The sequence below is a fragment of the Lytechinus pictus genome, chromosome 17 (assembly GCF_037042905.1).
Source record: "Lytechinus pictus isolate F3 Inbred chromosome 17, Lp3.0, whole genome shotgun sequence".
In the NCBI taxonomy this organism is placed as follows: Eukaryota; Metazoa; Echinodermata; class Echinoidea; order Temnopleuroida; family Toxopneustidae; genus Lytechinus; species Lytechinus pictus.
Genome location: NC_087261.1, coordinates 21809067 through 21940526, shown reverse-complemented (window position 1 = coordinate 21940526; position 131460 = coordinate 21809067). Strand labels below are relative to the sequence as shown.

At 37.5% G+C, this 131460-nt stretch overlaps 3 protein-coding genes across 3 annotated transcripts; all 3 read left to right on the top strand.

Moving 5' to 3' along the window:
- Positions 1 to 21820: 21820 nt before the first annotated feature.
- LOC129280103 (DNA excision repair protein ERCC-6-like) lies at positions 21821 to 38796 on the top strand. The gene is made up of 4 exons (XM_054916156.2): positions 21821 to 21859; positions 22349 to 22560; positions 27866 to 27997; positions 37718 to 38796. The coding sequence occupies exons 1-4, from the start codon at positions 21821 to 21823 to the stop codon at positions 37911 to 37913; spliced, it is 579 nt and encodes a 192-aa protein (XP_054772131.2). The 3' UTR covers positions 37914 to 38796.
- A 19868-nt stretch (positions 38797 to 58664) lies between these two features.
- LOC135157187 (DNA excision repair protein ERCC-6-like) lies at positions 58665 to 97640 on the top strand. Its single transcript, XM_064112062.1, has 7 exons — positions 58665 to 58792; positions 67455 to 67544; positions 82164 to 82408; positions 87888 to 87999; positions 91186 to 91310; positions 93002 to 93209; positions 94299 to 97640. The coding sequence occupies exons 1-7, from the start codon at positions 58670 to 58672 to the stop codon at positions 94485 to 94487; spliced, it is 1092 nt and encodes a 363-aa protein (XP_063968132.1). The 5' UTR covers positions 58665 to 58669; the 3' UTR covers positions 94488 to 97640.
- An 8177-nt stretch (positions 97641 to 105817) lies between these two features.
- On the top strand, positions 105818 to 112799 carry LOC135157357 (DNA excision repair protein ERCC-6-like). Its single transcript, XM_064112598.1, has 4 exons — positions 105818 to 105893; positions 107184 to 107376; positions 107892 to 108040; positions 112669 to 112799. The coding sequence occupies exons 1-4, from the start codon at positions 105818 to 105820 to the stop codon at positions 112797 to 112799; spliced, it is 549 nt and encodes a 182-aa protein (XP_063968668.1).
- The last annotated feature ends 18661 nt before the right edge of the window (positions 112800 to 131460 follow it).

Genomic DNA, 131460 nt, shown 5'->3' with positions numbered 1-131460 from the left:
TTTGACCCCTCTCAACAAATTTTGTCACTACGCCGCCGCACTAAATTTTTGTTACTGCGACGCTTGCTGACTTTTTACTAACAAGTCTTGCCGATCTTTTGAGACCAAATTTGCGACGCTGATGTACGCGGGTCCGAAATTATGCAAAATTGTGTAAGCGCATACCGTCAGACCCTAAAAACATGATTCCGTGTAATGCAAATTGTGTTTTTATTATCATAAATGTATGACTAGATTATTGTTACTTTTATTTTTTTTTTTAATAGGTTATCATTTATCATTTTTCTCTCATTAATTACTCTCCTATATTGTTAATAGGCACCCTCTTTCTGTATTATAAATAGCAACCCTCCTTCTATTTTATGAACAGTAATTTTTCTTGCTTTTTTTCTATATTATATGAATAGTGATCCTTTCCTTTTAATAATAGCGATCCTCACAAATGGCAATAATAGAAAAATGAAGAGTTGACCAAATTTATATTGTTCTTTAGAGCAGTCTAGCATATTATATGTAGCAAGGATCTATAATTATAGAAAGGATTTCAGGCATATATTTTGTACAAGAAATAAATCCCTATTCTTATTAATTAGACAATTCTTTTTATATATATTATTTTATTATTTTTTTTTAATAGGTTATCATTTATCATTTTTCTCTCATTAATTACTCTCCTATATTGTTAATAGGCACCCTCTTTCTGTATTATAAATAGCAACCCTCCTTCTATTTTATGAACAGTAATTTTTCTTGCTTTTTTTCTATATTATGAATAGTGATCCTTTCCTTTTAATAATAGCGATCCTCACAAATGGCAATAATAGAAAAATGAAGAGTTGACCAAATTTATATTGTTCTTTAGAGCAGTCTAGCATATTATATGTAGCAAGGATCTATAATTATAGAAAGGATTTCAGGCATATATTTTGTACAAGAAATAAATCCCTATTTTTATTAATTAGACAATTCGTAGTGAAAAATTATTATTCTGTACAAGAAATAACTCCCTAATTTTATTAATTAGACAAATCGTAGTGAAAAATTATAATTTTCATAACATTAGCTATTATAAATGGAACCATATTTCATCATCAAAATCATCATCATACATGTAGTCATAGCCAGTTATTAGTAAATAGCAGTTCTTACCTTGACATTAATTTTATCTGTATATAGGACCAAAATTATAACATGTTCATGATCATCAACATCACCACCACCATCATTATCATCATCAGCAGCAGCATTGTCATTATCATCATCATCATCACATCATCATCATCACCATCATCATCATCATCTTCACCATCAATCATCATCATCATTGTCACCATCTTCACCATCATCATCATCATTATCATCATCAATATTATTTTGTGAAAATATTCCTCATTGGAAAAAATACAGACATTCCATCATCTACTCAGGTACATGTAATTTTCAACAATCATGCATTTTCACAATGAATGCAATTGATAAGTGATGTGTTTACGGCATGGGTTATGTAAAAAATGATTTTTTTTTCTTCATAAAATTGTCTGCAGCCAATCAATCGATGACACCTGAAATCTTTTTAATATTTGTAAATAAATCTTCTTAATGTTTTCCATATAAATGTATGAAACATGTTTTTAAAGTTGGGGCTGTCATTATTTTGTCCACCCCTCACTTACTTTGTATGTGGTTTATTACTTGTAATAGCCTTGTTAGATTTTACACTTGTCTATTGCCTTAACTTGGAAGTGTGCGTGTGTGTGTGTGTGTGCCTATTTTCACCCGCATTTAAAGCCCATCTAACTTTAGTTTTGGTAAATCACCCAAAATGCATCTACCATTTTTCCAATTCATTACTACATGTAGCTAGTATGAATCACTATGCCCTAAAACAATTATGATGTGAAATAAAAATTTATTTATCAGGAAAAATTTTGCAATTTCACTTGAAAATGTCATTTGATCGGGTACCTGATCAAATAAAGTATCTTCTTTTCATGTAAAGCCTATTAAAAAACATATACATGGGCTAAAACTTGTAGGATATATTCTTTGTCTGTAGCTTTTGGATATCTAATCCCTTAATTTCTGAGATAATTGTTCAAAGACCAATTTTATAATGAAAAAAAAATCTCCTGAGAGAGGGTGCTGAATATCTAAGAAAGGAATATTTGAAATTTTCACACAGGAGGGGCAATTTGAAGAAAATCCAATGGCCTCCACACTTCTGTATTAGAGATTAGTATGTAGTATGTAGAGGTGTTGTGGATAAGTCTTCGAACTTTGAACCATAAGGTCCGGGGTTCAAATCCCATCGCAGCACAGCGTCTTTTGGCAAGGCGTTTATCTGCATTTGCCTCTCTTGACCCAGGTGCAGTAAATGGGTACCCGGTAGGAAGGAATTCCTTGAATGCTCGAGCGTCCGATCAGGATAGCCGTGCTAAAGCCGGGGTAATAGTATGCAGCGCTTAAAAAAATTGTATAAAGCGCGATATAAATTTGCATATTATTATTATTATTAGTATGCCGATTAGATAATTGATTAAAATTCACATTATTGACAAAGCTAAAGACATTAATTAATCCAACACACATTGAAATCAAGAACACCCTTTCCAACTGTGGACTATCCTCATTAGTTGATGAGTGCTAATGAATTCATGCAAATACAATGTGAAACTTGAGTCAACAGCAACGGTAAAGTTGCATGGGGAAGAGCATGGTTAAGCATGTGACCTTTCACGTACCAGCAGAGGTGGTCGCAGTTTAGGGAGTGAAATGTAGCCAGTTTTGGAATTATAATACTTTGATTTTAATGTCCACCGTTGACGGCAATTAGAAGTATTTATTCCCTAATTCGACTCTCAATCGTGAATAAATTATTTTCAGTCACGCCTCACTATCCTTAAGCACAACCAGTGCAACAACATCAACACCTGAAATAGAAAACATTTATATACTTTACAAAAAGCATACCTGTTTCGAGGGGAGCACCAAGCTTCGACGGCAAGACAGCACGAACGGTACTTACTGACGAATGTACTGAGGCCTCCCTCTGAGTTCAGATCTCGAAGAACTCATCAATGTACTGTACATGCTGTAAGGCCTATTCATCCATCAGAATTCTCTTTGCTCTATCTTCTTGCATCCAGTCAATCGTCCACATATCCATCCCGAATAAGACGTCCGTACTGTGCTGTGTCGAACTCGGTCAGTGAATTCCGAATCGTTTAGGAATTCAGACACTCCTCACGCAAGCATTGTTATGCTAATCGGATACTTCTGCTAAGAAAAGAAAATGTATTTATTCCCTAATTCGACTCTCAATCGTGAATAAATTATTTTCAGTCACGCCTCACTATCCTTAAGCACAACCAGTGCAACAACATCAACACCTGAAATAGAAAACATTTATATACTTTACAAAAAGCATACCTGTTTCGAGGGGAGCACCAAGCTTCGACGGCAAGACAAGCTAAACTTATAGCTCCCCCTCTCAGTCAATCAAAGAACGGGTAAACAAGAAAATGAGTTACACGACGCAATCATTTCAATTTAACCAACTTTAAATGTATAATGATAATAATACATGTCTCATTCAACAATCTCATCGAACGCCTACAATCCATCTTTAACAAAGTTATACGTATAATCATACTAGGCTGAGGCTAATTTACCCGGTATAAAAATAATTCTAAAGCCCCAAATTCATATAAATTGAAAGACAATCCTTCATATTTTCTTTAATATATCCATCCTTAGCAGTCTCCGACCTCCACCTACCATGTTTCTTAAACAACCTGTCTGGAACACCAAAGTTCGCTGCTGCTGTGGCTCCGCCACTTCGGAGGCTATGCATGCCAAAACTCTTTGGATTCAACCCTACTTTCGCCAACGCCTCTCTCAATAATTCTAAACATCTAGTATAAGACAACTGTCCACGTCTTAACTTGTAACTATTACTGGATTTACAGTAATTTAGAGGCCTAAAAAGAAATACTTCATCAGAGGCATCGTTAAGCCCCGCTGCAATCAAATATTTCCTCAAAGCTAATACGGGGCAGGTGGGGAATTTGTAGCACCTATAAGAACCCATGCTCCTTGCCTGTAAATATCGGTTTTACTTTTCATGATGAAAGTATTCACATGAGACAAATACAAGTCTAAATCACATTTACGAATATGTATCATTTCATCAAATCGTAGAATGCCTGCGTAGGAAATCAAAATCATAGCACATAATCGAATATCTAATAGACTCGTTGAAGATCCATACTTCTCAACAACTGCTTTCAAAATGTCTGGGGTTATAACTTCTTTCTTAACGATCGGTTTGTTTAGTAATTTCTTTAAACATTGTAAAACAATATGTATGAACTTGCGATCACAGGGATTAACATTCATCCTTGGCTTGCAGTCAAAATGCCACTTAATGGCGTAAAAAGCCGATTCTATCCTCGAATAAGGAGCTTCTCTTTGATACAAATGAATAAGATAGCGACTAATATCTTCTGGTTCTGCTGTGTCAGAATTTACTTTATTTTGCTTACACTAATCTTTCCAGGTATTCAACGCTCTGTTGTATTTACTCATAGTGTTATCAGCTCTCGAAGCTGTCAAGACCTTGTTCAAAGTTATATCATATCCTTCATGAAGAGAATTTCTGGATTTAAGAAAAATTAAACAAAACTTAAGCTGGTATATATTTATCTCAACACAATATATTCAAATTGTGATAAATTCTCAAGTTCAGTCATTCTTATCAAATTCTCAAAATTTAATCACTTCTAATACGTTTTACAGCCATGACAGCAAAATTAAACATTAACTATGCAGCTATCCTCAAACCAGGTGGTTTTATATTTTCACTAAAATTTCAGTATGAAATTCATTAGATCACAATTCCATATCATAATTCGTTTCAATCGTCTTGAAGGCTTAGCAAAACAATAGCTTTGGGATTCATTTCCTTTGCGAAAATATCTATTTTTGCCTTAAAACACTTGCAAAAAACTTTCTGAAACATTTCATTCTCAAGAATTCTGTAATTTTGAGACTTTGAATGTTTTCAATCATCACCAATTTCTTCATTCTGAGCTCCGCCGCCAGTAATTTATAACTAATTTGAGAATGAAATCTCATATCAATTCCTTATCAACCTTTACGATGGTTATCCTTTTACATAATCATAACATTCTCCAATTTCCATCACCACTTCTTTGCTCTGCAGCATAAGTGGATCCTAGCTATGCAGCTATCTGCCATGCGGCCGTGTAAAAATTACATGTTGCATTCCAACAGTATAATTTTGAATTAACCTCCGTCAAATGGATTTATTACATACCAGCATTCATGTCAGCCATCTCTCACAAACCGTTTTTTTTTTTTTTTTTTTTTTTTTTTATTTATTATTATTTCTGCCTTGAACGAAAATTCCTTGAGGAATATCAATTTTGAAGTATTCAGAGAATAAGGAACGAAAATCACTTTGTTCAGAGAAAAGAATCGGCCAGAAGGGTGCAGACGGCCAGAAGGGAACAACCAAAGTCCCCCTAGCAGAACAAAACCTTCAGATGCTTAAGTACTTGCCCTATACATTCGATAGGTGGAACCAACCAATTATTCTCGCCCGACCAATCACATGAGAAGGGATCAACATGATCTATTAGGGGACACCAATATTTAGAATTGAACTTCTTAATTTTGAAATTAAAATCGTCCGCAAGTCTGTCCACAGTGTGAGGGCCCCAGATTTTGTCCAAAAATCCGAAAAATTCATCTGACACACCCCAATCATCAAAATCTATCATGCGACTTAATGCATCTGCAAAACGGTTCTCCTCTCTGGGAGCCCAATGAACGTGAAGACTAATGTTGTTTCTTTTACACAACTCAAAGATGTGTAAACTCATCTCATGCAATTCTGCAATCATACTTCCTTTATTTACAATCGATTCTACTCCTTTATTATCACAGAGGACCTTGACAGTTTTATGTCTCATGTGAGATACAACTGTTTGCAGTGTCATACTTACTGACTTGAGTTCTCTCCAAGTGGAGTTTTTAACCATTTCAAACTCAAACCAATCTCATCACATTTCATGCCTGCGCACTCAGAAACCCAGGCCCCGCAGCCTGATGGACTTGCATCAGAATAGATGAAAGTCTGTGGAACTGAATAAGCAGAAATAATGTTTACGTTAAGAATATGCAAATTCTTCTCCAGAAGAAGAACACGAATATTAATTCATCAATATTGATCACATTATGTCCTATCCCAATGTACCCTCCGGATGATTTCGTGATGCATAAATCTGGTTTTAATTTGAGTAACTGTGCCAAACACTGTATACAATGTATCTTTCCAACTATAACTACGATCTTTCGTTATGAAACCTCAGGCAATTCTGCTTGAAATGAATCTGAACATAACTCAAGATCCTTCATCCTTCTTTCAGTAATCTTTATATAAGCTACTCTGCTTTCCCGTGGTATTCCTAACCAATCCAAACACTGGACAGGAGTCCATTGAGATATTTCTCAACATTTGGTATCAAACCTGCTTCAAGTAAGTCATTTTTCACCGTCTTGACCATAGTATCATACGAATCAAAGGAAGCAGCACGACCCAATCATCTATATACAAAAAAAATGAAAATACCATTTCTATACGCCAATGATTAACGATAGGCTTAAATCGTGTAATGAAAACAAAGGTAGCTGTTGCCAACCCAATGGCAAAACCTAAAAAGAGAAAAACCTCGTACCACTACCAAAATCCCAACTAAAGCCTACAATTTTTCATGCACTTGAAAAATGTAATAATGATGATAACCTTGCTTAATTTCAAAGGAAAGCATAAAATCTCCCTGTTTTAAATAAGACATGACTACATTCCAGTCTTCAAGTATAATAGTGTTCTTCCACAAGTGTTAGTTGACATAACGTTAACCAAGAATCAGTCTCTTTTTATATCTGAACTCTGAATTGAATCTGAAAGGGGGTAACATCATGGGGTGCAGTGGTGGATTCAACAACCAAACCCTTTTTAATAATAATTCGTTAATGGCTTCAGAAACGAAATCGGGATCGATGTCAATGCTGACTTATCATCTTATTGTAAGATAACTTGTAACCATGTTCATTGACATCTACAACAAATTGAGATGCATCAGTTGATTTCCAAATTGTAAGGAAGCATTCAATCTACCTTTAACCAAAGGTTCTGAATTTCATTGATCATACTCATAATTTCTCAAATAAAATTCTTCCTCCTACCCTGCACATCTTGTCGAATCAACACTAACGTTACTCGATGTTTCCCAACCGAAACAAATTCAACAATGCTCTGTTTCTGTATTTCTTAATTTAGAAGGGCCCGCTGACGGACCAGGAGTAGTCAATATATTCCAGATTGTTTGATCTGTGTCATATCTATGTCTAGGTTCATTAGTTAGAGGTGGAATTCAACCAAAATAACACATCTTTTCTTAACATATAATTATGGACTAGGTAGAATCAAGAATAGATTCCTTTGCTACGCCCTTCTGATCATTCTACTCTTCAGTTCTCAAATACCACACTTCGTCAAATACAGAACAAAACTGACATTTACCTTGCTCAGTTTGACCATGATCAATGGATCATTTAACTCTGTTGAGCATTGTTATCTCTGAAGGATGAATCTTGCTGGGATCTTGCTTCCTGATACCTGGGCAACTTCTCCAGTGCCCATGTCTACCACAGGCAAAACGTTCGTCGGTGGTCTGAGGCAACTTCCATACCCGCGCCAACTATTTTGTACATATAAGTTGGCGACACTGCCAAGCGAATATCGATTTCTTGACCCAAATGGTATACGAAATAAGTTGTCGGAAGTAGTAGAAGAACCTTGAAAATTTCCAACATTCTTGCCCAATATAACCTTTGTTTGTTGAACGAATTAACTTACGCTTTCTATTTACACAAGCCTGAGCTTGCCTCATTCTTTTCTCCCTCATCAGTATTCATCCAATGCGGACCAACCTAAAATATAAAAATGATCTCTATATATTTATTTGATTAATCTCCCATAATTAAGTCATAAAGTAATTCCGCTGAAAAACGAACAGCTTCCATTAACAACATAAGGCCATATCTATTATGTACAACCGTTCATAAATTTCAAAAGCAATAGCCTAGTTTGGAATTTTCATTCATCTTTATCTCACTAACCTGCTTCAGATTCATCTGCTTTTCTGATATGTTTCTTCCTTTTAATTATATCTGCAATACCTTACTTCAGCAAAGCAAGGGCTGCGCCCGCTGCTTACCTTACTCTAATAAGGCCAATTTCTTATCCAACTCCTCCTGGCGTCTAGAATTATATTCATATTGAACCTTATTACCTTTCGAAAGACATCTCCGACGCCCTTTTTTAGTTGTAGAAGCTCCGCTGACCCGGGCAATGTATCGGGAATCAACATAATCAAACAGCCAGCCCAATCTTTAAACGAGCAAATGCTTCCTTTGTAGCATTGCTTACAAGAAGGCGAAGAGACTCCAGATTATTGAGTAAAATTTTCTGAAACTGCCTTTAATTTGTGGCATAACCCGAGGTTAATTTCTTGATTCGCCATTATTTTATATTTAACATCGAATCCAAACGTAGATCTATTACGATAAGGCCTATAGAGTTTAACACGTGGAAGAAGCGTTGATAATAAGACGTCCGTACTGTGCTGTGTCGAACTCGGTCAGTGAATTCCGAATCGTTTAGGAATTCAGACACTCCTCACGCAAGCATTGTTATGCTAATCGGATACTTCTGCTAAGAAAAGAAAATGTATGTATTTGTTAAATACACATAATGAGGGATGGCCTATAATGTGTTAAGACTCAAATTTTATTAATTATAAGTACTTTTTTATATGTTTTATCCATTCAATATCAGTACAAATTATTAGTGTTAATCTATTTCCAAAACAAATTATTGTGTGTTACATTATTTTTTTTGTAACAAAGATTAGTTAAATTTTACATTGTTTTTTAAATTTTAATAACCATTTTACAATGCTTTTAGAATGGTGTTAACCAGGGATGTAGTCTAGGTGGTACTTTCAAGTCATGAGGCCGCTGCAGAAAACCTTCACCCGTAGACTCTGTACACATGACACGGACCATGACCAAGGCCGGCCTAGACTACACCTACAAAGAAAAATTAATATGTGACTGCCAATGTGTGCTAGAATCATGGTTTCTTTTAAAATTCATATTGATGAATTATGTATCTGAAATAATTGAAATGATTTTTATGGTTGATTGAGTGATTTAAATTGTTGATTATGTAGCAATAGTGGCGACAATGATAGCCCATTTGGCCATACTTCTGCAATGTTTATTAGCTTTGAATATTTCATCATTAAGAAGGGGCTAGCCCCCCCCCCCAAAAAAAAAAAAGGGAAAAGAAATACCCATGATCTTCATATTATCTGCTCTGCCTAAGCTTCAATACTTATGCTGCGTTATTGAAGAGTGCTTACATGTAGATATCATCAAACTGCCATACAAACTGCTTGTTTTTAAAGGAAACCAAAACCCAAGAAGAGAAGCAATTTTATTGGAAAGAGTATAATGAGAGGAACAATTAAAAAAAAGTTTCATCAAAATCGGTTATGAAATGAGCAAGTTATGGACGTTTAAAAAGTCTTGTTGTACTTTCTATGGGGATCCTCATATTGGCAAACGTGCTTTAAAATGGCTGATTTTGTGGACAACTCTCCATTTGTTTTGTACACAAATTTTCAGATTTTCCTCATTACCTTTCAAATTGCATCTTGCCTCCTTCTGAGCACAACATATGTCTTGGGAAAATATAATTCACATCACATATGTCAAGGTCAGGAGGAGATAATGTGAATTATATGTAAAATAAAGGGGAAAATTTGAAAATTTGTGTAAAAAAAAAATGGAGAGTTGTCCAAAAATTCATCCATTTTGAAGCATGTTTGCCAATTGGAAGATCCCCAAAGAAAGTACAAGACTTTTTAAACATCCATAACTTGCTTATTTCATAACCGATTTTGATGAAACTTTTTTTTAAATTGTTCCTCTCAATTCACTCTTTCCAATAAGATTGCTTCTCTTCTTGGGTTTTGGTTTCCTTTAAGAGGCCAAGGAGAAGGGGTTTTTAAGGCCTCTATGTCTTTTTAATTATGTGCTCTGTATCTAATAGGAAAAGATGCTTTATAAATGAAATGTATTACTAGTATTGTGATTTATTTATATGTATTACATGTGTCTGATAGAAACAGCTGTAGAGACTTGAGAAATTGTCTTATCTTTTTTTTTTCATAGCAGTCATGGGGGCCCTAAAAATCTTCATTTGATGCAATTAGTAAAATTTTACATAGTGTGATTTTTGTCTCACCTGCATAGCAGAGTGAGACTATAGGCGCCGCTTTTCCGACGGCGACGGCGGCGGCGGCGGCGGCGACGGCGGCGGCGGCGTCAACACCAAATCTTAACCTGAGGTTAAGTTTTTGAAATGACAGCATAACTTAATATGTATATGGACCTAGTTCATGAAACTTGGCCATAAGGTTAATCAAGTATTACTGAACATCCTGCATGAGTTTCACGTCACATGACCAAGGTCAATGGTCATTTAGGGTCAATGAACTTAGACCATGTTGGGGGAATCAACATCAAAATCTTAACCTAAGGTTAAGTTTTTGAAATGTCATCATAACTTAGAAAATATATGGACCTAGTTCATGAAACTTATACATAAGGTTAATCAAGTTTCACTGAACATCCTGCATGAGTTTCACGTCACATGACCAAGGTCAATGGTCATTTAGGGTCAATGAACTTTGGCCGAATTGGGGGTATCTGTAGATTTACCATCATAACTTTAAAAGTTTATGGATCTGATTCATGAAACTTGGACATAATAGTAATCAAGTATTACTGAACATCCTGTGCAAGTTTCAGGTCACATGATCAAGGTCAAAGGTCATTTAGGGTCAATGAACTTTGGTCAAATTGGGGTATTTGTTGAATTACCGCCATAACTTTGAAAGTGTGTTGGTCTAGTTCATAAAACTTGGACATAAGAGTAATCAAGTATCACTGAACATCCTTTGCGCATTTTAGGTCACATGACCAAGGTCAAAGGTCAATGAACTTTGGCTTAATGGGGGTATCTGTTGAATTACCATCATAACTTGGAAAGTTGATGGATCTTTCTCTTGAAACTTGGACATAAGAGTAATCAAGTATCACTGAACATCCTGTACGAGTTTCAGGTCACATGATCAAGGTCAAAGGTCATGTAAGGTCAATGAACTTTGGCCACGTTGGGGGTATTTGTTGAATTACCATCATATCTCTATAAGTGTATGGGTCTAGTTCATAAAACGTAGAAATAAGAGTAACCAAGTATCACTGAACATCTTGTGCGAGTTATAGTAGTTTTCAAAATCAGCACTGCTGCTATATTGAATCGCGTGATGCAGGTGAGACGGCCAGAGGCATTCATCTTGTTACTTTTAGAGATTTCTTCAATAGTCATGCTTAAAGGTCAAGTCCACCCCAGAAAATTGTTGATTTGAATCGATAGAGAAAAATCAAACAAACATAACGCTGCAAATTTCATCAAAATTGGATGTTCAATAAGAAAGTTATGACATTTTAAAGTTTCGCTTATTTTTCACAAAACACCTAAACGAACAACTCAGCGATATGCAAATGAGAGAGTCGATGATGTCCATCACTCACTATTTCTTTTGTTTTTTATTCTTTGAATAATACGATATTTCAATTTTTACAAATTTGACAAAAAGGACCAACTTAACTTAACCATAAACTTTTAAAATAATGACAATTCCACATGTTCAGGGAGAAATAAAACTTTGTTTCACTTGACAAGGAGGAGAAAATGTGTATATAACTGTTTTGTGAAATTAAGCGAAACTTTAAAATGTCATAACTTTCTTATTTTGCATCCAATTTTGATGAAATTTTCAGTGTTTTGCTGTTGGATTTTTCTCCTTATTTTCAAATCAACCTTTTGTTGGGGTGGACTTGTCCTTTAACGGCAATGCATTATTTTCTATTGTGCTGTGGTGTAATAGATTTTGTGGAACTGAAGGGTGAGAACATACATGTAGTCAGTAGATGTGAGACGTACATGTAATTGGGTGTTAATGTTCAGTTATGGATACTGGTGTTGGTGTCTCAGCACAAAAGCAAACACCAGACACAGCACCCAACACTTGTAGTGAGAAAAGTGTTTGAATTAGAAAAACTTGGTGATTGGTGTTAATTATCAAGTTTGTTTTACCCAACGAGTGTATTAGAATTTCCTTCAGCAGCTTGGATTTTGCTTTTACACAAACACCCAACTTGGAGTGAGGAAGGTGTTGGGATTAGAAACACTGGTGTTGGGTGATGATGATGCAGTTGGTATCACCCAAAGTATGTATTAGAGTTTCCTTCAGCTGCTTGGTTTTCGCTTTTAAACACCAACACCCAACTTAGAGTGAGTTTGGTGTTGGGATTGCAATCACTCAGTGTTGAGTGTTCAATGACAGAGTGGTATAATGTCTGTACCTCATGTCTAGTTTTCTAGAAATCGATTCAACATATTATTATTTGTTCGACCCCACCTATTCATTGAATGAAATCAGAATGTTAACATTTTTACATTGTAGATATTAAGCCTAATCAGATATTTTTTCATTACTTTTATATAGGCATTTTATCAATATGTAATATTGGTAAAACAAATGCGAATTTTGTTTTAAAGATGTATATATTTATAAAAAATAATTATGTGAATAAATCAAGTATTTTGAATGACTTTTACACATTAATATCTTTCTGAAATGCTTGTTTGATATTTTCTTGCATTCAGGAGGTGCATGAAATTTGATTGATAGTGAGGATGGTGTGTTCTTGTTGAGAAGACCCCTTCCTGTCCTCTCCTACCCGAGTCTGAAAGAATAGTGATGGTCGAGATGGGCCAGGTGCACCAGGTTTAATACTATGATATTGGGGAGGAGCAACTTGGGGGGAGGCAAGATACACTGCAAAAACTGCAGTGTTAATTTAACACCAGTCTGTAATCTATATATGACCACACCAGAGAAATGTTAGAACAACACCGGTTTGGTTGTGGACTAATTCCAGATAGGCGTTTATACAACACCGATTAGTGTTAAAACAGCATCGATTCGATTTAAAACCAGTGTTGTTTTAACACTTCTCTGGTGTGGTCATATATAAATTCCGGACTGGTGTTAAATTAACACCGCAGTTTTTGCAGGGTAACCTGAATGGGATTTTTATTTTAAATACAGAGTACACGACTCGGCTTCCCCTTTTGATGGTTTAATAATAATAATGATAATAGTAATAATGAATAATGATAATAATAATAGTAATAATATGCAACATTTATATAGCGCTTAATACAAATGTTTCTAAGCGCTACATACTATTACCCCGGCTTAAGCACGGCTATCCTGATCGGACGCTCGAGCATTATTATTATAATTTATTCGGCAAATAATACTTTTAAGGAGCATTCATGGTTTGGTGTCTCCTATCTCATTTCTTTCCTGATCTTCCTCTTTTTCAATCTTTCTTTTATCCTCTTTTTATACTACTTGAAAATTCATAGGGGCGGGGGTAGCTATTGCCTGCTACCCCCCCTCCCCCCCCCCCCGAGCACAAACCCTGGATAAAGAGGGAGATCGTCAGATGAGGGATGCACAAGGAGCAGAGAGCCAAGAATACAGAGATGGGAAATATAGATTAATGGGCAATAAATGGAAACATAGAAAAAAAATAAAATGGGTGATAGAAAGAATATTTTGAGGGTGATTGATGGGTATAATTAATGAGTAAAGCAGGCTGGGGAGGGCGAGTGACAGAGTGAGGGTAGGGGGGAGGGGAGCAAGGGTGGGATGAGAAAGAGAGAGAGGGGTGTGAGACAAAATACGGCATTGGTGTTTGGTGTTCTAGGGGCAGGGGCATCGATAAATTTGCGCGCAAAAATGTATTTTCTTACGTTTCTGCTGTACGTGAAAGGGATTCTAGTTAACAAAATATAATATATATATATATAGGCTATAGGCGTCTTCGTTTTAAAAAGTATCATCCTTATTCTACGACGTGCCTCGGACATGCCCTGGCCATTAGAAGAACAAGAGTACTATATTTACTAAAACAGAACATTTGAAAAAAATAAAGAAAATCACATCACTGGAGTGAATGCAGGGGCGTCGATCCATTTTTCAGATTGGGGGGGGGGGGCAAAATCATGAATCAACTTTCCAAAGGCGCTCGATCACACAAAACAAACAGACTCAAACACACACACACATATGCCTATATGTATATATATATATATATATAGATTATATATATATATATATATATAAACACACAAACACACACACATCTCACCAACAAATTAAATTTTAAAAAAATTATAAAATAATAGATGCGAGCGCGAAGCGCGAGCTGAAAATTTTGATATTTTGATCTAAAAAAAAAAGAGTTTAATTGACGTTTTTAATAAAGAACAACAAATATATCCAACAAAAGATTATTGCAAATCGAAGTGGGGGTTCTTTTGAGGTATAGAACTGAAAACGGGACATTCTATTCACCTATTCAATCATGAAAAGTAAGGGTTTTTGGTACAGAAATGATGCGAGCGCGAAGCGCGAGCTGAATTTTTTGTATATTCTAATCTGAAAACCGGACATTTTGAGCACGATTTTAGATGAAGAACGAGTTGTGTATCTCAATCTCGCTTGCTGATTTCTGCGTAACATTACAATCTTATTTTTTTTTTGCACATACGGAATTATTGGGGGGGGGGGCAAAACGATATGTTTGCCCCCCAAATATTTTCATTGGTGGGGCGGTTGCCCCCCCCCCCCATGATCAACGCCTCTGAGTGAATGGGCATATTTAAAAACAGTTTTCAATTCATCTGTTTGAGTACGAATCAACGTACAGCAATTGACTTTACAAGAAAAGGCCATTAGTGAAAGAGGGATGGGGGTCCACTTGGGCAAACAATTGGATGGGTCTAAATTTTGCTACCCCGCGCCGTGATCGGGCATGGCTGTAGGCCTTTGCAACGGGAAATCTTTCTATTTCACTTTAGAAAACTGAAAAAATGGTGTCTTGCCCATCCCACAAACCAACCAGATCAAATATTGCGTAGGGGTCAATGAGACTGGCGAACCCGTTCTACCATAATGACTGGCGAACCCCTTCTACCATTATGACTGGCGACCCTCATCCACTATTATGACTGGCGAACCCTTTCTACTATTATGACTAGCGACCCTCATCTACTATTATAACTGGCGAACCCCTTCTTCTATTATGACTGGCGACCCTCATCCACTATTATGATTGGCAAACCCTTTCTGCTATTATGACTAGCGACCCTCATCTACCATTATGACTGGCGAGCCGCTTCTATTATGACTGGCGAACCCCTTCTACTATAGCGACCCTCATCTACTATTATGACTGGCTACACTCATCTATTATTATGACTGGCGAACCCCATCTGTTATTATGACTTGATTTGATTTGATTTGATTTTAAGTTATTGTTTTCTTCTGCATCCATGGAACATTCGTATAATACATTTTCCATAACATAATAAACATAATATGTTAGCATTTTTGGCATGAATCATAAATAAAGTGTACAAAAAAAAAAAATAATTCCAGACAAAAATGATTAACTACCAAATTATTATATGATATTCACAATTTGCAGGAGAAGGATTGTCATCATAAGCAGATTGCTTGAAGAAAAATGACAATCCCAAACTAAACTAATTAAATCAATTAATACGTTTATAAAGCAGAATGGGCATATATATTTTTAAATACGAAACATGAATTCATGCAATATTTTTAGTATGAAGATGAAGATGATAAAGGTGAGGATGACGGTGATATGATGATGATGATGATGATGATGATGAAGGCCATGGAGATGATGGTGGTCATGATGGAGATATTAGTAATGACTGAATCGAAGGAGGAATGAATTCACGATAAAAAAGGATACGACACAGAAATTTTACTTCAAATATTCTGATAACATAGATTTAACGTTTGCCTTAAATGAGTGAAGAGACGAAGATTGTTTTACAGACTCTGGTAGAGAGTTCCACAAATCTGGACCATGGTGTCTTATGGATCTCTGCGCAATAAGCAATTTGGGGTTGATTAAATGGAAATTTGAAGAGTTACGGGTATAGGGTATGAATGAATAGATGTATTCAGAGTATAAAGATTGTGGAATGAAGGTGGGAGCATGTCATTTACATACTTAAACATAAGTAATAAACTTTAAAGTGAATTTATGTCAAATACTGTCTTTAGTCTTTAGTTTATGGAATAATGGATTTGTGGGTGATAAATATTGGGAATCAGTACAGATTCGAATTGCTTTTTTTCTGTAATAAGTATATTGTATTAATTTTAGTTTTTGCACATGTTGCCCAAACTATGTTGCAATACGATATATAAGGTAAAATTAATGAATTGGCGACTGTCATCCACTATTATGACTGGCGAACTCTTTATACTGTTATGACTAGCGACCCTTATCTACCTTTATGACTGGCGAACCCCTTCCACTATTATGATTGGCGAACCCCTTCTACTATTATGACTGGCGAACCCCTTCTACCATTTGAGACGGGGGGGGGGGGGGTGTCATTCCATTTACAAGCCAGTGAAAAGGGGAATATAAATCAACAAAATGAGGGGAAAGAGCCCTTTTTTTTAAATCTCTGGATGTGTGAAAAGGAAATAGAGATTTAACATCTGAGGCATAATAGAGTGGGTAGAAATCGTTAATATACAAATAATGAAAATAATCACATTCAACGAGGCGTAGCCGAGTTGAATGGATCATTATTTCATATTTTTCACCGAATGAAGTATTCTGTCCATTGCACGAATGAAAAAAAAAATTCATTATTTGGTTTATATGACACTTAAAGGAGAATGAAACTCTTGGAGCAAGTTAGCTTTTGTGAATGCAGAAAAATCAAAGAATAAGATCAACAAAAGTTTGAGTAAAATAGGACTAGCAGTAGAAGAGTTATGAGCATTTGAATGTCGAGATCACTAATGCTATGGAGATCCTCCCATTGGCAATGCGACCAAGATCTATGATGTCACAGATGAACAACTCTCCCCTTTTGGACACTGAAAATATACCCCAAAACATCTCTTTTTGCTCATTCTAATCATATGACAAACGATTCATCAATTATATAATGTTGTGAAACCTCTGTACTTGTCCTCTCATAAAGAGAACACCTCACCTTGTGATAGACTCTATAAAAGCATGGCCATGGACCTATTACGAATAGGTCCATGATAAAAGTGAGAATATAAGTGAAATAAGTACTAAAGTAATGAGGGAGTTGTACGTGTGTGACACAATATTCAAATGCTCATAACTTTCTTATTATTTATTCAATCTTCCTCAAACTTTCAACAATATGTTTCTTTGATTTTTCTCTTTGATATGGATTCAGCTGGTTTCAAGGGTTTCATTCTCCTTTAATATTTGATTTTTTTTTTCATATGAAATTTATGAATTTCGATGCAAAATATGCTCATGCAGTGCGAGTTCGGTATGTTGATTGTTACGTCATGACAACATGCGCACTGCTGGTGCCTGCAGCTGCAGTCTCGGTGCGCGAGTGCAATGGACAAAATCGTATGGATCCAAAATTGCACGATGAATGGATCCAAAAAGTGCACGGTTGATGACGTCATTGCAAAATGGGCTGAATGAACGATATCAAAGAACCAATCAAATCACAAGGATATATCTTGGTGTCATATAAACATGAATATACATGTTAGATACAATTAGGGCAAGGGATTGTTAAGGTTCCATTTTGAAAGGCTATGCATATACGAGCACACAGTTCAACTTCTTACATGTATGACAGTACCCGGGGGGGGGGGGCACTTACATTGACGAGTGGATACCATGCACGACCCCCCAAAAAAAACTCGTAAAAAGGATGTCTTTTTCAAGATAGGGCACGTTACGTACGTAACGTAATAAGGGTGTCAAAAACATGACAAAAGGGTATATATTTCGCTAGGAAAACTATACGTGTCTAGGGTCAATTTTGCGAGGGTATGAAAAATTAAGACTAAAATGTTTTATAAATAAAGGAAGTACTTTTTGCCACAACAGTCAACACTACGTGTTTAGAGTACGATATGCACGAGTTGTGGGAGGTGGGGCCGTACTAAGCCCAATGATGCAGGTAAAGGTAAAACAGACGACCGACACCATGACATTTATATCGCTGTACTCAGCGGCGTAACAGGGGTCGGTGGCCAGGGGGGGGGGGGGGGGGGCAAGAGCCAAACATTTCCAGGTCATATCATGGTATGAACAGGCGTAATGAGGCGACTATTTTGAGAAGGCCAGATATTGAGTATCGGGCAAAATTTATCTTTAAAAAACAGTTGCGAGCGAGCAAAAATTTTGACCTTTTTAAAACAAAAATCAAAATTTGTGATAGACATGATATCCAGAGAATAACATATTTCACTCTTCTCTCTTTAGATTTCCTTTTTTGTGGTCTGTACGCCACTGTGAATCTCCAACACACTAGTTTCCAACGTTGTGCCATCGTCGACTATCTCACAACTCTCCAACTAACAAGTTTCCAACGTTGCCAACGTCGTGTCATTGTTGATTGTCCATCATCTATCCATCAAACTAGTTTCCAACGTCGATTCAACGTAAATCAATCAAGTTTTTCCAACGTCCAACGACTTTCAAGTTTCTAACGTAGAGCCAACGTTGGCTTGTTACCTGGGAAAGGTGCACAGATGGGGGGGGGGGGGGCTGGGGCGCTCCCCCCAAAAAAAATGACGACTAGAAAAAAGGGGGGAAAAGAAAGGAAAAGAGAGAAAGGTGAAATATGATACCATTTTCTGAATATTTTTATGTCAATAATCTGATACAAATTTGATTTTTTTTTAAATGAAAATGTCGATTTTTTTCTTGCTCGCTCACAACTTTTATTACATTTTGCCCGATACGACATATCTGGCCCTAAATTTTTGGCTCATTGCGCCTCTGATAATTAGGAGAAAATGAAGAGAACTTATGATTTTTGATAAAATTGTATATTAATGAAGTAATTCTACATGCACCTCCAACAATCCACAAAGCCATATAAATAATGGAATTATTAGGAGAAATAGCGTATTCTATTCTGAATAAATTTGCATATGCATAGTCGTGTGATGAAACAAACCAGTGGCGTAATGAGCCAAATGTTTTGAAGGGCCAGATATGGTGTATCCTACTAGTTATTTTACCTGATATTACCCGGGTTGTATTAACAGGTAATAACATGGATATTACTACGGTAACAACAGTGGGTAATAACAGGGAAATACATGTAGTAGACCAATCATTCCCTGTTATTACCTGGACCTGAAATTTCTCCATTTACCCAATATTTCTCAATATGATGTAACTACTATTTCCAGCATTTTCATGATATTACAACCTGATATTACTCTGTTTACCCAATTAATGTGGGCTCATAAAAAAAAAAAACCAATTAGTGTCATTAAGGGTATTGAATCACACTTTTACAACTCCTTACTCTAAGCCATATCATCGTATCCTATCCTAAAATCCTACATCCGAATCCTACATCCTAATCCTATCCTACACCTATCCACCGAGTCCTGCCATTGACTTCTATATATTGAGGGAGTTTACAACACTTGACAAATATAATGGTTAGCAGTTATTTAACCCTAAAACATTTGTCTAGAATTAAATGTCATGATTATGAATAATATGATATATAAACTACATATTTTCTCAAACTTTTCTAAGCGGAATCACTGCATAAACATAAACACATTAATATAGCACAAATTTTGGCCATTTATTGTATATAGGCCTATAGTAATCAATATTCATGAGTAACTAATATTCCCAGCATTTTCCTGATATTACCATATGATATTACTCCATTTACGCAATATTAATGGGTTCCGCATGGGTTGGAGGTCTCGTTTGGGTCCTATATATGGGCCCCATGTGGGTTCAAGTATGTTTTCATCTGGATTCCATGTGGGCCCCTATAGGACCCAGATAAGAACCATATGTGATCCAGATACTTTGCTGTCTGGGAATGGAAGCGTTTCAACATTACCCATTACCCCTTTTCAACCTGTTGTAACTCGGTTTAAATGTCGATTTCATCAGGATGATAACAATATTTTTTTTGGGGAATTGAAGATTTCGCTGGGATTGCTGTAAGATTATTATTACTCAAGTTTACAAGGTTATTACCAATGGAAACCATTTAACATTACTCATATCGCCTTTCATCACCATGTTGTAACTCGGAAAAATGTCGGTTTCATAAGAATAGCCCCCCACTTGGCAATTTGTTACCAATTACCAATTTTATCTGATATTACCGGTAATATCACCCGGAAATTTGAGTAACACCATATTACCGTTATTACCATGCTATTACCGAAATTATAATTCCTGTTGCTACGTACCTGTTACTATTACCCCCCTGATGAAGCCGACAGTTACCTAGTTACAACAGGGTGATGATGGGTAATGTTGAATGACTTTGATTGGTTACAACATTGCAAACTTTAGTAATTATAGTAATCTTACAGCAATCCCAGCGAAACTTTCAAAAGTCCAAAAAATTACTGTTATCACCCTGATGAAACCCACATCTTACCGAGTTACAACTGGGTGATGAGGGGTAATATGGTAATTAATGATGAATTGCTTGATTGGTTATAACATTGCAGACTTTAGTAATATCGATCAGTATCCCATGCAACAAAAAATACTGTTATAGGGATCGGGTCTCGGACTCGGGATGGATTAGTGGTGGTACTTTCGGCTCTAACTTCAGGCTAACGTTAGGCCTAGTAATCCATTCACTGCATATGCACATGCGTACGTCAGCTAGATTTTACTCTTAGATCGTTATTTAATAGCGTTAGATCTACCATAGAAAATTTGATAACAAGTGCGTCTCCACAAAAAGACTAGCACATTTCAGAGCTTGAGCGACAGAGCCTTCACTCAGTTATACACAAGGCATTTGTAGACTGCATATATATTTAGACCATGTTATGTATTATGACCTCGCCCAACTTGGCCCTTCAGCATTTTATTGTTTAGCCGGGCCCTTAATTTAAGGAATTCGGAAGAGTTTGCACAGCAGACGCTATATACAATTGGCTATTATAATTATCATTATTATTATTATCATTATCATTATTATTATTATTATATAGAACTAGTTACACAATTGCCTATATTTCGAGCACGAAATTAAAAACTTAGTAATTTGTAAAATGCTTATGGATCAATTACATTTTGTTGATCAAGAGAGTTTACTCGGCGATTGAAATAGCTATGCAGAACCGCGTGTTAAACATTCACATGCGCATTACATGCATGTTCTGATCTGCGCACTGTACTTAATAACGTTCGGAAGAGTTTGCACAGCAGACTAGCAATCACGCGGGCTGCATGCGCTTGAATGCATGCATTCTTTTGGTTGGGGAATTCCATGGGGTAATCCCCTGGGGGATTCCCCCATCTCGCTCTGGACCCACTAAAATTGGGCTGAACTTGATTACATGTACTCCGCTATACAGTTAAGTTAGGTTGTTAGCTAACTATAACTTACCTGTGACTCAATAAAATTTGATATGATGGAGATCTATTTTTCCAATTTGTGTTAAGGATGACTGCGTGCATGATGGAAGAGTCAACCAGGTTTCAGGTAAAGCTGTTTATATCGGGAAAATTATGACACGGAACTGATCGTTAGCTTCCATCTTTTTACTTTAATAGCCAAGAGAGTCTGGCATGGCAAAAGGGGTTTCAAGATGTCAATTGTCATTATTTTTTTTGTATTTTTTAAAGGGGGGCCGGGGGTTCCAATCTAATTAAATTGAAGTTAAAATATTTTTTAGTCATATATAGTTTTTCAAATTGTCATTTCATTAATGCATGGATGCCTTTTTTCAGCACATTTTTGCCCATGGATTCCATGCAGAAATGCTAGATATAATCATGGATTCTAGTGTTTTCTTCTATTTTAAAGTGTTATGAATTATATCCCTGTTGATGTCGTATTCAGTCAGAAGTTATACATTAGTTCATCTTCTCTTGTAAACTAAACTAAAATGATTTGCAGCGGCTATTCTGCTTCTAAATTTGATCTTATGTTGATATCTTACAAGATTTTTTACCTTCTCTTCAAATGCAGGCAAGTGAAAGAGAGATCATACTAGTAGATGATAATGATTATCCTAATGATATCGGAGAAAGCGATATATTCGGCAATGTTCACGTTGGGGAAGGCCTCTACCTCAATAAGGATGTTTACGAGAGACTATACGGTTACCAGAAAAAGGCTCTTCTCTGGTTCTGGGACCTCCACCGGAAGAAAAAGGGCGGCATTCTCGGTGATGATATGGGGTAAGATGGGGGTTTATTTGCGGAAGGATGAACATGGGAGGGTGATAGTAAGGAAGAGGGGCCTGATCAGCATTACCATCACCATCACATGCTATGATGTATACCAATCATCACAATCGCCAACATGTTTTTACTACCAGCAATATCAGCATCGTCCTTATTTATAATCATCATAACCATCACCGCCATCGTTTATCATCACTAACCACCATCATCACCACTACCATCGATTAAAACATCATGGACATAATAATCAGTCGCTGCCACCATCCTCCTCTTCATAGAGGTTTATTTCCAATACGTCTAATAGTCCGGTCTGTTAGCGTAAAAAATACCCTACTTGTGGACACGGTGGACAAAAGCATGATTTTTTCTCCAGACCTTTGTTTATGTATAAGAGTTAAAAATAGGGTATGCTCCAAAAAATCTGGCTGCAGGAACAAAGAAAAAATGGGTGAAAATGTCAGAATTTATGAGTTTAGATTGGTCTGATATATAGACTAGCAATAGTGCAAAACTCAATTGCAGTGCATTATTTTGCATTGGTTTAGTTCTCGAATTCAGACCCTTTTTGAACAGATGTTCTGTTTGTCCTCGCATCTCAATGCACCAAATAACTGAATGCAGATGCTAAACAAGCCGAAGGGTGGCGGTGGAGGGGGTTGAATGTTGGTGTGTATTTACATATTTGGCCTTGGGGTAAAGATGTGCAAGACACATTTTTTGCATGTGTTGGAAATTGTGTTGCCATGGTAACAGGTTATTATGACAAAATAAGGTAAAAATCTTGCAGTTAGAACTACTTCCTCTGTTTTCATCCGATTCTCATGAAATTTGGCACACACATTGGTCTTGAGGTGAAGATGTCTAAGACACATTTTTGTGTGTCTTTGAGAAATCTTGTTGCCATGGTAACAACATATTATATGGTGAAAATTAGGAAAAAAACTTAAATTCAAACTGCTTCATCAGTTTTCAATCAATCCACATAAAATTTGGCACACACATTGCTATTGGAGTAAAGATGTACAAGGCACTGTTTGTGTGTGTTTCAGAAATGGTGTTGCCATGGTAACAACATATTATATGGCAAAATTAGGTAAAAACCTTGCAATTTGAACTGCTTCATCAGTTTTGAAACAATTTTCATAAAATAGGGCTCACACACTGGCCTTGAGGTAAAGATGTGCAAGAACTTTTTTTTGCATTTGTCAGAGAGTGCATTGCCATGGTAACCACATATGACAGCCAGAAATGCGGGGAAAACTCATTGTGGATCAATTTACTTCTCAGTTTTCAGCCTGTGCTCATAAAAGTTGACAAAAATATTCATTTTGGGTAAAGATTCATATTCAGTGTTAAAGGGGAATCCAGCCTTGGTCATAAAATGTTGTGTGGAAAAAGAGAAAAATAAGAATGGTGACAGTTTGATAGAAATCGGACATGCAAAATAAAGTTATGGCTGCCTTTAAAAAAATCAAGATCCCTAAGACTACTAGTATGTAGATTTCAAATTGGCAACTGGGTAAGTAAATTATGACAAGGGGCGAGGCCGCAAGGACAACTTTCCCATAGGCCTTGTACTTAATTATCAGGATTTTTGGTTTTCTCCTAAATCCCTATTCCATTGGGGCCGTAATATAAACCCGGTAGTATATTGTTTTATGTCCTCATGACAGAAAGATATACTTTGAAGTAAAACGTTTGAAAAAAGACATTTTAGCCAAAACCAGTACATGGAAGAGTGGTCCTTGCCTTTAATACATCACTATGACATCACATATGCGGCCAATTTGAAGTCTCCATGGGTATAGTGATTACCAATGTTTACAACTTTTATATTCACAACTTTCTTATGGTTTGTCCGATATTGTTCTAACTTCGACCTATAAACTTGTCTGATTTTCCCTTTTCCTCTAAAAACAAGTGTTTATTTGGATTGGATTCCCCTTTAACGTCATATAATAGCGCAGGGTATTAATCACCTTCAATAATATTTATAGGTTCTTTTTTTGGGGGGCGGAGGAGGTCCTTAAAAACTGACAACATAAAAATATAGAAGGTTAAAGGCTATGACCATTAGGAACTGAAACACTCTTTAAAAAAGCACCCCTTCCATTTTTTTTTGGGGGGGGGGGCTTTAGAAAATTGCCACATAAAGATTAAAATGAAATTATTACGACTAGGAACTTAACCCCCCCCCCCCAAAAAAAAAGGGGGGGGGGAAGAAAAATCCTTTACACTTCAGCGTATTAATTTAAAGCCTTAAACATTCTGCTTTGATAAAAGATAATTTCCTGTGCCAAATTTATAATCAATGTTTTATTTATCTTCTACTCAGTCCTTGTTCATTTCAGTTCCTACCCTGACTTTCTTACATCACTTTTTGCACTTTTGGGCCTTACCATACCTTCTTCTTGTTTTGTTTCCTCTCTCCCCCTCTTTGTCTCCCTCATTTTTCTTAGCTATTTTAATTCATTATTATCTAGCAACAGTTATTCCATTTTGAATGCTTACACCTACACCGAAATATAATACCATGACATTTTTTTCTTCATAATCTTTTAAACTCCATCTTGGCTACAATCTGTCCTGAATAATACTATTTTGATGTCAGATTTTAAGGACCCCTAAACCTAGAAATATTAGTGAAGGTGATTAATACCCCCACAATCTGGCGTGAACATTTTAATGCAGTTTAGAACAGCGCTTCTCAACAGGTGCTTCGCGGCCCACCACCAGTGGGCCGCGATAAGCTGAAGAGAGAGAGAAAAAAAATAGGGGAAAACTATAGTATACACATATACCTGTCTGAACATGTTAAAATATTTTGTCCGATCGGTCTACTTGGGTCAAACAAAATATAAGCACACTTTTTTGGTATCATGCATGCTGCAAAGCATATACATGCACACTTTACTATATGATGTTTTCGATCTAACTTTGATGTAAACCTCATGTGCATGCATATTGTGTATGTAGTTAATTGTCGCCCATTTACCGGACATTTCGAATGCAGATTAGTTCTCAAACAGCTTGTTGCGAATGTGCTTCATCAAAATTTACGTTTTCTTAAATTTTGGGTAGGTGGGCCTCGAAAAAAAAAAGAGAGTCAAAGTGGTCCTCGAGTAAAAAAAAGGTTGAGAAGCACTGGTTTAGAAGACATTTAAAATTTAATATGAATCTTTACCCCAAGATGAATATTTCTTCCAACTTTTATGAGCACTGACTAAAAACAGAGGAAGTAGTTTGATCCACAATGAGTTCCCTGCATTTCTGGCTATCATATGTGGTTACCATAGCAATGCACTCTCTGACAAATGCACACAAAAAATGGTTCTTGCACATCTTTACCTCAAGGCAAATGTGTGAGCCAAATTTCATGAGAATTGGTTCAAAACTGATGATGTAGTTCAAATTGCAACGTTTTTACCTTAATTTTGCCATATAATAAGTTGTTACCATGGCAACATCATTTCTGAAACACACACAAAAAGTGCCGTGTACATCTTTACTTTTATACCAATGTGTGTGCCAAATTTCATCGATCGCCCCACCAATGAAAATCGCCCCACCAATGAAAATATTGGGGGGGCAAACATATCGTTTTGCCCCCCCCCAATAATTCCGCATGTGTGAAAAATAAAATAAGATTGTAATGTTACACAGAAATCAGCAAGCGAGATCGAAATACACAACTCGTTCTTTATTTAAAATCATGCTCAAAATGTCCGCTTTTCAGATTGGAATATAAAAATGTTCAGCTCGCGCTTCGCGCTCGCATCATTTCTCTAGCAAAAACCCATACTTTTCATGATTAATAGGTGAATAGAATGTCCCGTCTTCAGTTCTAAGCCTCAAAATAACTCGCGGTTCGATTTGCAATAATCTTTTGTTGGATATATATCTTGTTCTTAATTAAAAACGTCCATTAAACTCAATTTTTTCCTGATCAAAATATCAAAATTTTCAGCTCGCGCTTCGCGCTCGCATCTATTGTTTTTTAGATACCCATCTTTAAATTAATCATTGGTACCAAAAATGCATAGAATATCAAGCTTACAGGTCAGAATATAAAGAAATTTCACCTCCGGCTCTCGGCACTTGCATTATCTGTGTAGTGAGATATGTATCCTCATGACAAACAGTCCTAAACAGGCACCTTTTTCCTGTTATCAGATCAGTATACAAAAAAATTTCAGCTCGCGCTTCGCGCTCGCATTAATTTGTTGGTGAGATATGTGTCTCTATCTCATGAGTCATATATATATATATATATATATATATATATATATATGTGTGTGTATGTGTGTGTGTGTGTGTGTATTGATATATATATGGGCATATAAGGGTGTGTGTGTGTGTGTGTGTGTGTGTGGGTGAGTTTGTTTTGTGTGATCGAGCTCCTTTGGAAAGTTGATTCATGATTTTGCCCCCCCCCAATCTGAAAAATGGATCGACGCCCCTGACCCTCATCATCACCATTATCATCATCATACTCTTATCATTGTTATCTTCACAATCAAAATCATCATCATCATCATCAGTCGTTTTCTGCCGTGGCAAACCTCTTTTCCTGTCTTGCACTTTTTTATTCAAAGTAACCTTATTTTTCACGTCTAAAAAGCATTTACTCTTTAGTGTATGTACATAAACATTTTTAAATCAAATTAACATTATTTATTGCGCCATCTTTATTGATCTATTGATCTCTTGATATGAACTTTGATTAGCTTCGATCATTACACATTAGTTCACATCATCATCAGAAGGCGTCGTGGTCTAGTGGTTACGACTCGTCTTTCAATCTGAGGGATGTGGGTTCGAATCCCAGCCATGGCGTGTTTTTCTTCAAGAAATTTACCCACATTGTGATGCACTCAACCCAGGTGAAGTAAACGGGTACCCAGCAGGATTAATTCCTTGAAATGCACTGAGCGCTGGAAGGCTGCTTGAAGTCAAGGTGGCCACAATGCGCCTCGGAATAGATTATTTATAGATAGATGGTGCAATATAAATGCTTGTTATGATCATGATATCTTTAAATGGTATTTCGTTATAATAAGAGTGTATTTTCAGTACAGAGATTTGAGGGGGGGGGGGCGTACCAAGGCCTACTTTTGTATGGTTCAGCAATGCACATTTCAACATTTTCATTGCATTTAAGGACAATGCCGAGGGTCGTGCCAAGGTCCTATGCGTCTATCATATACCATCTCTTCCTGATTATCTGTATTGCAATTTGCAGCATAAATTACTTGTAAATTGTAATATAAATTATATTGTATTTTCTCCCCTCCCCCAGACTCGGCAAGACAATTCAAGTGATTGCATTCCTGAGGAGTTTGACAGAAACAATACCATCATTAAAACTGAGAGTACTCCTTGTTTTACCCGCTACTTTGATTGAAAACTGGATAAGAGAGTTCAATAATTGGTAGGTACAGGGTCAATACTAGTGGTGGATCGGGGGGGGGGGGGGGGGGGGGGGTCATCCGGCCCGTGCCCCCCCCCCCATTTGAGCACCATAATCAATAGTTTTTGTCTCACCTGCATAGCAGAGTGAGACTATAGGCGCCGCTTTTCCGACGGCGACGGCGGCGGCGACGGCGGCGTCAACACCAAATCTTAACCTGAGGTTAAGTTTTTGAAATGACAGCATAACTTAGAAAGTATATGGACCTAGTTCATGAAACTTGGCCATAAGGTTAATCAAGTATTACTGAACATCCTGCCTGAGTTTCATGTCACATGATCAAGGTCAAAGGTCATTTAGGTTCAATGAACTTAGACCATGTTGGGGGAATCAACATCAAAATCTTAACCTAAGGTTAAGTTTTTGAAATGTCATCATAACTTAGAAAATATATGGACCTAGTTCATGAAACTTATACATAAGGTTAATCAAGTATCACTGAACATCCTGCATGAGTTTCACATCATATGACCAAGGTCAAAGGTCATTTAGGGTCAATGAACTTTGGCCGAATTGGGGGTATCTGTTGAATTACCATCATAACTTTGAAAGTGTGTTGGTCTAGTTCATAAAACTTGGACATAATAGTAATCAAGTATCACTGAACATCCTGTGCGAGTTTCAGGTCACATGATCAAGGTCAAAGGTCATGTAAGGTCAAAGAACTTTGGCCACGTTGGGGGTATTTGTTGAATTGCCATCATATCTCTATAAGTGTATTGGTCTAGTTCATAAAACGTGGAAATAAGAGTAACCAAGTATCACTGAACATCTTGTGCGAGTTATAGTAGTTTTCAAAATCAGCACTGCTGCTATATTGAATCGCGTGATGCAGGTGAGACGGCCAGAGGCATTCCACTTGTTAATGTAAATATGCTGTTCTTACACAAGTGTGCCCCTCCCCCTTTTAAAAGCATATATTTTTGATGGGAATGTGTCGTCTATACAATTTAGGACCTTTTTTTTGGGGGGGGGGGGCTTTTGGATTGTGATGTAAAACTGACTCGAGATGCGAGCAACGTAATGTTGTGACATAAGGCATATTTGTTATAATAATGGTTGTAACAGGGCCTCTGTTAATAAGCACTAATAACGTTTCTGTGTGGTCGGTACAAGTTGGTGACTATGTGGAACCAGGTGGGTGTTTCATTCAACTTATACTGCTTATACATGTAATGTACGAACAGTTAGGTAACTATGAACAAGTCATATTTTCTTGTACTTGTTCATAGTTACCTAACTGTTCGTACATAACATGTATAAGCAACTTTATGAATGGCTGGTGATTTTTCTTGCGAAAATGGTGCAACAAGAGACTTTCATTGGTGTTGATTAAATTCCTAAGAAAGGGTCAGCACTCGTCATTAAAATTTATGAAACATCCACCTGACTACTGGGCTATTAAAGGGATTCATACAGCCATATCTTTAGCCCACATGAACTAAATCCCACAAAATTTGGATTGTGGATGTTTTTCATATAATTAGATGCAGACAAAAAAATATTTTGTGACATCATCGTTCAGTACTGTTCGTCGGGTAGATATGATCAAAATTATTGCATGACCGTCAAGTTGGGTATGACTGCGATTTTTTTGCTGGAAGTTGTAGTATAAGATATCTACTTCAAGAATCCGACGGGTGCCACCTGGGGCCCGTTGCAGAAAGAGTTGCAATCAAACGCATCTCTAAAAATCAAGCGCAACTTCATTTTCAACCAATCAACAGCGCGCATTTTGGACTTGCGATTGATTTTTTTGACTTGCGTTTAAACGCAACTCTTTCTGCAACGGGCCCCAGGGCACCCTTGGGCATTTTTTTTTATTGACGTCATAGGCCACGCCCACTTTTTCACATACCTCTTAAATATGAATTTCATATTTTAAGGAATAAACATGTCATGTTTGGTGTCAAATTAAAGCTAATGAAAAATCAAATGTAAATTTATGGAGCACTGGACATTTAAATCAGGCATAGGTCAGTTAAAGGAAGAGTACCTTTGATAATCATGCTCTTTTGCTGACTTGTCAGTTGGGGGTTGGGGGTGTAGGATCATGATCTTTGAAGCATCTGTCTTCTTGCTAAATAATGAGAAGTAGTACTAAGAAATTTTAGAGAGACCATTACATTTGTTATATTAGTTAAGAAAGATGAAAAGTATAAATACCTCACCTTTAATTGATCCAGTACACTTCTTAAGCATCGGACTTTACAAATTAAGATCTTATTCGAGCAACAAGTTTAGAGTGGAAAACTTTCCCTTGCCAAATTGACACATAGGAATTAGGAATTAAAAGATTAAAAGAACTTCCTTGTCGATACAAGTCGGCGTCACCTTGTACTTTTAAGGAGTAATGCAGTTGCTGGTCTCCCGTCGAATCATGTATTTCATATACTGCAAGTGTGAATCGAAGTAACACAGATCTAGCAGAGGCATGTAGTTGAGATTGTTGGTGAAGGGGAATCCTATGAGCATCTGGTCGAAGAGGTATGGTACAGAGGTTGGTTGTGAGAGGAATATAACAGGACATGGTGTAAAATGTTAAATTAGTGTAGATTATTTGGAATCCCATGAAATTTTTTGATACAAAAAGATAAATTAAATGTTTTGTATAAAGTCATGTGAAACTTGAGCGATCATCAACCTTTCATGCGTGTAAATGACCTAAAAGTCACCTTTACATGTGCTTCATTTTTTTAAGCTTTGAATGGACATTCCATTTTCCATATGCTTTAATTTGATACCAAACATGATATGTTTATTTTGTACTTTAGATAAGTCATAATAATTTTTTTAATAGGTATATAGACTTACGTAAAAAGGATGGTGGGGGTTATAACATTAAAAAAATGACGTTGCCTAAGGTTGCCAAAGTAGCCTTCGTCAGATTCTTAATCTGCACATCCTCAACATAACTTTCAGCCAAAAATAGACCTACATAAATAATGCCCAACTTGTTTGTATTCCAAACATGACATATTTCACATTATTTGTTGCATTACTTCATTTGTGACCAAATTTGACCTTTTATGGCCCTAAATGACCTTTACCCTGGATACGATTTAAATGCGTAGCGATTCATATTAGGTGGATTTTATTTTGCATTTTATTTAATATGATTTCAAACATGATATGTTTATTCCGCTAAATAGAAAAGTCATATTTAAGAGGAATGTAACTGAACGTTGGTGTGGTTTATGACGTCAGAAAAATAAAATTCCTTAGGATGTCAAGGTAGCATCCATTGGATTCTTTGCAAAAGATGCTTATAATACCTAACTTGTTTGTATTTAAAGCATGGTATGATCCGCATTATATATCTTACTTATATTTGTAAGGCAATTTGACCTTTTATGACCTTAAACGACCTTTTACTATCTATTGCGTAATTTAAATGCCCAGTAATCCATATATTTGCATTTAATTTTTCATTAGCTTTAATTTGATACCAAACATGACATGTTAATTCCGCAAAATAGGAAAATCATATTTAAGAGGTATGTGAAAAAGTGGGCGTGGCCTATGACGTCAATGAAAAAAAAGTGTCCAAGGGTGCCCAGGGGAGCGTTTCATGAAAGGACTTGTCAGACGTTTTATCCGACAAGTCCTATTTTATACGACAGTTACCATAGTAACATTGCTTATCAGCCAATCAAAATCAAGGAAAGATGTCAGATCTGACAACATGTCGGACAAAATTGTTGATGAAACGCTCCCCAGGTGGCACCCGTCGGATTCTTGGAGTAGACACCCTATACTACAACTTCCAGCAAAAAAAAATTGCGGTCATACCAAACTTGACGAATATGTTGGGGTTCTACTTGACTATGTGTAGACCATGTGGCAATTAGAGTCTATTGCACCATATTGGAGTTTGTGCATGATGGAGTTGAATTTTCAAATACAGCTGCCTATTAAAACGGCAGCTCGATATCATGTTTGACGGTTACAAAAAAAAAGATAAATCATTCATGCAAATAGTGTTTTCATGTGCTTACAAAAGATTATTAAAGCTAACATGTGTAAAAATATTGTTCATTTCGACTTAGTGGAATTTGTGCAGTGCCCTTGTAAAGGTGGATAAGTTTCTTTTGGAACCCAGTTTACATAATTAAATTTATTTGATCTTAATCAGGCAAGATTTTTCATTTATTTTTCTCCGATGCTGGGTTTGACAAAATCAGACTCAATACATGAGCTCAACTGCACTACTGATTCGGTACTAGTCCAAATACTACCGGTATTATAATTAAAAACTGGAGCCAATAAGTAGCTTATCGATAAACAATGTCATAGTCAAATTCATTCAACACCATTTTTTGGCAGCCACGTTTTTCACTTGCACGAACATTTGAAAATTTCTATACAACATTCCGTTGCTCCAGCAGCTAAACCCTAAAAGAGCCGGGTTATTTTGGACCCCTATCACAGCCGACACTGTATGAAATACTATGACAGACCACCTAATTCGTCCTAATGACGAATTAAAATCTAGTGTTTTCTATTGTTTTTTCGATGGAAGTTGTTAATTGCAGACTTAATACTGATCATAAACAAAACAAACTTAAGTTTAATCAGTAAAGAAGAAATAATGATCATTTATTAATTTTTGGCTAAATACACAATTTGCATTGGATTTGTACAGGAATTCACGTTTTTGAGCAATTTTGGGTCTGACGTGCTCTTATATAATGTTGCGTAATTTCGTAACCGTGGCCGGGAATCGCAAATTTGGTCTCAAAAGTTGTGCGAGATTTGAAAGTAAAAAGTCAGCGAGCAGCACTGTTGAAAAATTTCGCGCGGCGGATTTACCGTGCACATGTATAGGGGGGGGGGGGGGGGGGGTGTTACACCCACAAATGTAATAATCGCCCACAAATGTAATAACGCCCACAAATGTAATAACACTTTCCCAAAAATGAAATAACGCCCACAAATGTAATAACACTTTACCCACAAATGTAATAATTTCACCCACAAATGTAATAATGCACTTTACCCACAAATATAATAATTTTTGATCGCCCACAAATGTAATAATGACTTTACCCACAAATGTAATAAATTTGAAGGGATTTTTGGCGAATCTGTTCTAAACTAAAATCCTACAGTAATGCGTTCATATAGCACAAAAGTGAAAAGTCTTTTTTCCAGACCCGGTTAATAAAACATTATAGTACAATTCCAAAGTCTTTTTCCAGACCCGGTTAATAAAACATTATAGTACAATTCCAAAGTCTTTTTCCAGACCTGGTTGTTTCAAAAATTATAATATACGTCCAAAGTCTTTTTTCCAGACCCGGTTGTTTCAAAAATTATAATATAAGTCCAAAGTCTTTTTTCCAGACCCGGTTGTTTCAAAAATTATAATATAAGTCCAAAGTCTTTTTTCCAGATCCGGTTGCTTCAAAAATTATAATATACGTCCAAAGTCTTTTTTCCAGACCCGGTTAATTCAAAAATAATAATATACGTCCAAAGTCTTTTTTCCAGACCCGGTTGGTTCAAAAATTATAATATACGTCCAAAGTCTTTTTTCCAGACCCGGTTAATTAAAAAATTATAATATACGTCCAAAGTCTTTTTTCCAGACCCGGTTATTTCAAAAATTATAATATACGTCCAAAGTCTTTTTTCCAGACCCGGTTGGTTCAAAAATTATAATATACGTCCAAAGTCCTTTTTCCAGACCCGGTTAATTCAAAAATTATAATGCAATTCCAAAGTTTTTTTTCCAGACCTGGTTAATTCAAAAATTACTGTATAATATACGTCGAAACTCTTTTTTCCAGACCCGGTTAATTCAAAAATTATAATATACGTCCAAAGTCTTTTTTCCAGACCCGGTTGGTTCAAAAATTATAATATACGTCCAAAGTCTTTTTTCCAGACCCGGTTAGTTAAAAAATTATAATATACGTCCAAAGTTTTTTTTCCAGACCCAGTTAATTAAAAAATTATAATGCAAGTCCAAAGTCTTTTTTCCAGACCCGGTTAATTCATAAATTATAACATAAGTCCAAAGTCTTTTTTCCAGACCCGGTTAAAAAAACATTATAGTACAATTCCAAAGTCTTTTTTTCCAGACCCGGTTAATTAAAAAATTATAATATACGTCCAAAGTTTTTTTCCAGACCCAGTTAAACAAAACATTATAGTACAATTCCAAAGTCTTTTTTCCAGACCCGGTAGTTTCAAAATTATTACAAGGCCAAACTAAGATAATGATATTCTAGTTGAATAAAATGAGAATCGAGCTTAGTCTTTTCTCCAGACCCAGTCAATTAAAACTGGTGGAAAAGTAACAAAGACCCCAACTCTCTTGTAAATGTTAAATAACATGGAAATATAGCGTAGTCTTTCATCCAGACCCAGATCTTTCAAATAACAAATGAATAATAATAATAATAATAAATTAGTAATAATAAAAAAGCAAACAACAACCCACGATCCTATTTATGTTGAATAACGTGGAAATATAGCGTAGTCTTTCCTCCAGACCCAGATCTTTCAAATAACAAATGAATAATAATAATAATAAATTAGTAATAATAAAAAAGCAAGCAAAGACCCACGATCCTATGTATGTTGAATAACATGGAAATATAGCGTAGTCTTTCCTCCAGACCCAGATCTTTCAAATAACAAATGGATAATAATAATAATAAATTAGTAATAATAAAAAAGCAAACAAAGACCCACGATCCTATTTATGTTGAATAACATGGAAATATAGCGTAGTTTTTCCTCCAGACCCAGATCTTTCAAATAAGAAATGATGAATAATAATAATAAATTAGTAATAATAAAAAAAGCAATCAAAGACCCACGATCCTCTTTATGTTGAAAACATGGATATATAGCGTAGTCTTTCCTCCAGACCCAGTTATAAAAGCCATTTAAAACACAACAACAACAAAACAAAGACCCTGCAATCTTATCAACATTGAATAACATGGAAATATGGTGTAGTCTTTCCTCCAGACCCAATTATTTCAAAGTAACCAAAATCATTATAAAGAATAACAGAATCTAAGGCCCAACTATCCTTCAAACTAAGAACCTTCAAACTAAGAATTTTCAATAAAAAATAAGTTTAGAGAGTTTTCTTTATTCCAGACCTTGTCATTTCAAAAATAAGATAAATGAAATCCTCATAACTAAGACTCAATCATATTCTTGTGCCTGTTCAAAATGAATAAGATGATTGGGGGAGTATTTCATCAACATTTATGTCCGACAAGTTGTCAGATCTGACAACTGTTCTTGATGTTGATTGGCTAAGAAGCAGTGCTACCAGTGTCGGATAAAACGTGAGACAACTCCTTTCATGAAATGCTCCCCGGGCTCTAAGTTTTTATGTTGTTTTTTTATTATAAATTTCTTTGCCTGGAAGAAAAAATGAATGTTTAATTGCATCATTTATTACAGGATGTTAGGCTGGAAGAGGGTTACATTTTTTTTTTCTGTTTTTTTTTTAAATAAACTGGTCTGGTCAAATTAAGTATGCGTTATCACAAGGGTTTTATAGTTTGGAAGATGCTGGGGTCTAAGTTTTAAGATTAATGTTTCGCTTAATTTGTATTTCAAAGAGAACTGGATGAGGGGTAACGACAACACTCTAAGCCCAAGCATTTTAAGTGCGTTTAATTTTGAAGATTGGTCTTAGCTGTGATTTTTTTTCTCAATATTTGTTTATCTTTTAAATAACCGGGTCTAGACGAAAGACTAAGCATAATACTCGTGTTATTCCACAAGAATAAGAATATGACAAAGTCTTTTGTTTTTAAGATTGTTTAAATCATTTTTAAATTACTGGGTCTGGAATAAAGACAACGCTCTAAACATGTGCTTTTCTACATGCATGGTCTTAATTTGGAGGATTGTTGGTTCTAAGATTCGTTTTTGGGGGTTGGGTTTTATTGATTTTTTATTCTTGAAATAATTGTGTCTGGAGAAAAGTCGATCTTCGGCAATCGGTCTTCATGTTATTCCACAGTAATTAGATTTTTGGTTATTCGTTTTAGAATATTTGTAAAAACTACTTTATTTTTTTTTAATAATAACCAAGTCTGGAGAAAGGATGTTTGCTTTACCCATGCATTATTACAATGTTTTGTAGGGGTCGTAGTTTTATTTTAAAAAACTGGGTGTGGGGTAAAGACATATTTTTTTTTACTGGGTGAAACTTTGAAAAATTGCTCTTAGATTTGAAGTTTTTTAATTCATTTTTTAATAGCCGGGTCTGGAGGAAAGACTTTGGACTTATATTGTAATTGTTAAATTATCCGGGTCTGGAAAAAAGACTTTGCACTTTTGTGCTATATGAACGCATTGCTATAGGGTTTAGTTTTTAGTTTTAAGTAACCGGGTCTGGAGAAAAGACTAAGCTTGATTCTCAATTTACCCTTAGCGCATATATTCACAATATACGCCATATAAGTTGAAACAACAACAAAGACATTAATTCCGCCAGTTTTAATTAACTGGGTCTGGAGAAAAGACTAAGCTCGATTCTCGTTTTTTTTTTCCACTGGAATATCATTATCGTATCTTAGTTTGGACTTATATTATAATTTTTTAAACAACCGGGTCTGGAAAAAAGACTTTGGACGTATATTATAATTTTTGAAACAACCGGGTCTGAAAAAAAGACTTTGGATTTAAATTATAATTTTTAAACAACCGGGTCTGGAAAAAAGACTTTGGATTTATATTACAATTTTTGAAACAACCGGGTCTGGAAAAAAGGCTTTGGACTTATATTATAATTAAAAAAAAAAAACGGGTCTGAAAAAAATACTTTGGATTTATATTATAATTTTTAAACAACCGGGTCTGGAAAAAAGACTTTGGATTTATATTACAATTTTTGAAACAACCGTGTCTGGAAAAAAGACTTTGGACGTATATTATAATTTTTTAATCAACCGGGTCTGGAAAAAATTTTTTGGACTTGCATTATAATTTTTGAATTAACCGGGTCTGGAAAAAAGACTTTGGACTTATATTATAATTTTGAAACAACCGGGTCTGGAAAAAAGACTTTGGACTTGCATTATAATTTTTGAATTAACCGGGTCTGGAAAAAAGACTTTGGACTTATATTATAATTTTGAAACAACCGGGTCTGGAAAAAAGACTTTGGACGTATATTATAATTTTTTAATCGACCGGGTCTGGAAAAAAGACTTTGGACTTATATTATGATTTTTGAAACAACCGGGTCTGAAAAAAAAGACTTTGGACTTGCATTATAATTTTTGAATTAACCGGGTCTGGAAAAAAAGACTTTGGACGTATATTATAATTTTGAAACGACCGGGTCTGAAAAACACTTTGCACTTTTGTGCTATATGAACGTATTATAATATAGGATTTTATTTTAGAACGGATTCGCCAAAAATCCTTTCAAATTTATTACATTTGTGGGTAAAGTCATTATTACATTTGTGGGCGATCAAAAATTATTACATTTGTGGGTAAAGTGCATTATTACATTTGTGGGTGAAATTATTACATTTGTGGGCAAAGTGTTATTACATTTGTTGGCGTTATTACATTTGTGGGTAAAGTGTTATTACATTTGTGGGTGCAACAGGGGGGGGGGGGAGGGCGGAATCCACCTCCCCCCACCGGGCCTTTTAGGGTTAAAGAATTTGAAATATATTTGTTTAATAGGGCTCCAAAGATGTGCCTGTACAAACTGCATGGAAATCTGTTAATGTACCAGAAAAGGTGTCTGTTGTACCAGGTTCAGATGACGGGCGGCATCTTACTGACCAGCTATGGCATTCTAAGAACATTAAAGTATGAACTTAGTCACAAGGAAGGACAACCCTTTGTCTGGGTGAGTATCAAGTCATTAGATGTATGATTTCGTATTAAAGCTAAAATTGAGTTCTTGGCCCCGTCGTACAAGGAGTTGCGATTGATCCGATCAACCACAAAGTTATGGATGGCCAGCAACGTCAACATCTAAAATGCAAATTTTTTCAAAATATTTTCTAGATATAATGTATATTCTTACATTCATCGTTCTCTTGAAGATTCACTATGATTCTCTAACGGTTAACTAAGGAGATAGTGCAAATATTTTTTGTAGAAAAATCATGGTAATTGGATGGATTCCCATACAATTCGGTGGAATTGAAAATACGGTGCGCCATCTATCGGCTGCAGCGGACAGGCCGAAATTCGCGATGCCCCATGGGAAAAGTCAACATCTCTTGGACGCACTAGTACTCAAGTACATGCATGCATGCAATAATTCAGCGCTGGCAGATGCGGCTCGACCAGATATGCTGTTTACTAGGGTCCATGAGGTGGGACAGAAATTTGCCGCATATTTCCGTGCAAAATGAAGACCATTTTTGGTGAATTCCTGCCATATGGTTTTCAGCACTGTGCGCTTCCTGCGCCCCCGCGTGGGATGTCGACCGTGAAGTTAATCAGTTGGCCTGTTCACTGCAACCGATAGATGGCGCACCATATTGTGAATCCACCGAATTGAAATTGATTGGATCAATCATAACTCTTTGTAAGATGGGGCCAGGTATAGAAATCTAATTAAAAGGTAGGAAGCATTCCTAAAGTGTCTATCATAAGCCGGCTACAATAATAATTTCTAGAACAGAAAGGCTTAACAGAAACAATACAGGCTTGCTTGAAAATATATATATTTCATTACTACTTGCTTTTCAAGGTTCATAGTTCATTTATTTCTTCCTTTCAAAAAAACATTCATTCATGGTAGTTATAAAAAAAATATAATAAAACAAATAGCAAGAAAAAAAAATAGATTGTCAGCGCTAAACATACATTGAGGTTGTTACATAAATCATATAGTTTACAGCACAGAGTATGATTCCGGAGACAAAAATTACACAAATTTCACATTCTGAAAGAAAGAGGGGACCTTAAAAAAGCTAGGCTTGTCAAGGCAAGGTCCCCAATAAGGAAACGATAAGTGTATAGATATTTTACATACTTTGAATGAGACTACACATCTAAATCTACATATGGAACGAAAAGGAAAGACGGAAATACAGAGAGAAATTAGCAAAAAAAAGACAAAGTGAGAATATGTATGAATTTATATACAGAATGAAAAAGAAAGATAAGAGAGGGATTATGAAATAAGGAGAAAGGGTTTATATACAAGGGAGAAAAGTCGTTGAGATGGCAAAGAGAGAGAGAGTTATATAAAGGAGGTGTATAAAGGAATTTATAAGATAAACGCCAAAAGAGGAGAGGAAAAAGAGGTGTACAACAAAAAACAATGGATTATAATAAATAATCTATTTTACACTAGATATTTTGAAGAGTTTTAGTTTACCTTTCAGCAAATGTAAATTAAGCTTACGTTTCAGGACCGACACACTGACAGAATGAGTTACTTCAATGGGAAGTGTGTTCTAAAACTTGGGACCAGTAACGGATAATGTATTCAAAACAAAGGTAGTTCTTATCCGTGGTATATGAAGAGCAGCTGCTTGTCTTGTGTTATTATTATGATTTGACAGTTTTTAATGAATAATTGAGCCAATGCATTTGGGAGAGTACCATTTCAAAATCATACGTGATTGAACCTAACTACAAAAGATAGATATCCTCTGTCTTTAATGATTTATTACTGTGTCGAAACAAAACATTAGTATGAGCACAATAATTAGCATGAAAAACAATTCGAATTGCCCTTTTCTGTGCGACATATATCTTTTCTAATTGTGTTCCCTGTGACTTGCCCCATGCTAACAAGATAAGGTAAAACAATAGAATAAGCAAAGTTTCTTTTGGTACAAAAGAACGCAATTTATAGAGATTACACCAGTATTTCTTAAAATAAATTTTACATACTGTTGCAATGAGACACCCAGGTCAACTTCTCATCAATTTGTAATCCAATGAACTTAGTGGATCTTACCTTTATAATGTCAACATTGTCAAACAATAAACCTTGTGGTAAAACTGACAGAGAATTACTAAAAAGCATATAGTTAGTTTTCTGAAGATTCAAAGACAACTTGTTTACATGGATCCACCGAACTAAATTTTCTAGTTTGGTGTTAAGCGTTGCTGACAAGGTATTGGGATCTTTATGAGAAAAAAAATAACTTGAATCATCAGCAAAAAAATGAATGACAAAACATCAGATGACAGACTAAAATCATTTATATACAGTATAAAGAGAAGGGGGCCAAAAAGATATCCCTGAGGGACTCCACACGATATGGTTTGATAACTTGAGTCGGTTCCATTTAACGATACATGTTTTCTGTCAATTAATAGTAACAACTGAACCAACTAAGAGCTATGCCCCTAATTCCATAATACTCTAGCTTACTGGAATTTCATGATCAACCGTATCAAAAGCTTTAGAGAAGTCCAAGAAAATGCCTATTGTGTGGTGAAAGATCGAGCCACTTTATCAATGAAATGCAGTATAGCATGGGTAGTGGTACGTTTTTCACAAAACCCAAACTGGTATTTCGAAAGTATTTCAGTCTTTTTTAAAAAGGTTACTGTTCTATTGTATACAAGTTTTTCAAAAGTTTTTTAGAAATATTTTTTAAATAATGAAATAGTTCGATAATTACTGACTGTTCTAGGATCACCCTTTTTGAAAATTGGCACCACCTTTATAGCAATTTTCATTCGTCTTGGCAAAATGCCAGATGTGAAAGATAGATTAAAAATGTGTACAAAGGGACTCACAGTACCATGCACAATATCTTTAATCTGCTCATTTCTAATACCATCAAACCCAGCACTCTTATTGCCTTTCAGCGAGGTCACAAGTCCCAACAGTTCAACTTTATTTGTCGGCAGTAAAAACAGGCTTTCTGTATTCGTCTCTCGCATGAAATCACGAAAGTTCTTCATTTGACGTCTAGGGATAGACTCCTGAAGTTTCAGCCAAATAATGCAAAAGGAATCATAAAACGTTTCTACTATAATTTGCCTATCTTTCACCGAACAACCATTTACCGCATACATTCGTAATTCCGAAGGTTCGGTTATTCCGAAGGTTCGTATTTCCGAAGGTTCGTAATTCCGAAGGTTCGTAATTCCGAAGGTTCGTTAGTCCGAAAACGAAATGAGGTTCATAATTCCGAAGGTTCGTCAGTCCGAAAACAAAATAAGGTTCGTAATTCCGAATGTTCGTCAATCCGAAAACGAAATGAGGCTCGTAATTCCGAAGGTTCGTTAATCCGAAAACGAAATGAGGTTCGTAATGCCGAATGTTCGTTAGTACGAAAACGAAATAAGGTTTGTTAATCCGAAAATTAAATAAGGTTCGTATTTCCTAAAGTGAAATTCATTTTGGTAACAAAAACGGTGTTTTAACACAATATTATGAATAATAGTAATAACCAGGGACCTGGGAACGATTTTTTCAGTGGGGGTGCTGAAATCTCTCCTCAAAGGTGGGGGGGGGGGGGGGGACACAATTGAGTTTTCCATAATTGCACACACACACACTCAAGGGTACCACACACACACCCTTATACACACAAACACACCCCCACACACACACACACACACACACATATATATATATATATATATACATATATGACAGTCACTTCTTAGCTTTCTTCTTACAAAAGAACATAGATATATAATTATTTGCGGGGGGGGGGGATTTCATGTATTTTGTCCTGAAAATTGAACATTTTGAGCAATGTTTGTGGTCCTGAACAAGATGCGTATGTAACAAATAATAACTGCGAACGTGATCAGCGCAAGCAGATATCTTTTATATACGCTCTGGCCTAATCGAAAGGAACGTGTTATAAGGACTGTTTGCAGTTACCCATTAAGACGATACATATATCAACAATCAAGTAATGCGAGCGCGAAGCTCGAGCTGAAAATTTTGACATTCCGACCTAAATACTGAACATTCTAAGCACTTTTTGTAATCATGAACAGGATATATAGGTATATAAATATACAATTGATGCGAGCGCGAAGCGCGAGCGGAAACAAAATCGAGATTTTAGAAAAAAAAAACGAGACATTCTAAGCAGTTTTCTTATCATGAAGAGGATAGGTATATAACTATACAATTGATGCGAGCGCGAAGCGCGAGCGGAAATAAAAATGAGATTTCAGACCTAAAAACAGGACATCTTAATCACTTTTCTAATCATGAAGAGGATAGGTATATAACTATACAATAAAATTGATGCGAGCGCAAAGCGCGTGCGGAAACAAAATTGATATTTCAGACCTATAAACGGGACATTCTATTTATGTTTTGTAAATCAAGAAAATGATGGGTAATTGGATATATTCTGATATTAATAATGTGAGCGCGAAGCGCGAGCAGAATTTTTTTGATATTCTGATTTGAAACTCCGCATTGAATGTAATATGGTTTGAACAGATTTTCAGCCGAATATAATAGAGATTTGATCAAAATCCGACAAGGATTATCAAAATTATTGCATTTTAAAGATTAGCCTTATTCCGGTGAAACAGTTTTAAGCATGTCTTCATTAATATTCAATGAGCAAACTGATGATGTCATATCCCCACTTGTTCTTTTGTATTTTATTATATAGAATTAGGTTTATTAAATATTTTCCCTTCAAGAACCAAAAACAGTTGGATTGACAACTGATTTAGTCCATAAGATATTCTTTGCTGCATCTTATTTCATTATAAGGGAGACATATCATTCACACTGGTACGAAAAAATGAAACAATTTTGATTCCATGTAATAACACAAGAAACAGGATAGTGGGGATGTGGCAACTTCAACCCACATGGGGGAAATCCCAGAGGGGACAGGGGGACTGGTAGGGGGACACAGTATCAAATGTCCCCCTACTATTTTTGGTCTTTCATGATGAAGAAAAATACATCGCTTCACAATCGAAATAATACATGTATTTTGGACTAAATGACTTTACATTTTGGGTGAAAACTTTTTTTTTTTTTTTTTTTTTTTTTTTGGGGGGGGGGCTTGTCAAATTTTGTTAGGGTTAAAATGACCTTACATTTAGGGTGATAACCTTTTTTTCTACTTGTCAAATTTTACAGGCCCTAGTCCCCCCTACCTTCGGGGACAGATTTCCGCCCATGTCAACCCACCTATTAAATCTTCATGACGACAGGCATATCACCATTTTCATAAGATATTGCTAAACTTTAGAATTAAATAACTTAACTATTTGTTATGAGATTTTCATAAAATTTATTTATTTTGATAAAATGTATTTGATATAAATATTTTCAGCCCGGAGTACCCCCAAAACAAGCTGCGTATCTGAATAAACATGTGTGCGCGTGTTTAGAGTTAGACCTAGTATCTGGGCTTTCTAAATACATTTTTTATTTAAAAAAATCAATAATGCGAGCGAGAAGCGCGAGCAGAAAATATTTGATATTCCGATCTGAAAAAAAATGAATTTAAACAATATTTTAAGTACTGTGTCGGGAAATTATAAAGGGGGGGGGGGTTCTACAAAACGTCGTTCATTTTGATTACATTTCTGTCATTTATCATACCTACCACTAGCTTTCCAGGAGATGCTGCCTATGCTCCCCCCAGCACCCCCGCTTCCCAGGGCCATGGGGCAGGGCGAAAAAGACTGTGAAATTTGATTTCTATCGTCTGACTTGAAATTGTTTATACAAAACACGGGCGGTCAGGCGCGCACACTTGATTCGACATAAAATCTGGAAGTTTCAAGTCAAACCACACCCATATCCATATGTCCCTCCCTGCTATCGAGTAATGTGTAAACTATGGTTACCACTTATCACGTATCGCGCGCGACCACGTCTGTATCGGAATGCTGGAGCTTCAGTCGCGTTATAGGAGAGATGTTCCCGGGGGATGTTACTGGAATATGTGAGACTATGTATAAATGATTTGCGATTGTCGGATGTGATAATTACGTACATTATAACATATTTAAAAAAGAAAGGGGGAACCTGATTTCGTGGGGGTGCTGCCTATGGAAAATAATACACGCAGCATCCCCAGGAAAATTTCTGGGGGTGCTTCCGCACCCCCACCACCCCCACTTCCCAAGTCCATGGTAATAACGATCGATGATACCTGTGTGTTTTGGCCAAAGCATGTATTGCAATAAAAATAGGCGCCCAGATGGGGCGGTATTCTGAAAACGTTCTTATCTTAATTTTGTTCTTATCTACGTCACGATCTCAAATTGGTATTCTGAAAACGTTCTTATCTTTTTCTTATCTTTTGTTCTTATCTTTTTCTTATCTTGCTAAACATCCTATGCTGAGCGCGTAAATGTATTAATCGCGCATATAATACAAAAGCGCGCTAAAAAGATAAGAACAAAATGAAGATAAGTGGTATTCTGAAAACGTTCTTATCTTTTCTCTTTCTTATCTTTCACGATATTTATGATAATATTTAAGATAGCTAGAGGGTTATCACATCTCACGATGTCCGCGTACTTTCTTGCTCAAAATCGATGGCCACTAGTAGTAACAAGTACCCACAAGTATTCCTCCCACCCTTTCTTTCATTCACCCTTTATTTTCCCGTCTCTTTCTTTCTTTCTTTCTTTCTTTATTTATTTTCTCTTTTTCTTCCTTTCTATCTGTCTGTCTTTCTTCGTTTCTATTTGTCTGTCTTTCTTTCTTTCTTTCTTTAAGTTCATTCTTCATTTATATCTTTTGTTTCATTCTTTTGAATATTTTAATTTCTTTACTTTTCTTTTGCTTTGTTTCATTTTTTCTTCATCTTTCTTCCTTTTTATTTTCCACTTTCATTTTATCCCTTTCTTTCTTTACTTGAATAAGTCTTTATTTCTGTTTTTTTTTCTTTCTTTTGTATCTTCCTATCGTTTATTTTCATTTTTTTTCTTCCTTCACATTTTTGTAATCTTTTTATTAATTCCTAATTTTTTTTATTTCATTCTTTCGTCTTTATATATGCTTTTCCTTTTTCCCCTTTTTCTTTCTTTCTTCCTTCCCATTATTTTTTTCTTTTCTTTTTTTATCTTTATTTATTTATTTTTTTCTTTTTTCGTTCATTCGTTTGTCCTTTTTTTCATTTTTTTTAATTTCTGCTTTCTGACACTCTTGTGTCTTATTTACTTTCTTGCTTTTTATTCTTTATTTCGCTCATTCTTTTCTCGTTCATTCTTTATCTACTCTGTTTCTTTACTTTCCACTCTGTGTCTTTCTTCTATTAATTGTAAAAAATCTTTTTTTTTCTTTCCATTAATGTTTTTTTCGTTTTCTTTTTGTTTTTTCTTATTCATTCTTAACTTTTCCTGACTTTTTATTTTCCCTTTTCATCCCTTTCTTTCTTTTAATTTACCTTTCTTTCTTTTTATCTTTCTGTAGTCTTTATTTTTGCTTTAATTTTCCTTTCATTTTTTTTCTCTCATCTTTATTTCTTTGTTTCATTTTCTTTTTTCTCTCTTCCTTCACTCTTTACATTTTTTAATTCCTTCTTTTTCTCTTTCTTTCTTACTGTCTTTTATTTGTTTTTTCTAACTTTTTCGGTTCTTTATTACTTCATTTTATCCTTTTTTATCATTTTATTTTGTCCTTTTACTTAAGTTTCTTTCTTTTCTTTCTTTATTTTTATCTTCCTCACTTTATCATTGATAATCATTCTATTTCTTTTTCCTTCTTTTATTTTTTTTTCTTTCTTCAATTTTTTTATTTTTCAGTTCTTTTTGCTTGCTTACTTTCGTTTACTCTTTATTTCTTTCATTATTTTCTGCTTTGACAAAGCATTGTTCCTTTCATCTTTTTTTTAAATTTCTGCTTCATTCTGACACTTTTCTGTCTTCTTACATGCCTACTTACTTACTACTTTATTTACTTTTTATCTTTACTTTCTTTCTTTCTTTCTTTATTTTGTGCACGTGTCTCGAAATAATAATCAGTCATTGCGTATAAAATGCCTATTTCGCGCAATGCGCCAGAAGCAGTGTACGCACATCGCCCATGATATTCTTTTGACATAAGGAACGCTTCTATTGGTTAAACTGCCAATATAAAGCGCATTTTGATTGGTAATATCCTAAAAATGGGCGTGTTGAAGATAAGAAGGAGGCAGTCCTTACAAAGATAAGAACGCGTTAAGAAGATTTTCAGAATACCGATTTGCAATGATTTTAGCGTCTTCTTATCTCAATGAGATAAGATAAAAGATAAGAACAAAGATAAGAACGTTTTCAGAATACCACCCCAGGTCACAGTTTATATTTAAAATTTATGTTCGCGCTTCTTGCTCGCAGTCATTATCTATACATAGGCATCTCGTATTGAAGATCACAAACGTCACAAACATATTGCACATCATATTAAAAAAAAGAAATATAGCTCGCACTTCGCGCTCGCATTGTTTAAAAAGGCTTATGATGTTATTACATATTTACTTTATTTTATAAGAATAAAGTTAATTATTGACTGTTAGGACTACCCTTTCAAAGAAAGAAACAAAAATCAACTTTAAGCTGCCGATCGGGGAAAATATGGGTGAAAAATTGTCCCCCCCCCTTATTGGCGAAAGTTGATCCGCCGGGGGGGGGGGGGGGCAGGGGGCACTTGCACCTCAAAAAGAAAAAAAAACAGGGAAATGCTACTTTCCAAAATGGGAAATTCCCTTTAAAAAAAAATTGCCGTTTTTTCGAAATGAAATACTCTTTTTAAAGTATACATTTTAAATTAGTTTTCAGGCTGAAATATTACAAATTTTCAGCTCGCGCTTCACACTCTCAATTATTCGATTGGTGAAATATGTATCTTCAAGAGGTCACTAAATGCATTCTTTAACAGGTTCCTTTTCTGGTCAGTATATTTAAGCTCGCGTTTCACGCTCGTTTCAATTCTTTAGTTAGATGCACATCTTTTTATTGACAGCAGAAACATGCTCGAATTATTTATATTTCCTATTGAAATGCCCAAAAGTTTTAGCTTGTGATTCACGCTCGCAACACCTCGCAATAATGCTATTTTGAGAATAATTGACCCCCAAAAACGACTTTTACAATTTTAGTTTTGAAATTTTTTCCAAGCCGCTCGCTCACTATACTCTCTCGCGAAAAAAGCCTAAATATACACCTTTCCATAATCAGAAGTCACTTCAAAAAGGCCTTTCTCTACTTAATTACTATAAAATACACAATGACTTCACGCAGATAATAATCTCAAGGTGAAAGTATCACCAAAGTGCCCATTTTGACGTATGAGTTTCATTTTTGGCTTTGCCCCACCCAAACGAAATTTCGTTCGGCCGCCCTTGCCTTCCCATCCTCATAACAATAAAATTGAACAGCAACAGTGTTCCACCCTAATTGCCTCTGCCTCTGCTTTCCCGGTTTTCATTTTTCGGATTAACGAACCTTCGGAACAACGAACCTTATTTTGTTTTCGGATTAACGAACCTTATTTCGTTTTCGGATTAACGAACCTTGGCGATCTGTGTATCGACTGCTGGCTAGCGAACACATGTACAGCACGCTTTGCATCCACATACACACACGGATTACACAGACACTGCACTGTCTTAACTGACCAATCAGAGAACGGCTGACAATGGAAACCCGTCGGTCGCTAGCCAGCAGTCCCGACCTTTCGTTGGAAGAACGCGAACGCTTATTTACGACGGTAGTTGAGTTTGGAAGAGACTTTTGGGTCCGTCGTCATGGTTGTAAAACTGTGTCCTGCAATGCAAATTGTGGGACATGATTTTTTTTTGTCGTTTCGCATCTGGAACGAAACATTCAATTTGCGTTTCGTGTGCAAAATTCTGATTGCTACTATGGTAACAGCGATATATCCGATTGAGGACGACTTTCCAAAGCAACATTTGGTTCCTCCCAGAGCTCGAGAGGCCGCCCGGGGGCCCACTTCCATTGAAGAGTGGCGACCACGCTATTACAAAGTAAGAGGTTCAGATTATAATCCCTAAGCGATACACTGATTTTCAAACTAAAAGTGGATTGTTCAGTACGGAATGGAGTTATGAACTCATTAAAGTTTGAATTTGAATAAGGTCTGTATACCACACCTATAATCTGATTCTTTTTGCCATAGTTATCGACCTCAACAAAAACAGTTTCTACATGTAGATGATCAGACATAATATTAAGGTCCTGATGAACCTGGTACTCTATTAAAAAAAATGTTCTTCAGTTTGATAATTACATTGTACATTAGGAATATCTTAACCATCACACGAATTGCTCACATTGTCTTTGTAAAAACTACACATTTCTTCATTCATTTGAGTCATATTGAAGCTGAAGGAGCAACATTTCAATAACACCAGTTGCCAGTCATTCAAACATAAGAAACATAGACTGTATAGAAGTTCATGAAGAATGCCGAAAGGAAGAGAAAAAAAGGAAACATGGACTGACTAAGTGAATGGAAAGGGAATGAAAGATGATAAAGAAACATTGACAAATCATGATAAAAAGAATACAAAATATAAGAAACATAGCATAAAAAATGAGGTATAAATATACAAAATACAAATCGGTGAAGAAATAAAAGGCTCACAATGAAACAGAAAAAACACACACCTGACCAAAAATAAGTATCAAAGGTTAAAAGAAAATAGCAAAAAATCACTAAGATTGTCAAGTGCAAGTCCAAGGAAAGAAACAATGAATTGGTGGTCTATATAGGCGGTTGAGATCACTTTCGTGACTTATGCTTTTTGTCTCGCCCACCAGAGGTGAAGGCGAGACTTAGGGATCCAAATGGAATCCATGACACATGCTCCGGCGACGATTGCTCCGGTGACAAATGCTCCCCAAATTGCTACATTTGCTCCGCGACATTTGCTCCCCCGATATTTGCTCCCCCGATATTTGCTCCGGCGACAGTTGCTCCGCCGACATTTGCTCCGCCGGTTGATGCTCTGCCGACAGTTGCTCCGCCGATAATTGCCCCGCCGACAGTTACCCCGCCGACAATTGCTCCACATTTAGTGATAAATGCTCCGGCGACAAATGCTACCCGAACGACACATGCTCCGGCGACAATTGCTCCGCCAATATTTGCTCCACCGACATTTGCTCTGCCGACAATTGCTCCGCATGTAGGGACAAATGCTCCTCTGATAATAGCTCCGCCGAAAATGCCATCCACCGAAAAATTATTGTTCATTTTGTAAAAATAACAACGCTTCTTCTCCAAAGCTGTATGGTCATTATTATTATTTTTTATATATTTAATATTCCTAATTGAATTGATCAGCGGAAAGAAATAGTTTTGCTCAAATTAAATTTCCCATCAGCGCTTTTATCTCGATTACTTCTCCCTTTCTTTCCTTGAAAACCACCTTCTCCCCCGTCCCTCTCTCCTCCTGTTTTAAAATCTCTCTTTCTCTCTATTCCTAATAACTTCTGTTCCTATTCCTTTTACATCCTCTCCCTTCTTCTTCTATCTCTTTCTTCTCGCTCTAATGTTATTTTGGTCTGTTTTCACTGTTTATTCTTCTAACTTTTTCCTAGCCCCTCTAATGGAATTGAAAACTAATAAAGTTTTACAATCTTGTTAGAAAGGTGTTTCCTGTCACTTTCACTCCATTTTGTTTTATTATTTTTTCCCTTCAATTACGTGCAGTGTGAAAAAAACTCTCCTCTTAAAAATTAGTTTTTACAGACTTGCTGAGGACGCGCCTTGGAGCCATTCAAAGAATAGGCATTGTTTGATCACGCTGAACTAACCTCAAACTGCAACAAAATAATCTGTTAAAATATGATCATGCACAAAGGTTGAGAACTACATACAATAACAAATGACAATGAACGATTTTTAAAAGAAAAAAACCCTTTCACTTTCTTTTACAAAGTTATTTTTCCGACATTATGTCAAAACCTAGCCAACACAGTTTATAAAAACGAAATAGAAAACAAGGTCGAAGATCATTTACAATATGACAAAGTAAAAAAAAATAGAAAGCATATACAGCTAAAACAGAAACTCATCACGCTATGCCAAATGCTGGTCAAAATTCTTGTAAAAACCAAAGATATGAAGTGTAAGTTCATGGGTATAAAACTACAAAAAATAAATTTCGCATATAACATGTATAAGTACAGCGTTTAAAAAAAAGGGAATAATCTTAACAAAATATAAGGTGGAATTTTATCACTGCTAACAATATATACGTGAAATAAACTAAGATGAGTAAATACGTTGCATGTATGAGGCTTATATCTTTAACAAATAAGATAAAATAATAGATTGCAAAAATATCATTATGGTATACATAATTTTGCATCCATGGAACCGGGGGATATGAAACCATTCAAATATGAAGATATAGGTAAAAATAAGTATAGCTTAAGATAGGTTAAGGAATCGTTAAGTTGTTTTAATTAGGATTTTGAAGATCATAGGGATATCTGTTTCAGTCATAATGGAGGGCATGTCTGAACAACTATTTAAATAATTCTAAAACCGGATATGGTAAAACTACATTGAGGGAATTTGCCTTTCTAGTATTAAAAATGTGACGAAAAAAAAATCCACTTTCGTGACATTGATGTATATGTGTAAGACAGTCAGTACATTAAAACATTAGGGTGGTTAAAAATAATATAGTTTATAACTGATACTTGGCCAAGAAAAACAAATCTGCAGTAGGTTTTTTCCTCTACTTGTCTCATAAAAAAAAATACCAGTGACAATTCTTGCAGATCTTTTTTATTTGCAATCTCTAAAATTTTCTTTTTGAAACATCTAAGGCAATTTCCCCGTACTGCACATAGCAAGGGTGAATGATAGATTTGTAATGTTTGTACGATGTATTCAAAATAGCTATTGGAAGCTACCCAGCTAGCACAAAAACATTCTAAAAAATATTATTATAGTGTTAGGTAAAGGTTACGAAAACATTTTTAAAATGTCAAAATATATGGTTATATGTATGGTTAGGGAAACATTTTTATATAACGTTTAGCAATAATATTTTAAAAATGTTATTGAAACGTTTTTTTTCTTCATTTTTTTTGAAAAGTTATAATGATGTTTCAAAAACATTATTTTCTTTCAGCATAACAACATTTTGGTCAGAAAATTATTAAAATGTTGTATTAATGTTATAAAAACAATCTTACAAAACATTACACAAGTGAGACCTTTTCGAAATGTCATTAAAACATTATGTGCTACCAGGGTATAGATCTGCACGTATTATTTGTATATACACGCCAAGTAAAAAAGGTTCAATTTTACACCTTTAAAAATCATTATTTTCATTAATATAAAAGGTGCAGACCAATGTCACACTAAGATCATCTTTAAAGGTGCATTTTTGTACCTACTTTGCACCTTCAGATGTTTAGTTTTGAACCCTACTTCTGAAAGGTGCTAAGTTGCAGCTTTAAATGTGCTCCAGGTGTAACATGGGTACATGCAAAGTTTAACCTATTTTTATTAGAGTGTATATTCTATTTCGACTTTTCATCTATTATAAGACCTAGGTACATGTATTTCATTGTTTTTCCTTTCATTGCGAAATTAAGTTCATCTAATAATGACTAATAAATGACGTTTAAAATCTGCCTGGTGTTAGCCTAGGAGAAGTTTGTTTTGGTTAAAAATCTGGTTTGGTTTGGTCATGCATGAATTACTTTTGGAGTTATAAATTAATATCACCAGCATTTAAACAGAATGCTTGCATCGCAAACTATGCCACGTTGATGACAGTTCTTGCTCTAGCTAACGCTGTAGCAGTTCCCACTGCGTGTTGGACATACGCTTCCTCCTTTAATGGGGATTGCCAGCGGAGACTGCTGAAGCAGGGTATCAGTGAGTGGCCAATCCTTCTACAGGGCCGAGAGAAAGAACCAGAAGGGAGGATGAAAGCGCCCTAAAAGGAAGTAATAAACAAACCATATGCAACAGCCTAAATGAGCATTAACAAGGAGTTATGCGCGTATTGGGTTTAATGAAGGGTTTCCGAGAAACGGGGCAGTTTCGATTTCAATTCAGTTTGAATTCTTCATCTAAGAGACATAAATAGTTTTATGTGATAACTGTTTTTAACTTGAATTGAATAAAAAAGGGCTTATCAATTGATATACAAGCATTTTGTTAACCTCACAGTTACCACATGTGCTAACCCTCTCGGTCTACTATCAGTTTGATAACTGCCGGTCAGTCTTATTTCTCATTTTATCAAATGGCAAAAAAAGGTTGATGAGTAAATAATTTAATTATCTGATCATATTGACCAAGTAATATTAGACCAAGTGGATATTAGACGTAATTGGTTTAGCCTGACAGGCAATTAGACGAACTGATTGTAGACGAACTTGAATTAGACAGTGTGAAATTAGGGTAACCCGACACATGCTCCAGCGACGATTGCTCCGGTGACAAATGCTCCCCAAAATGTGACATTTGCTCCGCGATATTTGCTCCTCGACATTTGCTCCGCCGACATTTTCTCCGCCGACATTTGCTCCGCCGAAATTTGCTCCGCCGACAGTTGCTCCGCCGACATTTGCTCCGCCAACAGTTGCTCCACCGACGATTGCTCCACATTTAGCGACAAATGCTCCGGCGACAAATGCTACCCGAACGACACATGCTCCGGCGACAATTGCTCCGTCGACAATTGCTCCGCCGACAGTTGCTCCGCCGACAATTGTTCCACATGTAGTGACAAATGCTCCGCTGATAATTGCTCCATCGACAGTTTCTCGGCATGTTGCTTTAAAGAAATAAATAGAAGACCTAAATAAAATACCTGCCACAAAAGCTCCTCGAATAACAATTGCTCTGCTCACGATTGCTCTTCCGACAGTTACTAGGCCTAAAGGAAGACAAGACACTTGCTCTGACGAAAATATTTGTTACATCCTTTTGTGTTACATACTTTTTTGTATTGTTTTGTTTTATCATTCATGTTGTTGTGCCACTTTATACCCTATATAGGCCTATTTATCGGCTGACAATGTTAATTTTAATATAAAAATATCAAAACATCTAGCTCGGTTCTTACGGCTCGGCTCTTCGATAGAATAAAATAGCTTGTCTTTAAGTGCTCGTAAGGTGCATGCATAAATTTGTATATACCCTACAAAAGTAGTCTAATGTTTATGGAGTTATACTTGAATCAGCTGGTATCGTAGACCAATGTAAGAAACGGCGAAACTAGCCATTTGCTTCTTGGTCCCTAGTCCTCTAGGCAAACTCTTATGAACTAAAAATCCATTTAGGATGATGAAGTTAAAACTGGCGTACCGATTGCTAATTTATTATACCAATCTACCCCTCTTTGGTCTTGAAAAGAAACAACCTCTGCATTGCATATTTTGAGCGAAGTTTGCAAGTACATGTATAGGCCTACTATGAATTAGATTTAAGCCTTAACTGTCATGGCGAAATTCATCTAAATAATCATCGCTTCCGAGGCGGTTTGGATATACTAGATCTGCTTATTATTTTTCGTTCGTTTTTGATAGCTGGAAAGCCTTGAATTTCCTCTGTGTTGTTCCCTCTCTTCTGTGCTATATTCACAGGGGCCGCGGAAACAGGGGCTTCAGCCCCCCCCCACTTTTTCCCAAAACCGTGTACATAAACGTAAAATAGACCATATGATTGTGATTTTTTGCATGGTTAGCCCCCCCTTTATGGCTCTGCCCCCGCCCCCTTTGAAAACCGTTCCGCGCCCCCTGATTCATCATCAGTCATCCCCACCCATAATAGAAATCAACACCCATGTTTCAAGTTTCTAGTTTATTTTATGGATTCCATATCCGAACATAGGATTGATAAAGAAATATTTTTTTTTCGCAAATGATAAAACAAAGAGTTACATTGAGAAAGGAAAACCCTTTTTTGTAAACGAACAAAATACCCAATGAAAAAAAAAACATAATGGAAAAAATAACTATATGCTGTCAAACCCGTTACTATTGGCCACCCGTTATTGTACTGCTCACTGATTACTCCCCCGCAATAATTCTGAGCTGTGGAGTAGCAAATTCGGGCATGCATGCTTCATAAAATGAGGCATAACATTAAAAATTCTTGGTCAAAATTGAAGATCTTGGTGTACGATTAGTGAAAATGAAATTTCTTTGGATGAATTTTCACTTGATCTGCAACGACTTTTTGCTACTGCTCTAATTTCACACTGTCTAATTCAAGTTCGTCTACAGTCAGTTCGTCTAATGACCATTTCTTCTAATTGCCAGTCAGGCTAAACCAATTCCGTCTAATGTCCAATTGGTCTAATATTACTTGGTCAATATGATCAGATTATTAAATGAATTACTCGTCAACCTTTTTTTGCCATTTGATAAAATGAGAAATAAGACTGACCGGCAATTATCAAATTGATAGTAGACCGAGAGGGTTAGCACATGTGGTAACTGTGAGGTTAACAGAATGCTTGTATATCAATTGATAATAAGCCCTTTTTTATTCAGCGTTAGCTATAGCAAGAACTGTCATCAACGTGGCATAGATTGCGTTGCAAGCATTCTGTTTAAACGCAGATGATATTAATTTCTAACTCCAAAAGTAATTCATACATGACCAAACCAAAGAAGAATTTTAACCAAAACAAATTTCTCCCAGGCTAACACCAGGCAGATTTTAAACGTCATCAGTCATTGTTGGATGAACTTAATTTTGCAATGAAAGGAAAAGTTAAAACAGATTAAACAATGAAATACCTAGGTCTTATAATAGATGACAAGTCGAAATAGAATATACACTCTAATAAAAATAAGTTAAACTTTGCGTGTTTACCGATGTTACACGTGGAGCACAATTAAAGCTACAACTTAGCACCTTTCAGAAGAAGGGTTCAAAACTAAACATCTGAAGGTGCAAAGTAGGTACAAAAATGCACCTTTAAAGATGCTCTTAGTGTGACATTGGTCTGCACCTTTTATATTAATGAAAATAATGATATTAACCCTTTGCGTGCGGGCCCGTGAAACCGGATACCTCTCCCTGTGGCGGAGCCGTTTTGGTATATTGCTGGTATTTGGATCTGTGGTGGTTTTTTCCTAAACAATTGCTAATTGCGCCAAACTGAAGTATTTTCAGGATTTTTAGTAAATGTAAAGATGAAAGATAAGACATTTTTCTTTCTAGAAATGAAGGTTTCGCTTCTCAGATCAACAGAATAGTTATGACATTTACTGGGAAATAGTCGTGTTATTTTGCCAAATCTTCGCTTTTTCCCAAGTCAATAGGCACTGTGTACAAAAATGCGTAAGGGCATTCAGCACGCACGGACGGGTTCGATCGATACCGCTTTGTTGTCTGCTCTACAGCTTTTTCTTTGCCTATTGTCACGCTACTCAATGGTCTCTTTAGCCCCTTGTATAGAGATCATTTGCAAAGTGTATAATGACGACGATAATCCGTGTTGGGTGAAATCACAGCATACCAAATACCTTTATTTTCCAGAATGAATAAAAAAGGGTAAATATTCCCTTGCAAGTACAATGATGATGCTGCGCAACGAAAGTCCGATACTAATTTGTGATTTTTGGCTTCTGGGCTTCAAGACGGTGGCCTCAATGTGTCACTAAAAATCGCCTTTGGTTTCTTCTTTTCATGAATTATTGTTTGTAATAAAAATACTTTTGTGCCTGAAGATTGCATACCAGTATTCGATCTGTTTTCCTGTTGCAATTTTAAAGAGTGAAGGAGATAAAATTAATGTGACTCGAATAGTGGATCTGAAATCATACCTCCCAACGCTACCCTCGTCTCGTTCTACGTTTCATTTTTCTATCTCCCTTTTCCTTCCAAAAATAACCATGCTACCGATTACTGTTCGTCACAATGAGAGAAAGTAAATCATTTTTATCTATTGAAATTGTGGAATCTAAATTATATTATATATATTATAAATATTTAGTTCTTTTGGTGCAAATGCTTCATTTGATTATGCTAATGAAAATGATATCACGAGTTGTTTGACCAGTGTTTCCCAGGGTAACAAGGTCTTCCAATTTGACACGATAGAACCTGATGTTGTGCTAAACATTCTGAAAAAGCTTGATACAAAAAAGGCGACCGGAAGCGATGGGTTGAATGTCAAACTCCTGAAATCGGCTGCACCAGTCATTTACGTTCATTTGACAAGATTATATAACAGCTCAATTGAATCTGGTTGTATACCATATGAATGGAAAGAAGCCAAAGTTACTGCCTTACACAAAGGTGGAGACAGGCACGACCCTAACAATTTTAGGCCAATATCAGTCTTACCTATAGTCATGAAAGTGTTCGAAAGGGTAATCCACACACAGCTCCACGATTTCTGTACTGAATATAACATACTAGTAAAGGAGCAGTCTGGCTTTCGGAAGCATCATTCAACCCACACTGTGCTTACCTATGTTACGGATCGCCTATACAAAGAGATGGATCGTGGTCGACTGACTGGTGTAGTTTTCCTGGATCTCAGGAAAGCATTTGATTCCGTCGACCACGATCTATTACTGGAGAAACTTTCTGTTTATGGTATTAAAGGAAAGGAACTTGAGTGGTTCAGTTCATACCTGAAAGGCAGAACTCAACGAACATGTGTAAAAGGGGTATTATCTGAAATTGTAGAAGTGAGTAGTGGGGTTCCCCAAGGGTCTATCTTGGGGCCACTCTTATTCTCAATCATGGTAAATGATATTACCAATGTTGTAAATAAGTGTGAAATCGTGTTGCACGCAGATGATGCAGCTCTCATATATAGTGGTACACATACTCAAGAAATTGAATCTGTCATGAATGAAGATCTACACAATGTAAATCGTTGGTTAATGCACAATCATTTGGTACTCAATTTAACAAAAACCCAGTACATGCTTTTTGGAACCCAACAAAGACTCAAAAATTGTGATCTAAACCTCGTCATTGAACAACATAGAATTGACAGAACGACGAATTTTAAATATCTCGGAGTATATTTTGATGAACAACTCACGTGGCGAACTCATGTAAACGAAACCAGTAAAAAAGTTGCGTCTAGACTTGCACTTTTTGCTAGATTACGGAAGTACATGACAGTTTCAAGTGCTAAACTATTGGCAAATTCATTAGTTTTACCGCATCTCGAATACTGTTCCAACGCCTGGACCAACTGTAACCAAAACTTAAAGGACACTTTGATAAAACAGCACAAACGAATGGCTCGACTGGTCTTGCAGGTAGACTTTAATACACCTACTGCAGTAGTGTTTGGAAGATTAAATTGGGTACCACTTGAAGAACGATGGCGATTTCAAATGTGCAAAACTATGTTTAATTCTATGCAGGGCGAAGCCCCAGGTTACCTCTCAGATTTGTTCCCGAGATTTAGTTCTGTCCATTCCCATCATACTAGAAATGCATTGAACCGTGGAATCATGGTTCCACAGGCACGCACCAAAGCTGGTAAAAGAGCCTTCTCCCATCACGGTGCGTGCCTGTGGAATCAACTTCCTAATGAAGTTAAAAACTCCACGTCGAAATCTTCCTTTACATCGTCATATTGGAGATATAGATACACCCATTTTAATATATAAGCAAGAATGATATTTTTCGACTATAATATTGCATTATAGTGTAAATGGTGATGTGCCTTCTTCTCCCGCTCTAGCTCTCTGCCGTGTTCTTTTTACCTCAATTCATCCTTACCCTCTATCTTTCTTTCCCCTATTACTTTCTACTTGTAGCTCTGGGTTAAATTATTGTTCTCAATTACACACACAATTTTCTGTTATTAGATTTATACTTGAAATTTCCATCTGTTTATGTTCAGGATTTGTATTTTCCATTTGTATTGTATATATGCTTGTATTTTGTTTTGTTTTGTGTTATACAGGGCCCCCAAGTACAACAGTATTTGACTACTGATGGGGTTACCCTGTATAAATAATACCAAATAAATAAATAAAATAAATAAATAAATAAATTAAAAGTGTTTTATTTTGTTCTTTCATTTTATTCATTTTTTTACCGTTCTGGGTTTTTTCACAACTACTATTTGTTTTAAAGGAAACCAAACTATAAGGAAAGAATCAAACTTATAAGAAAGAATGAAATGAGAGGAGCGATCTAAAAGTTGTTACATCAAAATCGGTTTTAGAATAAGCAAGAATATGGACGTTTGAAAAGTCTTGTACTTTCTATGGGGATCCTCAAATTGGCAAACATGCTTCAATATGGTTGATTTTGTGGACAACTCTCCATTTGTTTTGTACACAAATTTTCAGATTTCCCCCTTTACACATTTAACATTATTTCCATCTGACCTTGATAAATGGTCTGAATTATATTTTCCTATGACATAGTTATGCTCAGAATGAGACAAGATGCATTTTAAAAGATGATGGGGGAAATATGAAAATTTGTGTACAAATCAAATGGAGAGTTGATGACCACAATATCTGCCATTCTGAAGCATGTTGGCCAATTTGAGGATACCCTTTGAAAATACTACAAGATTTTTTAAACGTCCATGACTCGCTTATTTCATAACCGATTTTGATGAAACTTGTTTTCAATTGTTCCTCTCATTTTGCTCTTTCGAATAAGATTGCTTTTCTTTTGGGGATTTGGTTTCCTTTTGACAGAGATTATGATCTCTATGTGTAAGAACCCACTATTAATACTATTATTTTTTTATTTTACTTTTCTAGGATTATATGATTTGCGATGAAGGACATCAGATCAAGAACCCAGCGGCTCTGACGACCAAGGCAGCTCATGCCATCTCAGCTACCCATAAATTCATCTTGACCGGTACACCCATCCAAAATAACCTTATGGTATGGATATTGATCCTACTCTAATAGGTACTTACTTCCTGCCCATTAAGCCTCCTGGCATGTAGGGCAGCAACAAAAGCTCTCCACTCCCGTCTGTCTTGGTTGTCTCGGCAGAGATCCCCAGATCTGTCGGGGGTTAGACATTTCACTCTCCACGGTCAGTCGCCAGGTGTTCTTTGGCCGACCTCGTTTTCTCCTTCCTTTTCAACTCCATCTCCTTTTCATAATGATCTTATCCAAATAGGTCTTTTGAAGGACTATTCATTTTAGCCAATTAATTTTATGATACATGTATATATGTATTTTTAAATTTAATATCAGATTGATGTAGAGCTCTGGAAGCATTTGTCCATGGAACTGGAGATGGCATTATATAGGCTAATGTCTTTTGTAATGCGCCAAATCCACTCGGCAGAGTGCCCAAGGCGCAGTGAAAGAAGAGAGAAAGAACGAAAGAGAAAAAGTACAAATATAATAGTAATAGATTCAGGAACAATTAAGAGTAAGAGGCATTGAATAGACGAGTCTTAAGGTAACGTTTAAATTTGCCAATGGACGTGCATTCACGGATTGTCAGGGGAAGATCATTCCAGAGAATAGGGCCAGCGTGAGCAAAAGCCCGAACCCCCATGTCTTAACGGATTTAGGAATAACTAGGGAACCAGAGTTGGATGAACGTAGGGACCTGACTGGAGTGTATTTGCTGATTAGATTAATATTGTACTGTGGAGCAGAGCCATTAATTGCGTGGAATACAAGGAGAAGGATTTTGAAGATGATGCGATCGTTGACCTTTAACCAATGAAGAGATTTCAGATTGGGTGTGATGTGAACATGTTTTTTAGATAGGGTGACCAAACGTGCTGCAGCGTTCTGGAGCTTTTGGAGTTTAGACAACTGGGTGTTGGGTAAATTGTACAGTTGTAAGGCATTCCCGAAATCAAGTCGTGAATAAATCAGAGCATGAACCAATTTTTCAGTAGCAGATTCTGACAAGTATTTTCTGATGAACCCAATATTACGGAGCTGATACCTGACAGACCTACAAATGTTGGTTATTTGATTTGACATAGACATTCCACAATCTAACATAACCCCTAGGTTACGACACGTCTGGGACACATTAATAGTACATCCCGAAAAAGAGACGGATGACAACTTGACCTTACAAAGTTGAGCCCTTGAACCAAATAGAATTGTATGGATAAAATAGGTTTGCAAGTTATTTTTTAAAGTGGTGTCTCATATGTCGCAACATGCAATTCTAAGATGTCCAGTTCAGTTAATTTTAGTCTGGCAATTAAAATAAAATCAAAACATAAAAACAGCCTACAACTGGTGTGGCTGCACGTCTACTTAATTTCAACTCAAGATCTCCAAGCCATTTTGCCATTCTTCTACTTCTTAGTGGCCAGGTTGACACCAATCCTGTGCCTTTATCGAACACTCCGCAACCAGATCATCCATGTGCAATTTGCGAAGACACAGTCCCTGATGATGATGCTGCTTTACTATGTGATGCTTGTGGATATTGGTGCCGCATTTCATGTGTGTGCATTTCACCAAGCTCATACCAATGTCTTGTCAATAAATCAACAAGCTTCTCTTGGATTTGTATCAAATGTGATTCGCCAAATGCTGGCTCTATTACTTCTTTTCAGGGATCGGACTTTTCAGATTCGAATAGCTTTTCCCCATTGAGCTCTTCCCAAAGTGAGAAAAATGATTCGGACTCTGATTATAGCCATGAGCCTACTTTTCTCACATCTTCACCAAAACCCAGTCCTGCTCGCCAGAACCGATCACATTTCTCTTCTAGTAATTCGCGCCGACGATATAAAAAAAGGATATCAGAGCAATGGTCATAAATTGCAATGGGCTGAAGAGTGGGACCAAGCAGGCAAACTTCAAGGCTACTATTGCACAACATAAACCAGATGTAATTTTTTGATGTGAGTCTAAGCTTGACAGTGAAATATCAACTTACTCAATTTTCCCAGACAATTATCTGGTCTTCCGCAAAGACAGGGACAAACATGGTGGCGGAGTATTCCTTGCCATTAACAGCTCACTGACCGTTAGTGCATGTCCTGATTTTGATGTGGACTGTGAACTACAGTGGTGCAACATTAAACTTAAATACAACAAATCTCTCTTCTTGTGCAACTATTACTGTCCTCCAAGTAACTGGTCTACAAGTCTAGCGAGTCTTCATAATTCACTGTCGAAGTTGATGTCTAAACATCATAGGCGGCTTCCTAATATTATAATTGCTGGAGACTTTAATCATTAAAATATTGATTGGGAATCTCAGTCGACAACTGATCCTGCAAGTGCAGCCTCCCATCAGCGATTACTGGACATCCTCCTGCTGTTCTCGTTGCTTCAGACTGTTAGGGACATAACAAGGCAACATACTTGATATCATTATTTCTACGAATCCAGCACTTGTTAAGGATTTTCATGTATACCCAAGTATATCAGACCACAACATCCGTGTTTGCAAGCTCTCAACAAGTGCAAAGATTCAAGAAAAACCACCAAGGGAGGTTTATCAGTTTGAAATTGAAATTGAAATTGAAATTGAATTGAAATTGAAAAGGTTTTATTGTAATTATTGCACTTTGCAGCCAAAAGGCTGAATTGCGTACAATTTACAGGCATATATACATAGAGTGTACAGATTAAAAAACATAGTTGATACTATTAAAAATGAAAATTGTCCTTCAACTATTAAGGAATATTCTCCTAATAATTGAGAGCTCAAACTTGCGCGATGCTGCCTGTTAGGCGCCATAGAAAGGAATGTTTCAAAAGGCAGATCCCGAATGCTTTAAAAAGGCTGCTGAAGACTTCTCTAAAGGTTTCTTGATCAAGTAGTCCAGAGAAATGAAGTGTTGAAGAAAATTGGAACATAAGTACTTTTCTCAACAACTGTCTGTCTCAACTTGCACCTTCCAAGATGGCCAAAGGCAGAAGACACCTACCTAGGAAAACACCTACCATCAAACGCCAGATGCGCAAGAGAAACCGGCTATTTAAGAAAGCTTGTCAGCACTCCACTGCTGCTGGTTGGGAAACATATCCATATCCAGCCATAGGATATTTCCGCAACAAAATTGCTAAGATAGTTCACAGTGCACATTCTGACTACTTGGACTATGTAAACAAAATCATTGGAAATAGTTGTACAGTAAACCCCAAAAGATTCTGGTCATATGTCAAGTCGTGCCGAACAGAGAACATTGGAATAGCCTCACTTCGATGGGCTTCGAATTTGTGTGCTACGCCAATTGAAAAAGCTGGAAGTTTGAATGAGTTCTTCACATCTGTTTTTACCCAAGAATATGTCCACTCAATGCCTCAGAAAGGTCCCTCTCCATATCCATCCATAGGACAGCTGTATATTCACATCTGGTGTTGAAAGCAACTCTTACAGCTAAACCCTTCAAAGGCATGTGGGTATGATGAGATTCCACCAAGACTGCTCAAGCTTGTGGCTCATAAAATTGCACCAACATTAGCCTTCCTCTTTCAGCCAAATTATGATAATGGTGCGGTTCTATCCCAATGGAAACAAGCTTTTGTAACATCGATCCATAGGTCAGGGGACAAAAGTGACCCATCCAACTACAAGCCAATTTCCTTGACATGTATCTTCTGCAAAATCATAGAACACGTCGTTCTGAGCCACAACATAAAGCACATTGCAGTAAATAACATTCTTGCCGATGCACAACACGGTTTTCGACAAGGGTTATCAACTGTAACACAACTTACCCCGGTGGTCCATGAGTGATCTCAAACACTTCAAAGACGTAGTCAGTCTGATGTCGTTTTTCTGGATTTACAGAAAGCCTTCGACATGATACCGCATGAACGTCTTTCCATGAAACTACAATGTTATGGCATCTCTGGGGATTCTCTCAACTGGATCCTTGTTTTTTTATTGGAAGGTCACAGTCAGCCGTTGTTGGTGGGAGTCAATCATCATGGAAGGAGGTCTCATCAGGAGTACCGCAGAGTTCAGTTATCAGCCCTACTCTCTTCTTACTCTATATCAATGACACCAAAGATGACACTTCATCATCGATACATGAACGTCTCTTTGCTGATGATGGTGTAATCTTTCGTGAAATTTCATCAGACTCTGACTATAATGCTTTGCAACAGGACCTTTTATAATTTTAACTTCATGGTCATCAACTTGGCTCATGCACCTTAACATTAAAAAATGTGGTGCGATGTCTTTTACTCGGAAACACAGTCCAAGGATCTACCAATATCTCACCCTGGATGATTTTGTCCCAAGAGTCTCGGAGTATAAGTACTTGGGATCAACTCTAACACCAGACCTTTGCTGGAATACACATTGCCTAAATAACAGGCGAAAAGCCAGCAAGACCTTAGGACTTATCCGCCGAACTCTTTCGCCAAGCTCAAGAGAAGTGAAGTCGAGAGTTTGCACAGCTCTGGTTCGACCCGAGCTTGAATACGACTCACAGGCATGGAATCCCTACACCTCGACTGCCATCAGAAACCTTGAGCAAGTGCAAAGAAAAGCAGCTCGGTTTATTGCCCATGACTACAGGTGGTCTACGTCATGCTCACTCTTGTTGTCTGCTCACGGATGGGACACTATATCGTCGGCGACTCCTGGACCAATGCTCTCTTCTTTTCAAGATTCACTACAGATTTGTCAACATGTCAATGCCAGTTATAGTCACTCCGGCAACATATCTTGCAAGGAAGGACCACACACTGAAATTTGCTGTGCCAAAGTCGTCGATTGATTCCTACAAAATAATACTCCTTCCCAAAGACAATCCGAATATGGAACCACCTGCCTGGCGAAGTTGTATACAAAACAGGTCTACCAGCATTCAAAGAGGCTGCGCTTCCCATTATTAGAAATCTGAGCTTCCAACCTGATCCCTTGTTCGTTAAGATGTATCCAGGTTTTTACTTGCACATCGCACTCTCCTTTTATTGTAAAATATAGATCTTCACTATGACACCAATCTTTCACGACATATTGCAAAGTTTTTCAGATTTTTAGCTGGCCTGGAGGGCCAGATGAGCTTATGCCGTGCCGTGGCATTCGTCGTCTGTCGTCCGTCCGTGATTGCTTCTTCTTTGTCATTTCAAGTCGGATTTTAATTCCAGGGGCGGATCCAGCCTTCGCCAATAGGGGGGGGGGGGGGGGGGGGGTGGGGGCTGGAATTTTTTTTTCAGCCATATTTTCACCGATCGGCCGCGCGAAGATAATTTTTGGTATCCTTGCATATATAATGCGAGCGCGAAGCGCGAGCTAAATTTTTTGGAAATCTTATGTATTTTTTCCTAAAATTTGAACATTCTGGGCAATGTTTGTTATCCTGAAAAAGATATGTGTATGCAATTAAATAATTACAACGAACGCGATGCGCGAGCAGAAATGAACTGATGAAAAAAGTACTCGTGAAAGACTGCATGCAGTTAGCCATGAAGACGTTACATATTTATTTAAAGAATCAAATAATGCGAGCGCGAAGCGCGAGCTGAATTTTTTTTGTCATTTTTACGTAAAGAATGGAAATTCTTAGCACTTTTTAAAATAACTTAAGCAGAATAGGTATATAACTAAACATGCGAGCGGAAAATTTCTAGATTTAGACCTACTGAACGAGACACTCTATTCATGTTATATAAACCATGAAAAGGATGAGTAGTTGGGGATCTTTCTTACATTAATAATGCGAGCGCAAAGCGCAAGCAGAAAACTTTTATATACGTTTTGAACTGATCGAAAAGGTACCTGTTAAGGACTGCTTGCACTTAGCCATGAAGACTTTACATATTTCAACAATCAAATAATGCGAGCGCGAAGCGCGAGCTGAAAATCTTTGACATTTCTATATAAAGAATGGACAATTTTAATCTATTTTTTGTAATCGTGAGCAGGATAGCTATATAACTAAACGATTGATGCGAGCGCGAAGCGCGAGCGGAAAAAAATCGAGATTTAGACCTAAAAACGGGACACACTATTCATGATTCGTAAATCATGAAAAGAATGAGTAATAGAGGATCTCCCTCCATGAATAATGCAAGCACAAAGTGCGAGCAGATATTTTTTGATATTTTTATGATCTGAAACTGGATAATGATTTAAATAGAGAACAAGTTGAGTATCTGAAAAACATGCGCAAAAAAAAACAAAACATCATATTTAGACCAAGAATCCAGCCATTCTAATCCTTTATCATGAAAATCAAAGCGAGCGCGAAGTGCGAGCTCAAACTATTTGATATTCCGATCTGAAAAAAAGAGTCAATTTCAGCTCTATATTTCAAGCACTTCCTTTTCCTCTTGCTAAGCGCGAGATGAAATAAAAAGGACAACTTAAATATAAACTTAATATCTTATTCATTAATGCCTAATGAGGGCGCGAAATCTGATGATATTATGGCCTGAAAACTGGACATTTTTTGTAATTATAAATAGGATGCATCAGTTAATATATTTTTAACCATTAATGCGAGCGCAAACTGTGAGCCAAAATTTATTATAAACTATGTAATGCAATTTATATTTTGATCAATAAAGATTGGAAGTAAAAAAAAATATCATGAAAAGGGGACTTTAGAGACATACATAACTCGCCAATCAAAATGCGAGCGTGCAGCGCTAGCTGATACGTTTTGACAATCAGACCTGAAAAGGGATATATTTACAACTTTATGGAATACACGAAAATAATAGGTACCTGATAAATCAAAATTTGCGAGCGCGCAGCGCGAGCAGAAAATGTTAATATTCAGACCATAAAACTGACATTTTAACAGAGCACTTTTTAAGAATCAATTTGTAAATCACATAAAATAATGAAAGTTCGGTTTCCGAGGTGAAATATGTTTTGTATACTGACTTGACTTGATATTTAAACTCCATATTGAACAAGATATGAACATCACTTAACAGGCAATGCGAGCGCGAAGCGCGAGCAAAAATTTTATATGTATTGACATGACAGATTCTTTTTATTTTACAAGTCTTCTTATTTTATTCACTCATCTTCCTCCTCCTCTTCTTTCTCCTCTCTTTTCCCTCCTTTTTTCTCTTTTTTTTTCTTGCTTTCCCTTTTTAGGGGTGGGGCCCGGGCCCCTCGGGCCCCCCTGGATCCGCCTATGAATTATGTTTGCTTTATATGATAGCACTGGTTGGGGGATTCAAAATTTTCTTTTGAAGAATTTTGAAACTCAGTAAAAAAAATGCTTCTTCTTTATTTCTTTACCGATTATAATTTTTTTGCTTCCATCTGGTAGAGCTTTATGAGGTTCACCAATCTTCTACACAGAATTTTGACTTACAAATTAGTAATGCTAATTTATGCGGAATTTATTCATTATCACAAAAATGCTTAGAACTTCTTTATTTATTGAACAATTTTTTTTATCCATCTGGTAGAGCTACATGAGGGTCACCAAATTTCCACACATGATTTTGACTAGAAAATTATCTTTGCTAATTTATGCAAAATTTATTCATAAATCACAGAAAATGCCTTGTTTTCATTTGTTGATCAATTTCAATTTTGTTTGCTTTATATGATAGCTCTAGATGGGGATAAAATATTTCAACACAGAATTTTGAAACTCATTAAATATGCTAATTTATACATAGTTTTCAAAACTCACAAAAAATATTTATTTATTTGTTGACTGATTCTGAGTTTTGTTTGTTCCATCTGAGAGCTACATGAGATTTACAAAGGTTGTACAAAGGATTTAGAAATTTTGGTTAGAAAATTATTTATGCTTATTTAGACGAAATTTATTAATAAATAACAAAACATGTTTCTTCTATGTCATTTCTTCATCGATTTCAGTTCTGTTTCCTCAATTTATGTCACGAATATAATTCACTACCGTGTGAACTGGGCTGAAATTAAAAATTGTGTTTAATTTTTTGCGAGATGTCGGATGAGCTCCACATCATGTGTTAGTTTTATTTTTATTATTCATATTGTATTCTATTATTTTTATTGTTTATTTTTCAAGGTGAAATCCTTTGCCCAAGAACATTTTTATGCTGTTTTTATTCAAAGTCAATGATAAAACTATCATACAGACTCACCTTGAAAAATCACTTTCGATTTCTTTACTATGCAAGAGCTTGTAACCCCAACGGCGGTGACTTAGCGACCCTTGGCTATTTTTCAGATTTTGTTTCAGAGGGGAATATCATGCCTGCAAACACTAAACCTGCAGGGAGGGTGTTTTTATTTTTTATTTTGGGGGGCTACATGTACTTTTACAACCTACTGCCTAAATCTGCACCATTGGATAAGCTTTAACATTGCAGTGTATAGGGGTATTAGAGTGCTCTTAAAAATAAATCCAGGGCCCTTTTGAGCAATTTGAAGTCGTCCTGGGTCCTCGAATAATTATACCTTGCTGCATTGGCGAGGGCAATAAGGATGTAGCATAAGAATACATGATGTATTCTTGGTCATGCTTACAAAACAAAATTATATTAAAATCTTTATTAATTTCAAAACGTCTTCATTATAATGAGTAAACGACCCTTTTTATTCTTCATTTCCTAAGAAAAGATTGAAAAGATTAATTTTTTTGGTCATATCAGTAACTGACCCTTTTTTATCCCTCATCTCCCACAGGAATTCTGGGCTCTATTCAGTTTTGTTGAAGGATCAATTCTCGGCCAGCGACGAACATTCAAGAGCGAATACGAGATCCAGATTAAAAATGTAAGATCAGGGAACCTTAATGCTTCTTTTACATCCTGTTGGCCAGTGGCGGATCCAGGGAAGGAGGGAGGGGGCACATCCTGCCCGCGCCCCCCTCTTTTGAGAGCCAAAATAAAATTATCCGAAAATGCTGTTTTTACAGAAGTATGCCCCCCCTTTTGAAAGTCATAGCATATATTTTTAATGGGAATATGTTGTCGAAACACAAGTGAGGATCCTTTTGTTTTCTTTTCAAGAAAATGTGCCCCCCCCCCTTTTGGAAAATCCTGGATCCACCCTTGCTGTATGCTACATGTAGTTTAGCCTGCTTAAATACATTGGCTGCTTTCTATCTCGTGACGGTATTGTCTGTGTCAAATGGATGAAAAGTAGCAGTGTAATTAGCCAAAAACGATTTTAGGGGGCTGCAGACATGTGTATTGTCATATGGGTCAAAATATCTTTTAAAAAATAATTGCTTGCCAGCGAAGCTAGTGAGCAAACATTTTGACCGTCATATACAAAAATCTAATTCTGTGACAATTTTGACATAGTGTTCAGAAAGTAATGTCATACTTCACCTCTCTTTTCCTTTCTTTTTTTCTCTCCTTTTTGTCTCATCTGCATAGCAGAGTGAGACTATAGGCGCTGCTTTTCCGGCGGCGGCGTCAACACCAAATCTTAACCGAAGGATAAGTGTTTGAAATGACAGAATAACTTAAAAAGTATATGGACCTAGTTCATGAAACTTGGCCATAGTTTGTCAAGTATTACTGAACAACCTGCCTGAGTTTCAGGTCACATGACCAAGGTCAAAGGTCATTTAAGGTCAATGAACATAGACCATGTTGGGGGAATCAACATCAAAATCTTAACCTAAGTTTAAGTTTTTGAAATGTCATCATACCTTAGAAAATATATGGACCTAGTTCATGAAACTTGGACCAGTGTTTTAGTGCCGTGATGCTCGGCCTTGGCCTTAAGGCGCCTTAAGGCCTATATTTTCAAAGCCTTGGCCTTGAGTATTTTGAGCCTTGAATTTTCAAGGCATTTTCAAGGCTTTTTTAAGGCATTTTATATTTTGTACTTTCATTTGTTTTTATATAAATAATTATAAATGTTTCAATTGTTATGTATATTTAATGACACAAATGGTCAATACTACCAGTCAGCAGTATCAGTAGCTGCAGCAGTAGTAAGTGTACTAGCAGTGCCATCAAATGTAATTATCACCATTTTCAAGAATTATCATCACATATGTAACAAAGAAAACAGCAGTGATGAAAAATAACATTATTTGGTAATGTGTTGTAATCATGACTAATGATGATAAAGAAAATATTAATAATAATGATGGCAAAAATGATCATGGCAAAGCTTATAGTGATTCGATGACAGGAATAATTCTAATAGATCTGACTGCAGTTTTGACAACAATTTTCATACTTAAAATAGGTAACTCTACAGAATGATAACAAGGTTGATTTGTATTCCATTATGATTTTCCTTGTATTATTTTCTTTGGCCAACAAGAATGTTTTTAGTCTTGAAAAGATTTGGTAAACTTGAACACAATCTTAAATCTTGTCATATCCAAACAGGTTATGTCAATGGCATGATGAGCCAAAAATTTTGAGAGGCCAAGCATGGTATATAGAGCAAAATTTCTGCCCAAAAAAAGTTGAGAGCAATGAGAGCGAGCGAGGGAGCAAAATTTTTCACCCTCTTACTATAAGAAAAGCTAATTTTGTGATAGATTGTGACAATATGTTTAGAAAATGATTCAACATTCACTCCTTTTCCTTTTTTTTTCCTTTTCTAAGTTTATTCTTGGTGGTGGAACTTCGTCTTCTTCTCTCTCTCTCTCTTTTTTTGAGGGGGGGGGATTTCTGATATGGAATTGGAAGAAAGAGAGAGAGAGAGAGAGGAGAAGGGGGAGAAATACGTGAAAGCGTGAAAGATGGGGTGACACATTTGGCTGGCTAGGCAGAATATACTGCAAAATCAGTTTATATGTTGATAGGCAGTACAGTACATATTTTCTAAATTGTATATATTTTGTTTTGAGTCTAGTGTCTCAGACTGACAAAACAAAGCAAAAATATTTTACTTCTTTTTAATCATATGGTTTGATAGTGAATTTCATTTCACTACAACAGTTTCAAGGAAATAAACAACATATTTGTTTTTGTGTCAGTGTGGTTTTAATAGAGAACTCTATTTTACTGTTTCCAGAAATAATTTAGATTTACCCTCCCCCAACTAAGGGTATATGGGGTGCACCCTGTTTATTTCATATCCTTTTGAATATGACTTTATTTTGTAAGATAAATGTAGAAGATACAAGAAATGAGAATTGAAACTTAAAAGTGGTTGTAAGCAGAAAAAAATCCATGAAAACTGACAAGAGTCCTAAAAATGACTTATTTTCAGGTCAGCATTTGATAATCTCAACTTGCGCTTTGTACTTTCTCCCCCCCCCCCGAAAAAAATTATTGTAGGAAAAAAGGCCCATTTTCTAAAAATGAAAATGCCCTTTTTTCAAATGAAAATGCCCTTTTTCAAAAGGAAATACCTTTTTTATTGTAAAACATAACACAATTTAGGTTTGAGAATAACCAAATTTTGGATCGCGTTCGCATCAATTATTGTTTAGTGCGGTAGTAATCCTCTTCATGGTTACAAAAATGTTTAAATTGTCCAGTTTTCAGGTTGGAATATCACAAATTTTGGCTCGCGTTCTTCACCCACATCAATTATTGTTAAGTAAGGTACTCATTCTGTTCCCGTTTACCAAAAAAAAATGCTTAGAATGTCCAGTTTTGAGGTTGGAGTATCACAAAGTTTTGAGCTTGCGCTTTGCACTCTCATTATTTGATTGGTGAGTTATGTTTCTATTTATGAGTCACTAAATGCATTCCTTAACAGCTTTCTTTTCTGGTCAGTATATCAGTATATTAAAAATTTCAGCTCGCGCTGCGCGCTCGCGTTAACCCCCTAGTTAGATACACATCTTTTTCATGAAACAGCTCAGAATATTCAATGTTCATGTCTTGTTACACGAAATGTCCAGAGTTTAGAGCTCGTGATTCGCGCTAGCAACATCTCGCAAGGATGTCCTTTTAACAGTAATTAGCGCCATAATTGACCAAAAATTGAGTTTTACAAGTTCAGAATTGGTTCTTCTCAAAACCGCTTGCTCGCTACGCTCTGTCGCAGAAAAGTAAAGCCTAAATCAAAATATCTAACTTATCAATTAGAAATCACTTTAAAAAGGCTTTGCTCGACTTAATTTCTACAAAACACACAACTACTTAACGCAGTTGATAATCTTATTTTGAAAATATATGTTTGCACCGAAATGCCCATTTTTTCCATATAAGTGCCCTTTTTTACTTTGACCCCCCCCCCCAAAAAAAAAATTCTGCTGCCCATGTTCCAAGGAGTGGAGAAAAACATATGTTGAGAATGGGCATGTCAGGATCAGATGACCGTGGACGTGGTAATAATAATTGTTGCTATGTAAATCGCCTAGAAAAATAATTTATTATATATACAAAGGTAACTTTTTTTTTAATAATTTTGATATTATGTCTAAATCTATCATGAAATTATTTTTGTTTTACATGTACCAGGGTCAAAATTTTTGCTCGCTCACATCTTTTATACATTTTTCGCTGTGTGCCATGTCTGCCGCCTGAGCATTGTTGGCTCATTGTTCCATAAATCGAAAGTGTGAAATAGCTTGGCCTTGGCCTTGGGTTCCATGTCTTGGCCTTGGCCTTGGGTAGTGAAGCCTTGGCCTTGGGATTTGAAGCCTTGGCCTTGGAGGTTTGGGCCTTGACTACAACACTGACTTGGACATAAGGTTAATCAGTATTACTGAACATCCTGCCTGAGTTTCAGGTCACATGACCAAGGACAAAGGTCATTTCAGATCAATGAACTTTGGCCATGTTGGGGGTATTTGTTAAATTGCCATCATAACGCTAAGTGTATTGGTCTAATTCATAAGACTTGGACATGAGAGTAATCAAGTATCACTGAACATCTCATGCGAGTTTCAGGTCACATGACCAAAGTCTAAAGTCATTAAACTTTGGCCAATTTGGAAGTAATTGAATTGCTGTCATAACTTTCAAAGTTTATAGATATAGTTTATAAAATGTGGATATAGGGGTAATCAAGTATCACTGACAAGTCTCAGGTCGCATGATCAAGGTCAAATGTCATTTATTGAAGGGGCCGCGGAACGGTTTTCAAAGTGTGGGGGGGGGGGCGGCTGACCATGCAAAAAATCACAATCATATGGTCATTTTTACGTTTTTGAACATGGTTTGGGAATTGTCCATGAACTGCTGTATCATTGTATGAATGGTGTTTTTTGTGCATAATTATTTTATAGTAGTTTTCAAAGTCAGCACTGCTGCTATATTTAATAGCGTGTTGCAGGTGAGACTGCTGGAGGGGCTCCACTTCTTATTTTTCTTGCTCGTAAATTTGTTGGGGTCCATCATGCCCCCCCCCATCTGTACACTGGTGGGGTGGTGAAAAGGCTGCTGAACTTAGCAGCTTCCGGAATTCTGTTGATTCACAACATGGTGTGCCATCTATCGGGTGCAGCGGACAGGCCAATTTCTAACTTCGGGGTCGAAATTACGCACAGGCGCAGGCAGCGCACAGTGATAGTGTGTTGTTTTGACTGTGATCTGATGCTTACGTACCATTGCTTTCCTGTTTTATGTAATTATTTTCTATTGTATCTTATGCTTGTTTTCGTCCCCTGCTGATAAGCTCTTTGCTTCTGAAGGGGTCCGCACCTTATGTATCAAATCCTGATTCTATTGTACATATGGAAGAGTAAATATATGTTTTTTTTGGTTTTTTTTACACATGAAGGTGAAATAAATGAAATGGAATTTTGGCCTTTCCGCTGCAACCGATAGGTGGTGCACCGTAATGTGAATCCACTGAATTGCAAGCTTCGACATTTCAGTAAATTAAGATTTTCCAGGACTGTTTTAAGCATTCGAGCCAGGAGCCTCTGTGTAATTTTCATTCTGAATTTCATGTTATTGATAGTTATACCGAGGTTTTTTACCTGACTGCTAAGAAAGCACGAACACCTGTGAGCAAGCGACATGGGGACCAACGGCTTAAGGTCCTCTCCGAGGGACCTCATAATAAGGATAAATGCCTTACCAAAGGGCACTAGCGCACCACTTGAGAACCGAACCCGGGTCACCGGAATCCGAAACCCCCCGGGGGGGGGGGGCACTCAGTATATAATGCATAGTGGGTATGTGCCGCGGAGGGGACCCCCATTTTACCCCTAAATTTCCGTTCAAAGGCATAGCATTTTTGTCGATCTTATTGAGAAAAAGGACAAAATAAGCAGCTCCAAAGCATAGCATTTTCTTATTATCGAGGAAAAGGAAGAAAGAAATCCGCTCCAAAGCTCCGCATATTTTCCGTTACACCGTTCTGGCCGTATTGATCTGCTACAATGAGCCGCAAATTTTGGTGAAAAGCGGCCGCAAAGCGCTGTCCGACCATCGCCTCTTCGCTAGCGCACCCGGCGCCCGTGCCGCCGGGCTAGTAGCCTCTTGTCGAGGCCCTGGCGGCTGCTTCCCGAGCGAAGCGAGGGATTTCCTAATTCGCGACGCGAATTAGGCCTGGCGCGAGCCAGGGCCTCTTGACATCTGATCTGAATTATATATTCATGAGGAACGTCTTCCTAATGAATATACATGAGTTGTAATATCACCGGTCACCTAGTAAACCAAGGAAATGTCAAAGCTGTTTCGTCCGGGGTTCGGAATACTATAGTAGTCCACTATTCTGCAGGGGATTCAATTAATTGCGGGACACTAAAGGGGATATAACCAGCAAAATGCTACAAGCAGTGGTACTACTACTACTACTACTAGTACTGGCCGTAAAAGACTCATCACCGTCCCGAAACTTCCCGGGAGATACGTACTGGTCAGCCGCTGGTCAGACTCGAGTCAAGGTGAAACAACTCTACTACAGCATTCCCTCACTGCACCGCGGAGAACAATAATCGACACACAGTGGAATCGCATGAAAGATAACAGTTTTTCCATATCCTGTAGGTAGATTTACAAAAACATCTCGTCCTTTCAGTGCAGATTTAATTTTATTGACTTACAAATCCTTAAATCGGTCAATATTCAGCATTTTAAAGGCACATTCAATGCTCTTTGATATATATCGTCGTCACTCTTCGCCAAGAATCCACGTGTCGCCATTCAAGATGAGCTCATGAATATTCAATATGACGTCATAGCAGCCCGCGCTCTCATTGGATGATTTTCACCGACCAGTTTTTGGTCGATATTGTAACGAACTATGTTTCCGATTTAATGTCATAGAGAGCCCTTTACCGTAGTGCAAATGCTGCCCTTCATCTCTTGTATCTCATTTTGCTCTGTACAATGATATATCTTTGAGAAATTAAAGGTAAAGATCAAGCATTGAACCTACACTCTGGACTACGTTCTTATGAGTGTTATAAAGGATCAAATGATTGGTGTACGGAACGAATGCTGGTGATTGAATGGTCGACGGATGTCCGATTGACTGAAATGAGACGAGAGAGGTGATCGATTGCAATCGACGGATGATCTGACTGGAGAAACCAGAGACGACGGTTGGTGATGGTTGTTAATCAGTCTTTTCCATAAATCATCAGCAACTGTCATATACTTTGACCAAACGAACGCAACTGACGGTCAGGCACGGTGGCATCCTGACAAGAAAACCGTGTCAGCTGAAAGTTGGATTAGAGGCCGTCACACGTGGTGTCAGGAGTGGGATTGCTGCTGGTTTGACTGGTTGGTGCAGAACTGGTTGGAGAAGGACTGGTTGGTGCAGAACTGGTTGGAGAAGGACTGGTTGGTGCAGAACTGGTTGGCGAAGGACTGGTTGGTGCAGAACTGGTTGGCGAAGGACTTGGTTGGAGCAAAAATTGGAGAAAGATCAATCGGTTTACAACAGTTGACAATCACCATTTTCTGAATTAAGCTGTCGAACATGGAAGCAGTACAGGGGAATCCTGCTTATCATTTAACACCTGCGGAGCTGATCCAACAAGTGGAAGACCATATTACAGAAATCAACGAACAACTCACTGAGTTGCACCGAACATCTGGGTCTCCACTGCCACGTCGTCACTCACAGCAGAGCACTCCGCTCTTCCAACATTCTGGTGATACAGGGATTGCTAGCATGCCTCCCACTGGCGTTAGGACATCGGCTATGAATGACGGAGTGCGAGAAACAGAACCATCTCTTCAACCGAGAAGGCTGACCAGAGGGAGTACCGCACATGAGATTGCGGCTGACTCAACAACTCCTATCGGTTATCCACGCATGCCGCCTGTAGGAAATTCCCACCAAACATTTGATAACTTGCCTACGACATCTGACCACACAGTATAGGGAATTCGGCAGAGCCCTCGAGTCAACGCGCCCCTTCCCCGGCCTTCCTTTCCTGGGTCATCTAGTCCTCAGATGTACCAACAGTTTCCAGTTAGGGATGAAACTGCCTCAAACTATCAATTCCCTGGCCGAATGAGCGACCACCATGATCGATTTAATAATCGACCATCTTTCAAAGGACAAACAGAGGACATTAATGCAAAGCCTTGCATGTTACCAGATCGCTTCGACGGGAAGGCTCCAATCCTTGATTACTTGGAGCATTTCGAGGCATGTGCTGTCATCAACAACTGGACGGACAGGCAGGCATCACATTTCCTGGCAGCTAGTTTGAGGGGTCCGGCACTGAAACTTTTGGTGAAGCATGGTGAGATGGAGCTGCCATATCAGGAGTTGGTCAACAGACTTAAACAACGTTTTGGTCCTTCAGGGAAGGCTGATGTATTTCTAGCAGAGCTAAGAGCACGACGTAGGAAGCCACAAGAGACACTCCAAGAACTTGGGCAAAGCATCCGAGACCTGGCAGGGATGGCCTATCAAGAGTTTGACCCAGATGGTAAAGATAAACTAGCCCGAAGTCATTTCATGGATGCAGTGGTGAACCCGGCAATTCGAGAAGGTCTGTTTCGAGCTCAACCACGTACCTTGGATGAGGCCATACAGGCAGCTCTGAACACAGAGGCATTCCTTAAGATGGAGACAGAGCGAAGCGAATTCAGACATTCTCCCCGGCACAGTCATAGTCGGGCACTGACCAACAATGAGCAGCCGCAGAGCCCTGCTAGCCCCAATACAGCAGAAGTCGTCAGAAAGATGGAAAAGATGCTAGCTGATCTTACAGCTAGGTTGGATTTGCTAACCAAATATGTAAGCAGTGCGTCACAGGGAGGCAACACCGGACCGCAACTCCAAAAGAGACGACAGTCTGACGGAATCTGCTATAACTGCGGACAGCAGGGACATTTCGCCCGAAATTGTCCTTATGAAGAGAAAGACACCAAACGCTGTCACCTTTGTCATGGAACCGGACATTTCAAGAAGGACTGCCCAAATAATCTACTAGATATTGAGAGGGGGCAATCCAGTCATTCCAGTCCAGATGGAAAAGATTCAGGAGGGAACAGACAGCAAACATCTAGACCGGATGGCCAACCAGGAGCTGGACAAGTTCGAGTTGGTACGTCAGGAAACGTCAAGCGGCAAGGCATTTTCATTGAGTCTAAAGTCAATGGGCAGTCAGTAACATTCCTGATTGATACTGGATCGTCGCAATCTTTTATTGCCGACAATGTTTTCAACATGATCGACAAGGAAAAGCAGCCAGTCTTGGAGGAAATGAATAACACGGTGCTGATGGATCACCTTTAGATACAAGGGGAAAAGCTGCGATGGAACTGCACATTGGAGGATTGGTCTTCATGGTCGAACTGACCGTGGCTACATTGAAGAATGAGGGTATCATCGGTCTTGACCTGTTAATTCAGATGCATGCTGAACTAGATTGCCATAAGATGGAACTTCGAACACCCTGGCAATCCATCCCATGTAAAGACCAGGAGGGCAGACACTTTTGCTGCAGAGTCGTGGCCTCCGAAACCAGTATCGTCCCTGCCGGGCATGAGGTTGTTCTCAAAGGAGAAGTGGCTGGATGTAACTCCATGACCATTAGCGGGGTCGGATTGTTGGAAGCCCCTACCAGTTCGACAGAATTGAGCAAGAAGGGCCTCCTAGTAGCCAGGGCTGTGGTTCCAGCAGATGCAGAAACTTTGCCAATAAGGATCTTCAACTCAACTAGAAGGCAAACCACTGTCAAGAAGGGCATGATGGTGGCAAGTTTGAGTTCAATTCAAGAAGTAGAAGATATGGAGGAAGCCCGCTGTCCCCAATCTGACCAGATGTCGAACTCTGTACCAAAACATCTAGAAAATCTGTATCAACGAAGTACAGAGCAACTCCCTGAGCACCAGCGTGAAAAAGTGGTGGCATTGCTACAGGATTTTGCAGACATCTTTGCACAAAGTGCAAATGACCTAGGGAAGACCAGCCTGGTACAGCATTCGATCAACACAGGGGATGCAAGACCGGTAAAACAGCCAGCAAGACGACATCCAGCAGGCCAGAGGGAAGAGATCGACAGGCAACTTGGTGACTTACTGACTAAAGGGCTGGTCGAACCGGTGTCAGGTCCATGGTCCTCTAATGTTGTTCTGGTTACCAAGAAGGATGGCACCAAGCGGTTCTGTATAGATTACCGTCAACTGAACGAAGTGACAGTGAAGGACGCATACCCCCTACCCAGGATTGACGACACCCTGGATTCCTTAAGTGGTGCCAAGTGGTTTTCAACTCTAGATCTTGCCAGTGGTTATTGGCAAGTCCATTTGGATGAACAAGCCAAGTTGAAGTCAGCATTCATGGCCAATGGTGGGTTGTATGGATGGCGTGTCATGCCCTTTGGACTGTGCAATGCGCCCGCCACCTTTGAACGGCTGATGGATAGAGTACTGTCCGGGTTGACATGGAAGATGTTGCTTGTTTACTTAGATGACATCATCGTGTATGGGGAGACGGTTGAGGAGGAACTAGCTAGACTAAGAATTGTCTTCCAACGTTTGAGGGAATCTGGATTGAAGCTAAAACCGTCAAAGTGTCATCTGTTCCGGACCAGTGTCGTCTATCTGGGGCATGTGGTATCAGCAGATGGAGTCACAACAGACCCAGAAAAGACAGAAGCCATCAGAAATTGGCCAACTCCACGGTCCGTTAAAGAAGTCCGAAGCTTTATTGGACTAATGTCCTACTATCGACGATTTGTGAAGGGATTTGCAATGGTGGCAAAACCATTACATCAATTGACGGAGAAGAACCGAGAATTTGAGTGGACAAAAGAGTGTCAGGAAGCGTTTGAAGAGCTGAAACGGAGACTGATTACTCCACCTATCCTTGCTTTTCCATCTGCAGAAGGGCGCTACACCTTGGACACCGATGCTAGTGACATGGGCATAGGGGCTGTCCTTTCTCAAGTGCAAGGAGGTGTCGAGAAGGTGATTGCCTATGCTAGTCGCACTCTACACAAGACAGAGCTGAACTACTGTGTCACCAGGAAGGAGCTTTTGGCAGTGGTGGTATTCCTGAGGCAGTTCCGCCAATACTTATATGGCCGACATGTCACCATCAGAACAGACCATGGATCTCTGCAATGGCTGGTTCACTTTAAAGATCCAAGAGGCCAGTTTGCTAGATGGATGGAGATTATAGCTGAGTACGACTTTGACATCCAACATAGGCAGGGACGGAGTCATGCGAATGCTGATGGTCTTTCCCGGAAACCTTGTTTGCAGTGCTGCCGGGAGGATGAAGGTTGTGTTGGACAGATTATGGCTACATGGGAGGTTGCACCCGAGCCAGCAACAAACATTGGTGACTTACAACGAGAAGACGAGAATATCAGCCCTGTGCTGAATGCAAAGACATCAGCAACCAAACCTTTGGAGGAAGAAAGTGCATCATGGTCAGTTAAAGCTAGAAGACTCCTTGAACACTGGGAAGCACTTGTTGTCACCGATGGGGTACTCTACCGACGCTGGGAATCTGAGGATGGAGCAACAATTCGCCGGCAGTTGGTCGTCCCAAAAGTCATGATCAAGGACATCATCCAGGAGACTCATGCAACCTTAACTGGAGGTCATTTTGGCGTGGAAAAGTCAATGGGAAGGGCTAGACTAAAGTATTACTGGGTCGGAATGAAAGAGGAATTCCGTTCTGCTCTAAGAGAATGTGACATCTGTGCTAGACGGAAAGTACATGGCCAAACAAGACGAGCCCCCTTGCAGCAAAGAATAAGTGGTTCACCCATGGAGAGGATTGCTTTAGACATCCTTGGCCCTCTACCCAGGACCGACAATGGCAACAAGTATGTTCTTGTCGTTGGGGATTACTTCACAAAATGGATGGAGGCATACCCAATCCCCGATGAGAAAGCTGAGACGGTGGCAGAGAAACTTGTCACAGAGTTTACATGTCGGTTTGGGGTTCCTAGGTATATCCATTCAGACCAGGGGCGCAACTTTGTGTCTGAGTCTGAAGTCTTCACAGAAGTCTGCAAGATCCTGGGAGTCACCAAAACCAGAACCACTGCCTATAATCCCAAGTCCGATGGGCTAGTCGAAAGGTACAACCGTACCCTGGTGGATACAATCGCGGCATTCCTGGACATGGATGGAAAAAGGAATTTGGATCAATTCATCCCCTTCGCTACATGTGCTTATAGAAGTTGCCCCCAAGGATCAACCGGTGAAACACCCAACATGTTAATGTTAGGGCGAGAAACAACCATGCCTATGGACTGGGATCTCCCTCCTCCCGAGACCGCCGAATATGATGACCAGACAGACTATAGTGCCAGGCTCCGGAATCGTCTAGAAAGAGCTCACAAGGTAGCAAGAGAATCCTTGAAGACAGCGAGTCGTCGGCAGAAGTCGTTCTACGACAGGAAGGTGCATACAGCTCCTTATGCTGTGGGACAATTTGTATGGCTACGAAAGAAAACCAGAGAAAAGGGCCGCTGCCCGAAACTGCAACCACGATGGCTTGGCCCTTACCTAGTTGTTACTCGCCTGTCAGATGTCACAGTTAGGATTCAACAGTCACGGAGGTCTAAACCACTGGTCGTACACATTGACAGGCTGAAGCCCTATCAAGGCGTAAGGCTTCCCACTTGGGAATTCAGACCCGCTGGAGAAGACTTGGTCCCGGAGAATTCAGCGGATGAAGAATCAGGACAAAGTTCGCCAAGTAGTGCCAACAGGCATGACACAACCGACTCCCCAGCAGACATCCTGCCAGATGTTGATGTGCCTGGAGACCCACCAGACCAGACGCCAGCAGGTGAAGACGCATCTGATAGACCAGAAGATGACACGTTAACAACTGACCATGATACTGAAAGTTCCCCAGAAGACGTTATGCCAGATGTTGATGTGCCTGGAGATCCACCAGACAGCAGCCATGCCGCAGATGATACCCTTGCAGGTGAACCACATGAAGCTTCGGCGGACGACCACACTTTGGAAAGCTCCTCAGGAGACATTCCACCCAATGACGATGTACCTGGAGAGCCACCAGACAACAGTCCAGCAGACGCAACAGATGGAGCAACAGCAGGGGGTACAACTAATGAACAATTACCCACTGCTACAGGAGAAACCACACCTGAAAAAGAAACTTCAGCCAGACGGTATCCCTCCCGTGACAGACGACCTGCTACATACCTGCGGGATTATTTTGTGACATGAGTTTCCTACAACTTTAACCAGGACTAAGTTACCAGTTCTGAAGGATACATGATAATGAACTCAATTGCAATCTTCAAGCTTTTTACGGATACCGGACGTCAAAAATATTGACTTTTGTGGACTTTAATCAATGCATAATTTCAGTGTTGCTTTGCATTGTATAAAAAAAAGTTGTACTGAATTACCTGTTACAAGAAACTATATGACAAAGTCTTTATTGTGTTTCGAAACTTAAAGTTGAAATTATGTTGTTTTGGAGTTTTTCGTTACCTTCTGTTTAGTAGTTGACAGTTTGTTATTAATTAGCTTGGGGACAAAGCTCGAGAGAGGAGGGAGTCGTGTAACGAACTATGTTTCCGATTTAATGTCATAGAGAGCTTATAGGGTCTGTAAACGTAGACTATATGGAAATCGTATGTGTAGACGTTCTATGATTTAACGAAAATTAGCCAAAATCGCACATTTTATAAACATGTTGGAGTTGTCATGAAACCTTTTGATTAATTCATTATTAGCAAAGTTGCCTAAGCATTATCCAGTTGTTTTATTCGAGAAAGCTGGTTGATTAGCAAAGTTAATTAGGTTATTGTAGTTGTTGAAGTCATCTTTAGTAACTGTTTTATCGAAGTGTTAAAAAATGCATAAATACGAGGAGTCAACTGCCATTAAGGACGATCTGTGTTACGGCCCTTTACCGTAGTGCAAATGCTGCCCTTCATCTCTTGTATCTCATTTTGCTCTGTACAATGATATATATTTGAGAAATTAAAGGTAAAGATCAAGCATTGAACCTACACTCTGGACTACGTTCTTATGAGTGTTATAAAGGATCAAATGATTGGTGTACGGAACGAATGCTGGTGATTGAATGGTCGACGGATGTCCGATTGACTGAAATGAGACGAGAGAGGTGATCGATTGCAATCGACGGATGATCTGACTGGAGAAACCAGAGACGACGGTTGGTGATGGTTGTTAATCAGTCTTTTCCATAAACCATCAGCAACGGTCATATACTTTGACCAAACGAACGCAACTGACGGTCAGGCACGGTGGCATCCTGACAAGAAAACCGTGTCAGCTGAAAGTTGGATTAGAGGCCGTCACAATATATTGGTAAAAACAATAAAATAACATAAGTCGGTGAAATTCGGCTCAGATGTCAAGAGGCCCTGTCTCGCGGCGCTCTGCTTCGCTCTCTCCCTTGCTTCGCAATGTTCGCTCGGAAAGCTTAAAGCAGCCTACATGGCCTCGACAAGAGGCTACCGGGCTAGCTGCATGCACGTACATGTATGCCCGTTCCATATAGGGATGAATACGCACTCACACGCAGGCGACCCGTTCCAAGGACCCCCGTTTTCACAAACATTTGTAGTTCCGAAGCCCGTTCCGAGGACCCTCCTTTTTGCAATAAGCCCGCTCCAAGGCCCACGTTTTTTGTCTCGCCCGCGGCACAGACCTACTACTTTTTTGGTCGAGTACCCCCCCCCCCTGGGCCGAAACCCCTGCTCTACCGACTGAGCTATCGCGCCTCTAGTTTATGATGGTACGTCACTCCTCTGTTGCATGCTGACCATCTCACTTCACGTGTCTATGATGTAAGTGAAATTTGGAAGAATTGCAGTAAAATCTTACTGTAATGGCTGCTAGAAAGATGTGGCACAGACTTTGGTTCTAGTGCCTTGTTAAACTCTTTCAGTGGAAATTCAGTGTCTTTGTAATTGTATGTTACAAAATTTACTCAAATGTACTGGATGAACTTTCAATGATTAAGGAATGATCTTTTAACAATTTTAGTTTCTCCTAGACAAAGTGGAGCTTAAGGTATTCCAAACACGAAAAAGCTAGGTCTATTAAACCTCAAACATTTTTATCTTTTCAGTCAAGAAAAAAAGAAGCACCAGAATCGATAAAGGCCAAGGGTAATGCACTCTCTAAGAGTCTGCGGAGGCTAACAGACCCGTACTTCTTGCATCGACGAAAGGCAGATGTCTTGAAGAAGAAGGAAGTGAAAGAAGAAAATGAGAGAGGGCAGGAGAACGAAGGAACACTGAAGAATGAGAGAAAACAGGAGGAGGATGCCTTACCAGGCTGTTCCTATCGGAGAATGGACTCGCATCCCCCATTGTAAGTTGCAATATAGAACAAAAAACAGAAACAAACCAGCAGCCTTAATCCTATCTATTTAAGAGATCATATTGCCGGGGGGGGGGGGGTGGGGCTCGGAGGCCCCCTTTAGATCTTGGCCGTTGATCACGTGATATCGTGCTGAAAATTGGCACCCAGGGACATAATCTACAAAGTTGTATAGTAAATTATTTCATGCAAATTGTTATTAAGTGATTATGCTAATTAATGCGTAATTAGTATGCAAAATCATCTCCTTTTCCTCTAACTCCCAAATTAAAGCTCCAGATATTCTAATTTTTGGCACAGAAACTCTTTGTGGTGTTCTTATTGAATTTACATGAAAACAATTGCAACATCAGAAAAATCTATTATGTATTATATATTTTTTTGCAAACTCTCATTTATTTGTTGGTCTTTCATTCTGTTTGACTCACCTGCATAGCAGAGTGAGACTATAGGCGCCGCTTTTCCGACGGCGGCGACGTCAGCACCAAATCTTTACCGAAGGTTAAGTTTTTGAAATGACAGCACAACTTAACAAATATATGGACCTAGACACCTAGTTCATGAACCTGGGACATAAGGTTAATCAAGTATTACTGAACATCCTGCCTGAGTTTCAAGTCACATGACCAAGCTCAAAGGTCATTTAGGGTCAATGAACTTTGGCCAAGTTGGGGGAATCTGTTGAATTACCATCATAACCTGAATGTTTATGGATCTGATTCATGAAACTTGGACATAAGAGTAATCAAGTATCACTGAACATCCTGTGCTATGCTAGTTTCAGATCACATGACCAAGGTGAAAGGTCAATGGACTTTGGCCATGTTGTTGGTATTTGTTGAATAATTATCATAACTCTAAAAAATTATTAATCTATAGTTCCTAAAACTTGGACATAAGAGTAATCAAGTATCACTGAACATCTTATGCGAGTTTCAGGTCACATGACCAAAGTCAAAGGTCATTTAAGGTCATTGAACTTTGTTCATTTTGGAGGTAGTTATGAAATTGGTGTCATAATTTTCACAGTTTATAGATATAGTTTATAAAATGTGAATATAGGGGTAATCAAGTACCACTGACAACTCATAGGTCGCATGATCAAGGTCAAATGTCATTTATTGTGAATTAAGTATTGTATTTTTATATGAAGTGTGCTTTTTGTAAATAATTATTTTATAGTAGTTTTCAAAGTCAGCACTGCTGCTATATTGAATCGCGTGATGCAGGTGAGACTGCCAGAGGCGCTCCACTTGTTTTAAATGAACTTTGTCGGGGACTCTTTTGAGATCATAAACAGCATAAAATAATTTTATTTAGACCAGCAAAACTAAAAATATTCATACATTTATGATTTTTTGTTGAAAACACAATTTGCATTGACTTTGTACACGAAATAATGTTTTCGAGCGATTTTTGGTCAAGTACAAATTGGTTGCGTAATTTCGGAACCGCGTACCCAGGCTTCGTAAAATTGGTCTCAAAAGATGCACAACACCTTAAAGACCCTGACCGGTGTAAAAACAATCATATATCAAAATAAAGGTAATGATTTATACAATACAAATAAACCAAAAATATTACATATATCTCCTTCCAATAGTTAAAAATATTAAATCAAAATCAAAGAAACTGCTCCTCCAAAGTACGCTTCGATTGAGCACCCCCACGTCGCCTGGAAATGATGACGTCACGTTGTGTCAGGAGGGTTGTGATTTCATAGGTTTGTGTACAAAAGCATTGGGTATTTTTTTCCATTTCCATGTTATGAATCCATTTTTTTTTCGTTTTCAGATAAAAATGGCACTCAAAATTATTCACTGTTCAAATTGTTGTAAACCTACAACTATTCATTACTTTTTTTGTGATTTCTTTGTTTGGCTCTTATTGGGCCTAAATTGCTATGTCAGGAAAAGTTGTTATACATAATCTAAATGCAGATAGAATTGAAATCTGCGCCAAATAAGAAGGAAATAAAATATGGCAAAAACTAGTTCAAAACTGTAGATTTCATACATTCAAGCTTTTGGGTAAAAATATATGTGATATCCCTCTGTGATAGAAGTGAAGAGAATGAAATGCGTTATCTGGAAAGCAAACAAATCACCCAGTTTTTCTGTGTACAAACCTATGGAATCACGACGCTTCTTACACAACGTGACGTCACGGTCTCGAGGCAGGTGAAAAGCACAATAAAGCCTATTTTCTAAGCGGGGTCCGAAGCCCGATAATTGGAATATTCTTAAGCAAAATACTTAGCTGGGAAGCGGTGAAAATGCATGAAGCATACCTTGCTGTATTTAGTAGCTTATAAGCTTTCGATTGGTATATAATTTATCAATTTCATTTTCGGGTCCGGTCTGGATCTTTAAAGTAAAAAGTCAGCAAGCGGCGCGGTCTAGATAGGGTTAATAGCTCAATGTTAATAGCTCCACCTCAAGTCGTCTTCCTACATCAGGCCTGCATATTGCAACATCCTGAGCAGTGCAGTCTCAGGCCCACTTGAATGATAAAAGCATTAATTCAACACTCAAGACATCCATACCAGACTAATTGTATCCCCCGAACAGAGTTCGGAGGATACTATGCATTTGGCCTCGTCGCACCGCCGCAGAGATTTACTTGTGAGCGCTATATCAGCTGCATTTCTTCTCCGATCATCTTCAAATTTGGCATGAAGGTTGAGTATGGTATAGCAAGACCACCTATCGATTTTGGTGTGGGCGGAGAATCATTGCCATGGTAACAATAGTTTTTTTGTGGAAATAGCAGAGATGTCCTTGTGAGCGCCCTACCAGCTGCATTTATTCTCCGATCATCTTCAAATGTGGCATAAAGGTCCATGATGGTAAAGCAAAGTCGCCTATTGATTTTGGTGTGGGCAGATACATCATTGCCATGGTAACAAGTTTTTTGTGGAAATAGGAGAGATATCCTTGTGAGTGCTCTACAGGCTGCATTTCTTCTCCGATCATCTTCAAATGTGGCATGAAGGTCCATTATGGTTACGCTAAGCGACCTATTGATTTTGGTGTGGGTGGAGACATCATTGCCATGGTAACAAATTTTTTTGGAAATAGCAGAGATGTCCTTGCCTTGTGAGCGCTCTACAAGCTGCATTTCTTCTCCGATCATCTTCAAATGTGGCATAAAGGTCTATTATGGTTAAGCTAAGCGACCTATTGATTTTGGCTTTGGTGGAGACATCATTGCCATGGTAACAAGTTTTTGTGGAAATAGCCTAGATATCCTTGTGAGCGTTCTACCAGCTGCATTTTTTCTCCGATCATCTTTAAATGTGGCATAAAGGTCCATTATGGTAAAGCAAAGCCGCCTATTGATTTTGGTGTGGGCAGATACATCATTGCCATGGTAATAAGTTTTTGTGGAAATAGGAGAGATATCCTTGTGAGTGCTCTACAGGCTGCATTTCTTCTCCGATCATCTTCAAATGTGTCATGAAGGTCCATCATGGTTACGCTAAGCGACCTATTGATTTTGGTGTGGGCGGAGACATCGTTGCCATGGTAACGAGTTTTTGTGGAAATAGCAGAGATGTCCTTGTGAGTGCTCTACCAGCTGCATTTCTTCTCTGATCATCTTCAAATGTGGCATGAAGGTCCATTATGGTAAGGCAAAGCCGCCTATTGATTTTGGCGTGGGTGGAGACATCATTGCCATGGTAACGAGTTTTTGTGGAAATTGTGAGCGTTCTACCAGCTGTATTTCTTCTCCGATCATCTTCAAATGTGGCATGAAGGTCCATTATCGTAAAGCAAAGCGGCATATTTATTTTGGTGTGGGCGGAGATTTCGTTGCCATGGTTACTAGAGTTTTTGAGGAAATAGCAGATATGTCCATGTGAGCGCTCTACAATGTACCAGCTACATTTCTTCTCCGATCATCTTCAAGTGTGGCATGAAGGTCCATTATGGTAAAGCAAAGCCGTACATTGATTTTGGTGTGGGTGGAGACTTCGTTGCCATGGTAACTAGAGTTTTTGAGAAAATAGCAGATATGTCCTTGTGAGCGCTCTACCAGCTGCATTTCTTCTCCGATCATCTTCAAGTGTGGCATGAAGGTCCATTATGGTAAAGCAAAGCCGCCTATTGATTTTGGTGTGGGTGGAGACATCATTGCCATGGTAACAAGAGTTGTTGTGGAAATAGCAGATATTTCCTTGTGAGTGCTCTACTGGCTGCATTTCTTCTTTATTTATCTTCAAATTTTTCATGAAGGTCCATTATGGTAAAGCTAATTTTTGAGTGAGTGGAGACATGGTTGCCATGGTAACCATATTTTTGTGCAAGATTTGGTAAGACCTGTAACTTCTGCTTTTTTACCAGATGGTCATAACAGTTGGCACACAGAAGCAATATTAGAAGGTAAAGCAAAGATGCCTATCATTTTTGGTGGGGGTCTTAGGGTTAGGTTTACAATATATATCCAGATTACTCTATTCCCCGACAGGTGATACTGGACAATACTTTAGGCTCTGCAGAGTCACGCTTCTACGTCATGTTATTGTCATCAAATTTGGTACCCACAGGCAAAACGTGGGCAGGGTCAATGTCGCCATGACAATTGTATTTATTTGTCAAATATCACAATGACAGATGACGCGGTGGGTTCGGGGGATACATGTGCTCGGCCGCGCGACCCGCCGAGCATCTCTAGTTATGCCACCTTGTAGACAAACAAGTACTTTTTAATTTATAATAATAATAATAATAATAATAGCGGTATATTTACCCAGGGTAGCCGCTTCAGTTCCGAAAACTGTTCTCCCAGCGGGCCCTGCTATTATTACCCCGGCTTTAGCTGGGCTGCCTAGGCGCTCAAGCATTCAAGGAATTAATCCTGCCGGGTACCCATTTACCTCACCTGGGTCGAGTGCAGCACAATGTGGATAAATTTCTTGCCGAAGGAAATTACGCCATGGCTGGGATTCGAACCCACGACCCTCTGTTTCAAAGTCCGAAGACTAATCCACTGGGCCACAACGCTCCACTTCTCTGTATGAATAAAATAATGGGCTCATTCATTCTATGTATTATTGATGGTTATCTCAAAATGTATATTTTTAACGACTAGTTATTTATTACACAGTCAATGTGAGATCACATAAAGTGTTGGTCTGTTTGCTCCAATTTTATAGTGTTAAACACACACAGCTCCCTCTAGACAGATCTTAGCTGATGATCCAGCACCCCTGCTTCCCAGGGCCATGGGATTCACCCCAAGACCCCTAAACTATTTCAGACCTTTTAAGGAGACCTAGTAGAATCCTTGATACCCTTTATCATGGATGTAAATGCTTGATAATTTTACAACTACCTGTTGGCTATTGCAACTACTTTTAGCCAATAAGAAATAGTTTTTAACCCATGATCATAGTCTTAAAAATTCTGCTGATGTAGGTATCACCTTCCGAAACATTTAGTGATGTTTTTGTCCCTCTTTTTTTCAGGAACGAAGCCAGGTCTTTGGCCCACAAGAATGACTTGGTGATGTGGCTTCCACCTTCTCCAACACAGGTCTTTTTCTACAACCAGTATGTCAACCTTGATTTCTTCAAAGAGGTTTGTGTGCTTTGGAGAGTTTTAGTATCTGGAGTGCAGAAAAGAATTCCTTTTCAGCAGCTGCTACGTGCCAACCAGGGCCCCGTTGCATGTATAAAAATACCATTAAACATAACATTAAATTGCCATCCAATGGTAACTACCATGGTAACAATGCTCAACAGCCAATCACAGTCAAGGATTCCATGATAGTTGCCATTGGATGGCAAAGATACCATAATGGTCACTTTTATGCAACGGGCCCCAGGGAAGCATTTTGCTAAAGGATTTGTCTGATGTTTTACCCGACAAAGTATATTTCCTCTGACTGTCGCCGTAGTTACAAATTTGGCACTCTGGTGTGGGACCATCAACAAAACATTGCACTCTATCCTCAGCCATTGAGATAGAAATATGCCTAGGCCAAAAAAACAAACAATCAGTCCTTAAATATATACCAAACTCAACTGAGGAGACAAAACCAGCGCAACAGCTAGTACACAAGACAGACTAATCCAAAACATGCAGTCGTCAAGTACATATGCAAAGAAAAACCTAGCAGAGAATAAAATACCAAAAATTCACCGGCCTTGAACAAAGGCTTGATCCAATAAAATTTGAGCGTGACCCGTCGCCTACACAAAACGCTACAAACACAAAACGTGCATACACACATGCACCCATAATACTAGTATAATATTATTGCATAATAGTTGATTTGTTGACGAAAGGGACATCGATTCAAGAAATTGAAAGCTTTATTATTCGATCTGCAAAACAGAAAAGAATAAATCATAAATCTCCATGCATTAACTGGAATGCTTGTATTAAATAATTCTTGACAGAACAGATTTGTATTGCCTTTAAACCTTTTCACGTACTTAACCTCAATCTAAGCCTTAATATGTTTGATTCCAATTGCATAATCTCCTTCGACCAATTATCTCAAATATCCAAAATAAGAAAATGGCATCGACTTACAAATACCAAAGTAACTCAATCAGGCTTTAATGCTGTTGAGTTTTCAATCAAATGGACTGTTGAATATAAGTAGAAACACTCATATACTTTCACTTGCACCTCTAAGAAATATTAACCTTTCAATTGCATAAGGCCAAAATAAATTCTGAATGATTTCATCTCAATATGACTCTCAGCAAATTGAAATTGCATGTGCTTTGAAATAAATTTGCATATACATAACTTAACTTCAAAGTTGAATTTACTTCAATTATTTTACTCTTTAAACTTCAGCTGATCTTGACACTGAATTAAAATATATGAGCAACTGAGGCTCGAGTGCTCTGTTCTTGGGTTAATTCATATCTCAAAATAACTATCAAATAATTATAAAAATTGCTTGATTTGTAGCAATTATAAGTTATGTTTCTAATCACAGATTAGTTGAGATAAATTTCATGTGACCATGTCAACAATACTTCTTTTGCAGTGCAAAATTGACTTTCATTTTAACCTAAAATTATGTGTAAATTACAGCACTAAATAAACCATTTTCAACTTCTACACTTGATAAATTAATACCTCCTTAATTAATATCTACTCCAGAACTGCCAGGTAAAATCTCAATGCAAACCACTAGATCATAAACCTGGTAAATGATCTGTAAAGTGAATAGAATTTCTAAATTACCCTGGTCCCTGCCATGAATTTAGCAAGACAAACATATTTTCTTGTTTATCTCAAACCAAACTTTTCTTTGGACATAAATGAAAGCGGTTGCACTCCAAAACAACCTAGTGCACACTCTAGTGCATTTCAATTTTAATGATATTAATATCTGACAAACTTAGCTACTGACTTGGCAATTCTGTTAATGTTGTTAACATAGCATCAACATTTAGATGTATCATGAGCATAACAAACCCTCGTCTTTACCTTTTCAAAATGTCTTTCAAATTTGGTACCTTTTTTCCACATAAATTCATCCCCAAAACAACTGTTGGAATATGAACCAAACAATCATAATTTTCATATGCAACACTGATTTCACTACTCATTTGTCCATAACTTTTCCACTTGAACATGAACATGACTGGGCGTGGCGATACTAGCACACGCTGAAATGATTTACATTACTATGCAAATGAGGTTAACCATGTTAACTGAGTTCATTCGGGTTTCCTGACTTGGGCCTATATACATGTATGCTCAGTTTAAATTATGAGTTCTAATGTCTTTCTTTCTTCATCACTTACTTCTGTGGCAGAACTAAAAGTCTTCATTCAGAAAAATTCTTGTTTGTAGCAAAACAGACGAATTAGCGTCCATATTTCAGCTCCGCAATCTTCCGTAGCCTGCTCGAGTAACGTTCTCAAGGACTAAACATGGCGAAAAAGCGAAAACGGTAAACAAAACTTTCACTGACTGCACATGTCCGTTATGGTGCCCTCAAATTAAAGGTTAAAGCAAATGTTCATTAAAATTTTCTGTCACATGAATTTAAACTAAAATATCTTTGCTCTGCGAAACATCAGTATACAACCGATATACGGAATACGAAAACGAACTACCTTGACAAGAAAACTGGCTTGCTTTCCGACTCTTGGACAAGCCCCAAATTTTGTTACATTGCCATAGACATCTCTGAATCGCACTATACAACATTCTCAATCTCTCCAAATCCATCGTCATCCCCAAACCATCACAATAGATGACACATATTTGGAGACAGGGAGGCCATGCTTGTGTTTCAGATCTCTAGCCACGAATACCTTTTAATCATTAGTCTCAATCAGGACTCGGGTGCGTCACAATGACCAAGGAAAGTTGTCAGATCTCACAACTTTTTGGAAGGCAAATAATGATGAAACGCTTCCGAGGCATTCCGTGTCCTAGTATACTGAGACTTAAAGCAGGATTCCTACTTATATTTTTTTTGTCATTTAATCCTCAGAAGTTTGTTCATTGGGGTAGGAAAAGCAACTGCAATTCTGACATTAACGTGAGGTTAATTGCACTATTTCATTAATGCACCCTGATACATGTCATGTAGCAGAATGTTGCCCTGTAATTTAGTACAGTAGTCTTAACAAATGTGGATGCAGGCAATATCAATTTTACTCACTCGGCTTTCAGGGGGCGGGGAATGGATTGTGGGGTAGTGTTTAATATACCTTTTTCTACGTTGCTTGAATGCTTCATATAGAAAGTAATTCATGATATTGTTGTTGGATTTTTCTGCAAAAGGTTATGAAAGAAAATGACAAGAGATATATCTTTGTGGAGCTGATGATTCTCAAAGCACTGTGTGACCACCCTCGCCTGCTATCTAAGAGAGCCTGTCGCATGCTCGGACTCATTCCAGCTCCGAGGTAGGTCTCTGAAAACCTTGTTCTTGGGGAAATTAATGTATTCAGACTAGTCCCAGATTCCGCCAAAAGAGATTAATCATTGCTTTTTACTATAACCTAATGGAGACTGTGCAGGCTGGAGTATATGTGACCTGCCATCCAAAAACCAACAATACGTCGTCCAAAATGAATATTTAGATTTTTATTGAGCTTGAAAATTCATTTCCTAAGCTTTAAAATGATATATGATATGTTAAAATTGACCAATAATAACCATTACAAGTACTTGATTGAATGCAGAGGAAATTCAGCAAGAACTTAAAAAATAAGGAGATTTTTTTTTTGAAGTTTGAGGTTCACTCAAGCATGACATGTGTATACTGTGTAATCTCAGTGAAACTTCCAAGTAGTCTGAAAAAGCAGTGTCCAAGATTTTTTCTTTTGGTCAACTTCAGACTTCAAATTTTCACAGTATGAAGAAGAAGAAATGCTCTTTCAGATAAGCTATTTTTTTGTTTGGATTTTGGAGACTAAATTACTATTTTGGCTATTGATAGAGAACCATACATGGCGACTTATTGGTGGTTTTGGGATGATAGGTCACCTATGGAAAACATGTAAAGGGTTGACTAATTCAATTCTCGGACCTGTGATCTCTTACAGTCTTAGTATAAATACCTGTTATACCTGTATTAAACCGTTACATATTTTTTGTAGCACCCCCTCCCCTAATAATAATAATTGTAATAATAGCGTCATATTTTACCAAGGGAAGCCACGTAAGTTCCGAAAACTGTTCTCCCAGCGGGCCCTGCTGAAACATTATAATGTTATTATTGCCCCGGCTTTAGCACGGCTACCTTGATCGGGCGCTTGAAAAACCCATCCCAGAAAAACAGATAATAGCCTGCAAATATTCAATATCATATGCCCCCATGTTCCCTAAAGTAATAATATTACACGGCCATTGCATATGGAGTCCTCCTGAAATCATTTGTGCCCTTTTTTATTAAAAGTCACAACACTCAATTTTTTTATGATTGAAATAAATTTTGAATTGAATTAAAATTGAATTGACGTAGAGAAAGGTTGATTATTTTTTAAGCCCTATTGTGATCATATTTAAATACTCCTCATTGAACTTATGAATAGATAATATATGATTCATATCGTCTTTCAGGAGCTATCTCACTGAGCAGCAAATACTTGCAATCGTAGTGAATTGTGATTTTGCCAATGTTCATGAAAGGTGTCAAAATATCTGTAAAAGATTGCACAATGGATAAATGATTTACAGATTTCATTGTTGTATTCATTGTTTCTTGTCACAACAACTAAAAATTGCAGTGAAATTTTTGAATGCCAATCTCTGTGTTTGAGCGCATACCCAACCTCTTTGAATTGGTGCACTGCATTCTCGATCCTTTCCTCTTATTTCACTTTGTCTTTCTTTCTAACATGTTCTAGTTACTTCACCTACCTCTGAGCTTTCCTTGTCATTCGCTGGGTATTTCCATTGATTTGATATATGTATAATTATTTTTTTATAACCATTTCATTTTGTATTTTAATATGTCTGTATATATCATGTTGTTAAATGAATCCAATTCATTCTTTTGGCTGCAGCAGCTGTTTTAGTGTAAATTTGAAATAAACCATTCAATAATATAAGAATATTTGTTTACAATCTATGTTTCATATTTGATACAAAGCGATGGCTCGCAAGAGGCAGCGTCCGAGATGGAAAGTGCAGCTAACGACATCACTGGGGTGAGCGAGGAGGTACTTATACAAGAGTCAGGGAAGCTGGTTTTCCTCTTCAAGCTTCTGGAGAATCTAAGAGAAGAAGGACATCGGTGTCTTGTTTTCAGCAGATCACTCAAGATGTTGAATATGATTGAGAAGATTCTACGAACAAGGGTAATTATGGACAGCCATTTTTATGGTGATATGACAGTTGCTCCATCGACGATTGCTCCAGACTTTCCTTGTATAAAATGTAGGGTTAGGGTCAGGGATGCAATAGGGTTTTGTGTTAGGTTTAGGGTAGGTATAGTTTAAATCCAGTGTTGAATGAAGGGAGTCATTCAACTAGTGTCTGGAATTTATAGTGGAGCAAATCTATTGGAATCCTTTTTATAGATGATCTTGCATGGAAAGAATAGGGGAAAACCCTGGTATAGTGGTCTATCTGCACCCTGAATGATCACTTATATTGGGATGAGAGACAGCGGCCACTGGGATTAAACCTCGTTTTTCTCCTACCAGGCACAGGCAATTTGTAAGGTCTATTTAGGTGCTAGAAATTTAGTTATAGTAATATGCAATGTCACACACATGTAAGGGAAGACAGGATTTTTTTTTTTTGGGGGGGGAGGGTTGAGGCAGATTTGGGAACTAGTATGAAGAATTTTATTTCCCCCAAGAAATTTTGAAAAGTTTAGGGGGTGATATTGGCTGCTAAAGTGCATACCTGCCTAGCTTTTATATGAAAAAGGAATATATATATTTTGGGCGGTAGGTGGTTCTGTTTTCTGTAATTATTTTTCTGTATTATTTTAAAGGAAATATTAAAATGATCCTATTTTGTGGAAATTTCTTAGTAATTTGTTCCTATTTCTTGGCTGTCAGGGTTGGGAGCTACATGTATAAGAGTGCATCTAAATATTTCTTTGTTTTCTTTTTGTATCTGTATTTGTCGTAACGTACAATCAACAGTCTTTGGTTGTCGCGTATGTTTGGTTAATTTAGTTTAGTTTATTCCAGCGATCCTGTAGGACTAAGCCTGCATGGTTTAGGGGGGTCAATCGCTAAACACGGCTAATTTCGATAATGTTCTTTTGAGTGAAGGGTGTCGATATCCAGACTTTCTAGTTTGAGTTTGAGTGCTCCTATGCCTTTAGAGTTTCTGACATCCTCACCAAGAAGATATTCTGGGATGGTCTAGGGATATACGGAGTGTCGGTAGTAGTCCTTGTTTAATATTCTTACGTGGTATTTGTCTTGTAGCGATTCCGATGGAAGCGGTTGGACGGCTCCATCCATGATATGATTGAGAGGGAAGCGATCATCCAAGACTTCCAGCAGGATAATTCTTATAATCTATTCCTCCTGACTACTAAAGTGGGAGGGATAGGGCTGAACTTGACTGGCGCAGACAGGGTTGTTATTGGTGAGTCGAAAATAACGTTTTTGTAATTGTCAATATCATGACTAAACCCTTTGGTGGTATTCTAATAATTATGATGTCCCCCTTCAATGATTTGCGCGATATTTCGGAAACGCCAAAATGTAGCGCCGCAAAATTTTCATGAATTTGTTTAAGTCTCGCGCAACTTTTGAGACCAATTCACGACATACGGGTATAGCATCGCGGCGCCACGTGACTTTTTACAAGACAATGTCATGCCTAAAATTTTTATATTTTGTGTACAAAATCTATGGGAGATGAAATTCATAAAAGGGTGATTATTTTTTGTTCTGATTGGACTGCTTAGTTAAGGTTTAATTTAGTTAAAGCTGTAATAATTTCCATCGAAAAGAACAATGAAAGACAAAAGATAACAACAAAGAAATATATAAGAAATTAAAAAGCAAAAAGAAAATACTTAATGAAAAAAATAGCTTTCACAATTTTTGTTGTTGAAACCTTTAAATTCGATTACAAAGATGACATCTGGAAAAAAAAAATTTAAAGTGAAATTGGGTGTTAATTATGCAAATACTGTTTTTCACGAATAAATGTGTATATTTTATTCATTATAGATAAAGAATTATTTTCAGATTTTTTTTATACTGGCATATAGTTTATTGGTAAATAATCTGCATGCCAAAGTTCGGCACGATCGCGAACGGCGGCCAAGATCAGAAGGGGGAGGGGGGCATGTTGGCCCCCAGTCCTCAATACATCTTAAACAGCCCAGTCCTTTTAGGGTTAAATTCACTTTATTTTTGTATTATTCTATTATTCCCATTTCAAGACTTAATTTATCTTACCAACTTTTTGCAGCAGGGTAAGAATAGTTTAGAATTGGTGAATAAGTTGACAACTGGCACTCCATAAAAGTGTGGTCTAAGTTAACCCAGGTTTATCTAAACCATGGTTTTGATAATTGGCCCGAATTCACAAAGGTGGTTTTTAAAACCATTTTTTGAACCCATGATATGCAGATTCCTGTATGAATTACGCGTATTTACGGCGCAAATTAACAATGTCGAATGCTGATGCATACTTTTGTAACAGTGCACCAAATTGACGCCCGCTGCCGTGGTTATCCATGCTATTTTATTCATGAGTCCACTGCTTTGAATTAATAAGTCAACTCTTCAAACAATGGACTTGTGAATGAAATAACATTCTTAACCATGGCAATAGGAGTCGATTTCGCGCACTGTGACAAAAGCGCGCATCAGCATTGGACATTTCTTTTAGGCGTGTTGTCAAAAGTGTGCGTGCGTCTTTACCTTTATATTCTACGGCGAACCCACTGAGCGTGCCATTGTCCATTTTTCTTTCCTACGGGTCAGTGCTCTTTCCATTCAAGACGCCAGCGTGCCCTTTTGCAGCGAAAACGGAAGCGTTCGCTTTTATCTTTTCTTCTGACATGCTTCGGTTGGCTCTCCGATAATATGTTTTTGCATTAGCGCCCTCTATGTTCACGATATCGGCGTTTTAGGCAAACTATTGAACGTCCGATCTCTAGTCACTGATCTGAATATCATTGTGTCCTTGTATCGGTGTGCCTAGTCCATTGGGGGTACATTTTCCAAAGTTACGCTTTCACAATTTCTTTTTATAGTTTTTCGTTTCAGGTTTCAGTAGTGACAAAGTTCAATTAGATTTAGATTTGATTTTTTTAAATAGAACGAGTTGCTTTATTTTGAAGAATATACCGTTAAGACACTGACTTTCTAAAAGTAAATGTTCAGGCGCGGGTAAGATTTTTTTTCATCACACTGAGCCCACACAGTCAGCATTGTCGGGTGAAAAGGAAAAATATGGAATTGTCCTTAACTTCTTTGTAAACGAAATGCAAAACCCTTTGCAAAAGATGCAATATAAATCATACCTGGGTCCCAAAATGATGGCATTTAAATATCTACATTGAAACGCTATACTGTGACAAAAAATAATAAACTCATAAAATGCAAGCGTTTTTGTGGGAAAATGGACAAGGGCATCGTTGAAATTCATATTTGAGTTAAACATAGGCCTATATCTAATTTAGCCAAAGTGCACAACAATTTTACTCTTATTATACATTATGTTTAAACATTAACATGCTAGAAACTTATATATTCACACATAATACAGATGTCGTGCAAAACAAATGAATAAAATATCATTAATTTGAACTTTTAAAAATTAAATTGGATGCTCAAGCAGTCATATCGGTCATTGTTGATTAAATGCACAATTCTTGAATTTCATTGCCCGAAATTTAGAACAAAAAGTATTTTCGTTACTTTGTAAGACCATTACAAACATCTTTACTTTCAAACGAAATCAAAAGCACTTAACAATTTAGTATAAAAATTATCAAATTTGAGGTAGTCTTGACCATGAATTGAGTTGAATGTTTATAAAGGAATTATAGCGTATTTTAATGAATCCCATTCTAAAATTTGAATGACCGATGTCTCCGGGGAAAAAATATCGCGTGAATTAAAATGCAAATTAACACATTTAAGTGACTCTGACATGAAATTGGACATGAAAACCTATATTATCTTTTTACCTGGGATCCGTCTTTATTCTCTTATCAATTTCCCCTGTGATCTAGAGTACTAAGTGACCAAGTGTTCTTGATTACCATCCAGCAGACACAGAACCGAAGGGGGTCTGGGCTGAAGCCTCCACACTCTTTTTCCTCCAAATAGCGTACAAAACGTAAAAAGTACCATGATTTTATGCATGGTGATCCCCTTCAAAACCGTTCGGCGGTTGGGGAAGGCTTAATTATTTCTTTCAATTTTTCAGTTCTACTCACAATATTTAATTTTGTCAACTTAATTTTAATAGCTTCTTTTTTTTCATCCAACTTCATTTCTTCCTTTGAATTTTTCTAAACCTTTTCTATACTTATTTTTTTAACCTTCACGTTTGACTTATACAGTAGTGCATATTGCCGTTGATTTCTTCTTCCTATCAAATATCTGAATTTATCTGCAATATGTGTGTGTCAAATTATTGCAAATTAGATTCCCAGTGTCTAAGGTAAACATAATTTACCGACGTAAAGTTTGTAATACGAAAGCCTCTTTGGCCTAGTTTCCCTTCCAACTTTGTACTTCACCTCTTAATCGTATAGCTGTATTCTGTATAGCTTGCAAATTTAAATACTTTTACACAAAAAAAAAATCAATAAACGTTCAGGAAATGGTAATGCCTCGGTCACATTTGCTCTCCGGCGGCCGTACGGCGAGTCGAAAACAGCCGTTTTATTCATTTTTATTCAAACCACCTATATTTAGCTGGTACAAAAACTGTTGAAACGACTGTTTTCGACTCGCCGTACGGCCGCCGTAGAACAAATGTGACCGAGGTATTAGGCATACTAGATCAAGAAGGATGGAGTGTATGCTGGCGCAGATCCTGCCGAATTAACACAATACAATCTAATAGGCGCCGTATTTATTTTGAACAATAGTTGGCCTCTCAAAAGTATTGTGGTCTATCTTGTGACCTCTACTATTGTAAGCGCTTTGGGCCTAATGGGAAAAGCGCAGTACAAATAATAAGTAATAATAATAATAATAATAATACTAAAAGAAGTCAGTGGGTCTATATTCTGCACCTGGAGGGTACAGTAGTGATACCGGGGGGGGGGGGGGGTGGCATCCGGCCCTTGCGCCCTCCCCCTTTGAGAGCCATTATCAATTGCTAATGTAAATATGCCATTTTTACACAAGTGTGCCCCCCTTTGAAACTCACAGCATGTATTTTAATGAGGATATGTCGTTCATGCACAAGTGAGGACCTTCACTTTCGCCTGGTAAACACCCCTTTTCCAAATATATTTGATTATTAAAATGCACGGAGAGATGATAGGCAAATAATATAACTCGAATGTTAATATTAAGAGTAGACCTATAAGGAGGGAAGTTACATGGTTAATTAAAAATGTGTTGATAAAATATCAGTGGAACGTTATGTTATAATTTGCTGCGCCAAACAGGTTTTATGTAATATTGCTCTTTATAAAGACAAGTATTAAACTACATTAAATGTCGAAATGCTGAGATGTATAATGGAAACCATATTAAAATACACATTACGAAAAGAACCAAAATCAAGGCTCTAGTATGGGGACAAAACGAGAACAAGAAAACTACCCATTTGATGCTCATTTTAATTCCCCGAAAGCCGGACGTTGAAAATGACCTGGGCCAGTGCATTGCTAGCTGTATTTAATGGGAGAGCTCGGCTTACCCCATTGTCAAGGTAGATTTAAATTACCCCATTCTTGATTGGGGAGATTACCCTATTGTTGAACATAGAGGTGGTCTGACTGGTGGCGGATTTCAATAGAAGGATGACCCCTTGATTGGTGGGGGTATTTCAATGGGAGATTACCACTTTGTCAGCGCGGGTGACTGTCTTAATACTTTGATGTGTCCCCGATGTGTCTTTTATTCGAACACCGTGTTTGCAACTAATCCCAATTAATAAGACTATTTGGCATCAAAATGAAAGTCTAACTTCCGTCCTTTTCATAGATTTCGTTTGAAAATACTTACAGTGTACATTTATAAGGTAAACTTGAAATATGAGAAGGCGCTTTATAATATGTAAACCAAATATGATTTGTTCATAAGTATCTTTATAATAAATGTTTTCAAGATCGAGTTTCATAGAACAGATGTATAATACTCGATTTAATAACAACCATAATATTTCAAAGTCATCGAGAGGGTAAGTATCAGACTAAATAATGCAAGCGTGATTTGTTCAGGCGCTGGTAAGATTTTTCTTTTCAATCCCACTGAGCCTGATCTCTTTTTTTTTCATACAAAAGCCGGGATAGACATGTGGTTAAATTGGATTCGTGCTTTCGGGAAAACAGTATTTATTTACGAGCAAGAACATTGAAGTGTTCAGTGTTGGCACCGGTTGGCACCACTGCGATGAAGTTAATTCGAATTGTGTTTTTGAACAGGATCAAAATAGTAAAAGTAAAAACGTTAAGCTTATTATATATATATGTATTAATCATTCGGATTTATGCATTATTCTGAACTACACGTGTCTATAATTGAATGATGTATATGTATTCAATCAGTGGCAGATTTTCAGGTGGGGGCCCATTTTCCCTTGAAAACTTTTTAGACAAAAAAGTTGTCACTAAAATAGGGCATTTTGACCCGTTTAAAACGTGACGTTAAAAAATTAAGGTCTTTACTTGTGTTTGAACAACATATTCATATTACAGATATTTGCTGTGACTCTCAAAAAGTGAGTACACTTGCAGGGGCGGAACCAGCCTTCGCCAAAGGGGGGGGGGGGGGTCTTTTTAACCACATACCCCCGATCAGCCGCTCAAATATGATTTTTGTTTGTTTAAATGAATGTGAAATAATCTCATAAGCCTTATTTAAATAGTGCGAGCGCGAAGCTCGAGCTATTGTTTAAATTATTATTCCATGTATTTTGTCCTAAAATGGCATTCTGGCAATGCTTGTGATCCTAAACGAGATGAGTAAATTCAATATACGCTTTGATCATTCTGATAAAAAAAAAGATATGTTAACGGCTGATTGCAGTTAGCCATGAAGACGTTACATATTTCAACAGTCAAATAACGCGAGCGCGAAGCGCGAGCTGAAAATTTTGACCTTTCTACCTGAAGAATTGAAATTCTAAGCAATTTTTGTAATCATGAAAAAGTTGAATATATAACAAAGCAATTGATGCGAGCGCGAAGCGCAAGCGGAAAATTCGAGATTTGTAGGAAAATTGTGAGTGGATATGGATCACAGTTAAAAAGGAGCTGATATGTTTCATTATTATTACTTTGAGTTTGACATACATGTAGGACCGGGACATTCTAAGAACATTATTCTATCGTATGAAAATTATGACTGTCTTCCTATTTCTCTTCCTATCAATGCGCTAGATGAAACTTGTCGATATTCCATTTTGAAAAAGGAACAATTTAAAGCGCTTTTGTAATAATGAATAAGATGCATGAGTTAATATATTTTTAACAATCAATGTGCGCGCATATCGCCAGCCGAAAATTGTTGATAAACTGTCATAAAATGGAGATTTTAAGTAGTTTGTTATAGAATTAATATTTAAATTTTTATAACTCACCAATCAAAATGCAAGCATGCAGCGCTAGCTGATACGTTTTTACAATCTGACATGAATAGGGATATTTTTATAAGTATATGGAATACAGGAAAATAATAAGTACCTGGAAATCAAATTTTGTGAGCGCGCAGCGCAAGCAGAAAATGTTTATATTCAGACAATAAAAAAGAAATTTTTACAGAACACTTTTTTAAAATGAAAGTTCAATTTCCGAGCTGAAATATGTTATGTATATTGACTTCAAAATTTGATATTTAAAGTTCCATATAGGTAAACTACCTAAAAGGTAATGCGAGCGCAAAGCACGAGCGAAGATTTTTTATAATGACATGAAAGATTTTTTTTTTTTTTTCGAAGTCTTCCCCTCATCTTATTTATACACTCGTTTTCCTCCTCTCATGTTTACCATTTTTTCTCCCCTCTTTTCCCTTTTTTGGTCTTTCTTTCCCCCTTTTTTTGCTCCGCCAATAGGGGGAGGAGGGAGGGCGGACCCCTTGTCCCACCCCTGGATCCAACTCTGGAACAATCTACCAAAAAGTATTAAACAAGCAGATTCAAGAGAGAAATTCAAATCCGTGTTAAAACCTTTTTTGTTAAATATAGCTTTCCCTCCGCATGTGAAGCCCCTCAATTGTTTACAGCCTACTGTTAACTGTACAACTACTTTATTTTTTGGTGAAATTCCTTCTCTCTCTATATTTTTTCCTTAGCGTTTAGATAAATGTTTTGTTCTAAGTGGTATACAAATAATGTAAATTAGTGGCGTGCATTTCCCGATCTCCGTATCGAAATCAATATTAATGAGAGAGCGCAATTTCATTGTTTTCGCTCTAATGGGGGAGGGGAGGGGGAGAGGGTCAGTGTTCAATCAAGCAAAAGACGTAGGCCTATATGTGCATAAGTCCATGTCATTGGTGTAATGATAAAGATGATGAATCTGATGAATTCTGTTTGTCGACGTTATAATAAAGTTAATACAATCAATATGATTCAGGCGTACACCGCTTTAACTGCATGGTATCATGCATCTAGAAATCGAAATAGCCGATGTATTCAAAACGTACGTAGCCGGGATGGCATGCAGTTCGGATGTTACAGTACTCTAACATTAGAATAATCTCGTATTACAAATGTCAATTTTGCGAAAATGCACACAAATCATAACTTGATAGACTCTGGGGGATGATGTCGATATAAAAATCGCATCGACCTCGATATGCAAGCATGTTTGATACTGCGTCGGACTTGACAACCCGCAAAATCTTTTCCAAAATTAGATGAAGGCCATCCATTCTCATTCTTTTTAATCTAAATATAATCTATGTATTTCAGGATCATGATATGAAAACCTTTTATAACAAACATGATAAAGGAAAAACGCGTCTCAAGTTATACATGGTTCATTGCCGCAAAATATACCAATCATCTTCATTTGTTATCATTTAATCATCAACATTATCACTGATATTATTATTCGTATTATCATGTCCGTTAATATCACTTCAAAGTTATAATTATCATTATATCATCATCACTGTTATCATCATCACCATCATCATTCATTCAGTATCTATTTCCAATCGTTCTCCAATATCAATTTTATATTTTATATAATTAAGAATATATGAAAGGTAATAGTAATGATAATGGTGATGCTGGTAATCATGAACATTAGATCCGTTTTGTGAGATAATTTATGCGATTTTACACGCTAATCGCTACTCGATGATGGTGAAAGAAAGAAGTCGGGACGGTAGTTACTGTATACACGTACTTTATTACACTATAGTACAAAAGATTCCCCATCGGACGGGCCAACGGTCTTTTGAAATAGGTTTATCTATTGAAATTATGACAATAATCACGACAGCGGATATGGGGAACTATGCTCTGAGCGCCTCTCCCATTCATTGTTGTCTGTGGCGAACCCGCTGAGCATGCCATTGTCAATGATTCTCTACACGGGTGAGTGATCTTGCTTTTTCATGATCATAGGCCTGGGCAATGACTAAGAACAGTTCGATGAGTGTCAATGCCAAGTAATCCTGAAAGGTCAATAATGTTAAATTCTCTTGCTGGAGAAGACTATATCATGGCCCTATTTGCTTTTGCTGTAGGCCAGTTGTGTACAACCTGATATAGATGATAAATAATAATTATCTTTCATCTATTTTAGAGTAATGATCTAATGTTAATATCATTCTACATAATCACCCTGAAGCTTACGGCCCCATATCTTCACCCGTGAAGTATTGAAATTTGAAGTTTAAATTATTGAACATCATGGCATCCTAGTATTGTACTGATTTTTACCATCACTGCAATATAGATAAAAACATAGAGTTAATTCTACTCACATTGATTTTACTTTAGAACAAATTCAACCCCCCCCCCTTCCCTTCCCGCTACAACCTTTCTTTCATTCCCTTTCATTATTTCCTTACAAAAAATGATCCTAATTTCAATAACTATGATAATGACATAGATGATTTGCTGTTGACGATAATGATGCTGCTGATGATAGTGATGATAATCAAAACTGATGATGATGATGGTGGTGGTGGCGGTGATGGTGAATGTGGTAGTGGTAGCCTTGGTGATTATGACAAATACAAATACTGAAAGTTACGAAAGTCACACATTCAATGAATAATACCTAGAAACATACTTTTAGATGAAATAAAAATCACACACAATCTGTGCAACTTGTAAGCCTCCCATTTAGTTTACTCTTATTTTTTTAACTGAATTGTGTCCGCTTATATTCCTTCTTGATGATGATTTAAGGCTTTTAAGTTTATAATTATATTGGTAAATCCCGGTCAGAAAAGTTCATGTCACCATTCCATTCCTGAGTACTATATAATATCAAGGAGATGATATCTCCTTGATTATATGAGCATGGCCCTAAAGTGATTGTGATGTGATAGGTATGAAATCAAATGTGTTTTATTGGAAAATTTAGCCCTTTTCACATATTCTTTTTTTTCCAGCGATTTGGCGACCGATCAAAATGTCTGTGTATTTTGAATTGGAAACCATCTATCGGGACAGACTTCAAGATGTAGGTCTGAATAACATTGCAACATACTTCGTTTGGTGCTCAAAAGGTTATTTCTAAAATAGAACATCATCGAGAAATGGTGCTTGATTCATGACATCTGAAGAAAAAAATCCGATGACCACTGCACTTTTGTAAACATTTTAAAATGCTTGTTAATACTCGACAAAATTCAAAAGACAAAATTACGTATTATTTACCAAAGTTAATCGAAGAGTTTTAACATGACAATTAGAACAATAAATTAAACACTACCCATGCAGAGAACGATCGAGATGAGAATAAAAACTTGATCAGATGATGTAATATACTGATAAGCTTTTTCTTTATCTTCCTTTTTCCTCTTCGTATTCTTCCTCATCTCTCATTATTATTCTCATCCCTTTTTACTGCTCCCCCATTCTACATGTACGTCTGCTTCTCCTTGGTAATTCTTCTTCTCCTCCTCCTTCTCCCACCTCACCGATTTATGAAGATAAAATTATAATGAAATAAGAGAAATGTTTATGAAGATAAAAAAATGAAGATGATTGCGATTGTAACAGCGGTGATGACGATATCGATAATTATGAGAGGTCATAGACCATGTACAGCACAAAGTATCAGACGCAATTTCAAATATGATTACATGACGATTTCGATACGAAATATTAATCATAAATCTAGATCTAGTACATTAATATACACTTATTTTTGTAGAATAATGAAATCGCCGCTCAATATCGATAATTCTGATGATGAATAAAACAGAAAAGCATACGTGGGACAGTGTATTATAATATTGCCTCGAAAAATACCTGACACTTGATGGAATTCCGTGCTTATATCGCTCATTTCTCAGCACGATTTTCTTTCACAGGGCTATTTGGCAAATATTTTTCATTTATACAAACAAACACTCCGTTGGTAAATTTCATTGGATTCTGATCGAACTAATTTTCAGATCGTTACCATATTTGGTATTCATCTTCAATTCCGAACATTACGTTTAATACGTTAAACCAATTAAATGAAGTTACATACTTTAGTCTGTTATAAGTTGTTTATATGTACTCTCATACCCCGAGAGGGGATCGATGGGGTAAATAAAATGTAAATCTAAATCAGGGGCGGATCCAGCCTCCGCCACTGCATGTCTTCCCCTCTGTTCCCCTTTCACTCTTTCCCTTTTTCCCCTTTATTTCTCCCCCCCCCCCCCATCGTCCACCAGATCTCTCTTCTTCTTTCCCCTTATTTTCTGTCTCTATCCATTTCCATATTCCAATTTGTCCCCCCTCTCCCGTTGATTCGATCCTAAATTTCTCCCCCTCTCAAATTTCCATTTTTTTTTTCTCTTTCAACTGTTTTTCCTCCATATTTTTTTCACCCTTCCTCTTCCTCCATCCCAATGTTTTTTTCTTATTTTCTCTCTGTTTCCCCTTCCTTTTCTCTCCCTATCCTTAGTTTTCTTCTTCCTCGTTTCATCTTCTCTTTTGGTCCCGCTTCTTTAAAACAAGGAGATAAAGAAAATTAAGAGACAATAATTATGTTATCCTGGGGAAATGGTTGCCCGTCCAAAAATTGAACAAACTATTTTTAACAGTTTCTAATAAATCTTTGATCTATCTATGCCTTATAGTGCCAAGCTGTTCCGGTCATATTCATTTCATCTTTCCATTTCCTTCGCTTTATTTATTTATTTATTTATTTATTTTTTTTTTGGGGGGGGCTCCCGACACTTGTTTCAGATGCGAGTAATAATAAATATTCCAAGTTGACGTGAATTGTACGAATGGCTTGGGCCTACGAAACGAAAATGTGTGGAATCTTATTTTCCCACCTAAAACATCATAAATTGACCCTCTTCCAATGCGAAAAAGGAGGTTTTCATGGTTATTGCAGCAAATTCGAAAGATCAGTAACGATTTATGACACGTGCGTGATTTTTGATTAAGCTACTGTGGCTTTATGAATGCACCCGAACTTCCATTATAGATGCGAACCATAGTTCAAAACAGTGACCCGAACTCTCCGATCCGACAATAAATATGAAGGCACGCCTTTGTTTTGGTCGTAGAGGGAGCTATTTAGAATAGATTCTCCGGTTTTTCGACAGAAATTAAGACTTGCAGGAAAGACGAACAAAAGAACGGTGGCATCAATGGGCCTTTGATGGCGGCCGTTCCTTTGAAGAGAAGGGAACGTTGGGCAGGAAAGCCGAAGCGAAAACCCGGATGCAGTAAAGACGGTATAGAACGGTGCATGGACTTTTGACAAGCTCCCTTAATATCCTACATAGATTGAATCCTGTATAGTGATTGGTTGAAATAGCATCATGTCACCAAATATATTTCAACTATGATGTTCTGTGACGTCAGACCTCGATATATTTTTGCTATACCAATATTCTGACGTCATTATTTCAGAAAACTGGATATTTAGCTAAACTCTCGGGCGCACCGGCCAGCGAGCTCTCTCTCCCAGGCAAGTCCTGTGATGCGTCGGCGCAGGCACTAATCTGCGTTCCGCTGAGCGCGGTGGCTCGGAGAAAAGTAGATAATTCAACGCAAGTAACCGGACATTGGAAGCTCAGCGCATCAATTTTGGTTAAAAATTATTAAGAGTAGGATATAAAACAAATATATCAGGCGTTTAATTCGAAAGCATAGTGGAAAATACTTATCCTCGGACTGGCAAAACTATTTTCCCTCGGGGCTTCGCCCCTCGGGAAAAATAGTAATTGCAAGACCAACCTCGGATAAATAATTCCACTATACTTTCTCAAAGCCTGATTTATTTGTTAAATATATGCGGTAAAAAGGCGTCATTTATCAATCTGCATAAACCATGGGTTCGACCGATGGTCGAATTTTGGGTCTGCATGCACTTACAAAATGTTGCTTAATTTCGAAACTGCGTACCCGGGGGTCGCAATTTTGGTTTCAAAAGTTGCGCGAGACTTGAAAGTAAAAAGTCAGCGCGCAACGCGACCACAAATCTTTGCGCGGCGGATTTACCGCGAAAAATGTCTTTATAGGTCTCACGCGCGTAAAACATTCCCCATAGACTTGTGTGTTAAAATGGCACTTAAGAAAAATTCATAAAAAATAAATGTGAAATTAGAGGGTCGAATGTTTACTACCTTTGGATAGGATATATATCTGACATTCCATATCTGACCAGAGAAGGGTATCGTAGCCAGCTCATTTTAAAAATAAATCGCCATTTATGAAGATAACTATGATGGGATCAAATTCATCAACTGAAACAGTAAAATAGCCCCAATCTTCCGCCAGTCAAAAAATAGTTCCAAATCATTGATATATCTTCCCAATTTGGGCAAAGGAAGTTCAGTAGTTACCATTTCTAGAATCAGTGTTAGATTTTGAATCATATTCATACACTTTTGTCAATCAGCAATATCAAATAAAAAAAAATCGAATGGGTTGGGTCGAACGAATATCTTTAGCCCTCCTGATGTAATTAGGCTCATGGCACCTATAGGGTTAAGTGGCTTGTTGTGGCTTTTTATGTGTAGTTGATCCACACTGGAACCCATCCACAGACAACCAGGCAGTGTGCAGAGCCTATCGTATTGGCCAGACCAAGTCAGTGATAGTCTATCGGCTAATCACCTGCGGGACGATAGAAGAGAAGATCTACCGTCGACAGGTCTTCAAGGAATCTCTTATCAAGCAAACAATGGGCAATTCTGAGGAAGATACATACAGGTAATAGCTGGATATTATATAGCACTTTTTTATATTCTTTGGCTTTAAAGTGGCTTCTTGTGGTTTTAAATAGTACTACTATGGAAAAGAAGATCTGCCATAGACAGACTTCAAGAATTCTGATAAAGATACATACAGGTAATAGCTAGACTTATTACATCACTTTCGATTGATATGAATACGTATAAATTAGACAAAATTGGCTAAATGCAACTAGACAATTGAACTTCTATTGAACTTTCTATTGATATGACATGAGTACATACAAATTAGACAAAATTGGCTAAATTCCGATTAGACAATAATTGAGCTTCTTTTGAACTTTTATTAAACTTTCTATTGATATGATATGAATACGTATAAATTAGACAAAATTGGCAAAATTGCAATTAGACAATTGAGCTTCTATTGAACTTCTACTAAACGTTTTATCGATATGACATGAATACGTATAAATTAGACCAAAAAAAATTGCTAATTTGCAAGTAGACAATTGAACCTTCTTTCTGTTCTAGGTATTTCACCAGCCAAGAGCTACGACACTTGTTTAAGCTTGAAGACACCGAGATATCTGTTACACAGAAACAGCTGGAAGGTCTCCATGCATGGCAAAGAAAGTCTTCGAGAGAACTAGATCAACACATTGCATTCCTGAAACCAATAGGTAACTAATAATGCCTGTTACATGTACATGTATAAGATGACGAAGAGTAACTTTCCACCTGGGTCCCGTCTTACAAAGAAGTTGTGACTGATACAGTTAACAAAACCTATATGGAAATTTATCTATTTTTAATACAGACAATTGGCACAGCATCTCTTTGGAAACACAGATGAAACCCTGAATTGCCAAAGCCAACTATGCATGTATATCAATAGAAAACATTTTGAACAAACATGCGATTTAAATGTTGATATTTCACCAGACGGCTGTATTAGGTGATTTGCGCCGAGACGATTTTGTGACCACTGGTAAAGCATTTCGGGATTGAATATGACCACCTTATTTTCTCTGAGCTCTTCGCTGAACCCATCATAAGGTTAATCAAGTATTACTGAACATTCTGCCTGAGTTTCAGGTCACATGACTAAGGTAAAAAGGTCATTTAGGGTCAATGAACTTAGACCATGTTGGGGGAATCAACATCAAAATCTTAACCTAAGGTTAAGTTATTGAAATGTCATCATAACTTAGAAATATATGGACCTAGTTCATGAAACTTAAAAATTAGGTTATTCAAGTATTACTTATCATCCTGCCTGAGTTTCACGTCACATGACTAAGGTCAAAGCTTATTTAGGGTCAATGAACATTGGCCAAATTGGGGTATCTGTTGAATTACCATCATGACTTTGAAAGTTTATGAATCTAATTCATGAAACTTTGCCATAAGAGTAATCAAGTATCTTTGAACATCCCGTCCGAGTTTCCGGTCACATGACCAAGGTCAAAGGTCATTTAAGGTCAATGAAGTTTGGCCATGTTATGGGTTTTTGTTGAATTACCATGATATATCTGTAAGTGTATTTGTCTAGTTCATAAAACGTGGACATAAGAGTAACCAAGTATCACTGAACATCTTGTGCGAGTTTCAGGTCACATGACTAAGGTCAAAGGTCAATGGACTTTGGCCATGTTGGGGGTATTTGTTGAATTACCATTATAACTCTGTATATTGGTCTAGTTCATAAAACTTGGATATAAGAGTCATTAAGTATCACTGAACATCTCATGCGAGTTTCAGATCACATGACCAAAGTCAAAGGTCATTTAAGGTCATTGAACTTTGGCCATTTTAGAGGTACATGTAATTATTAGATTGCTGTTATAACTTTCAAAATTTATAGATATATTGTATAAAATGTGGAAATAGCGGTAAACAAGTATCACTGACAAATTTTAGGTCACATGATCAAGGTCAAATGTTAATGAACGTAGTATTGTATCATTATATGAATGGTGTTTTTTAAGGAATAATTATTTTATAGTAGTTTTCAAAGTCAGCACTGCTGCTACATGTATATTGAATCGCGTGATGCAGCTGAGACAGCCAGAGGCATTCCACTTGTTAAACCATGGAGCTATTAACAAACTATCAGTGTCCAAAGTGTTGCGAGTTGGCCTGAAAATCGCCTAAAATGCGCCGAAAACATGCAAAAGTCTAATAATACTGTCTAATAAGGGAATGGTTCCGTAGTTCTGCTCCCAAACACTAAACATCCATGTCATTTTCCTCATACTCTGCATATTTATGGAGGGATATATTCTGAAGGCGTTAACACATTGAAAATATGGGGTCCATGAGCTCGTTTTTAAACTATCAGCATGATCAGTGTCCAAAGTGTTGCGAATTAGCTTATAACAGTCTAAAATGCGCCTAAATCGGACCAAAGTCTTATACCGTCCAAAATGTCTAAAATACGAATGGTTCGAAGTTCTGCTCCCAAGCATTCAAAATCCATGTCTCTTTCCTCGGTCTTTTCAGATATGTAGAGGAATATATTTTGAAGACGTTAAAATATTAAGAATATGGGGTCCATTCGCTCGTTTTTAAACTATCAGTGTCCAAAATGTTGCGAATTGGCTTGAAACGGTCTAAAATGCGCCTAAAACGGGCAAGTATAATACTGTCAAAAATGTCTAAAATACGAATGGTTCGTTAGTTCTGCTTCTAAACATTCAAAATCCATGTCACTTTCATCATACTCTCCAGATTTGTAGAGGAATATATTCTGAAGACGTTAAAACATTAAAAATATGTGCTCCATGGGCTCGTTTTCAAAATATAGGTGCCCAAAGTAATGCGAGTTGACTTGAAAACAGCCCAAAATGCACCAAAACCAATCAAAAGTCTGATAATACCGTCTAAATTGCGAATGGTTTATGGTTCCGTAGTTTTGCTCCCAAACATTGAAAATCCATGTTATTTTCATGATACTTTGCACATTGATACTTGAGCACCTGAATAATCCAAATATGCAAAAAGTAACATGGGTTCATGTGCTTGAGTTTTTGTTATAGAGCTTCAAAGTTCATCCAAATGGATGTTCTTACGAATTGGGCATTCAAAAGAATTTGGCATTTTTAGACCTCACGAGATCACAACAGTCAGTTTAAAGCTCCATTACTCAGTCAAAATCTATGAAAATTTTATCAAAATTTCGCAATATAATGAATAATTGTATCCTTAAGATGGATAATCTATTCATATCGCTATTATTGTTTTTTCTTTTAAGTCTAACAACACTCTCAGTTCTTAGAACTTGCGCGAAAGATACCAAAAACTCAACCTCAAAATTGTGAAATTTCAATAACAAACTTGAGAAGTACAATAAATGCTGCGCTTTATTGAAAGCCCATGTCATTTTCACCAAACTTTGCAAAAGATGTATATAGAGGAAGGTATACCTAAGAGGTGCAAACATGAAAAAATATGAGTTTATATGGTTGTTTTCAAACTATCATCTCTGGCACTTTTATGAGCAAATGTACATTTTAAAACACTCCATAACGCGCCAAAAGCTTTGTATCTATGTGAGGAAAAATTCCAAACCACTCTACCATTTATTCAAACTCGGGGTCATATTCGTCATACTTAGCAGCACTACAGAGTAAAGTATTTTGAAATTGTAGAGGGATTAAAAAATGGACCGTGGAATAATTCCAGTTTATTAACTTCATAAAATAACACACTGGGGAGCGTTTCATCAATATTTTCATCCGACAAGTTGTCAGATCTGACATCTTTCTCTGATGTTGATTGGCCGAGAGGCACTGTTCCTATGGTAACTGTCGGATAAAATGGGACTTGTCGGACAAAACGCCGACAAGTCCTTTCATGAAACGCCCCCCGGATCTGCAGTTAGTGCAGAATAGATAAGGAGAAAAATCAGCTCGTACCTACAGCTGATTAATCACCTGTTCATCCTTTGTGACGTCAGCGCGCAGAGTGTAAAATATGTGCAGATCATGATGCGCACAAACATAACTGTGGAACAACTTTAAGTGAAACTCTAAGTCATACTTAAGTCTTTGTGAAACACCCCCTTGGTCTTTCTCTGCTTCAGCACCTTCTCTCTGGAATAATTTTGAATAAATTTGAATTTAAGAATTATGCCATCACTGGAGACCTTCAAATCTTATCTGAAGTCTTATCTTTTCTAGCAGTATTAGTTAATGGCACTTTGACACTCATCCAAACTTTTTCATTCTTTTCTTGTGCGCCTCGGAAGATAATAATACTAAATAGATGGCGCTATATAAATGCCTATTATTAATTAATTGTTTAATCTGTGAACTCCCATTGGTACAGTTATCTGACTATTAATAATGATCATGTATAAGGTATTTTGTATTTCAGTCATATCCACCTTGTTAGGTGCTTATAAAGGTACTCCTATATTATCCCAGCTAAATTAAACCACACTACCGATTAATCATTCTGAGTGCCTGTTTCATAAAGCTGTTCGTAATTTTAGAGCAACTTTGAGAACTACTGGTGATCCTTTCTAATGCGCTATACCATTGTCAATGAAAATGTTGGTGTATACCATTCACCACAATAAATGTTCAACAGTCGTTCTTAAAGTCACTCTTAATTTACGAACAGCTTTTATAAAACACCAACCTGTGCTCATGGCCTTTGAAGAACTCCTTCCTGCTGGTACCTATTTACCACACCTGGGTTGAGTGCAGCACATTGTGGGTCAATTTCTTCCCAAAGGAAATTACGCCATGGCTGGGATCCGAACCCACGAACCTCCGTTTCAAAGTCCGGAGACTATCCACTGGGCCACAACACTCCCTATACTGGTAAATGTCGGATAAAACAAACTGTTAACATCTCACAAATCCTTTCAAAAAAAGCCCAATTCTTATACAGGTGTTAGTTGTGAGACACACCTCTTGACCCCCGGGATTTTGCATCATTGTCCTTATGTGAATGTACATATTTGGTACATGACGCACCCTTAGTCAGTAAAAGTTACTCACCATTTATCAACATTGACACATCTCAGACGCAAATTTTAATTTGACACACTCACAGTACTTGACTAACCATTGACGAACATAAGGGTCATAAACATGACTGACCTTTTGCTTCCTTGACAGTACTTTGAGTCATCAGTATTAAAGCAGACATGGCTCGCCCATGTCGCACTACTCCTAGCATGCCCAGAGGTCAAGAATTTTGCCATACAACTGACAGCTGCATTATACTCTCATTTTGAACCCCCCCCCCCCCCCTGAAGAAAGAAATCACATTATTAATGCCCTTTCCCCTATTTCAGTGAGCGGAATCAGCGATCATGATCTCCTCTTTTCGTTGGATTGCAAAACCTTGATGGCAAAGTTCGCCGAGTATGACGCAAAGGTAAGCGTGAATGGGATTCATAGTTTTAATGTTGGTGCTTGTGCTTAGGTACTTTGTCAAGTCTGTGTCGCACCTTTGAGCAGGAATGCTGCTCTAAATGCATTGTGGCTCGTACTCTGAAGTCAAGGCCCCGTCTTATAAAGAGTTACGATTGATCCAATTAATCGTAACTCTATGAAAATCCATCAGTGTCACCATTTTTTCTACAGGTAATTTACACAATGTCCTTAGTAAACAAAGAGAAGCACAGTGAATTTTCAAGAAAACATTTAATGCAGGATTTCACATCATAGTTAAAAAATATTTTGAACCAACATGCATAACATATGTTGAAGTTGCTGGCCGTCCATAGTTGTGATTGATCAATCGCAACTTTTTGTAAAACAGGGCCCAGGTCTTACTTTGACCACGGTCTAAATCTCAGCTACCATTATGGGTTGCCAAAATTAAAAATATTCTGTGTTTATTGTATATTTCTTATGTTTACTATTTTGTCTCCTTTAACTGTCATAATGAAGAAAAATACTTCACTTAGCATTCCCAGACAATTCTGAACAATGTGGGTGTCATATGAGTTAATAAATGGAATGTACTGTGAGGAATTTGTGCCCCAATTGTCTGTTCATGGTTAAACCACAACTTGAAACCAGGGTTTGATTTAAACCTGAGTTCAGAATACGGGCCTACGTGTCTTTCCATGCATAGCAGCTTCCTGCATTCCCCATTGTTTTGTCAATGATTAAGGCAGATACGAACCAATAGTGCCATCTCGAGTCCTCAACTACTCAAACCTGGCCAGTTTCCTGACCCATAATGCCAATGTAGTCTAGTAATATAGACCCACTTGAATGATAACATGCTCGTTAACTACTTAATACATTTATACCGCAATAATTATGTTACCAAGTAGCAAAATAATTACTTTTTCTCTCAAAACATTTTAGTTTCTCTATACAATTAATGCAATTATAGGTCAATTTATTCTCTGTAGTATTATTAGATATGTGGAAACATATATTTTTAGACTATATATCTATAACACACAGTCAATGAGAGACCACACACAGTTCACTCCCCCTTTAAATGTGAGAATTGGTAATGAATGGTTGTCTGCGGGATTCCTGCACGAAAGACCCGACTCTAACTTCTGTCATGGTACCTTAGAGTGGCTGCCTAATATTTTAATACTAATAATGGTCTTTATTGATACATCAAAAAACATTCGTTGCAGCCAAAGGCTGAATTGAAAACGTTAGTACAAGGTAAAAAAAGACACATAAATTGACAAAAAACGCAAATATACAAACAAGTTATATATAATGTATGGATTAAAAAAATACATATGAAACAGTCAGTCAATACACAGTAAAGAGTGAACTCCATTCGACCATGCAAAGGTAACAAGAAACATAAATGAGTGGCGATATCGAATTTGGTTGGTAAAAAATCACTTAGTTACTATGGGCTTATTATATTCACTCGCGTTCGTAATCACTCGCGTCGCGTTGGTAATCACACGCGTTTTTTATTTTTGGCGATTTTTTTTCTAACGGTGTCTTCAATTGGACAAACACGCTGGGAAAATAAAATGAAATTGAAATTCGAGTTTCGTTTTAAGCCGGCAAGTGCCTTAAATAAGATGTACTCGACTACTGTTTTAACATAACAAACAAGCAAATCAGCCATGTGGCTCAACTAACTTAGAATAGATCCGGACTTCTACTGTGTCTTATACGAGGACTCCGAGTCGGAACTTGCCATATCTGCCACATCGATATTACATCGTATCATTCCCATATGCGGACATGCCTGCATGCAATGGCCCCAAGGCGGCCGGACCCGGCCGCGGTCGGACACGACGTGCATCGGTAGCATGGAGCAAGCTCACGTGAGTCGAGCTGAGTTAGATCCCACGTTACATATGAGGCGCCGATTGTACCAATATTATATAGAACAATTATTTGTTACATAATCATTATTCATTAAATAATAACTATTATTTATATATAATTTACATTCTATTTGTAAATAATTACTATTATATAAAATAACATTTCTAATTATTTATATATAATTCCAAGTAATACTTCATTATTTGTAAATAATAATAGTTCGACATTCTATTATTTATAAATAATGATTATTTGTTTTTCATTATTTATAAATACTGATTATTTCTTTTTCTATTATTTATGAATACTGATTATTTGTTTTTCATTATTTATAAATAATGATTATTTGTTTTTCATTATTTATAAATAATGATTATTTGTTTTTCATTATTTATAAATAATGGTTATTTGTATATAAATAACGATTATTTGTATATAATGGCAAACTGTAAAAATCGTTTATAAATAATGATTATTTATAAATAACGGGATATTCAAACAAAAATGTTATTTATAAATAATGAAACACGATGAACTTTCATTATTTATAAATAAAGAAATGTGCACTGGCATTGTTAATAGATAATTATCATTTACAAATAATAGAAAACTCGACCAACTTATTTATAAATAGTAAAAAAACGAATTGCAATTATTAATAAATAATTAATTAATAAATAATGAAGTATGCAGTGTCATTATTTATAAATGATGAAACACAAAAATTATTATTTATAGATAATGAAAAACATTAATCATTATTTATAAATAATGGAATGTCGAACTATTATTATTTATATATAAATAATTAGAAATGTTATTTTATAGAATAGTAATTATTTACAAATAGAATGTAAATTATATATAAATAATAATTATTTAATGAATAATGATTATATAACAAATAATTGTTCTATATAATATTGGTACAATCGGCGCCTCATATATAACGTGGGATCTAACTCAGCTCGACTCACGTTAGCTTGCTCCATGCTACCGATGCACGTCGTGTCCGACCGCGGCCGGGTCCGGCCGCCTTGGGGCCATTGCATGCAGGCATGTCCGCATATGGGAATGATACGATGTAATATCGGTGTGGTAGATATGGCAAGTTCCGACTCGGAGTCCTCGTATAAGACACAGTAGAAGTCCGGATCTATTCTAGTTAGTTGAGCCACATGGCTGATTTGCTTGTTTGTTATGTTAAAACAGTAGTGGAGTACATTTTATTTTAAGGCACTTAATTTTCGGCTTAAAACGAAACTCGAATTTCAATTTCATTTTATTTTCCCTGCATGGCTGTCCCATTGAAGACACCGTTAAAAAAAAATCGCACCGAAATAAAAAAAAAAATCGCCAAAAATTCAAAACGCGAGTGATTACGAACCCGCACGCGACGCGAGTGATTATAAACTGCCGTATTTAACACGTGTGGAACGGAAACAGTAAGAACAACAGGAGATGAGAAATGCTTAACAATTGGCATAATCATTGAGTAGCTTTGTGGATTATCAAATTATAAAGAGAACAATATATCGGTGTAAATGAACAAAAAGGCGGTTAACAAAGTCGAAAGGAGCACTGAAACATAGTATAGATTTTGAACATGCTTCAAAGTTTTAACGAAAGTACAAGTTTGCCCGGGCAACAAGCCGACCCGAACGAAAAGAAAACCGAAATAAGCATGGCACTTTACACTTTACACTCTAGCCGATCTACCTCTATCATGTCTATTCATTCAAATCAACCTACAGTCGGCGCGGACTTGGCTTACAAGAAGAGAAAATGGATAGGGAGAATGGAGAAACAGAACATTGGAAGAAAGAAAAAGAAATGTATAGGAAAGAGGAAGGGAAAGTAAAGATAGATGCAATGCCAACAATGTTCAATTTTACATATAACGAGTACAACATGCTATTAAAAAAAACCTTTACAAATGTAAGAGATAAAGTTGCAACGCTTCTCTCGTGTTTTACTTCAATGTAATTGCGCTACATGATTGCACTTAATACTGGATGTGTATGACACAAATCATTCAAATATCAATTCTACCATGCATAACTGTACTTCATAATAACATTTCTCAAGTGTTTTGTGTACTGCAAGAGAGATGAAGAAGGAAAAATGAATGAGGGAAAGGGAGAAAGAAAAGAGATGGGAGAATATAGTATCGAGACAATGAAGATAGACATGATAAGGGGATAACAGAGAGAAGAGGTGGTAAATGAAGATGAGAGAAAGAGGGAGGGTATGAGAAGAAAGATAGGGAAGGAGAGAAAGTGAGAAAATAAGGAAAGGAAGAGTAAAACTTGATGACAACACTATACGTGTACATGTCTCACACATTTCAATTAAACAGCTTCTTTATAACAATAACATGGGAATCCCAGCAAAGAGGGGGAAAATCTAGTGGAAGATAAAAAGAGAAAAGAGAAGGAGAGGGGTGACACAGGAAAAATAGGATAGTAAGAGGAGAGAAGAACGAGAGTGCAAGGTTTTTCCCGGCATCATTACAAGGCATTAAGTGACTCAATTAGGTATGGAATAGGATTTCTCCTGTACCTTTCTGTTCTACATCTCACCACTGGGTACTGTACTGTACTTTTTAAGGCTGAAGAGTACCTATTCTGGTGGGGTGCTGGGAGCCAGTCCCTGAACTGAGTTGACTTTAACAAGGACCCTGCAAATCTGCATCATAAATCATGCCTGCGAGTTTCAAGAGACTGCAGTTGTGTTAGCTGCAAAGCATTGGGATACGACACATAACGTTCACCTAATATTATCCCTTGGCTCGTTTTTGTACTCTTTGAATTTGGAGGGCCTGTTTTTTATTGAGGCCAGGATGTCAAGCTGGAACAGCCTATTCTGCGGTAGTGAAGTGGACGTGGCCGTGGAGCCAGAACGAACATCGCTTGAAGTCATGGAAGTTGAGGTAGTTGTCCCCGATCTTGCCCTTATTTCTTGGCAAAGAGGGCTTCGTGAAACAATTAGCAGACAAGTAGAAGTATAGCTCACTATCTCCGATTTAGTCGAGAACTTAGACTTACGACGGTGTTGAGAAACGGGCCCCTTGGCCTGGCTACAAACACCCTCACCGCCGCCATCATAGCCGGCAGTCGGCCGTCCCCGGCCGCGCACACCGCAGATCAGCGCCCATCGCCCGCCCGATGAGCGAGCGAGATCGGGAACAAGGCCAAGGCATGCCAGTGGCAGTGGTAGTGGCCGTAAGTCGAAATCTAAGTGCATGTCGCGCCAAACTACGAAAAGAAAATGGATGTACTTACTGTTTAGCCTATTGCGTGAATGTCTTTGAAGTCTTTGTCCGAATCTTATCCGTATTTTGTTAGTTTTTGTTGAATTATTGACGGCTTTCTTCCAGCTTCGGGTTCAGCTGTAGCTAGCTGAGTGGTAACGATTTTTTTTTCAAATAAATTGGCGGAACCGGAAATACATGTACGTACCATATACGCATGCAAAGCTAGTTAGCTGCAATCCGTGCGTTCTTATTTATTTTTTACAAACACACATTTATCATGTCTAGCGATCGAAGGAAAGTAGTTCCCTTTATAATTTTCAATTAGTAAAAGAAAATAAACTTAGATCAAGTGCTGGCAGGGTATTTTGATAAGGGGTGGGGGAGCAAGACAAGCAAATATAGTGATAGCATTTTGAAGCGAAACAAGTAAAAAAGATAGTCTAAATCAAACTTTGAAAAGGAGGAAAAAGTAACCTGACATTGTGACACTTTAAAGAAAATAGTTTGAAAATATACAAACTTGTCACAAATTGAAAAAAAAATGGCATCATGATGCAAAATAAGAACAGTTGAAAAATAGATACAAGATCGTACTTGCAATAAAAAAATAGATACAAAATAGCCTCGCATCATGACAATAGATAAGAAAAATTGATTGAAAATATACAAATTTATTTGATTTTAAAAGAAATATATATATAAAACAGCCTTGCTAACATGGCAAGGTTGCAAAGATATAAAGCAAAAAAAAGGCCTAAAAATAGAAAATAAATATCCTATTTTTAGTTTATTTCACCTGTACAAATAGCAAACAAATAGTCTGTGAGTTATAAATAGGAGATTTCATTTCTAAAAATAGTAAGAAAATAGTCCCTTTTTACTAAAAAAATATTTTTATAAATATATAGAAAAAAGGAAAAATATATCTTCTCGCAACAAAGACTCTAGGGGCCGGTATCGTATTAAACATGTAAAACAAAAATCCCAGATGGCATTCTAACTGAGATTCATTATTTTTCATTAACATTCAAAGCTGAATTTTCTCGGATGTTTATTGTTATTTGATGAACCTTAAAGGGAAGGTCCGCGCTGAAATATTTGTTTATAAATAAAAAGAGTAAAATTCACAAAGCAAAAAGATGACAATTTTATCAATATCAGATAACAAATAACGAAGTTATTGAATTTTAAATTTTATCAATATTTTGTGAAAACAGATATGTGCACATCGTCATGTATATTCATTAGGTGGGCTGATGATGTGACATCCCTATTTTCCTTATGTTATTACATGAAATTAGAATTGTTTCATTTTTTCAATACATGTGTAAATGATATGTCTCCATTGTGATGAAATAAGTTGCTGCATTAAATAACCAATACACTTTATTAGTTGACAATCCAATTGTTTAAGTTCTTGCTAGAAATATGTTAAATAAACCTAACTTCATATAATATACAAAAGAACAAGTGGGGATATGACATCATCAGCCCACCTAATGAATACTCATGAAGACATGCCTAGAACTGTTTCACCAGAATAATGCAAATATTTAAAATTCAATCACTTCGTTATTTGTCATCCGATTTTGATCAATTTTTCAGCATTTTGCTTTGTGAATTTTACTCTATTTATTGAGATATAAATATTTCTAACCTAGACACTCCCTTTAATTCTGTTTTTGTATCGTTAGAAAGAGATGGATGAATTAAGTAGAATAATATATGTTCATGTTTATGTTTTTGTAAACCCGGCCTCCTCGCATGCAACTTGCTCGCAACCAAGCACTAAGGGTGTAAGGTGTGTCCTGTTTATTTTAACACCCTCTTAAATGTCACTTTTTTATTCTTTATTCTGTTTTTTTTTTGATGAAAAATAAGTGGCGAACAAACAAAACAAAAGATAATTGAAATTTAAAAGAGCGCATATAAAAGGGAAATCACCCTGAAAACCCTCAAAAATTGCTCATTTAGGGGTCAATTTTTCAATATTTTTCAGTTCGCGCTTGCTCCTATATAGTTTTCTTTGATCTAGTACATGGTACCCATTCTTGTAGAAATAGAAGCAATGAAACTTGAAACTTCAGTCTCAGTAGGCCTACTACAACCACCCCCACCCCCTCGCTAACATAAGCCTACACAAAGTGGGACTTAGTTGAGGGCCATGGACCCCACAAAAGATAAATCCCTCACAGAAAATAAAACTTTTTTTTAGTCTGTGGTACAAACAGGGCTACCATGCAAGTACTGAAGGAAACTAAAATTTTCAGGTACCACAGAAAATACTACAGAACGTTGTGATACAGTTTCAGTCATATTTCTGGGGTCAAACAGGGCTGCCTGAGAAGTACCGCAGAAAATGTTTTAAGTACAGCAGGAATTTTTAAATCTGCATGTAAGTATCACAGGGTTGCCATATAATTTTAGAAGTGCCTTTAAGGAGTACTGAAAAAATCATGTACCACAGAAGTATCACAGGGTTGCCATAGAAGTGCCTATGTAGTACTGCAGGAATTACATTCTAAAATTATCATGTACCACAGAAGTATCGCAGCTGGGTTGCCATATGAAGTACTGCAGGATATTTTGGAATTTACATGTACGATAGAAGTATGACAGAACTATCACAGAGTGATACCACAGAACGTCTATCGACATTCTATGGTACCGTCATGTACAACAAAAGTATCACACATGTACAACAGAGTACCACTAAAGTACTGCAGGAATTTTTTGTAAGGGGGTGACAGGTTATCGACTGACTGGACGATGTGAGCGATTAATTGTTCTTCACTTCCACTATTTGGAGGAGAATACACGACAGCTATGTAGTGGGAGGCAACGGGGACGTAATTGCACCCGGGTGATTTCAAGTTCATCAGGAGAACAGCAATGACTATCAGGGGAAGGGTTAAGCTCATCCCTTATTGTCAAAGATACCCCTCCCCCTCTCCGTCTGGTGCGACATTATGAGAAATGTGAGTATCCTTGGACTGAAATATAATCCAAAGTATCTGACGTCAACCATGATTCAGTCACAGCACACACATCAATGTCATTATCTCTAAGAAATCCGTCAAGCTCAAATTATTGTTCATGGACCTCGGGTTACTCATGAAGAAGTGTGGTAAATTGTAGCTTACCCTGCATGGTTTGAGGTCTCTGCCAACTTGAACAAGATTCCGATGGTCTGCGGTTTCTTTTATTTTTGTCAAAACAGGAACATGTCGGTTTGTGATACGGATATCATAGGGACAGTGATTTTCCGCGATCGCGAAAAACGGATGGAATTCACGGAAAGGGCCTTTTGAAACGGAAAGTGGCATTCCAAACGGAAAATCACGGAAAACATATTTTTCCTCAAAATACAAAGAACAGCAACATAAATTACTCAAAATTTCAACAAAATATGAACAATAAATGGCCACAAAACCACAAAAAACACGATCTCAATTCGCTACAATCATGACAATTCACACATCGTGACTGCACTCGATATCATCACACTCGATCGTACCCCGAGCCGTACCCGGCCCGCCGGCCGGGCGCTGGGTTGGGCTTCAGATGCACATGCACACAGTTCAAACAACATGGTCGTGTGTTGCTGCCCTCTACGTTCGAAGATGTAACAGCACGATATCGAGGTCTTAAAGTCCAAAATGGCGGATAGGCGAAAGTCGTTGACTGATGATAAATCGCGATGCGAACAACGAAAAGTGCTCTAGTTTTTCATTTTTGTGACCACCGAGCGGCAACTACCTGAGTTTTTGCTTGATGGTGGGAAAATATGATAGGAATGTACACCCCCTCAGATCTAGCTGCTTAGAGGACATCAAAGCCTGGTCACATGATAACAAACTCTGTCTTAACGAAAGCAAGTCTGAAATGATCCACATCTCCTCCAAATTTAGAAACACAGAGTCCTTCCCAATGCTCTCAACCACAAGTAGCACTAGCGATAGTATTTTGATGTGTAATGAGTTGGTAAGGGATCTTGGGGTGACAATTGACAAGAATCTCACATTTCAACAGCATGTTAAGAATATTTGTAAGTCTGCCTCCTTTGGTATTTTTAAGATTGGAAAAATGAGGAGGCTACTCGACCAACCCACAACTGCTAAACTTACCCATGCTTTTGTATCTTCCCACATTGATTACTGCAATTCTGCTCTTTCTGGTATCCCACTGTCACATTTACGCCCACTTCAAAGAATTCAAAATAGTGCTGCAAGGCTTGTTACTCTTTCAAGAAAATCTGAACATGTTACACCTATTCTGAAATCACTTCATTGGCTTCCAATACGCCAACGCATCATTTTCAAAGTTCTTCTCATGACGTATAAAATAATCAATGGCCTAGCTCCTGAATACCTCTCTACTCTCATTTCTCTCCGCTCTTCTAGCTCACTCAGACCACTTCGTTCTTCAACAACCTTGCAGCTTACTTTAGGACCACGTACAAATACCAGTTATGGGGATCGAGCCTTTTCCGTTTTCGCTCCAATCCAGTGGAATAAATTACCATCTTACATCCATAATGCCAACTCCCTTGATCAATTTAAGACCTTGCTAAAGACCCACCTTTTTAATGTATAGGTATCAGTTGTGGGTTGGTCTATATTGAGGTGCACATCTTAGTTGCATTTGTTTGTTTAAAATTTTGCTTTGAATATATCAAGGTTTTTTTTTTTTTTTCCCGGTAATTTAGTTGATTTAGGCAGAAAACTGAGCGCTTAGAAACACCTGTATTAAGCGCCCTACAAATGTTATAATTATTATTATTATTACACACAAACTCGTCAATCGTAAAACTTGCAAATTTTATAGCAATTTAAAAAATAAAGCAAAATATCATTTTATTTAGATCGAGCAAAGGCCAATCGGCTATCGCGGTTCATCCGCATTCGGAAAGGGGGATTCTCGCTGAACCAATCATATCGCTCGTAACATTTCATTTACGCTGTGTAAAAGTGAATGGTGACGGAGGACTAGCGCTAGCGTAGCTAGAGTAGAGACGTAATCAACTCGATCTCGAGTTGGTGATTTTTGTGGAAAGTTTTCTACTTACCGCTTATTTCATGATAATTATCCCAACAGACCTGCGTACGGTATAATGCATTTTCATACGAGCTTTTCAGCAAGGTTTAGGAGTGCTATCTTCAATGGCAAGAGCGGGGCAAGAGTTAAAGGAACGATCGGCGGGAGCCCGAATGAAAATATCGGAACCAAAACAAGCATTCACTTTTCTCTCGGCAATTAAAGCTTATCCCCCCCTCTCAAAATCTACCATCATATCCTTTGTCCCCCTCAAATTTTTACCAATAATAATAATATAGTCTCCCATTTCTGCCCTCCCCCTCCCCCTAGCTCTCTCGATCTGCCATCCTATCCTCAGTATGTGTGCATGCACCGCCCCCCCCCCCTTTGACGCCTCTTCCCTCTCTCTCTTTACCAATAATAATAATATAAAAAATCTCTCCATTTCAACCTCTTTCGATCGATCTGCCATCTTATCCTCTGCCCCCTCTCTTCATTCCTTTTTTGACACCCTCTTTCCCCTCTCGTCTCTTTACGAATAATTATGCTTCTCTCGGTATCACTCCATTTTATCCTCTCGTAAGCATTTTTTCATATTGCTGACTGGTCACACATGCAGACTTAACTCGGGGATTTATTTATTTATTTTTTTTTTTTTGGGGGGGGCTACTTTTTATGTCAGGACAAAAATCATTTTGTATTACAGTTAACGTTGGACCCTGTGAAAATCTACGGGGTTCCTTTTCAGTTCTCGAAAGATTTTGGGAGCATTTCGGGAGGTGAGCTCGCCCAGAGCCCTCAAGGAATTTTCCCATGAAATATTACACAAACAAAGTATATCCACACAGGTGCAAAATATGTCATATTTAAGATGTATATAATATTGATAAACTATTGTCCTTGCATGCATGTTACAAACATTCATGTAATACAGTACTTTTCACATTTTCCACCAGCTTCATTGAAGGAAAAAAAAGTTGTGACAAATTTCATTACATTTCAGAAAAGTTTCAAAATCCTTTTATCTTCAGTGCCTTGTGACACAAGAGTTAGTGATTAATCATGAAATTAGATCTGCAATCAATAATTTTTTTGCAAAAACATGTTGACCACTGATCCATAACTAATCAGAATAGCAATCATTAATCATAAAACTTTGTGTTAGAGGGCCCAGATGCCTCATATTCAAAACACCAAGAGCAGCTGGAATGTTGAGACTCAGCCCCCTGTCGCCCATGGATTTGGTGGCGTTACATAGACGACATTTTCTTCATCTGGACCAGGGATGAAGACAGCCTCCATACATTCATTGACCACATCAATTCCTTCCACAGGACCATCAAATTCACTTCTGATTTCTCCCAACAGGAAACCCACTTCCTTGATGTTACAGTCCAGAAAAAGTCTAATGGTATCACCACTACCCTATACTCTAAACCCACAGATACCCACCAGTACCTCCACTCATCCAGCTGCCACCCCCGTCACTGCAAAACCGGCATCGCTTACAGTCAAGCCCTCAGACTTCGCCGTATCTGCTCCGAGGACCCTGATTTTTCCTTCCATGCCAGGAATTTGCAGAAACATCTCTGTGCCAGGGGCCACGGGGCCAGGGCAGTCCAACTGGCAATTAACAAAGTTCGTTCTCTCCCCAGATCTGAAGTTCTCAAACCAAAAAGTGACAAGGAGACCACCGACAGAATACCGCTTGTGACCACCTTCCATCCCAATCTACCCCCTCTCCGCAAAATCCTGTTTGATAACCACCACATTTTACACACTTCTGATCGTCTCCAACAGGCCGTTCCCGATACTCCCCTTCTAGCATACCGACGCCCACCGAATCTCAGGGACCTCATTGTTCGTGCTGAAGTGCCCTCCCTCACTAACCATTCTTCTCCCATACAGCATGGCACCTTCAAATGCACCAGCAACAGGTGCATCATATGTGAAATACACCTTCACGAGGGCGATACTTTCACCAGCAACTCTACCAGCCTGTCTCACCAAATCAAGGGCAACATCACATGCACTGCCACTAACGTTGTATATCTCATCACTTGCAGAGTTTGTAGGGTACAATACATAGGGGAAACCAAGACCACACTCAAGAAACGATTCTACGGGCACAGATCCACCGTCAACACAGCAAAGCTGGACACTCCAGTTGGCCGCCATTTTAACCTCCCCAACCACTCCATCACTGACATGATGCTACAGGGCATCGAATCTTTAGGTACCCGTCCTGACTCAGTCCGTACTAGCAGGGAGAAGCTCTGGATGAGACGACTTCGCACCACCCAACCTCATGGCCTGAACATCCAAGAGGGGAACGACTGATTTTTTTTTTTCTTTTTTTTTTTCTTTCCTATCCACTTTCAATTTATATATACATATAATTTTTCCCCTCAGCTCTTTTGAATAGTTACATTATAGTTTCTTACTCTACTTTCCTCCCATATCTCATACAAGCTCAGCTCCAATTTTTCCTTCCTTATTCAGGCGATATAATAATTATTATATATATATATATATATATATATATATATATATATTTGTTTTTTCTCCACTCACCTCTTTTAGATTTACCACATTTGCTTATTTACATGTATACTATGGTTTCTTCATAATACATCCCCTCTCTTCTATATTTGCTTTTACCTTTTTAGGCAATTTGCTTCCTCATTTTCACATATACAGGTTATTTTTTTTATTTTTTTTTTTTTTTTTATTTTATTTTTTATTTTTTTTCCTACTATATAGTCTTATGTTTTTTTCCCGTCACACCTAGCGGATTACAATATCAGTTACACCATATGTGTATTCATATATTTTTTCATATACATTTCTTTTTTGGATATATTTATATACTTATCACTTATAGATACATATTTACACTTACCTTCTTCTCTTAGTTTGTTTAATGCTTTATCATACATACTTATATGTCTTTTGCACATTATCAGTTGTTCCCCATTCTTTTTCTTTTTTCCCCCACTCTTATGCACCAGTTTATTAAGCCTTTCTTTGTAACCTGTTTGACCCACCTCTCACTAATTCTCTTGTTTTTCATCCCATTATCACTGTTTTGTTCCAGATCCTGTTTGATGTTGCCTGCCTCATTATTTTAATCCCTCTTGGCTTGAGGTCTTTTACTGGCCTTACAAAATACACTAACTTCCCTTTGTGTCTGCCTACTCCTTTTCTTTCATCCCCTTCACTAACCTGATTGGTCTTCTCTACTCACTAATGCCCCTTTTGTCTCCTTGTTTCTAGTGTTGCTGTAGCTTGTTTGTGGTCTATATTATGGTTGTTCCACTTTATATGTTTGTCATTTTGCCTCCGACGAAGATTCTGCTAGGATCGAAAGCTTAGGCCCCTTTTTGACTTTCTAACTCAACATTTGTGTGTCATGCAGTGTTAACTGATTTTTTTTTCATTCATTTTGTAGCGTGATAAAATATACCATACTGCTATTAAAAAAGTTACATGTATCACAGTCAAAATTCCAAAATAAATTTCCAAGTTTCTTTCAAGGTTATATCCGAAGACCATAACTCAACAGCAGTAAACACTGATATTAAAATTTCTTATTTTAGTAAGAAGTATAATGGTTGTTGCATAACAGTACCTTATAGAATACTGCTTATTACTATGTACTACAGTCAAAATCCCCAAATGAATTTACAAGTTTCTTTAAAAGTTATATCTGAAGACCATAATTCAACAGCAGTAAACACTGATATTAACATTTCTTATTCAAGTATCACGGTTAAAGGAGTGTATCAGTTAACAAATCATCTTGTTAAGGTTAAAAGCATTTTCATTATATCACAGTGCATAAAGAAAAACACAAGTCGTACACAATAGAAAAAACAATATACATTATTTCTTGTAACATGATGATTGATTTACCTTGGCTGATACAAAGACATTTGAAAATATTGGCAACGTAAAAGTAAGAATTAAGAATGAACGTTACAGAAGTGCGATCAACACAGATACATATAATTGTCAAACACGATTATTTTTTATCAAAGGACATCAAGTTTGATACAAACCAGCGATAGACTAGCAGACATTTTCAATTAACTTGTTATCCTGCATGCTGGCAATTACCATATTCAATCAGAAAGAGGGGAAAAAATCTGAAAATTTTCATTCCATTCTCCATGCCATATGTTGTGCCACTCCTGAATAAAACTTAAAAGCTATTTAACATATACCTTCTAAATTGACATAATCAAATAAAAAAAAAATCATTATAAATAAATAATATGCCCAACTCTCTCGTCACATTTTCAAATTATAATCCATTCTGACTTATCATTTTACATTTTGGAGCATCTAGCTGTATCATGGATTATCAAGTACATGTACTTCAGATAGAAAGCTGATCTACAAGTGGAATGGACAAGTATAGATTTAGTTCAATAAGTATTTTGCAAGTAAGGAAATCTTCTCAAAATTGAAGCAAAAATTAAAAAGACTCTGATACATGTACACAAGAAGCTGAATATACAATGAATAAGAAATTCTAATAAAACAATTGATTATGAGTCACGTCCGAAGGTATTAGTGATAAACTTTGGGATATAAGACTTCCTTACCAAGCCTGAATCTTGCAGTACAAAGGTAATTTGGATACTTAGCCAATAAAGCTCAAAATACATACACTGCACAATAAATCCATAACTTTAGATTAATGTGTGTGCACGTTGGCACCTAAGCATGTATCTTTGCAAAATAACCCACATTTCTCAAATATCAATAAGAATTTATAAGCAAAATCAGCAAATCAAGAAAATAATAAAATTATGCATTTATGGTAAAAAATCAATTATGCCTTGGAAATATGACTTTTAAGAAATTAATATGATTGGTACTATGGTCCATGCATCTTTGAATACATTGGATAAAAGCCTACGACCCATTAAGTATACTGAAAAAGAGAAAGAACTCTTTTAGTATGTTGCCAGTAATTCAGAGACATGAATATGAAATAGGTGTTCATTTAATCACAATGTTTGGATGGCAAATACATGCAAGTGTCTGTTGATGTATTCTGATTGCAAAAAAAGTAATTTATTTTGAGACTGTCATTGTTTCTGCTCATTTCATTAAAAACAAAGTGTGATTGGATGTTTTCTATTATATAGTCACTGTCTGACCACACTCTCATTTTGAGGTTAATGAAAGATCAAAGCATCTGATATGTATTGCAGACTGATAGTTAGCTCTCATAGTGTGTTTTACTAGTGCGTCAGGAGTAGGGGGCATATTCATTTCTGTCTTTGTGCCCATTAAGAATTTGTTGTATCTAGCTGTATTAACACTGGAACAATCCTGATCATACAGTTTGCAAACAAACTTCTCCACTGTGTTAAGCACACCTTCCTCTAGGGCAAATGAAGTCCCAAACATCTGGAAGGCTGACTGGAAATCATTAGATGAGGTCATCAGCTTCAGTGCCTTTTTCTTTGACCTTCCATAGAAGCAACTCGTAGAATCACATCCTGAAAAGCAGTGGAGGCCGATGAGAGCATTTGCAACACTATCCCCGAGATGAGATCTTATAGCTGTCAGGTTGATTGTACGTTTGTTATTGCCCCTACCAGTATGGAAAGGTAGCTGGGCCTGAATCGCATGTGCCTTTGCAACCCCGATAATAAACACATCTGTGTCTGGGCTCTTAATGATGACTGCTGGTGAAGTGGTCGAAGATGAAGGCAGACATGTAGCAGCATACTGACAGTGCAGAAAGACCCTGGTATCTGCTTCCTCATGATTACAATGAAGCTGACTCAGAGCTTCAATCTTGAGTACCCCATCTAAATTCTGGAGCAAATGACAGCTTTCATCATGAGCCATGATGACTTTGACATATTGAAGTAGAGTTGGATTCTCTTGCCATGTCTGGAATAAGAAGCGGATCAAAGCCTCTTTGTTTTGACTAGATAAAAGAAATTTCTTCCACTGGTTTGGTACTTTCTGCTCCATACCGTAGATCTTTGTGAGCTGACTTAAGGCCACCGCACACCTTACGACCCGACCGGTCGCCGACTGGCTTGCGACTCAGTGAGGGGAGATGAATCGCAAGGCAGTCATAAGCCTCGACACCGCACACCTTGCGATCCGATCTGCGACTCACGCATGCGCTTTTTGCTTTTTGGCATAACAACAAAGAGAATGCGTTTACTACTGCGTATGCGCGTTGTTTATCATATACGCGTCGTGCAACTCTGCTGTCTGATTGGCTGGAATTTGGATTGAGCTTGCGATCCAGTCATAAGGATTCGACATGTCAAATCCTTCCGATTTTCCTTGCGACTTGTCTCTGACCGGTCTGCGACTCTGAAGCTGACATGCGCTGTGACGTCACATCTCCCCTCACTCAGTCGCAAGCCAGTCGGCGACTGGTCGGGTCGTAAGGTGTGCGGTGGCCTTTACACTTGCAGCTCTTCTTCCCCTCTCTGCCGCCTTGATACAGATGGATCGATAAGTGTCAACTACAAAGTGTATAGTATCACTCCGGGCACTGTGTGCAAGGCGAACAAGCTGTTGAATTACATATCCTGATAGTTCACCAAAAGTAGATGGCACAGCCTTCTGAGGTTTTTCTTGTAGCATCGCCATTCCATCAATTACCCAAACACTGTTAAGCGGATTTCCTTCTACTAGGGGAGCAGGCTCTACACTAGATTCTATAGCATGAAGCAGAGATGCCTGTGTAGTCTTGGTCAATGAACCATCAACAGTTGCAAGAGCAAGTGGGAGAGGACCTAGATTATATGTTATCATATTTGGAATATCTAGTTTTCTAGCTCCTGCAATAATTACCAGTCGTTGGAAAAGGCTACGATCTGCTTTGATGGTAATCTTTCTCCCCTTCACTTTGGTTGTGGAAGACTTACTCATTGTGGCAAAAGTCTTCCTTTTTCTGTTTTTTATCACTCTGAAGAGGTCTTCATCTCCCTGGAGACGTTCTTCTGAGAAAGCATTGAACGCTTCATCACCACTTGCATAGGCTTCTGTGTAATCCTTGCATACTTCACTAGAAGCTATAGTTCCTGATGCTATATGAAGGAGTTCTTCATTACTTTCCTGGAAGGGATTGATCATGGCCTCTACTGTTTCAATGACAGCACGTACATCCTTCTGAAATTTCTCCATGTTTGCCAACAGAAGATCCTTTTTGACAGCAGATGTGTCATCTTTTCCAGCCATCTTTTCACACTGCTTGCTGATAGCACTCCTTTCCTGTTGAGAGAGAATCCAACGAGCAACTGCACCTTTGTTTCTTGTAAATCCTATCATACCACCTTTAGTTTTTTGTGTCCCTGTTGCAAGTTTGCTCTATAGTCTGATCACAAGCCACACCACAAAATCCGTGGTCGGTCTGCCGATGGACAACAAACTTCCCTTCCATGAAAGCCTCATGAATTAGTGGATGGCTGTTGGGCAGCTGATTCATCTCATGCCAATAGACAGGAAGGTATCTTGCATAATTTGTGCGGTCATATGCAAAAAACCAGGGAAGGAAGCTGCGAATAGAAGATAGATGTAATTGCCAATCTCCTTGCCTTGTCCCACGTACGTAGAAACAGAAGGATGACTTCCACCATCTCTATATAGCTGGACCAGAGAGCAAATGTTGGATCTTGTGAAGAACGCTGTTCGACAAAAGAACGATAGGAAGATACCACGGCCTGATAATCATCTCCTTGTACAAACTCTCTGAAAGAAAATGTTGGAAAATCTGACTGAAGCTTGGAAAGGATCTCATATGTAGATGCATACTCCACATCTGATAGGGAGTTCATATAGGCTTGCCAACGTAAACGTTCCAAGGCTTCAACGATGCACTAGTGAGTTCGGATGCTTCGATTGTAATGGTGTCCACTGAGAACTCCATCAATTGAATCTTGGGCTACAATATTTGACTCGATCATTAGGTTCTCCAGACCAGCATCTCCAAACCGTTTTCCAACACAGGCAAGCATTGATAAGGCAGTGTAAAATGCCCCCAAGCGAATGATTATCCTCTTGTGATAAAGGTCGTTAGCCCATCGTATCTGCTGAGCCTTTGAGTAGATGGCTTGGTCAAAAACAAGAACAACTGCTTCCTGCTTGAGGGCGTCTGCTATTGACAAGGTATGAGCAAGGATTGTGTTGACTGTGTCAAATTCTGTTGGACTCGCATCAATTATTGGAAGGTAGCGGACTGTAGGCTGAAGCGAAACAGGTTTACTCAGCATGACATTCATCCCGGTCCATCCTGGGAACAACTTGTCACCAACTCAACTGTCTTCAACAACCTGCATGCCACATCAACATCTCTTGCGTTCTTCTGTGCATTTTGATACACCTTGCAATCTAGGCCAATTCTGTCAAATGGTTTAGGACTAATTTTCCTACGTCCAAAGTAGGTCATGAGCTCTTGTGGAGGAACCTCAAATGCGATCTTCCTGGCCTTTGGTACGGCTACTTTAGGCTGTTCAATCTCTGGTTGGCTGGATGGGTG

What these genes read in the sequence shown, in the direction of transcription:
- LOC135157187 (XM_064112062.1), top strand. Translation starts at nt 58,670, where the DNA reads ATGATTTGCGATGAAGGACATCAGATCAAGAACCCAGCGGCTCTGACG. An exon ending in CCATCCAAAATAACCTTATG is followed by an intron (nt 58,793 to 67,454) that starts GTATGGATATTG and finishes CATCTCCCACAG; the next exon opens with GAATTCTGGGCTCTATTCAG. An exon ending in GGACTCATTCCAGCTCCGAG is followed by an intron (nt 91,311 to 93,001) that starts GTAGGTCTCTGA and finishes TTTGATACAAAG; the next exon opens with CGATGGCTCGCAAGAGGCAG.
- LOC129280103 (XM_054916156.2), top strand. Translation starts at nt 21,821, where the DNA reads ATGACTGCGTGCATGATGGAAGAGTCAACCAGGTTTCAG. An exon ending in ATTCTCGGTGATGATATGGG is followed by an intron (nt 22,561 to 27,865) that starts GTAAGATGGGGG and finishes CCCCTCCCCCAG; the next exon opens with ACTCGGCAAGACAATTCAAG. An exon ending in ATAAGAGAGTTCAATAATTG is followed by an intron (nt 27,998 to 37,717) that starts GTAGGTACAGGG and finishes TTTGTTTAATAG; the next exon opens with GGCTCCAAAGATGTGCCTGT.
- LOC135157357 (XM_064112598.1), top strand. Translation starts at nt 105,818, where the DNA reads ATGGCGGCCGTTCCTTTGAAGAGAAGGGAACGTTGGGCAGGAAAGCCG. An exon ending in ACCCGGATGCAGTAAAGACG is followed by an intron (nt 105,894 to 107,183) that starts GTATAGAACGGT and finishes TTTTATGTGTAG; the next exon opens with TTGATCCACACTGGAACCCA. An exon ending in TGCATTCCTGAAACCAATAG is followed by an intron (nt 108,041 to 112,668) that starts GTAACTAATAAT and finishes CCCCTATTTCAG; the next exon opens with TGAGCGGAATCAGCGATCAT.